This window comes from Catharus ustulatus, chromosome 9, assembly GCF_009819885.2.
Source record: "Catharus ustulatus isolate bCatUst1 chromosome 9, bCatUst1.pri.v2, whole genome shotgun sequence".
Lineage (NCBI taxonomy): Eukaryota > Metazoa > Chordata > Aves > Passeriformes > Turdidae > Catharus > Catharus ustulatus.
Genome location: NC_046229.1, coordinates 31855659 through 31966829, shown reverse-complemented (window position 1 = coordinate 31966829; position 111171 = coordinate 31855659). Strand labels below are relative to the sequence as shown.

At 45.3% G+C, this 111171-nt stretch overlaps 3 protein-coding genes across 5 annotated transcripts; 2 read left to right on the top strand and 1 right to left on the bottom strand.

Annotated features, from left to right (window-relative positions):
- Window positions 1-23538: 23538 nt before the first annotated feature.
- Window positions 23539-50591, top strand: FAM20B (FAM20B glycosaminoglycan xylosylkinase). Its single transcript, XM_033067943.2, has 8 exons — window positions 23539-23578; window positions 29859-30389; window positions 33422-33508; window positions 35786-35895; window positions 38020-38191; window positions 41813-42004; window positions 44351-44410; window positions 47143-50591. The coding sequence occupies exons 2-8, from the start codon at window positions 30013-30015 to the stop codon at window positions 47372-47374; spliced, it is 1230 nt and encodes a 409-aa protein (XP_032923834.1). The 5' UTR covers window positions 23539-23578; window positions 29859-30012; the 3' UTR covers window positions 47375-50591.
- A 3039-nt stretch (window positions 50592-53630) lies between these two features.
- TOR3A (torsin family 3 member A) lies at window positions 53631-60569 on the top strand. The gene is made up of 6 exons (XM_033067942.2): window positions 53631-53959; window positions 54282-54395; window positions 55010-55275; window positions 55832-56007; window positions 57900-58024; window positions 58463-60569. The coding sequence occupies exons 1-6, from the start codon at window positions 53647-53649 to the stop codon at window positions 58705-58707; spliced, it is 1239 nt and encodes a 412-aa protein (XP_032923833.1). The 5' UTR covers window positions 53631-53646; the 3' UTR covers window positions 58708-60569.
- A 132-nt stretch (window positions 60570-60701) lies between these two features.
- Window positions 60702-106359, bottom strand: ABL2 (ABL proto-oncogene 2, non-receptor tyrosine kinase). 3 transcript variants are annotated; one of them, XM_033067938.1, is made up of 11 exons: window positions 106182-106359; window positions 76619-76789; window positions 75687-75982; window positions 74851-75123; window positions 72875-72959; window positions 71096-71273; window positions 70336-70520; window positions 69894-70046; window positions 68962-69051; window positions 67591-67764; window positions 60702-67079 (listed from the first exon to the last, which is right to left on the bottom strand). In XM_033067938.1, exons 1-11 carry the CDS (start codon window positions 106357-106359, stop codon window positions 65383-65385), a joined length of 3480 nt encoding a protein of 1159 aa, XP_032923829.1. In that variant the 3' UTR covers window positions 60702-65382. The 3 variants fall into 3 exon arrangements, with proteins under 3 accessions (XP_032923829.1, XP_032923830.1, XP_032923832.1); XM_033067939.2 differs by lacking the exon at window positions 106182-106359 and adding an exon at window positions 86241-86338; XM_033067941.2 differs by lacking the exon at window positions 106182-106359 and adding an exon at window positions 80242-80746.
- Between the last annotated feature and the right edge of the window lie 4812 nt (window positions 106360-111171).

The following is a 111171-nucleotide window of genomic DNA, read 5'->3' as shown; positions in this document are numbered from 1 at the left end:
TTCAATTTGATACTTAAGGACAAATTGCAGATCCAACATAAAACCTTCTGCTTGTCTCCCTGAGCTGGTATGAGAGACTGTTAGTTGATGCTGTGCAAAGCTTGCCTTTACTGGATGTCTTCATCTTGCTCTGTTAGAGAAGTGTTTTTTCTGTGATGTGTATAGTGTGAAAGATGTCAAGCACCTGATGAATAATTCCAGTGTATAAGATGATATTGTTTTAATTCTAAAATACTTGAAAGGGCCTGCTCAAAGGAGATCTGCAAAGGGCAAAATAAATTTTTTTTCAGGTTAAAAATGTGTTTTATGTGGGGCTTATGTGTATCAAAACACAAAGTTGAGTCCAAGCCGTTTATTGAGCTAAAGAGAAACCTCATACAAAAACACAGCCGGCAGCAAAGTGCTAATCTATCTTTCATTTTCTTTTCAGGTAGGAAAATGTGTCACTTTCATCTGGAAAAGGGATAAGGAGCTGGATTGTTCTAAGGTCAGATAATACAGCAGCTAAGTATTTAACCAAAGCATGGCTTGTTGGAGATGGCAAGAGACAGCCAAGGGTAAACTGTGGTCTGTGTTTCTCACTGCCTGACTCTGCAGAGCTGCTGTAATGTTCCAGAGTGACTGGAATACTGAAACAGCTCATGAGAAGAGGGAGCCACTCCCTCATACAGGAGCAGTCCCAAAACAGTGGCTCAGAGACAAACTGATGGTGGTGTGAGTAGTTCAGTAACATGTCATGATAGAACTGGGAAAAGCAAATGCAAACCCTGAGTTCTTGGTGCTGGAACAGCAGGATTCTCTTTAATGAGTATATACATGAATCTAAGACTTAACTCAAAGCAAGACAGTCAAAATGCAGTAGTTATGATCTATTATGATTTCCTGATTTGGGGATACTTGGTGTTGGCAAGCATTTCATGAATAGAATTTCATACCCAAAATACTGTGTATAGGAGTTACCAAACCTGAGTTACTCACCTCTGTAACCAGGACCCCATCAGCATTAAATTCTATGATGTTACACCAGTACTGCTTTTGTTCTAATTCCCTGTCTCTGACAATTGTATCAGAGGCTTCAGAGAAGTACAGTGAGTGAACTTCTGGCCAGGTAAGTCAGTTCTGGCTCCTAATGACTTGTATATATTGACAGCTTTACAGTTTCATTTTCTCAATTTCATTCAATAGGATAATGGCTTAATAGTGAAAATGTTTCTGCTAATCTTTTGTTTTCTTTGAAAATAAACTGTAAGATTATAAGAAGATGTAAGATGAAAAAGAGCAGAATGAATGTGGTATGAACACACCAGCACAGTGTCCATCTCAAATACACCCCAGACTTCGTGTTAACTCTTGGTTCACATCTTGTCGGAGACACCTGTATATTAGTCTTTTAGGAGTTAAAAACGTTCATGAAATATCAACATAGGGTTCTTGCACACAATTTTGCATTTAATTTCATAGAATCACATGGTTTGGATTGGATGGTATCTTAAAGGTCATTTCATTCCACCCCAGTTTGAAGCCATTCTCCCTTGTCCTGTCACTCCACACCCTTGTAAATAGTTTCTCTCCATCTGTCTTGTGCGCTCCCTTCAGGTTCTGAAGGACATCTGTGAGGTTTCTTCAGAAACCTTAATTGGAATGAGGAAACTATTTCATGGCCATTTTGGTTGTCTATCTCCTAACCATTATACATAGATATATCATGCTTGCTATTCTTATATCTAATGAATATTTAGGAAGCATCATCTTGCTAAATCCTCTCGGTTGTGTTGTTCTTCTTCCAGTCACATTTGTCCAAATGAGAGCTGAAAAATTCAGTACTTTGTTGGTTATAAGATTTCAGGGGAAGCTGTTCCTCAAGAAAGTGGTGATGCCTTACTGCCCAGTTCAAAGTATCAGCAAGCAGTTCATATGATTGCTCTTCCCTTGGGATTCATCCATCACTCTGAGTGCCTTCCAGAGAGGGAACTGGTGTCATCCTGTCCTTGTGCTACAGATGGAGAAACTGAGGCACATCAGAGAAGCAGTAAATGTTGTGTTCACTGTGCAGAACTAACAGTGCCAGGCTGGAGAATTATATTCAGTGCATTTTCCAATGGGTCATAGATGCATAAAATAATCAAGGAAGAACTTGTCAGTGCATGTCTGCTCTGGTGCTTCTAGCCAAAATTTATCAACTACCCTGATTTAAATCACTTTTTGACACTGATGATGTGTGGGGATAGAGCCCATCAGTGACCTTGCTATGTGTCTCAGGCAGCTCAAGAAAAATGCAGGGCAAGGTAAATAATCTAAATTATTTAGGGGAAGGTAAATCACTTAAATCCTGATAGTGCCAGGGCTGTAGGTGGGTGTCTGTGGACGTGGAACCTCAGGGATTTTGTGGGGGTCCATGCCGACAGAACCATCTCTTGCACTCAAAGAAGCTTAAAATATCAAAAATAAAAACAAGTCTCTGGATAAAGCTCACAGAGTTGAAGGGTTTCCAATAGCTCATCACTAATTCTCCCAAGGTTAATGATGCATTTGGATGACTGAGCCCACTGCTCCTGCTCAGTCTCCTGCCAGTCTCAGAAGGGGTAGTGCTGTGTTCCTCTTGCTATTCTGTGGCAGGGAAAATGGCCAGGGAAAATACGAGTAAAATACTTTGTTCAAACAAAACAGTAAGGAAATACTATTCATTAGGTCAAAGTTTAAAAGGGACAGTATGAAAAGCTCTCAATTCACCCTCATATTCTGATCTTTTTCAAGAGGAAAACAAGGTCACAAATCCTACAAGGCTTACACATTTATTATTTTCTCCGAGTGCTTTGTGTTACCATTTGATCCTTGAAGTGCTGCTTTTTCAGTGCTGAATGTAAGCGATAAATAGGGGGGGGTCCCCTCCTGTCATGCATGTAGCAAGAACTTCCAAAGGAGGCTTTTGGGAAGCATCAGACTGGTTCACCTTGAACTCATCCAGTCCTTTAGTTAAGCAAGAGTTCTTTAATATATTGTTCTGCCTGTCACTTCTAGTTAGATAATGATGTCGAGTGCTCTGATAATATCAACCCAGCATTTGTTCCTTCGGTGTCAAGGATATGCAATGAAAATGTAATAGGCAGTAAGATTAAAGTAAAAATATGCTGCTAGCAAGGAAATAACAAATTGGATTAAGTCAATGCTGTTTTGAATGTTGGTAACTAGATGAATTTTAATTTCTCATGGTTCTTTAAAAGAGTAATTTAGACACACAACACTTCATATTTTAAGGTCATGTTACTGATTTAAATCTACTTCCTAATTCACTTTAGTATTTCAAAAATATATTATTCCCATATTGTGGAACTTGAAGCTGCTCTTTACGCATATCCTGGAATGCAAGAAATGGAAAAGAAACATAGAAAATAAGAGAATATTGTCACATGAGCAAATGTGTAAAATCTGGCAGTAGATAAAAGATAGGTTTCACACCATCAAGGAGGGCAAGTTCCTCCTTACAGCTCCTCAAAGGAACAGTGGGGAGCAAATCCATGAGTGTGGGGGTTTTTGTTGGGCTTAATCAGGTCATGAAAGAAATGCCACTATCAGTTACGTGTCTACAATGCCATCCGGCATAGCTTGGCAATGTGAGAAGACTTGTCTGGGCTGTGGTCGCTTATGAACAGTCTCAGACTGTTAAATATTGAAACAAAATTGATCTTCTAAATGTTCTTTTAAAAATAATGTATTAATATAAAAAACTAAGTCCAGTTGTACTGCAGGGCCAAAATGGTGCTACTCTGACACTTACTGAGAGCCCAGAGTTTCCTTTGGTTACACCTTCTATCAAAATTTGAGTTTGCAAGATGAGAATTCACATTACGATATCTGAACATCAAAGAACCTGAGGTTTCAAATACCTCTGAGCTGTTTATCCTAATTTAAATCATGGGGTTCTCAGCTACTCTGAAAATAAACTTTAACTGATACACTTTCTCCAAAGCTGGACTCCGATTCCTTTGTTGGTATTAAAGATTAATCAGAACAATGGAAAACAGATATTTGGTACTATTAACTTTGTATAATTAGTTATAAGCTACAGAAAAATGCTCTTTTAATTTTCCCTGAAAAATCAGGCTGAGGTTTTGAAGTCATAACACATTTCTTGTGGTAACCCAAATTGAAGTCATGTGAATCAAGAACTGTAAGGGTTCCATTAGCACACATGGAAAGTGGGATTGGATCTGTAAAAGTATTGACAGTATGTCCTGTTCCTGTATTATTTTTTTAATTAAAAATTAAACCAAGCTTTCAAGTGGTTTACAGTTAGTTGACAGAGCCAACACACTTTAATTTCCATTAAACTGGAGCTGCCACATTCTTCATTCTAAATGGAAATAGTATTTTGCTGGTGTGACTAGTGAGCTTTTTTCCCTTCTGCCACTAAAATATGTTTGTATTAGAGTGATTTTTGACAGGAAATCCATGTGAATATGTTTGTCCTGGTAATCTGCTGCTGCTTTAGATGAAAATTGCTATACCAGTCAACTTGTGGGAAGATAAAACTTTATTTCTGTCAAATTAAATCCAATGTATGCTGCTAGATATTGGAATACATGTTAGTTTGTGCTGGGAAGCCTGGTTTAGGAAGAGGTGTTTCATCCCAATGCAAAAAGGCTGTTTCTTATTTTATTGTGTTTTTTTTAAAGCAATATCTATCTTTTCTGCTGAAATGTGTCCAGTCACAGATGTGCATAAACAAATTTGGGAAATCCTCACTAGGACCTCAGACTTATGCCTCTCTCTTTCTTTCCCCAGCCCTCAAGGAAGTCACCTGGCTGTGCCAGGCTTCCCTCAGGGCTGTTTTTGGGGATCCTTCTGGTCGTTGTCTTCCAGCCTGCTTCAAAACCTGCCCCTTCCGTCTGCTCCCTAGCATCTTTTTAGGCAGAACCTGTCCAGGCATCCAGGGAACAGAATAAAGTCTTTTACTGTTGCCACAAGAATTAACAGCTTCATCAGCCTGCAGCAGTCCTCAGTTAGGACCATTATTACCTGTGTTTTCCAGCATTGTAAGAAATGTTACTCATTCTAAATGGGGACAAATAAAAAAATCAAGTTTAGCTAATGCAGAGCACTTAGTTGATCTTAGTTAGCACTCTCAGACTTGAGAGAGTCTGATACTTGAGTACATAGTGATTTTTTTTTTCTTGATACAGCTTTCATCCAAAAGTGATTGCCAGATGCTTTCTGGATCACACAGAAAAAGAGAAATTGTTTCTGGCACTGCTGGATCAGCCAACAATAAGCAACCCGTTTACCCATCTCACAAAATACAGAACCTTATTTTCTTACAACAACATCAGACAAAAAACCCTATCCAGTTTAACCTGCTGCTTACCAAGTTTACTTCTCTTCTTACAAAAATGACCAGTGGTTTTTTAGTTATTCCAGTGGTCATGACTTAATAATTCGTGTTTCTAGGGGAAGGTGGTGGTGCCTGTGGTGTGTATTTCCACATTGACTGTGTCAATGATTTAGGAGGCACCTTGCTAGCAAAGTGTTTGGAGAAGCAGGACATCTGTGAGAAAACCTTCCCTCACCCTGGAAGGGCTGGAAAGAACAAACTCCAGAACTGTATTTTCATAAAAGCCACTTGGGCTGTGTGTCTAAATTGGTGTAGGATTAAAACTCACACACACTTTCTCTAGAGCTGTGCTTCTGTGGCAGATGGCAAAATTACCTCCTTTATTTTTAATTTGAAGCCTAGGAAAAGGTAGTGATGTACTTCCAAGCTGTGCCAGTGAGGCACAGCTTCTGTGGATCTGCTAGCTCTTCTCCAGGGAAGGCTCTCTTTTTGCCTTCTGTTTGACCACCCTTTCTCTCCCACTGGGAGCTCCTGGTGACTGAGCACAGGTTGCCACGTGTGGGAGTTGTTGCTGGGGCAGGGCAGTTGCACTGGGTGGGCTGTGATAGTGAAGACCCTGAAAGCCCAGGCCAAACACTCTTGTGTTTTGTTATCTTTTCCTCCTAGCTTTCTTCCTGCTCTTTTCTTTCTTGTCTTTTTTTTTTTTTTTTTCAGACTGGTTTGATGTTGCAATCATTTCAGATTGATGCAATTAAGCAAAATTCCACTTCAGATTGCTGGTGATCCCTCCTCTGGTTTATATTAACACTGAGAATTTGTCTGGTCGAGAGACCTTTTTTTTTTCCCCCGCCTCCCCTGCCTGAGATTGTTCAAGAAATGTTGAACAGAGTGCTTAATGATTTCCAGGGCTTTCTCTTGACGTTTTAGTTTTGGAGAATGAGCAATGCCTCCGCTGGGGACTTCCCTGGCAGATCCATGTCTGAACAGCCAGGGCTGCCTTCCAAGAACATAAAATTCCAGCTGCTTTTCCATCCAAGGCAAGGTTAGTTTAGTATCCCCCTTCCTCCTGTGTCTTTACAGCAGGAGATATTCCAGCCAACGTATTCGTCATGTTTCTGAGCCTCCCTGCTGCTTGATTTATGCAGAGAGCACTGGGGAGAGAGATTCCAGAGCTGTGGGGTGAGTGTGGAGTCCCTGCAGGTGTGTGGTGGGCCAGGATGGCCGGCTGGGCTGGGCTGGGCTGCTCCTTCCCACACAGACACAGAGCTGGGCTTGTGCCCTGCAAGCTCAGACACACCAAACACAGCACTGCCAGTGCCATCCCGCTTGTGGGGATCAGTGTGGAATGCTGGAGGCCTTGCTTGTGGGAGCAGCCTGGAGAGGCTGAGCTGGGGTGAGAGATGCTGAGACAGGGTTGGTTCTCCCATCTGAGGTCTGTGAGGTTTGTGAACAGCAGTATAGATATAGATACTGAGTTACAGATAGGCTTCAAGGCTTCAAGAAAATTCACATTTTCAGTTCTATAATGGACTGTTTAAGTCTGTCTTGTCAGCTGGGAGTTTGAGTATGTGGCACATTTGGAATTTCCACCCATTCTGACCTAACAACTGACAGAGTTGAAATCCAAACTGATCAGTTGCTGTTGCTGAGATTTTTGCTTGCCTGTGTCTCACCTGAGCAGGGTAAGGTGTACCTCGTGTGATTCCTCAGAGTTGGTTTTACATGTGCAGCTGCCCGATAAAAGGCACCGCAGTGTTTCTGGAAAGCCCGAATGCAGCCAGTCTCCAGCTGGTAAAATTGTCATGGTCCACAGCCCAACTGAGCTGGAAATTTACCCAAGTGGAGGATCAGGTCCAGTGTACACAGCTGGGAACCAAGCTGAGCTCAGTAACTATCTGTGCTCAGTCCTCAGTCCAAGCCAACTGGGCTGCACACAGATATTTCTCCTAGGTAGCAGCACATGGATCAATGTCCTCTTGCTTGCTTGGATCTGTGTTGTCCCCTGTTCTCCTTACCCTTCTAACTCAGCACTCCTCACACCAAAAGGAAAAGGCATTGTAGGTGAAAACTGATCACCTTTTCCTGATGATTCCGAGGAAAACTTCACTGCCTTTGTACATTAACTTCTCCAACAGTGATCATCATTTGCTGCAGACGTTTTCACAGAATGCTAGAAAGGTTTGTGTTGGAAGGGACATCTCCTTCCAACCCCTTGCCACGGGCAGAGACACCTTCCACTAGAACAGGTTGCTCCAAGCCCCATCCAATATTTCCAGGGGTAGGACAGCCACAGCTTCTCTGGACAACCTGTGCCAGGGCCTTGCCTCCTCACAGGGAAGAATTTCTTCCCAATATCCCATCTGAACCTGCCCTCTTTCAGTGTGAAGCCATTGCCCCTTGTCCTGTCACTCCATGCTCTTGTAAATAGTCCCTCTTTTCCTTGTTTCAGAAAGAAGTATGAGTCAAGCTTGATGTGAGCTGGGGAGAGAACAACAGCAGTAGGTATTTAGGGGTAGTTACTCCTCATTGCTTCATAGATAGCACCATTACAGGCCAGAATACTTAACAAAGGTTTTTTCTCTGTGACTTTGTGGTCATATTTTTTCCCCACACTTGTCTACAGAGCTGTACTAGGATCCAGACTACTAAAATGCTTTCTTTTTGGTCCTTTTCTGTCCCTGTGTATTCAGCTAGTATGGTAAAATGTTTTGTTTTTTCTTTTTTTTTTTTTCCCAGAGTCTATGAGATCATTCAAGCATGGAGACTTGGCAGCTTCTCCATATGTACAAAGACGGCTGTTTGAATGTCTGAGTGTCTTTCTGGCTAAGGATAAATTATTTGGTGTGTTAAATTAGGATTTCTTGCTTTATCTGGCATGAATAAGGTTCATTTATTATCAGTGTTCCATCATGATTTACACTGGACTGCATCTTTGGGGTTTTGCTTCTTCACATTTTATTACATAAAAACATAGGTATTTCTTTTAAACAATTTGCTTATAGAAAGGACTTCAGGAGCAAGTTAATGTGGTTGTAAGGCCAAGAAAAGGCATTGCAAGACAGCAGATAAACAGGAGTACATGTAAAAGTAATGGTGGGATTGGAAAAACAAGGTGGATGTTTGCTCAGGCTTAACTGGTCATTTACATAGTGGTCTGTGTAGAATTTAATGGTCACTATAAACAGTGTAATCCATGGAAAAGATGTACAGGCAGTTTTATAAACATGAAGAATTCTTGGTGAAGGTACAATTTACAAAAAGAAGGAAAAAAAGAATAAAAATGGTTAATACTTTAAAAATCCTTTTTGGTTCCCAAAATGCCTTGTAACTGCTGAGAGGAAAAAATGTATTTGGTTCTAAAATGAGGTACCTAGAGGGTCTAGTACTTGTGGCTGTTGTCAGTGTAGAGATTGGGCACATTTTACACACACCAGTGACTCCTGGTCTGGAAGTCTGAGCCTTGGCTGGAGGAGCCATTTGCAGAGAGTCACTGCTGGAACTGTGTTCCCTTGCCAGAGTCAAGTATGCCATGTGCAGTCCTGGGTGCTCTGCCCTGCTGAATTGCTTGAAATGCTGAAGGGTTGGAATAAATGCTTTTTTTGAAAACATATTTAATGAGCATTACAGCTTGATTTACACCATATGGGTTTAACTTGAAATAGTGTTAAAAAAATAAAACATCTGTACATACAAGCTAGAAAAGATTAATAGAGCTTTATTTGCTTCTAAATCCTCCAGTATAGATTAACAGCGTAGACCACCTCTGTCTCCCCATTTTTGTTTAAGTTACACAGGCAGCCAGTCCATCTCTACTGATGCTGTAGCACATAACTGCCCTGGCCTGGGCCTCTTTATTTTCACACTGGGCAAACAAGTGTCAGTCAATATTCGCTTACATTTCTTAATCTCTTTTTCTCCCAGAGTGATTGTATACGTGCCAATCATGGTGCAAGTTTGAACTTCTATTTTGAGCAGTATTTGAAAAATGCTAAAAGCAGAAGGATATAGTAAATATATACAGTTTCCAACACTGTTTGGTCTTCGTGTCAGAAGAATCAAGAAACCAAGATATTACTGTTAATCACAAGGTGGGATGTGTCATTAAAGCCCTGTGCTTACCAAAGGAAAATCAACCATGTTCATCCTTTGGCCATGTTTCAAACCAGAAAACAGGAATGTCAAAATCCGTGCAAAAAAAAAAAGCTTTCTGCCTTTACTGGTGACTCATTTAAAAGAACTCAAGAACTCATCTTCTGTTTGCACAACCAGTGTTGTAACAAAGTGCTGGAGTAGCATCCTGGCCTCCAAGTGTGTGTGTGTATTATCCTGGCCTCTGTGTGTGTCAGGTACTTGACCTGCTGCTTTCTTTTTTTTTCTATTTTTCTTTTTTAGCAGCTGAATTTCTTTAGCATTTGTGCGGAAAATTTCCAACATGAAATTGAGCTAATACTGGAGACTGGAAGATGAAAGATAAGCAAGTGGGAGGGTGAAAGATAAATAGAGCAATAGACTAGAGGGTTGCCAATAAGAACTAAAGGAGTAACACCAAACAGTTGGCAAAGAAGCCTGTGGCTTCTTTGATAGTCCCTCATCACAAGTAATAAAACACCCTTGGAGTTGTTCTTGACCTACTGGTTGTAAATCCTAGTGTAAAGCTGCCTGTGTTTCCCAAAGTCCTGGGGACCTCACAAAAGCTTCTCCTCTCCCAGAGTCCAACCTGCCCTGCACATGCAGAAGCAGAAATATTACGGTGGGAAAGGTGGGAGTCACTGAATTTCTCACTCTCTCCTTCAGGTTTTGGTGTTGTAGAGATCTCTCTGAATGTGAAACCCATATTTTAAAACAAAACACTAGCACATTCAACCTTCCTTACTTTTGCTGCGAATCACTGCAGCTGTGGTATGTATGAAGCTGGTACTGTTGTATCATTTTTAATGTGTTTTAAAATGTGCCTAGGGGCTTGGGGAATTTCTCATTTCTTTTATTTGTATTTTTTTAATTCCGGCTGAAATGCTCTGCTGTTTATATTTAAGCAAAACCTCCAGCAGGAATGAATAAAATCAAAGAGCATCATAATGTTGAAAGGCAGGTCAGAGGCTGACAGATAGGTCTGGCTGAAGGGGCCTTTTCACAAGGGATGGGGCAGGCAGTGGTTGGGAACAGAGCAGCCCCTTTCCCCTCCTATCTCTCTCCGTGCTCTTTTTCCCTGTCATTTCTCCTGCCCCACATCTATCTCCTCGGCCTGAAGCTCGTGTCAAAGCCAGGGTTTCACCAACAGTGGCAAGTTTCCAGAAAAGTGAGTCTTGTTCAGCCGGGCAGGCGTGCTCAGCCCCTTGGCTCTCCCTCCCTCACGCGCTCCAAGAGCGGCAGTGCTGCCTCGTGCTTGGAGAAGCTGCTCCTTCTATTTTCCAGTGGAATATCTGATGAGATTTCAGTTTCCACACCACAATGCCCTTTAATTCGAGTGCAGTTTTTAGCAGCCTGTTTTCAGCCAAGAGCTCCTGTGTCAAGTGACATGGTGTCACATCCTTGGCTGGGGGAGCCTTCTGGCCACAAACACGTGGGGTTTGCTAGGAACTCCTGCCTTTATCCAGGAAAGGATCCAACAAAGCGAGGCTCACTTTTCACTATGCCTTCTCTATGCCACTGTCTTCCAAAAATATGCAAGCCAGGCTGGGCAGAAGTGCTGCAGCAGGCCAGTCTCACAACACATCTGTGATGGAAACATGACGGGAAAAGAAGGAAAAGCAAGGAAAAGCAGCTGGCAAAGCTGTTTTTGTGTTTCATTTTGCTTCCTGTGTTGTGCATTGAAGACCCATGAGAATTTTGCAGAGAGTAAAAGAAAAGAAATTATAAGGGCTTTTCTTGCAGTGTAAGATGCCAGGCTTCCTTGCCTTTTTAATCCTGGAATACTAGACCCTTAGCTATCCAAGGGAATTTTGGAAAACTTTCCAGCCAATATTACCCCAAGTTAGGGGTGGTACCAGTAGCAGCAGGGAGTCTGTACTTAGATGAGACCATCAGTTTCTGGCATGCATTTACCATCTTAACAAATAGTTTTAACTGATTGTAAAATCAGCAGCTCCTGGGACCTTGTTTAAGGTCATCTGCTGGTGCTGTCTACCAAGTCATTTTTGCAATAGGTATTTTCTCAAACTGAGTCTGGTAATTGAGATCTGTGGGGTGATTTAATAACCTACTATGGAATTCAGGGACTGGAAAGACACTCCTACATGTTTTCACTTTTTCTGCAAAGGAAAAAAAAAAAGAGTCTTGCAAAGATAGTGTGCAAAGACAGTGGAGGAAAGAAGTCTTGATAGTCTTGTGCCATGGGTTTGGATAGGGAGATGGGAAAATGGAATATGAGAAAAGGGAAGACTTACCTGTTGAAGAAGGAAGACTCGGACACCATATGGTTCATTGATGAGTCTCGTTTATTTTCTTTATTTACTGCTTAATATAGCACTTCTAATGAGCTTATACATATTGCAAAACCTGAGCTCCTCATAGGCTAAACAGACACATACACACTCTCGCTTTGCAACTTATCTGTTCCTCATTCCTGTAGTTAGCACGTCCTTGTTCAGGCATCTATCCCAAGGGCGCCTTGCCCTTGAGCCTAACTTCTACAAACAATAGCTCTGTTCTTACTTAGGACATTTCCAACAAATCCATGGTGCTATGGCCTTTCTCGGCCAGCCAGGCCTGTATCACACTATCCGCACTTACCACACACACACTGTTTCTGCCATCAGCCTACTTGTGGTTTCTGCTCCTGTCCATGGCCAAGCTAAAAGTATCCATCTGAAATCCTTCCTGGAGGAGATTTTCATACATGCCTTTTTTGGCCCATGATCAAGCTGTTTCCCAAAAGCCTCTGTTCCAGGCATGGCTTAGTGTTGGCTTTCAGGCAGGTGTACAGACAGCAGACACTGCTGATTTGCACCATCATTGTGGCACACTCACCAAACAGTATTTAGTTGCATTTTGAACATCTCTTGCTGCCAGGAACATGAACCACAGTTGGAGTTGGATCTTTGAGTCTTCTCTGTGGTCTTTACATCTCATAATTTCAGCTGATGTAGTGCTGCTTATAAACTGCTGAGGATCTGTACAGAAATGCTTCCCCACCTGCAGAGCCGCCTCCTGCTCTGGGCTCCCAGCACAGGAAGGACATGGACCTGATGGAGATATCCAGAGAAGGCACCAGGATGATCAGGGGGATGGGGCAGCTCTGCTGTGAGGAAAGGCTGAGGGAATTGGGATTGTTCATCCTGGAAAAGGGAGGGCTTTGGGGTGACCTCGTTGTGGTCTTCCAGTACCTGAAGGGAACTTACAGGAAAAATGGAGAGAGACTATTTACAAGGGTGTGAAGTGACAGGATATGGGGGAATGGATTCAAACTATCAGAGAGTAGATTTAAAGTGGGTATTAGGAAGAAATTCTTTCCTGTGAAGTTGGTGAAGCCCTGGCACAGGTTGTCCGGAGAAGCTGTGGCTGCCCCATCCATGGAAGTGTTCAAGGCCAGATTGGACAAGGCTTGGAGCAACCTGGGATAGTGGAAGGTATCCACTAGGATTGGGATGACTTAGATTAGATCTTTAGGGTCCCTTCCAACCCAAACCATTCCATTATTCTATGTCAGAATGCCTTTTCTCTATGTACTCTTTGCTCTCCATATTTCTGGCCATTGGATTAGGCAAGATGTGTTCATTATGCTTCTAGGTTTTTCATTGATTTTAAAGGTTAAGTATTTCTCTGAACAGCTGGTTTTATTGGCCTGGAGTTCTGAGCCACAAAGGAGGTTTCCTACTGATTTTAACTCTTGCAAGCATTAGTTATTTCAGGTTATTTATGGTTGGGCATCTGTGTTTGGCTTTTTTCAGATAAGGACAAAAAACAAAACCAAAAAGAAAAGGGAAAAAAACTCCAAAACTGTGGGCCTGCTCAAGCAGCAAAACCAAGTGGGAATGTCTGGGTTATTTCCGAGCTCCAGTGATGTGTCCCTCCTTCATGAAAGCAGCAGGATGATGTCACGTTCAGCAGTTCAGGAGAGGATCAGTGCATGCTGCATCCAGCTCAGCACACCCTAGAGGTGACACCGTGGGCTGATGTCCCAGAATAAGGCAAAGAAATACTTGACATTTGCTCTTTTTTTGTATATAAAAATGTATATATGCCTTTGAAGAACTGCTTTTACAGGCTCTTAGAAGAAGAGATTTTTTGAAAGGAATTTTGGTTCCCTGTGAATTTCTTTTTTTAATATTTAATGTTTTTTTTCCTTCATGTTTTCCTGCAGAAGGTGAGGCTTTGGCCACAGTCTTGTTCAGAAGCTTCATACTGTGCTTTATATGGTGTTTCTACTGTTTCAGGAGATGAAAAAAAAAAGGGAGGGGGCCAAAACTAATATTTGACCTTTCAAATCTGGTAATGTCTTTTTTTGTTGTTGTTTCTACTTCCCTCTTACTCTTTTCATGGTGAAGAAACAGTGTAAAATGTTCAACATTTGTTTCCAGGTGATCTGTTCTTTTTCATCCTTCTCCTTCTCTCCCTGGATATGGAGGCTCCTGCCATCCTTTGAGATGTCAGGAGTTTTAGGAATGATTTATGCAGCAGCATAAAATGGCATTGGACCATGTAGTGAGGGTCAGACATATGGTAGCAATGATCATATACAATATATACATGGCCCAGTAAAGCAGCTTGCCTGCCTGTATTTGAACATGTTATGACAATCTTTCCTGGGCAGCAAAATGCTTAAAATTTCATTGTGTATTCTGCTCTTATTCAGGTTTGTACCATGCAGAACAGGAACAAACAAATAACTGTTTTCCTTGACCAAAATATATTATGTACATTTTGGTGTGGAAATGAGATTACAGTCCTCATTTTCTTTTTTACTTGACTGTAGCTGTTGAATAGCAGCCCCTCAGGTCTCTGGTAATGCAGTCTTCAGCTCAAGTGGGGATTTTAAAATATTTAAGCGTCTCTCTCTCATGAGGCTTCTTGTTTCCTATTTGTTTTGTGTTGCTAAGCAATGCATTTAAACCCCCAAAGTTAAAATTTACAACTCTCAAATTGTCCTTCAGCCTTATTCTCCAAACCTCACATCTGTAATGGGTTTTCCATCTGCCAGTTTTCCCAGGTCGCCCCATCCATCCTCAAGTCTGCAGAGGAAAAAGCCTTGTGGTTGGGGGCGGGGGGGTGTCCTTCTTTTTTCAGCCTCCATCTGTAATTAATTTCTTGCAAAGTCACATCTGTCCATTTGGGGCAGGGGAAGTGGGGAAGGGGACGTAAAGAGTGAAGTCACTCTCTCCCTTTCCCAGTAAAATGCAGGATTTGGCATGTGTGACTGTAGTTCCTCGGGGCATTTTAACCTCTCCCTTCCACCCTGCAGCCCTCACCACCCCCAGCTCCAGGGCATGCCTTGCAGAGGGCAAAGTGCTGGAAGTTCTCCTGCCTGTGTGGAGTTTGGTTGTGCTGCTGCCCACATCTGACACCGCAGTGTTTCGACTGCTGGGATTCCTGCAAAAGCTGCTGGCATCCTTTGGAAAACTTCCTTCTGTCAATATTTGAATTTTCAAAAGCCATACTAAATAGCTACCATGATGTTTCATTTTTAAAGACTTAAGAAATAGCCACAGCGGTCCCAGTCAATATTCCTTCTCTGCCATCATCCAGTGCAGCTGTTCCAAAATATTTTTATGTTCTGCAGACCACCAGGTAGCTTTGAGCAGGAGCTGGACTTGCTGTGAGGCTGGTCCCCTGCCTGGTGCCCTGCTCTCTGTGGTGTGGGAAAGCAGAAAGAACCAGCTGTCTTAGAATCGTGGAATTGCTAAGGTTGGAAAAGACCTCTAAGATCATCAAGTCCAACTGTTCCCTCAACACCACCACACTGTTCACCTCTGAACTGTGTCCTCAAGTGCCACATACATGCTTTTGAATAGTTTCAGGGATGGCGGTTCTACCACCTCCCTGGGTAGCCTGGTCCATGGCTTGACAACCTCTTACATGAAGAAATTTTTCCTAATACCCAGTGGAAACCTCCCCTAATGCAACTTGAGGCCATTTCCTCTTGTCCCATCACTTATTAACCTGGGAGAAGAGCTTGACCATGACTATAACTGCCTGTCAGGTGGTTGTAGAGAGCAATAGGGTGTCACCTGTGCATCCTTTTCTCCAGACTTAACAGCCCTAGCTCCCTCATGCTCCAGCCCTTCCCCAGCTCTGTTGCCCTCCTCTGGACATGCTGCTGTTTGTTGACCTTCTTTGCTTATGTAGGACATAAACACAAAAAAGTTAGAGCATGAAAATCCTGAAATCTGGAAAGAAATTCTTACCTGTAAGGGTGGAGAGGCCCTGGTACAGGCTGCCCAGAGCAGCTGTGGCTGCCCCATCCCTGAAAGGCCAGGCTGGCCAGGGCTTGGAGCACCCTGGGATAGTGGAAGGTGTCCCTGCCTGTGTCGGGGGTTGGAATGAAAGGATCTTTAAGGTCCCTTCCAACCCAAACCATTTTGTGATCTATGGGAAGTTTAATTCTTAGACATTTTTGGAGATCTGGAGTTTCATCTCTTTGTTACTTTAAGGCAAGTCAGACTCCAGGTATAAATTGAACTGCACTGATTTAAATGTCTAGCACCTCCTTCCCACCCAGTGTTCCTCCCACTTGTCCTGGCGGCACAACTATCGGGAAGTCGGTGAATTGGATGGGATCATTAATCTTGGTTAAATATATACTGACTTGCTTTGATGCCAGATTATTTTTAATGTAGGTCAGTTCTGCAATTCAACTTATTGCCCAGCCTCACAGGCCATGGTATTGGCACATCTGAAAGGCTGGCAGAGGGATGGGAGTATAAATGGTGAGGAGTACGGCAGGGGCAGATTAAATTGATGGTCCTGCTGAGAAATACCCCCGTTTGTCAAACTGCTGCCTGATATCTGAGGCAGAACATGTTCTGTGCAGGGCTAACACAATGTGCTGCCTGTGTGCTGCCTGTTACAGGCACATTCTTGAGCCTTGCTTTCAGAAGTTCTTTGGGATGATGTCCCTAAAACTGATAAGAAATGGCACATTTTAGAATAATATGATAAAGAACTGAAATGCTGAGCAGTAAATAGTTGTAGAAACTTCCTGACTCGGGGTCCATCCCTGTTGGACATTCAACAGTGCTTCCAGTAACTTTTAATTACAGGTTAGAAGGGGACCTCTTATATGAGTGCTGTAGAAGGCTGGACCACTGGAAGATGAAGAAAGCTGCTGGGAAGAGGGCTGTTGGATCAGAAACAAGGATCAGCAAGATCCCAGAGCAGCACTGGAGCTGGCTCATGCGGCCATTTGGGGCACCCACGGCGGTGGGGATATTGTGTGTCACAGCACACATCTGCCACGGCTGCCAGAGCACAGTGGGACCTTGTTTCAGCACAGCCATGGTAGTAACGTGTCTAGAAAATAATTTTTGGCAAGGGCTGACTTAAACAGCTTTGTTCTGCCTCAGAGTCAGCCCTCGAACAGCTCTCAAACACTGAATGGGTTGTGGCAGACTCTTGAAGTGCCAGAGATGCTTGTGGTGGCCATGTCAGGGAAAGGACATGGAGCCCTGGGCTGGTGCCTGTGGAAGGGCTCTGGATCACCTCCTGGAAGATCATTGCCCAGCAGCAACTGAGAATCCCACCACCAAACTGGGAGCAGATTTACAATGGTGATCCCATGGCAGATGCCTCTGAAATCTCCCACTATCCCCAGACCACAATGACTATGTGCTTCCATCTCCCCATTTTAAAATATCTTTTCTTTAATTAAATGAATTTAATTTAATTAGAATGAAAAATATGGGCAAAACGCTGTGGTGGCAGCTGCTCTCTGAGGAACAGACTCATAAAAATAATGTGGTGATAAATTAGTCTGAGTCTAGCAAAACATGACCCAAATTTGAAATAACACTGACACCCTGTGGAGACGTTTGGTGGGACCTTCTCCAGATCTTGATGATCCTTGTTTCTGGTACTATAAGTTAGTGATTACATTCATTAATCTTTTAGAGAAACTTTCATTTTTTCCAATGAAAGTTTTTTTTTTTCTTCAAAGTCAGATTAAAAGGTAAAAATCCTTTGTATCTTTTTTATTAGAAATATTTCTTAATTCTGTGGGTAAACTACAAAAGCTCATTTACTAAAAAGAGGATAATAAGGAATATTTCAACAAGATCTGAAGAATGTTCCTGCAGTGGGTTGAGTTTCCTGAAGGACTTTCTTCTGCACAGCTGGAAGCATTGGAGGGAGCTGCTTCATGGCAAGGTGAAGTCAAGGGTGCTAACAATTTCCTTTCCAGTCTGGACTCTTGTTTAAAAATGTAAGAGCTGAAAAGTTTAATGGTAAATGTGCATTGTGAATATTCAGAGCAGCAGCTTTGTGTTTGCTCTTGCTGCAAGTCTCTCAGAGGATGGTCTGGCTCTTTGGAACATGTCCTGGATGCCTTCCTGTGCTTGTTTTCTGGACTGACTCTGGACAGAGAGCATCTCGGTTAAAAAGGGATCAGTTTCCCTTCTCACTCCAGATTGAGCACAGCATCCTCTTCACGTGCAGGATTAAAGATCAGAAAGAAGAGGATGGTGTTTGAGGAGGCTCCTGGTGATGTGAGTGCAGCCAGGCACTGCAGGGGAAGACACGGCAGTCTGGGAGCTGTTCCATTCTTCATGTGCTGGCTGGTGCACCTGAGTGCTGGAAGTGCACTAATCACCTTGAGAGTTGCCTGGTCTATTTGATTTCCTCCAAGGGTGATAGGATGTTTAATTTTCAGATGTTTATACTGTCTGCAGAAGGGGAAACTGAGACAAACTGAGCTGAGCAGAGCCAGAACGTGCAGTAGAAATTAGTTGTGATATAAACTCAGTTTGCTAGAGCTGGAGTTGTTGATCTTTGTGGGTGAGCAAGGTTGGATATCATTAGTTTTACAGTTCAGGAATCATTTTCCCACTGAAGGAATGGTGCTGGTTGATCAGCCTGAGTTCCAGACTCTCACTCCATCCTAGAGGAAGTTCGAGCTCCAGTGTATCAGTGACTATAAAGACACCATCTCCCAAAATCATGGCAGTTGCAGGGTGTGGCCAGACTGTGGCATGGTTTTCCTTCACCTCCGCTGAAAAGATGTTGATTTGTTGTGAGAAGCTTGAGAATTGCTTTAATCCAGTATCTCCAACACTTCTATTATTTCTAGAGTGGAAGAAAGGTAAAATCTTGGTACTGTAGGTACTGCCCTTTTTTCCTCGGCACCATTTGTCTCTGTGGAGTTTGTTTTCCAAGCAAGGCAGTCTCTCTTCTCCCTTTTTTTTTCCCAGGCTGTGCTGAACCCTAATGCTCAGAACAATGCCCACTGCTTTTATTCATAGAATCTCAGAATGGTTTCAGTTGGAAAAGGAGCTAAAGGATCCTCCAGTTCCAACCCCTTGCCATTGGCAGGGATTCTACCTTCCAAAAGTTGATTTTGGGCACTGATGCTTCATGAAATTGCCAAACTAGTCTTGCACTTTAACTTACAATGACTCTGAATTTTAAAAAGATATTTTAAAAATTATTTATTATTTTATCCAATTTTATTCAGTTTGAAATGGCCACTCCAGTACCCTTGTCAGATTTCCAGTGTGTGCAGCTCTGATGAGATGTTAATGATCTCCAAATTCTCTCTCTTCTCCTGGCACAGTCTCTGGTAAAAGGATGAAGAGGGGAGTTAGTTGTCCTCCATTGGACTCCAACAAACATCTGGGCTTCGTTTAACTGCTCTTGGTTTTCTTCTCCCAAGAGACCAGGGCTCTTCCCCCTTCCTTTCCATGAGGAGACTTGGTCTGTAGTGAGTGAAGTTGGGATTATCAGCTCTCATGCAGGAAAACAGGCAGGAGCAGACACAGGGCCATCAAAGGTACATAGAGGTGCTTATGAGGAGGCAAGGAGAATAAAATCAGCTTGTGCAATGCAAATGTGCATTGTTGTTCCCTTTAAAGCCTTTGTGCTCAGGTGGAAAGGTGACGTCTTCATGCTACTGTCAATTAGACTGAGAATAAACACTTTTTAATTTGTGGTGACATTTAAAAGCAATTAAGGAAGTTTAAATGTTAAATGTGTGTTTTTATCTTTCCAGTTAAACACAGTTCTGGAGGAAAAAAGATATCCCAAATATTTAATTACACACTTACAACTGTATAAATAAGCCAGACAGTGCTATAAAAAGATTTTTAATCCCTCACATAAGTGCTTTAATTCCATGTTCAGGGTGTGGTGCTCCATCAAAATACTGATACATGTAGTTTCTTATTGTAACTCCTGTATCCAGCATTGTCTGGGAGCAACAGGGGTGTGCATTTCCTAATCTGCTCCAGGCAAAATCACACAGGTGGCTCAAAGCACCTATACAAACTAACCGTGTTGATTTTTCCCTGAAACAGACTAATGAGGCAGAACTTCTCAGCAGCAGACATTTGGTGACTTCATCTGCTGGTGGTGACCAGCAGCTGGAGGCTGTAGTATCTCAGGCTGGATCTGCAAAGGGAAGTCTCTTGCTGTCCTCCTCTCTGGACAGGTCTGGGAGAGAGGAGCCAGCCCCACCTGGCCTGGCTGCTCCTCAGGCACCAGCAAAGCTGCTGCAGCTGATGATGAGGTCACCTGAACTGAGTCATCACACACCACTGGGGTTTTGTGCTTGGGAGACTCCTGGGTTCCATCCATCTAACCCCAGTACTGAGGATCTGGCCCTTTTGACCATATACTGAGGGACAGTAAAAGCTTTCCTGTGTCACCTTCCCACTGAGCAATGACCCTGTGGCCCTTCCTTTTCCCCACAGGTCACACTTCAGGGAAAGCAGAGGAAGGTGGGCACTCAGTTGAGTTCTGAGTTAACCACCACAGTGCACATCTAGTGCTTCTAGGCTCACCTGCCCTGTCCTTCCCTAGTCTCTGTTTCATGTCTCTTACGTTCTTTCACCATTCCCATTTCACAGTGTCCAAGAACTCCTCCTCATAGGTACAGTAGTTTCACGAATACAAGCCGCACGGATTATAAGCCGCACCCCCGGTGCCTCGACAATGTTGCTGTCTTTGTCAATAGATAAGCCGCACCCCGAATATTAGCCGCACTTTCGTTCGTCGCGAGAATCCGTGCGCAGCTTTCACAAATTGGCCAATTAGTAACAGGATCGCGGCATAGCGGGCTTTACTGGCTCGGGGCGGGGCCAGGAAGGCTCGGCCCGCTCATGGTTGCCGACGGGGCCGGGTGGCCCAGCTCAGCGCCACGGCTCGGCGGGGCTGGCCGGCTGGTGCTGCCGCCGCCGCCGGGCTCGCTGGCCCCCCTCTCCCGTCAGCACCGCCCCGCTGCCGCGTTCGCTCGCCCGGCTGGCAGGGCTGCCGCCGCCGGGCTCGCCGCCCGCCCCGCTGCCGCTTTCGCTCACCCCGCCGGCAGGGCTGCCGCCGCCGCCACCAGGCTCGCCGGCCGCCCCCTCCCGTCTGCACCGCCGCCGCGTTTCCTCGCCCTGGCCGGCACTGCAGGCCCCCGCACCGCCGGGCTCCCCCACGCTGCTGGCCCCGATTATGCTGGGCTTCCCCCGCTGCCAGGCAGCCCCACCCGCCGGCCTTCCTGCTTCTGCCATGCTCCCCTGCACTGCTAGCCCCAGTTCTCCCGGGCTCCCCCGCCATGCTGGCTCAGGCTCTGCCGCCCTCCCTGCCCCGCCCTGCTGGCTCAGGCTCTGCCGCCCGCCCCCACACTGCTGGCCCCGCCTCTGCCAGGCTTTCCCACCTCTGCCGGGGCCGGCCGGGCTCCAGCTTGGCTTGGGGCTGCCGCGGGCTCTCACTTCCGTGTTGGCAGCTTTTAGAATTTTGTTAATAGATTAGCCGCCCCGGAATATTGGCCGCACTTCCGGGTTTCCACCAAATTTTTGGTCAAATTGGTGCGGCTTGTATTCGTGAAATTACTGTAAGTCAAGGCAGTGATTCCTGTTTGTCTCTCCACAGCCTGGCAGGGAGGAAGAGAGTTGGGGTGGCACCTTTTCAGCTGAAAAGTTTCCATCCAAGAGTCAATGCTTGGTACCTGACCTCAGAGGCACCTTGCCTCAAATTATTTCTGTACCTTCAGCTTATTGACACGTGGCTTTATTTTATACAGGTATTTCTAAAAAGCAATGCTTAGCATGTTTTACTAGGTCTAAGTGGCATCCTTGACTCAGGAATTTCTTTTGTATTGTATAAATCTGATTTCAGCCTGCTGCCAGGATCACACAGCTCTTTGAATAGGAAGATCTGTGCAGTACCTAGTGACAGTGCAGATGTTGATTTAAAGCTTTCTCCTTTTGAGCATGCAGAGGTTTTCCTGGAACAGATAGAATTATTTCACAGCCTCTACGGCTTCCTTCCCACACCAGCTCCAGCTTTTGAGATGGCCCTTTGACTGCTGTTCTTCCCCAGCCAGACCTTGTTCTCCAGACTGAGACAGTCCTTATTCCTATGACCTGCAGATTTTTATAGGCAGCCCCAGCTCCATCAGCTCTTCTTTTGCACTTCCTGGGGTCTGCTGCACTCTTGGCAAGGGATAACAAAGCTCTTCTGCCTGTCAGCTTTGGAAGATGTTGGCCTTTCATGACCAGCCTGTGTCCTGCTGGTCCCCTGGCCATCCAACATCCCCAGCTCCATGCCTTGTCTGTAACCCAATGCACTTGGCTACTTCTTAGCTCTTCATGTTTCTATAGGTGTAGACAATTGCATGGCACTTAAATATTAATGTGCTAATTAATAATGAAAGCTGAGATTGTAGTTAGGTTTAAAAATTTAATTGGATGAGGAGCTGGCAAAGGAGCAGTCCATAACAATGAAACTGTGCTATTAATGTCTACATATCTATATCTATATCTATATAGCATTATCTTTCCCTCTAGCAATAGCATTGCACAATAGAAGTAGCCTGAGTGTGGATGTCTGCAAAGATGTTTGCTTGAGGCACTTGGAACCTTGCAGCAGGAAGTCAAAAAGCACTAGATATTATTTTTTTTTACAAAGGGGTTTTTAAAAGTCCCATCAAAAGTTTTCAATCTGAGTCCTAAAAATGGAAGAAATAAAGGGAAAATTCCTGAAATAAATACATTTACTGTTCACTTCAAGCCAGTCTGCAAGTGCAGTATTTGTTGCAGTCTTAAAGCAGCCCAAGATACTGCAGTCAATTACCTTTGACTCAATGATCTGAGAGGTCTTTTCCAACCAAATGATTCTGTGAAAACAGACAAAAAAAAGATGAGGAGCAGCAAGCGGAGCAGAAACAACGGAGAATATGTTCTGGATAGCGAGGAGCTGTGGAGGAAGTGGGTGCACGGGCTGCAGGAGCGGTGGATGTGTGCAGGGCTGGAATATCCATCCCTGCTCGGCTCTGCCCCGTTCCTGCCGGGTGCTTCGGAGCACAGCTCGGTGCCGGGTGCTGGCTCCTGCCAGACAGGCTGGCATTGCACCAGCTCCGCATTCCCTGCCAAACTTCCAGCCGGGCCTGCCAGCTTGGATTGACACTGGAGCGCTATTTTATATTGCGAGTGTGTGAGCGCAGGGGGAAGATTTTGAATTAATATGTTCTTTGTAGTTGAACGGGGAGAGATAAAATTCTATTGACGTTATGGTTGAATATCATTCAATTTATTGGTGCTAGATTATAAAAGGAGGTGCATTGCTCGGGAAGGCATACAGTCATAATATGTAATAAAACAGGGTTATATAGTATAATAATTCTGTTTAAGAGGGCTGTAATTCCAATTTATAATTCTGGAATTTCAAAGTCCGAGGAGCCAAGTGCCTCTGACGGAGGCGCGCGTTGTTACACGACCCGTTGCCACAGCATCCTGCTTCCGCGGAGCGCTGCCGCGCGCAGCCACAGCTAAGTATCTTCCATGTGTGTATCAAATGAATTCCCTTGCTCGTTTGCTCCCACCCTAAACCCAGGGATCTTCCCCGCAGCCGTGGAGCGGCACCGGCGGCGGCCGGCTCGGGGTTAACCCCGCTGCCACCGCCCCATTGGCGGGCACCCCTCCCCCCGCGGCTCCCATTGGAGGCGCCCGGCCGCATCTCCCCGGACGGGGCAGCGCTGGCGGCTGATTGGCGGGCAGGCGGCGCGCGGCGGGCGGAGCGGGCCCCCATTGGCTGGGGGCGGGAGCGGGGCGCTGGGCGGCACCATGTTGTGGGGCTGGCGGGGGCCGGCGGCGGCCGGGCCATGGCGGGCGGGCGGCGGGCGCGGTGAGTGCGGCGGGCGCGAGCGGCGGGGCCGGGCCGGCGGCGCCTGAGGGACGGGACGGGACGCGGCGCCGCTGCGGCCCGGGGCGGGTACAGCAGGAGCGCCCGGGTCTGGGGCGGGCGGGAGGGAGGGGGCGGAGGGGCGGCTGCGCCCCGCGGAGTGCCGGAGGGGCCCCTGCAGCCGGACCGGCGGCGGGAGAATCACAGGATCAGGGAGTCAGTGAGGCTGGAAAAGACCTCCGAGATCGTCGAGCCCAGCCGGTGATCCAGCAGCACCTTGTCACCAGACCATGGCACCGAGTGCCACGTCCAGGCTTTCCTTACACACCTCCAGGGACGGTGACTCCGCCGCCTCCCTGGGCAGACCATTCCAATACATAATCACCCTTACCGTGAAAAAATTCCTCCCTATGTCCGACCCAAACCTCCACTGGCGCAGCATGAGGCTCCGTATTCTTGTCCTGTAGCTTTTTACCTGAGAGAAGAGCCCAGCCTCACCTGGCCACAACCTCCTGTCAGGGAGTTGTGGAGAGCGGGAAGGTCCCCCTGAGCCTCCTTTTCTCCCGGCTGGGCCCTCCCAGCTCCCTCAGCCGCTCCTCACCAGCCTTGTGCTTCAGACCCTTCCCCAGCTCTGCTCCCCTCTCTGGACTCTCTCCAGCACCTCCTCGTCCTTCCTGGCATGTCCGGCCCCCGGACACCCCCCGGCTTCGCCCGTGGTCGGCGGGGGCTGCACGGACGCAGCATTGGCAGATGGGAATTTTTATCTGCACTCCTGCGGTTCATTCCTGTTCTGCATGCTCGCTTCGAGCTGGGGACGGAGCCCCGTAGAGCTGTGAAACCTCTCCGGCCATCTCTCAACCCTTGGGAGCAGCACCGTGGGCTCTCACCGAGTGCTAGTCGCTGCTTGGCGAAGGTCACTGTCCACTAGTGGAAACATGCAGTGTGTGTTCATAGAAGCGCTGACTGTGGTTGTCAAAGCCATAGGTTTAACCCTTTTTAAAGGATATCTCTCTTTGGATTCTTTCTGGATACAGATGTGCATAAGCACTGCATCTATTTCATTGTACCTTCTGAGGCTTTACAACGTCCATAGTGCTTTAGGGGCTGAGCAAACACAGTAGATCCTAAGTTTGCAGTGGATTCATTGTGAATGGATTCCGCCTGGTACTTATTAGAGAACAGGCATTCTTGTGTCTTGTTTTAATTTGAAAATGGTTCTGTGCAGCCCTCGTATCATGAAGTCTGACCTACACAGTCACTAGAAGATTTGCCTCCATTTGAGGTACAAAGTTTGTTTTGCTTTGTGGTACAACGTTGTCAGCTTGGTTCTGACACCAGAATCCCGCTGCCTCTCCTCAGGAGGCGGGGAAACTGATTGGCACCATCCTACAGCAGGGACAGGCTCATCTCTGCTAACAGCCAGATGGGTACATGGACCTTCATGAAATTTTTTATGCTGGTCTTGTGTAGGAGCTGAATAAACATATCAAGTGAAGAAGGGAAACTGCAGAATTTCCTCGCTGTCTTGGCTTCATTTCCAAGTGGAACAAGGTTCCCTAAAGCATTTCCAGCTGGCATTATTGACCTGTATGGTCAGATGGAATGTCAGTAACTGGGATGGGACAAGGGAGAGTTGTTCTGGCTGTCTTCTTACCAGGTCCCAGCCCCTGTCCTGTACCATTTCCTGTTTCAGTGCTCCCAGTCCCTCCCTGCCCACATGGCATTCCCAGCTCTCTGCCCGTACCAGCTGTGCGCCCACATGGCCAAGGCAAGCAGACAACTGTTGAGCCAATGCCATGGCCCTTCCTGCAGTGCCCCTGGCTGCCAGCTTCCAACAAACACATAAACCCTGTCTTCAAAACATCTACTGTCCTCTCAGATGTGTTTGGAATTAGCTGGTGGATCCAAGTGAAAAGTGTGATTATATAAACTTTGTTTCCATAGGAAACCGTGCTTGGTGGAAAGTCATTCTGCAAGGAGGATTAAGGCAGCCTGGTTTCCTGAGGACTTGTTTGCCACATCCTAGCCTAGCAACTCCTGCCTGGCTCCCACCAGCCTCAGTGCCTGGTAGCTTCTCCTTCCCCAGGGCTGCAGCCAGGAGCTCCCTGTGTCCCAATCCACCCTGTCCTTATTTGTGCAGCCAGCTGTGTCAGGTGCTTCTGTTTGCTGTGCTGGCAGCTGGGAAAGATTCAGGATATTTACCCAGTTGTCCTTGGCTTCTTAAGGCTTCTGTCCTCTATCTGGCCTGTGGTTTTTGTAAAGCTCATGCAAGTATTCCTCCGACAAATTTGGTAGAAACGCAGGCGACAGATTCTAAAGTTACTGAGGAGTATAACAGGCCAAGGTGGGCAGACAGATGGGCAAAATTATTTTGTTTCTTTCCAAAGCTGTGTGAGAATTTTTCAGGCGGTAACTGATAGTTGCAGCTGCAGGCAGAGATATTGCAGTGGTTAAAATGCTTGTGGTCTTTCGTATTTATCAGTATTGTAGCTCTCAACCAGGGGTATAGTTGTGTTTGTGGAAAGTTTGAATGTAGACTGTCATGATTTTGCCTGTAGATAACAAGGGTTTTAACAGGAAGGGAGATGGAGAAACAGCAGACAAGTAAATATGTGGGAAGCCTTGAGCACTAGATGACTAAACTTGTACACAAGGCAGGCAGCACGCAGAGAGTGGAAGTGACAGAATGAGTTTGAGAAATCCAAGGAAAGGTCTGTGGGAGCCTGTGGAAACTGAAATAACAAGGCTCACACAGAGGAGGCATGAGCCACCAAGGAGCTGGCCAGAGAGGGAAGGATGGGAAGGAAGATTGATCTGGTGAGACTGAGGGATGTTTTGGGAAGAGGAAAATGTCACTACTGTATACGATGTTTCTTCACGGCGGTTCCCAGGATTTACTGGAGAACTTTTAAAGGTCTTTTGATAGGTGATCCCAAAAGGTATAGTGTATATAAGAAAAACTCCATGCATTAAACAGGAATTAGACTCTACTTCTACCATATCCATTTCAGATCAGTGTCTGTTTGAGCTATGATTTTTTTGTCTGCTTGTGCTGCCAAACTAAACCTTTGCCTGCCCCCGGACCTGATTTGTGACTTGGAGCATAATGAAATCCTGGAAAATTATACACACAAGTATTTTTGACATAGCAGCTAAAAAGCTTTATGATATAAAAATAAGATTGTGGTATAAGGCACGGCATTGATTTTGTGACTCCAATAAGAAATGTCTTGTGGGATTTTTCTGCTAACTTTATAAGCTGCTTATAGTAGCTGGGATTTTTGTAACAGGCAAATTGCATGCTCTTTTTTGAACTGAGAGTGAAGTGGTCTGATGTTGGTATTTAATGCCAGAAGATGTGCTTTAATTCGTGTGTTTGTGTGCACAGTGAGCCACCATGATAGTGAGGAGGTGCTGTTAATTGTATATTGAGTTGGAAGACTCATACATGCTGAGAATACAGACCTGGTTGTAATAAGAGAAAGAATTGATCAGGAAAACAAGAGGCATTTCTTATGCAAACTGTGCACTTGACTACAGCATTAAGAAGCTGCTAGGGCTGTTTATTTCTGACTGTTTTCTCTTTTTAGCTGGATTTACTTTTGTCATTGTCGAAGACTCTTTTGCTGTTCATTCCACAGAGTTCAGCTCACACCTTCTTATTTTTTAAAGTCTTGGTGGTATATTGTTATTTCACTTTTCTCATCTCTACCTCATTCCAGGGCCAGGTTGACACTTCTGGAGTTCTCATAATCTTCCTTTCCAATCCAAGACTTTGCCAAAACTTGTCATTCTCAAATTGCTTTCTTCCAAAACGGCATAAATATTTTCTTGAGTCGCCTCAACGCTGTTGCCTTTGCCATCTTCAATTTTAAACAGTAAACTCAAGTTCTTTCTGTCCATGGTAAACTTGTTCATAACAGGATTCAGTTCCCTTGGCTTGTAGAGCAGAGAGTGTTATGTTGGCACCAAGGAGCAAAGTGCAGGCTGTGCATGGAGCACTGGGAAATTGATTGCATGGCAACCTTGGGGGTGCTTTGGTGTTTGTTGGAGGAAAGCAACTGATGACTCATGTCCTCAGATATCACTAAAAAGTGAGAGCCAACTCACCAGCAAATAGTTAAATATTTAATTTTATTTATTTTTGTAAATTCTGTTTACATCATTGGAGGGTTTCAGCCAAAATTAGTTTCAAAGCCATCACAGAAGATAAATTACATAAATGACCTTTAATTTAAGTGACTGTAGTACTATTCTCCCCCCGAGTCCCAGGAAGAATATCCCTAGAGAAACTCAGCATTCCTGGAAATCAGTCTAGAAAAGTGAGTGCTCATCTTGAGCTCCAGTGGTGTGGAACATCCTGCCCTGTGCTTTAAAGCTTTAGTCATCCAGCACTGGGCTGCGAGGCTTTCTTTAAATTTGTGTGTACACATACACGTATCTCATAGCAAGGAGTAGCTGTTTTGACCTCTGTTCTTCTGCCTAACTCGTTGCAAACTCAAATGGATTTTAAAAATGAGTGGAAGCAGATATTGATAGCAACAGTGATCAAAATGATTCAGAATTAGTAATTTTAAAGAGGTGAATTATACAGTTAAAATGAGAGGGCACAGGTGCAGCCAATCTGCTTTGCTTGTCTGCTTAAGTTTAAGAATAATATGTTTATTATTTAGTAATCTCTTCCTGGGTGAGTCTGCATCTGCAGGAATGAGAGCTTTTGGGTCAGTTACTTCTTTCTTGTCTGTGCTTCTCATTCTTGTGCTTTCAGTAGGTAATGTGCAGGTGGCAGTGCTGTCTGGAGAACAAGCTGCCAAAACAGAACTAGATGAAGAATAGTAATATGCTCTAATTTCCATATAAACACGTGATTTGTTCTCTTTCAGTATGAACACAAGCACTCATTTTCCAGCAGATTAAAATCAGTATTACACAGTTAACAGGGGACCACAGTTGTAGTTTGAAGCATCCCTGAGGCTTCTATCCTCTGTCCTTCATGGGGTCTCTATGCTGCTGTGAGTGCTAACAGGGATGTGGAAGAGCCATGTAGCTGGATGGGTCTGCTCTAGAGCTTCCATAAATTTGTTTTGGGTGCTGTGGAGTACTCTGTGAGTTTGCATGTCCTTTTGTACTAACACTCATACACTGTGCCAGCCTGATTGTGCACTGATGGCTGTGATCTCTGCGTGCCTTGCCAGGCATGGCCCAGCTGTCCTGTGGTTGCTGCTGGTAAATGAGCCTGTGGCAGCTCATTTTTTTCCAGTGATTAATTATGGCTGATTTATACACTTATTGTTAAATCATATGAGAAAGCTTTTCTGTGTCAGTCCTCCCCCAGCTCAGGGTACTGTTCGGGGTTTGCATGATCAGTGTGGCTGGTGCAAAGAGAAATTCCTGGTGGCTCCCAGTGCCTCTCAGAGGTGTGCCTCATGTCCCCTTTCCATTTGGCTTTTGGCTACAGTCAGCTAATCCTAGGAAAGTAATTCTGTCCTTACAACTGAATACAGTTGATGATGTGTTCTCTGGTCCTTACGTGTGAACACTGCCCTGGCCAAGGCTTATTGAGAGGCCAGTCTGTAAATATATGGAACAGATGTGACTTCAGCTGTTGTAGATGAGGCTACTGAGAACAGGCAAGGGTTAGTGGTCTGGGATATTTTTTTCTAGCTAATTTGATTGAGATTGCAGACAATTTGTGTGTTTTCTCTGGTTATGGGTTTTACAGTAGAGCGCAGAAAGTACTTAGTTAACTGCAAGGAAGTGAAGATGGCATCCCCCACCCCAGCTCATTTCTTTTTAAGAATGGAAAAAAGGCTGAGTAAATTATAGTGGCAGCAAATGAAAGGCAATAAACAATTAAGTCTATTCTGTCCTTATGTCTTGTACCTTCAGGGAAGTAGGCTGTGCAGCTGTTCTCACTGTTTTGAGCTGTCTTAATATCTACCTAGGAGCTTTTCTGAGGGATAGATCTTTAGGACACCAGCAATCATGGGATCTCACACTAGTGGAAGAGTGCATATGAAATTGGAGCAATCACGTTAAACTACAGTTCCCTGCAAAAGTCTTGCTCATGATGGCTGCAGCTGCTATGATTTCAGCTGTGAAGAGATGCTATCTGGTAATTTCCCCTTCCATGCAGATCCCAGGAAGGCTGCAGGAAGGCAGCAAACCCAGTGTGTTAACAGAAGCGTTCGGGCTTTAAAATACAACTTTCTATGAATGCAGGCTTGATTTTGAGTTTGGCAGGATCTGTGGGATTGTAAGTTTGTGTTTTGTTTACTTTTAGGGGTACCAGGAGATGCTTCAGTGGTGAGAGATCTTTTACGATGCAAGTTAGGCATGAAATTCATCACCTAACATCCCCTTCCTCACCCTGATCTCCAACAGACTTCCTGTAACGCTTGGAAGAAAGGGTCAGGGGAGAAGGGCTGAAGGGCACCATGAAGCTGAAGCAGCGAGTTGTGCTGTTGGCCATCCTCCTTGTCATCTTCATTTTCACCAAGGTTTTCCTCATCGACAACCTGGACACGTCGGCTGCCAACCGGGAGGACCAGCGCGCATTCCAGCGGATGCTGTCGGGGCTGCGCGTGGCGCTGGACCCACGGCTGGAGCACACGCTGCAATCGCCCTGGGAGATCGCGGCACAGTGGGTGGTGCCTCGTGAGGTGTACCCCGAGGACACCCCCGAGCTGGGCGCTGTCATGCACGCTATGACCACCAAGAAGATCATCAAAGCTGATGTGGGATACAAAGGGACGCAGCTGAAAGCTCTGCTGATACTTGAAGGAGGGCAGAAAGTTGTCTTCAAGCCCAAGAGGTAAATACTGCTTTCAATGGCTGCATTAATAACTGCTTTAGTTATATATACATTTGTCTTGCATGTTGGCATGTAAAAGTTTAAGTTAGGAATTTTTCTGTAAGTGGAAAGACCATCCTGTTATTTTTTGAGACAGAAGAGAGCCTTGCTGGTGCTCTAGTAACATTAGGTTGCTGTGCCAGCTGTCTCTCAGTCTGTACAGCCTTGTTGCTCGATACAGCCTGTCTTTAGATTAAAAGAATAATCACTGTGTTCAGCCCTGAGGGAATGTTGGTCACACCTGATGTTTCTGAGCTGTGTGTCTCCCTAACTGTGGAAGTGCAGCTTCTGGCAGTTTGGAGACAAGCTTGTTGTACCAGACTGCCAGGAGAGGGTGCAATTCAAGAGCAGGGAAGGAAGAAAAGTTGGCAGTGGTATTAAAAACACATCTGTGTGTCTGGTGTAGTTGAATGTAGACTGTAAAAATGGTTTGGGTAGGTCAGAGTGAGAGCCCCTGGGCCTTCTGTCTGCTAGCAGTGAGTACTGGAGAAGCAACATAAGCATGGAGGGTAGTGATACTTCCATGGTATGGCCTCAGTTTATAGTGATCCTCAGAAAAATTTGACATGATTGAATGTGTCTGAAGAGTCTTGGCTGTAAAGCTTTTTAAGCTGTTTATCTTTGGGTAAAAAGAGAAGAAGGATGTTAAAAAGTAAGGCCAGGTATATTTTAGGAGATTTCACTGCAAATGAGAAGTGTCATCACAGAAAAAGATTTTGAGTTAAGCAGGCATTAAGGTTTCCTGTCCTGTTAAAGAGTGAGTGCAGAAGGCACAAAGATGCTCTGAGGATTGGAGCACCTCTGCTTGGAGACAGGCTGAGAGAGCTAGGGCTGTTCGCCTGGGAAAGAGAAGGCTCCAGGGAGACCTTAGAGCATCTTCCTCTGCCTCAAGGGGCTCAATAGAGATGGAGAGGGACTTGGGACAAGGACCTGCAGTGACAGGATCAAGAGGAGTGGCTTCACAGTTACAGGGGACAGGGATAAATGGGGTATTGGGAAGAAATTCTTCCCTGTGAGGGTGGTGAGGCCCTAACACAGGCTGTCCAGAGAAGCTGTGGCTGTCCTATCTCTGGAAGCGTTCAAAGGCCATGTTGGACAGGGCTTGGAACAGCCTAGTCTAATGGCAGATGTCCCTGCCCATGGCAGCAGAATTGGAATTAAATGTTCATCCAATCCAAACCAGTCTGTGATTCTCTGATTGGAGAATGAGGAAAAAAATCTCTCTACAACTAATTCCTGCTCTGGCTGGAGCTCCCCTGTGCGTCCAGGCAGCGGGAACCTTGCACATGAAGTCCTAGTGATACGAGACACATCTCCTCCATTGAAAGCACTGTGGATTCACAGCATTCCCATAGAGCTTTCTGTGTCAGAGAGTACAGTCAAGCATTTCAGCGAGCATTAAGTTGCGTTCTGCAGTGCCCTGTCTGTGCATGCAAACATGGGCACTGTGCTCCAGCAAGGACACACACAGCTGGGAATGTTTATAGGAGCACTAGAGAGGGTGGCCTTGGCCCTTCTGGTAGACCCCTATTCTGTTTGTGACTGCTCAATAGCCAGTCCTGTGGGCAGAGTCCTGTTCTGGCACTGCAAGAGAGTCTAATTTAACCAGCTTTGGACATGAAAGTTTTGTCAAAGTTACTGCTAAAAACAGTTCAGAGCAAACTTACCAGCTGGGGAAGGAGGAATTCCCTCATTACTTTTGCTATGGAAAGGACTAGATGCCTACTGTGCATTGAAACAAAGAGTTTGGTCAGGATTTACCAAAATGTTACAGCTCTGCAGCTTTCAGAATGTGGCCATGTTTCCAAAAGCCAGCTGTAAGTACATACCAAAGACCTGCCTTCGACAACGTGTTCTGAGGATTAGCTGTCTCACTTCAAATTTACTTGAAATTCAGCCCAATGTACTAACAAATAATACTTGCAATCATCACATCTGGTGGTATATGTGACAGAAGATGCTGGTTTGGTGAAAACTCCCATTTGGCAGGAATCCTGCACTGGTGAATTCTCTTTTGAGCTGAAGCATTTGCTCAGACTGGGGAAATGGACCGTTGTCTTGCCCCACATCCTCCGTGAGCAAGGCTAAAACATCAAAGTTGATCTCTGTGCCTTCTCTTACGCTGTTGTTGCTACTGCTTGAACACAAATTCTGCTGGAAATAATCCAGTTCACACAGCTGGATACATAGATGGAAATGAGAAAATAGGTCACCTAATTTGGCCTTATTTTATTTGAAAACATGTTGCATTTCACCCTTTTGCTCGGTATTGATGTGGTATTTCACACTCAGTTGCAGTGTGGTGCTAAAGCAATATCTACACTGATCCAAATGGCAGCAAACTGAGAAATTGGTATAAGTAACTGACTAAGTAACATCTACTAAAAGATAAAAAAGAAAGCAAAAAGCTTCCACTTCACCAAAATACACCGTTATTGTTGCAATGAGTGCCTAATTTCTATTTTTTGCTGTTCATTATGTCTTTTCTCTGCCAGAATAAAGACTCTGTTTTTATCCAGTATTGTCCTCAGGTTCATGCTTGGTGATTTTCTATCTACTAAAGATTGCATTTTCCATCTTTTCTACAATATAAGATTGTATTTGAGAATTATTAATGTACAGTTCTTTCTAACCCCAAAATCATCTGTAGACTTGCTGCTTTTCAGTATAAATACCCCCTGTTCCATAGCAGGGTCTGTGCTCTTTGTTCTAAGATGTGACTTGGCATGTGGTTGGATTAAAATTTATTAGTTAGAATGTGAACTGCTTCCCAAGCTCTGGAGACCACTGTATGTCATTGACCTTTCCTCCTTATTTACCACTTCAACAGTCTGGTCACTTTAATCTCGTTGATGTTTTCCCCCTCTCCCATTGACAGTGTGACCCAGAGACTCTTTAACTGTTATTAAATTGTTGTTAAAATGTTACTCTGAATAGCAAAATTGACAGGAATTCTACACAGACTCACTTCATTTGACTTGTTTCAATTACAGATATGCCAGGGATTACATAGTGGAAGGAGAACCTTATGCTGGCTATGACAGACACAATGCAGAAGTGGCAGCCTTTCACTTGGATAGGTATGGAAATACTGCTTTATTTGGTTTTACTGTCTTTGGAAGATACCTGGAAAAAAGGGTTCTTTGAAGAATACACCTCAGATGGGAGCTACCTCTGACCTGCCAATATACCACATTGAACCCAAAATATGAATTCGCTAATTCTGTAAACTTTCGTTTCTAAGATCTTTTCAAAAGTGTAACATTTTAGATACTTGTGAAGTTTGGAAAGGAGAAGGAGTCATGAGACCACTGTAGGTAATATTGCAGGGGAGAAAGAGCTTAGCCAAATTCAGACTAAATGTATGAGGTAAGTTCATGTCCAGGCCACTGAAAAGTCAAGACTAATGTCTAGACTAACAATTTAGTCTAGATTAAATATGAATCCGTGTATCCTAGAGGAAAACCAGCTATTCATATACTGATTGTGCTTGGGGTACTCAGGTGGTTTTGTTGACCTGTGATGGAGGTGCAATTACAGGAAATAATGAAAATTATAGGAAATTTATTCAAAGAATGGGACAGAAAACACCAGACACTGAATGTCAATAGTTATGAAATGCTGTTAGGGCTGCAATTTCATCTAATATAAATGAGCACAGTCTCTGTTTCCTCATAGGAAGATTTGGAGGTGAAGACACATAAAATCTTGAGAAAAGGAATAAGGAGGAGCAAATATAACAAATGATAGAATGGTTGAACTTAAACTGAGGTTTCTGAGTACATAGATAAGAGCCTTATCACTATGACTAAATTCATATGTCATGACAGAGATGTTAGTTAGTCCTGATTCACCTCTGGAACTCATTGCACTGGCAGTAGAAATCACTAATTCTAGGAAGAATTAGAGTATCTAGGATGATAACTAGCTGAGTAACACCCATTGCTGCTACAGCCAGCTTGTGCTGGTGGGCCAAAATCAGGGTCCATTAAGACCAAAAAATGATAATGTAGCTAGGTGTCAGTCCTTGTGCTTTCAGGAAGCGTACAGGCTTCAGGTTCCCTAAAAAGGTAGTGATTGAAAATTCAATCAAAGCCTCTTTCCAGTATCCAAATCCCACTGAACTCTTCTTTGCTGTCCATTTGGTCATGGTTTTGTGATTTTTTTCTCTAGCCTTTCTCTACAAAGTGGCTCTTCACTTCTTTATTCTTCAGGAATACCTTGTCCACGGATGCCATTGTTTCAGGAAGGATCCTAGATCATTTTGTGTGTTTACTACTGATGGGAGGCTGTGCTTTCCCAGATTGTGGCCTCTCAGCTGTGGTCTGAAAACACAGGGGCAGGTTTTCCACATCTAAGCTCTGTGCTTGTTTTCTTGGATCACCTGCTTTTGCTCAGGCTGTGCATAGCTCAGTATTGGCTCTGAGTTTTGTCCATATGCACATGACTTTTTTAGACAGACATTTTGTGTTGCCCTTTCTTAACTTACAGAAGGAGATTTGCTCATTGAATATCTAAAACAAATCCTTTTCAGTTTTTGGAGTGGCTCTCCCAATACATCAGTGGAATGTCAATTGTCCCTTTTTTCTGAAGAGCCTTTTCAGGATCTTTTTCTGAGATGCAAAGACTATCAAAAGGGTGTCAAAAGTGTATTAAGAGAGTTGGGGCTTACACTCCTTTGATCTTTGTACTTCTTTAAGCACTTTTAAAATTCCATACAAATACCCGAGTCATTTGTGGTCACAGAGCAAAGGCTGTGGCAGGCATGGGAGTGGAACCTGGATCCTGTAACTGCAAGTTTTATGGCTTTTCTTCCCACCTCTGTTTTTTAGGCACTGCTCAGGCATTCACTTTTGTTCTTCCATTCTCTCTTCCCTTCTCCTTCCTCGTGCCAAACAAAACAACTCTTAGATTGGTTGCTTTCAATTGAATTTGGCTTAAGCATAACATTTGAGTAGATAGTGGTTCCCACAGAGTAGAAATGATCTTTCCAGGTGACCAGCCCACGGACCATATGGTTTTACTGCTTCAGTCTGCTTCAGACACATGATGAATATTTCTGGTGTGAGGTCTGAGTTCTGACAGTTGGAGCATGGTGCATCCTCTGTTGCTCTGCTGCAAATGCTTTAATAAATGAGTGTCACTGATGGCCTATAAAGCAAGCTTAACATCCAGGCACATAAGAAAAATGAGTTTCCTTACTTTGCCTTGGAGAAGAGAGAAGGTTGCTGCAGGCCATCAGCTTTACTCTGTGGTCTCTGTCGTCTTTGACAAAGACCGTGAGGGTTTTTTGTTTTAATTTTGAACTACTGCCTATATTGCAAATTCTCAGGTTGTGTTTTTCCACCCCAAATCAGAATCCTGGGTTTCCGCCGAGCCCCGCTGGTGGTTGGCAGGTTTGTGAATCTGCGCACAGAGATCAAACCAGTGGCCACGGAGCAGCTCCTGGGCACCTTCATGACTGTGGGTAAGTGGATTCCATGGACTGTGCTGCCCAGGAAAGGAAAAACGCTTACTGGGAAAAAAGAGCCATGGGAACCTGACACAGCTAAAGAACAGTTAATCGTGATGCAGGAAGCTGTTTCTGAGCCAGGAGAGGTCTTGGATAACCCCCTTTGGTGGGGGAGGAGGACTTGATTTTCTTCAACTAGTGTTCCCTCATGCTGCTGTTACAGATGTGGTTTTTATTTTTTGAGTAAGAATTTTTTTCTCTGCTGTCAGGGATGGTTAGAAAAGTCTGTGACTTGACCTGAAAAGAATAAAGTTGCATTTAATGTGAAGAGAGTGGTGATTTGGGATAATTTATAGAGCTGACACACTGGTTGATATTAGGTATTGTTTGTGCTGCATGAGAGCCTGCACAGCATTTACAACCAAACATGGTAGAACTTCCCTGTGTTGTTTCCAGTAATAGTGCTGTGAAGGGCACATAATAGAAGCTGTTAATGTGAGCTCCTACCAGGTGGTCATTAAGCACCAAGAAATTACTTATGCTGCAGCCTTAACTCCCTCAGGTTTTCATAAACAATCCAATTATTACACTTTTGTTTATTTCTTTCTTTTCCTAATCAGAAGGATCCAGAGAGGATTGTTCCTTACCACTGGTAATGTTCCTATTAGCAGCACTGCTGGCAGCCTCACGTTCTGCCTGGCACTGCCACTTACAAGGCACAACTTCCAGATGAAAGTTTCAGCTCAGCCTTGCCAGACTGTCCTGGCATTCATATGGGGTGCCTGCCTCAGGCAGGCTTTACATTTTCCAATTTCAGCCAAGATAACCGAGCTCTTTGCTAGCAGCAGTGCTGACTAGAGAAGTAAAAATCCAGAAATTTTAATTGCTCCTCCTTAGATTCCTTGGAACTGCTGTTCTGCAAAGCAGGAACTAAAGAAATTGGTGGATCTGTGGAGGAGGTTTTGACTTTTTGTCAGGCCAGATTTGACCAAGTTCCTGAGGTTTTGAAGAAGAGAGAATTCATTCATACCCAGTGCAGGTTTACTGGAATTACGGTTAGAATCTCAAAGAATTCTGTCTCTTGTTAGACTGCTGCAGACGCTGGATGGGAAGAGAGATTTGCAGGCTTTCCATACAAATAGGAGATCTGGTCTGCAAGCTCTGTGTTGGTAATGATCTCTGACATACTCAGGTCGTCTGACAGGATACTGGGAGCACAGGGTCTGGATGGAGGGCTCCAAGGAAGTGCTGGCTGAGAGGCAGGGATGTGTGAGGATGGAAAGGGAAGAACATGGCTTTTGGAGAGCTGCGCCTGCTTTGGGGAGGATATTGGATGTAGAACCAAAGGAAGAAAGGGAGTAATTACAACCAAGTGAGACACAGCTGAAGAATATTTTGGAAGAACATCTATGAGCATAGAACTGGATTTAACTTGGTGAGGATCAAACAAAGATGGGTTAAGAAGGGGAAAATAGAAAAGGTTAAAGTAAAACTGTTAATGCACACTGCTCCAGATTACTTGATGCTACAGGATGCATCATTGTTTGTGGACTAAAGGATGCAGTGTTTTGTTGCTCCTCTCCTGTCAGAAGACACTGATGAAGCTTTCCCAGATGATGTGAAAATGATACTTGTTTCTGTCTCCTCTGCTGAGTCAGCTCAAGTAGCTGAGATGTGTGGCAGGTTTCAGGGCACCAAATCCCTTTGAGTTCTGCTGTGTCTCTTTTCACTTACCTGTTTTTGGTCTACTTTTTCAAATAAATGGGAAATCTGACACATGAAGTATGAAATGGGAAAAACAAGCAGTGTTAATGTTGCAAAGTTAGGGTCCTCGGGACTAGGAAAGGATCACCAAAACTTGTTGATATTATAATGTTGTATTAATTCTCACAGTGATAAAGTCATTAGAAATTATAATTGCTGTCTTATTTTCATATTATTCTTTAATTTCTCTGAATGAATGGATGTCTGTGTAATCTCTTTTGAGCCTCTCCCTCTCAGAGACAGGAAGCAAGAAGACAAGTGCAGTGAAATCCTGTTGTGGGGAAGCCTCTGCTGCAGCAACATGCTTCTGAATTTCAGTTGTATTCCTTGGATTAATACCTCTTCATTTGATACCTCTTAATTTTTCTTTTTAAGGCAATAATACTTGCTTCTATGGGAAGTGCTACTATTGTCGGGAAACAGAGCCAGCCTGTGCAGACGGGGACATCATGGAGGGCTCAGTGACCCTGTGGCTGCCGGACGTTTGGCCCCTCCAGAAACACCGGCACCCCTGGGGCAGGACTTACCGGGAGGGCAAACTTGCCAGGTATGAGAACATGGCAGTGTTACTCTCTAGAGATGATAATTTGCACTAAAATGGCCCTTGCAAATACAGTGGTTAATTAAAGAGCTCTGAGTGCTTTCAAAACCTGCAGTTGTGTCAACAGCTTTCTTAGCACAACAGTAGAAGCCAAGAAGTCCAGCATAAAATTTAAATTAAAATAAGGAAGAAAAAAACCTTCATTGTTTTCCATAATACTAAGCACTGTCCTTTTCCGGTATCTTGATTGGAACAGAGCTCCACAATGCAGTCTGAAAATCTTGACTGTGGGCAAAATAAAACTCTTCTCTTGTGCCACTGGATCTGTTGATGCTGTAGGCTCTTGAAATATGGTAGCACTGTGCCATACCTAATTTCATGATCCTTGTAATTTGTTTTCAGATTGTGGAACTGGTTTAACTTAAGCCAGGCCCTGTGTCATGGTTTGACACTGGCCAAATGCCAGGTACTCATGAAAGTCATTCACTCACCCTCTTCTGTTGCAGTTGGACAGAGGAGAGGGAAAAAATTAAGGAAGGGCTCGTGAGTTGAGATAAGGACTGTGAGAAAAAGAAAACACTCTAAGGGCAGAACAGGTCCAAATTTAAAGGTATAAAGCACATTTATTATTAACAGACTCAGAGGAGGATAGTGAGAAGTAAAATAAACCTTTGAAACACCTTTTTTCCCCACAGCCCCTCCCTCCTTCCCATTGACAGTACAGGGAGACAGGTCATGGGGGTCTTGGTCAGTTCATCACTCAAGATCTTCTTCTGCTTACTCAGGGAGAAGAGTCTTTCCTCTGTTGTGCTGTGGGGTCCATCCCACAGGCAGACAGTTGTTCAGAATTGTTGTGGCATTTGTCCTTTGTCTACGGGGTGCAGTCTTTTAAGGATAAGCTGCTCTGGTTTGGAAGCAAGGCCGCTCTCTCTCTATCTCTGGAAGCAAGGGCCCTCTCTCTCTATTCGGGTCTCTCACTAGAGCACAGCTTTCTCTGGCATCCACCCACTCCAGCATGAGCACTTCTCCCACAGGCTGCAAGTGGATCTCTGCATCCCCCATGGACTTCACACATTACAACGGGACAGTTTCTTTCACTGTGGTACTCACCGTGGCTTGCAGATGAATCTCAGGTCTGACACCTGGAGCACCTCCTCCACTTCCTTCTTTTCACCCGACCTTGGTGTCGCCATGTTGTTCTCACTCACATGTCCTCACTTCCTCCTCTTCTCTAACTAGAAGAAAAATTGCTGCTTGCAGATACCATTGTCACCTTCTACCAATTCAAAGATTTTTGCAAGATGCCACAGGGCCGGGAGGTCAGTCTCGTCCAGGTTTCAGTTGGGGAATTGCTCCTCATGTTTCTGCTGCCAGCCATCAGAGATTGTCTCTGTCAGACATGGTGGAAGCTTCCAGCAGCTTCTCACAAAAACCACCCCTTTGGCCTTCCCTCATTACCAAAAAATCAGGCTGTGCCAAATGAACATACCCTGGAAAGTCCTTTGCTTTGAATTTGGTGACCATGCTCAGCACGTAAAGAATGCTAAATCCTACGTTTGTCCTTCTTAAAGCAGCATTCTACAACAGATGTAACACATCTGAGTTCCTGAGGTGGAGATGTTTTTGCAATGACCAGAATAAATGGGTTAGTAAATTTTTCCAAATCTGTCTTGAACTTGAAAGTGATCAGAAGAGATTTTCAGTCCTTGATCTAAAGTATCCATTGATTTCCAGTCATGTGATTGTTCTCAGAAAGAATCTCATCCAAAGGCTCTGTTGAATTGTTTTACAGTATGAAATGCACAGATTGAATGTTGAGCAGCAGATATTTTCTCTTTTCCAGTAGGTCAAAATCAGCTGTGTTCAGTACATGGTACATTGCAGTAATGAACAGGATGAATTTCTTGGGAGGTGTTCCTCCCATTGAGAGGCTCCTTTTCATCACACCCTGCCTGTTTATACAGGGGTTCACCTTGATTCCTGTGCTGATTTGGCATTTGGTGTATTTAAACTCACACTTGCCTCCTTACAAGGCTCTGGTGTGTTTTTACCTTGTCATACTGCACATTTCACTTTGAGAGATCAGAATCAAAGGTTCTTGGTGTCATGCTCTCCTTTTTCTGTGCCTGGTAATTGTGGAAAAATAACTGTAAGAATTTTTTCCTGCTCTAGCTGCTGTTCTGAGTTGACCTTTTGAACATAATTCACACAGGCACATTAGTGTACATAATTTTTAATGGCGGTGTAATGGGCAAAATCCCTGACCTTCCAAGGCCTGTGCTAATATGATATAAATTATCAGAAATTAGTGTTGGATAGAAGTCTCTCTTGAAAGACTGCATGGAAAATGAGGAGAGAGAGCATAGTATATCTGAAAAATTGTGGCAAAGAGATTAAGCACTGCTCTGAAGTAAAATGAGAGAAAAATAAACACTTGAGGGAGAGTGGGATGCAGCATAAGAAATGTATCCAGAACAAGAAAAAGTTGCTATGTGGATTTGTGCTACAAGTTGAGTGTGAGTTGGACCTTGGTGCAAAGATCCCTCTTCCTAGGGGGATTTAGGCACAACATTTGAGGAACGTGTGTGTTATCTGAAGCATTGAGAAGATAAATTTTTAAGCTTTCTGATTTGGATACTTGGAGGAAAGGTGGGATATTGGGACCTCTGGCTCCAGACCACGAGAAGATGGTATGTGGCAATTCTAGTAATTAAATTCTGATCTTCCTACTTTTATTGCTATCTGCAGTGTTGAGCATGTCAGCAAGTCTCTCCAACTTGTGTTTCCTCCATCTCTGTTTCCAAATCACAGATGGTTTAAGGCATTTCTAATTTAACTTCAATTTTGTGAAGGATTGTTTCAGTCCTACATGGATGATGTCCTTGTTATTTAGGCTGCAGATGGAAAGGATATACACCAGAGATTTGGCTGTTTTGGTGGTGGTGCTGAATAGCTTTAAAAGCAGTAAAGAAGTAAATAAGAAAATTTAAAATCCTCGCTTTGGAGAATTGAGACATGATATTGGTGTTATGAGATGTGTAGAAGAAGGAGATAAGAGGGAAGATTGAATTCTTGTCAGTGGGGAAGAAGGTGAGATACTTTGCAAAGAAAGTGGGGAGGAAAGAAACAGCTGGGAGTGAAGGAGAAGGAACACTGTGAAGCCTTTCTCCTGGGGGCAGAGGGGCTCATTGCTAGCCACGATGAGGATATTTGCAATAGAAAGAAAAAAGGAAGAGGATGGCTGGAAAACCAGCTGGAAACAGCTCAAGGCAGTGGAAACAAACACAGTACTGAAGTGTTCTTGGGAAGTTGATGGCATGGCAGTAATCTTCCCATAACATAGCCTGGCCACTGTGGAGTTGGGAGGACGCAAACTCTGTCTGCTTTCCATCGGAAGTTGATCCTTGTGTATCTTTGAACTGAAACTACAGCTTGCTCCATAGGCTGGGATATTAATGCAGGGTTTACTCTTCTCATGAAACAGTGTTGTGAAACTCTTCCTTCTTTGTCTAGCCTGGGCTACTCCTCTTTCTTGGTGCACTTGGAGGTGACTGAGGGCAGCTGTTGCTGCTGTTGCTGTGCAGTGGTGGTTCCCTGAAGGGCTGCTTGGTTCCTCTCTGGCTGCAGGTGGGAGTATGATGAGAGCTACTGCGATGCCGTGAAGAAAACGTCCCCGTACGACTCGGGCCCGCGCCTGCTCGACATCATCGACACGGCCATCTTTGACTACTTGATCGGCAACGCTGACCGGCACCACTACGAGAGCTTCCAGGATGATGAGGGAGCCAGCATGCTCATCCTGCTGGATAATGCCAAAAGGTGAGCCTGGGGACAGTCCTGTTGGCCTGGCAGTGCTGAGCACAAGCGCACATGTTTATCTGCTCTGCCTCCCTCTGTTTTCTCTCTCTCGCTAATTTATGCTTTAATATCTTTCGTAATAGTCTTTCCTTTTTATCAGAAATTACTCCCCACATCATAGGGTCCTTCAAAGGCTGTGGTGCTAACAGGACAAGGGAGAATGGATTCAAACTGCAAGAAGTGGGTTTAGATCAGATATTAGGAAGAAATTCTTCCCTCTGAGGGTGGTGAGGCCCTGGCACAGTTTGCTCAGAGAAATGTCCAAGGCCAGGCTGGATGGGCTTTGGAGCACCCTGATCTAGTGGGAGGTGTCCCTGCCCATGGCAGTGGGGTGGAATGAGATCAGCTTTAACCCAGCTCTTTCAAACCAAACCATTCTAGGACTCTGTGATTCTGCTCTGTGCTCTAGATACTCTTCTGTCGTGGCAAAGTCCTACTCAAGCTACAGAAACTCCCCAATTAACACAATATTTCCCAAAGCAACTTTGTAAGGTTTGCTTAAGTCTCTCCTCCTATCTCCAGAAAAGCACTTTCCTTTTAGGCTTTTAATTAATGGAAGATTGAAAACTTGGGGTTTTTTAATTATCACCAGTCAGTATAAGTGAGTGCTGTAATAAAAACAGATCTTTCTAAAATGTGTTTCTGAATAATTTGGGATTTCCTGCCTTCTGGATATGCTTACTCTGGCTTTGAAAGGTTAAAAGTTTAAAATGGAGGTGGAAGTGATGCGAAACACAAAAATGATGGTGTTCTAAATGTGGACATTAACTCTTACCCAAACAAAAATGTTTTTAAAATGTATTAAAAATGTGAGTTCTTTTTTCTTCGCTATAGTTTTTTTGTATGTTGTCTGCTATAGTTTAGGTTAAAAGTCATATTGAAGACACGCCTCGTTTAAATAGTAATTTTTCTTAAAAACATAAAGATCATCTACTTCCCTTTCTCACAATTTAGTCTAGCAGTTCAGGATTATTTATTTTTCTAGTGGACACTCCGGTGTGCCATGGCAGTGAGTTTTCCTTCTGTGAAGGACCAGCAGCTCCTGTGGCAGGCTTTGCTCTGGCTTTGCACACCACTTGTATCATGTGTACAGAGCACTTGAGACCTTGGAGATCCTTGGAAGGCTTGGAGTTACCTTTCTTTTCCCATTTATCTTTTGTATAGTGGATTCTCTCCTTCCTTCCATCCTTCCTGTCATCAGGCTGTTCAGTAGTACTCCAGTATGACAGAAGGATGCATTCCACCTTAGGACTGCTTAATTACTGCTGCTTTTGGTGAATGTGGCAAAAATGCTCTTTCTGTTACTCGCTGGCGATGTCCTAAGAGGAAGGAAGGCAATGAATTAGTCACTGGAAGTGAATATGGGGCTTGAAGGTCAAGTCCTTTTGTTTTGGTACTTTCCTATCCGTTATGAAAATATTTCTGGTGCAGCTTTGCAGGCTGACAGTAAATTGTTTTCTTGAAAATTTAAGTGATTTATTTATAATAAAGTTTAAAATGGCTTTCAGCTCCTTTGAAATAACGGGTAGGGGACAGTTTTTCACAGAATCATGGTAGATCTCAATTTGGAAGAGACCCATAGGGATGATTGACCTCAACTCCTTGTTTCTTACAAGGCTACCTAAAACTAAGCCATGTAAGAGCAGATGCTCCTTGGTGCCATGACCACTTCCCTGGGAGCTCATTTAGTTTTAATGCTACAAATAACAGAATTATTTGGCCAGTGTAATGCCAGGCCCCTACAGCCACTGGGAGAGTTCTTAGTTGAAAACTAAGTAGTGATAGTAGTAATGTAAGTAATAATAATAGTATTATGAGGAAGGTGAAACTATGAAAAATAAATCCAGCATGTGTTGAGATGAAGCTTGAAATGGAAGCCTTCTGGCTTGAAATGTTCAAGTTGATCACCTCATTAAAGAACTGTTGCTCTAATGGTCGCTGCTGTTTGGTTCCTTCCCTGCCCAGCTGTGTCAGACAGACAGAGCTCCCATTCTGCTTGCCCAGAATACCAGTTATTTCTTCCCCCTGCATCATCTCAAAACTCCTCTGAAATGCCTTTCTAAGATACCTTGGTCTGATAAAGAACTGGGTATGCTTGGTGCTGCTTCTCTTTACCTGCTTAGCTGATGCTGGTGAGAGTTATATCTGTGATTGGTCATAACCTATTTGTATTTTAATTTAAATTATTTGATCTCTTGAAGCATGAAATTGCCTAGTATTGATTTCTCTGAATTCTTTACAAAGCTCTTTATGTTGAGAACAACTTAGGAGTTAATTGGTTCACTTGGTTTTAATTTTGCTTTTCAGCTTTGGAAACCCTGCCCTGGATGAAAGAAGCATCTTGGCTCCTCTCTATCAGTGCTGCATGTAAGTAAAACACAGGGGTGCTCTTCACTTTACTTATGTAATTGCTGTCCTTAGGTTTGCAATATCATTAACTTGGGAGCCTCCTGGCAACCTGAAAAGGTTTGCTGGGGTCCACAGTGCTGTACTTTTTGGAGGTACAGTAATTTCACGAATACAAGCCGCACTGTTTTGACCAAAATTTTGCTCCATACCGGGAATGCAGCTAATATTCAGGTGCGGCCAATATGTGAATAATTTTCTGACATTTTCAACCCTGGGAGTGCAAATCAAGTCAGTGCAAACTGCAAAGTCGAGCTCCTGCCAGTAAAACCCTGCATTTATGCGGTTGTTACAAATTGATACTCTGTTGTGCAGCAGGTGGAGCTGCTCCGTGCAGGCAGCACAGGGGGTGGGGAAGGCGGGCAGCTCTCTCCTGCTGGCCCTGCGGCTCGGGGGGCTTCCGTCCCCGTGTGCTGCCGCCACAGGAGCAGGCAGGCTACATCCCCGGCTTCCATGGCCGCCGCAGGTGCCGGCGGGCTCTGTGCCCCCCCTGCTGCCGCGGGGCAGTGCCGGGCTGGGGTGACCGAGCCCAGCAGTGGCGGCAGCCGGCCCCGAGCGGCCCTGCCAAGCGGCAGCGCCGAGCAGGGCCACCCAGCCCTGTCGGCAGCCCCGAGCCCTCATGGCCCGAGCCGAGCCAGTAAACCCCACCCTGCCGCGATTCTCTTACTAATTGGCAACTTTGTTGCATGCTGCGAACGACAGAGCGGCTTATACTCGGGTGCGGCTTATTTATGGACAAAAAACAAAATGTTTGCCAACACCCAGCGATGCGGCTTATACTCAGTGCGGCCTGTATTCGTGAATTTACTGTATTGTCTGTTTGATGGATTGTCACTGCCCAAGAAGCAGAGGAATCCATTGTCATGGGGACAGTATGTCTGAGGGGTAGCTGCAGAAAGTGATCTCACCTCCAGGTCACTGGTTCAGATCTATCCATAGTCAATCTGACAGGTTCTTTGCATCTGCAGCTGTCCCCATGCACCTCCTGACAAATCAAAGTTCACATCCCAGCTTGAGTTCTCCCTGACAGAAGTGAAGGATCCAACATATCTGGCAATTGAATAATTTCAAACATGGTTTCTGAAGAAAACTGCAGCGTTGCTCAGGGGGCTCCTCTCAAGTAAAACTTGTAGTTTCTTTGCAGAGTTTTGTTTCTGCTTTGGCCTTGTGAGCTGTGGTTTTATTTTCAGAGGCTGTGGCTTTTTGGTTTCTGTTCCATGTCTGCTCTCTTACCAGGCCATTGGTACTTCTCACTAGGAAATAGGTGCTCCAAGGGCTGGAGTACCTCTCCTCTGGAACAGCTTTAGAGAGCTGGGATGTTCAACCTGGAGAAGAGAAGGCCCTGGAGAGACCTCAGAGCCCCTTCCAGTGTCTAAAGGGGCTCCAAGAGAGCTGGAGAGGGACTTGAGACAAGGGCCTGCAGTGATAGGACAAGAGGGAATGGCTTCCCACTGAAAGCAGGCAGAATTAAATGGGATATTGGGAAGAAATTCTTCCCTGTGAGGAGGCAAGGCCCTGGCACAGGTTGTCCAGAGAAGCTGTGGCTGTCCCATATGTGGAAGTATTCAAAGGCCAGATTGAACAGGGCTTGGAACAACTTGGTCTAATAGAGGGTATCCCTGCCCATGGAAAGGGGGCTGGAATCAGATGTTCTTCAAGATCCCTTCCGGTCTAAGCCATTCTGGGATTTTGTGAAAATTTCCAGGAAGAAAAATACTGAGATATCAGTTTCCTGACTTTGATACTTCAACATTAACTCCTTCAAGCCTTCCAAATAGAGCTTGTCTGTGAAGCTTATCCTTGAAAGGTTTTCTTCCAAATTGTCTGGGAACTTTGCAGAAAGCCTGACTTCCCATCCTGCTTGCACTAAGCACAGCTCCTTGAATGCTGCAGTACACCTGGCCTGTGCTCTGCAAGATCCTTTAAAAAGTCATATGGAGAGCAGTTAAAGAATTTTCAAATTCTTTATTTTTCTACATTAATTTTAAATGTATGTTTAATTTCATGATTTATTGAGATTCTTCTGAAGTCTTTGTCATCTTGATCCCCCAAATGCAACCAGAGGAGAAGCTTGTCTCTGTAAGAGACTTTGCAATTTCCTGCTTTTCAGATATTCCTTCTTTATGGTACCAGGCAAATGCTATGGAAGAATGAATTTGTGTAATTGTTTTAATTGTAGGTTTGTTACAACACTTGCTTATTTTGCTAGTTCTATTAGAGGCCATCAAACCCAAGAATTAAGACCAGGAGTGTGAAAGATTTGACCCTGAAAGATTTGGGGGAGAATCCCAAGAGACTTCACAGAACATGAGAGTTGAGAGATGAGCTGACACAAACAAGCTTCCTCCTCCTCCTCCTCCTCCTCCTCCTCTTCCTCCTCCTCCTCCTCCTCCTCCTCCTCCTCCTCTCCATCTGGGAGACCTCAGGACCGAGGACTTTCTGTGCTCTCAGCTACAAGTGTTCCTGTGTACCATCAGTTATGTCACACATGGATTGATTCTTCATCACCTCCAGTTTTCAAGTTTCATTAGACCCTGTGATGCAGTTCCACCTGGACCCTGCCATCCCAAACCCACTTCTGCAATGAGTCTCCATTCCTGATGTGCCGGGCTTCCTCAGTAGGCTGGCTCCAGTATTCCCAGAGGGATGCAGCAGGACTGTGGTGTGGTGACATGTGTTTGTTTCTTTTGCAGCATCCGGGTTTCTACCTGGAACAGACTGAATTACCTGAAGAATGGAGTCCTGAAGTCTGCCTTAAAAACTGCCATGTCGCATGACCCCATCTCACCTGTGCTCTCTGACCCTCACCTGGACGCCCTGGACCAGCGGCTCCTCAGCATCCTGGCTACAGTCAAGCAGTGCACAGACCAGTTTGGGCCAGATGTTGTGCTGGTGGAAGACAGGATGACTCTGTCTCACTTGTAATCGTAGAGGAACATGAGATGAAACTCCTTTTTAAAAAAAAACAAACAAAAAAGCGATAGAAAAACAGCACAATCAGTTCAGAAGGGCTGTGGCCAAGATGGACTGACATGAACAGGAAAGCTCCCGAGCCAGAGGAAGGGAGGTGACACTGGCTTTTTCCTTGGGCTGGCAGCAGTGAGGGGTGGGAAGGGGGCCTCGGATGGCTCAGCCCCCATGGTGGCATTGTGGCCACTGTGGCGTGTCCATTGCCGGCAGTGGGCGTCACACTGGTTAAGAATGGCTCTCAGTGCTGGTGCAGTGTGTGGGATACAGAAATCCTTTGTGGACTGAATCTGGAGGGGACAAACGGACATGAACAGTTCAGTCCTCTCCCCTTGTCTTCCCCCTATACTCTGGCAAGTTTGCTGATTCAGGATTGTACACAATCAGCTCTGAGCTGGTTGGGCATTTTACTGCTTCTCTAGAGAACGAGCGGGGGGCGAATAAAATAACTATTAGACTGAAGAGTTGTGCCACCCCTCCTGAGGGTGGGATGTTCTTCTGATTGTCTGAGGGGTGGGAGAGGGGACCTCTGCTGCTCACTTGGCTTTTCCTTTATAAAAGGCTCAGAAAGGGGGTTGCCTCATATGTGATAATGCTTCACTGTTTTTGCTGAAGTCCTATCAAAGGTTTATCCACAGAGTTGGAGATTTAGGAGAGGACAGGGTAGTTATACAGCACTTGATAATTAAGGAGGTATAGTAAGTTTCCATGTGTCTTGACATTTGTTTTTTTCAGGAATCTGGCAAGATCTGAGTAGAGAAAATATCCAAATTTTCATTCTCGTAGCTGAGGAGGACAGAATCTGTCCTTGGAAGAAGCAGTTCTGTGTAGCAAGGCCAGGCTGTGTTACTATGAGCCCTGAGTGCTGTGGAGCCTCTGGGCATGTGGGACTGGGGGAAGAGGTGTTTGCTGGACTTCCCCAGTCACTAGCAGTAACCTGAGGTGTGTAGACAACTCTGAGCTGTTGTCTTCTTCGTGTCACCTGAGAGAGCATTCTGCTGCTCCCTGTGACCACAGCTCAGCACTGCTGTTCTTGGAACACCAGTGCTGGAGTCCTACGTTCACTTGGTTTGGCTGTGGCTGAGCTCAGCAGCTGTGACCTCTTCCAGGAGGTTTTAGTTTTCTGCCTTCCCCAGCTGCTTCCTACAACCCCCACTGTGATGTTCTGCCTGTGATGGTCTTCCTGGGGTCCTCACTAATGGTTTTTCCATAGATAGAGAAAAGTTGGCTTTTCAGGGCAGGCTGCATTCATCTTGTGCTAGTCCTGCTGTCCTTCAGCACTGCAGCCTGTGCTGCCAATGAGTTTGTGTCATAAAAACTGATCACCTTGGGACAGGTCTCAGTTTGTGTCTCCAGAAGAGAAGCAGCTTCATGGCTGTTTCCAAATTGAACAGCTTTGCATCAGTGTTCAGCCAGCATGGTCCTTCTTGTATGGAAAGAGCTCCCTTCCCCAGGTGATTACAGGTTACTGGACTTGAGAGCAAGAGCACCAAAATTTCAGTTTGAGCCCTTTTCCCTGATTTTCCTGTCAGGATTTCTCTAACTGCAGTGTGGCAGGCAAGTAAAGAGCTTTTTCCTGTTCTTGCACCTTGGCCACACCTGATCCAGGAGGTGTCAGGGAGAGAGCTTATATGAAAAATGCAGGTATCGGTTTATTTTGTTGAAGTCTATTTCTCATCACATGAGCAGAGTATCTTGAAAGTAGAATGTGACTGTTTACCTGAGACTGAATCTTACGTTACTCTTGCTCTCTTCTGGACTTGGCCACAATCACGGATGTGCCCCAGAGCAGTGAGATGCTGAGATGGGATCTGGAGTTCTTAGTATGGTGACACACAGCCAGCTTTGAGAACACTGGAGCTCGTGCCTCTATCACCTGATAACAGAACACACTATAGAAGCTGTAGGTGGTGCCTGTGGGGCTGGAGCAAGTGCTGATTTAAGCTGTTTCCCAGGAAATTTCAGATTATTTGCCCAAAGGGAAGATGGCAAAGCACATGGTTGGTGGCTTGTAGCATTTCTAAAAGCATATTCTTCTCTTTGAGCTTAATCATGAGCTCTTAATATTTTGGGAGGGATCTATCAAAATTTAATTTTTTATTTCTATAGGATCACTCTTGATATTTACATTTGATTTAATAATGGGTTCAAAAAAAGGTCCTTCAGTCTTTGAAATTAAATTAGTGTTGAGGACTTACATATTGCTCTAAGCTAAAGCTTTTGCGGTCAGATGGAACCTGGGGATAAGTTTTTCCCCAGTATAAACGTCAAAGATTTAAAGCAGGGTATTAGTTTATTTTGGTTTACTTGTGGACAAAGGGCATGAAGTCCAGCATAATCAGTAGAAGGAGGCAAGAAATGGTTGTTTTTTTGGGGTTGGTTCTTTATTTGTGATATTGATGCTTTGAATGGCTGTAAACACTACTGGTGTTTGGTGTTCTGCAACAGGAAAGAAAAATAGATTTCTCTCTTAAACCACAATCAGGAAGATCTGGTTTTGGCCTTATGACAATTTCTGCCCTTTTGGCAGTGATGGTCCTTTTGCTTGAACACAGAACCCCAAGAGATTTTAAATAGTAACCATTGCAAAGGAAATGAGGAACAGCATCCACGTGCCAACAGGGTCTACTTGAATCTCTGAGAAATAACATTGTTTGCAAGGCAGGTGCTCGAGGTTTTTGGAACACCTTCTGGTTCTTGTTCACTGTGCACGTCACCTGCTGGCCCCAGATGTTACACACTGGTTGTGTCATGGTTATCAATGATATCAGAGCGCTGGAAGCACAGAAATCAAGAACTAATTAAAGAGCCTCATCAGCCATCTGCTATTTACATCCTCCTTCCCAAGCCAGCCGTCAGGGGAGGAGACATTCAAGTCAGTTCCTCTTCCAGCAGCTGATGAACTGGAGTGTGTCTTGCCAAACAAACTTCAACTGAAAAGTACTAATTTATTAAGAAGGTAATTTATTTACTGCAGCAGCTGGAGCAAGATGCTGGAAACAGATCCCCTCTCAGATGTGCCAGAGGAGGCCTCTGGGAGCTGCTGCACAAATGGAGTTGCTAATAAGCAAACAGAATGCAATCATGACTTTCTACTCCTATCCCCCAGGGTCAGTTCCCACATAAAGCAACATTGTGTGAATAAAGATTTTAATAAACCAACATTGATGGATTGCCTAAGTCTCTCTCTCCTCCTCCCCTGTCTGTCTCTCTTGAGTTCCAGCATGTGGTGGGCTGAACGTGTGAAGTGTTTTGCTGCTGCTGTCTCCCAGTTACTTCTCTACTAATGGTTGTCAATGGCATTTACTCCAGTCGTGGATGTCCAGGAAATGCAGCTTGTTTGCCAGAGCGTTGTTGGAAATGAGAGTGTCCCAAAGGGATACAGAAATAAAATGCACCTAGATTGAGGTGGTCTTGCGTCCCATGGCCCTGCATCTATCTGCTGAGCACATGGGCTGAGCCCTTGGCAAGTGTCCCAGGAGCTGATTCCATGGAGCCAGGGATGGATACTGGGTTGTGAGAGGTGTCTGTAGAGCTGGCAGGTGTTCGTGGCTGCCTTTTGCTAAGCTTTTATTGGGGTGGGGCAGGTCACTGCTCCCCTGAGAGCAGAGCTTTACTCAGTCAGTTTTTCTTACTGCCCCAACAGTGAGTGTTTCAGAGGCAGGAGGTGAAGCACTTTTGAATTCAGGGATCTTTGACTTGCTCCATAGCATCAACTGGTGGTGTGAAGCCTGCTTTTCTTTAAACTAGAGTTTCTCACTTGAAACTTTGGATTTCAGCATTGTTAAATTCTGTATTAACTGCTTTCTGAGATTTATTTTGAGGGTTTTGTGGGGGAGGATGTTCTGGGGTTTTTTGTTTCCTACCATTGTGTGCTGACAGTAACTGTTCCTTTCCTCCATCTCTATTTTTGAGGTACCAATTTGCTCAGGGAGCAGGACAGGATTCTTGCTTGTGTATGAGCAGTTCAGCAGCTACAGATGCTTTTAAATTCTCACAGGCAGAAACTGGCAGTTTGGAGAGCTGTTGTTTCAAGCACTTTGTTGTGCTGCTGCTCTGTATTTTTGGAGTGGTTGGCCATAGTAACAGAGTGAGAACTTGCATAACTGGGAGATTTTAGTGTTTCTGATTATGTAATGAATGTATTTTACAAAAGAATAAACGCAAACAACTTTGACCCAATGGAGAACCAAAGGGTGTTGAAAATAAGCCCTTTCTCTGAAGTCCTCAAATCCTTTCCCTACAATTTTTTAATTGAATCTAATAATTAGGAAAATAAGTCTTTAGTTCATATATCCCAAGTATGGGACCGGTGATTTGTTCTTTGTAGAATCTCAATATTTTTAAGAGATGGGGATAAGAGAGGATTTTGTGGGGAAAAAAAGGAAGGAGGGGAAAGGACCCTTCTCATACCCTTATTCTAGATCTTTCTTTTATTTAGTAATGTAATCCAGAGCTGTGTTAAACTGAACTCTGGAGAGAGGCTCTTCTCCCCCTGCCTTCTGTCAGAGTGTAGAGATGGATGTGCAGAAGAAATTGCTGTATGGAAATGAGGGGCAAATAACCTAAAAGATGTGTGTATGGCATTTCCCTAGACAGCCTGTAAATGAAAATCTGGATTGTGAGGTTCCCTCTGGGTGTTTGTTTGTCCCAAGCTTCATTGGGGTGTGGAATAAGCCAGGTATAACCATTTCTTGTGGTGCTGTTTTCTCTTCCGACAGCAGCTGAGCTGAGCTGAGCTGAGCCAAGGTGCTGGAGTTTTAATCAGGTGGTTGCTGCTCACCAGGACTGACTGCTTGGAACCAGCTGTAAGTGACAATATGAGCATCCTCCCCTCAGCTCTAGGGCTGTGCAGGTCCCTGCAGTTGCCTCTGCTGCCAGACTTGCCTCAAGATCAGCAAACTGCAGTTTGGGTTTCAGCAGAGAAAGGAAAAAAACCCATGTGCTTCCTAATCCCCCTCCACAGAATTCCAGAATGACTGGGGTTGAAAAGGACCTTAAAGGTCATCTTGTTCCAAGCCCCTGCCATGGCAAGGACATCTTCCACCAGACCACATTGCTCCAAGCCCCATCCAACCTGGCCTTGGGCACTTCCAGGAATGGGGCAGCCACAGCTTCTCAGGGCAGCCTGTGCCAGGGCCCCCTAAAAAAGTTCTGATTTTCCTTCTGGTTCTTACTGTGTGCTGCACTGGGGCAGGGCTGACATCCCGGGAATTGTGCCATGAGCTCATGCAGTGCTGGACAGTCAGTTTATCCTTCAGAATTTTCTTTTTTCCTTTGGAACATGTAAGCATCTATTTTTTACGACATCTGTCCCTTTTAATAAGCTCTTTTCAGCTAGAGCAGTTAGCCGGGGTGGGCAAAATTTGAATATTCCAGCTATGACCTTTTTTATAAATGTGTATAAATGCTTGAGGTGCCTCAACTAGTTTTCAGAAAGGCTGACAGCAGTTTATTTTGCTAAGGCTACAGCAAGTTTGATTTTTAATTCATTTACTTCTAGTTCTGTTTAAGGTGTTGCAAGTGATGTTCAGGTTAAGGCCTCACTGTTTTTGTAGCTGGAAGGGGCCGTTTTGTTAGTATCTTAAATGCTGCCGTGTAGTATTTGCAGGCACCTGTAGATGGTGATGCACTCTGCTGCATGCTTGGGCTGCATCCCTCCCTCCACTTTGACCAGGGAATTACCAGGCTGGATTCATTCTATCTATTCTATCCTTCTTACTTTTATTTTTCTGAGCATGTGGGATAACCTTGAAATCCTTTTCATTTCCGAAGCACTTCGGCCTTGGTCTCAGTTAGGATACCAAGACAGCAGGCAGCAACCCCAGCCTGGACAGCCGTGCTGGATTCACACTCTGCTCCCTTGTTTCTGCCTCTTATTTTTGTGTCCCCTTTGACAGGACCCTGAGGAACAGCTGCCATTTGCTCTTGCGTCTGTGGCTGCAAAACCTCAGCCGAGCCGCTGGGCTCATTTAAAAACACATTATTTGCCTTCCCCAGGCACTCGAAAAGCGGTGTCGGTGATCTGCCCCTCCGGCCGTGTCTCCAGCTCCTTCCCCTCCCAGCCAGGGCCGGCCGGGCCCGGGGCGGGGCCGGAGCCGGAGCCTCCGCCGGGGTTCGGTTCCGTGTGGCCGGGCCCGCTCCCAGCGCCGCCCCAGGAAGTGAGCTCAGCTCGGCCCGCGGGCCCAGCGCAGCCCTCAGGGCCACTCCGCCCGGCTCGCATCGCTGCCATGGGCCAGCCCCGGCTCCCGGCCCGCCGCGGGCTCGGCGGCTGCGTCCTGGTGCTGCTGCTGCTCCTGGGCGGCTCGGGCAGCCCCGGCACAACGCCACCGCCCCGGCCGCCCTGGGCAGAGGAGCAGGGACCCGACCCCGAGGGGACACCGTGGGGCACGGTGAGGTACGAGGCCGTGAAGAAGCATTTGGGAGCTGTGGGTGCTCTCTCCAAGCAGTATTGGCAGTACTTGGCGTGCAAGGTGTGGCAGGAGGGCTGCGAGGAGGGAGAGAAGCAGCGGGAGAGAGAAGGAGAGACCGGTCCCATCCTAAGTAAGCACCTTGCTCTGTTCTCTCCCTGCCCCATGCCCAGGTCCGGACACTGCGGCGCTGCCCTTCCTTCCCGAGGGTTGCTGCCCTAGGTATCTCCGTCCTTGGCAGGGCTGAGGGGAGTGCTCTTGGGCTGTTTGGGCACTCGGGGCCATCTCGGACCAGCTGCTGCCAGTTCCGAGCTCATTGTCCCTCCTCACAGCCAGGGTGGTGTCCATGCACCTGGGAGAGGGCTGCCCGGAACAGGGCTCTGCTGGGCGTCTGCCCCAAATGTAAAAAAGCCACTTTCCTGGAGCCTCTCCGCTCAGACTGCTCCCGTTTCCAGGCTGGGGCTTTCCTCTGATCGGCCGGGATTACCTGGAGATCCTCTCTTCCTGGTACTGCAGCTTCGGCAAGTGCTGCGAGACGGGAGACTGCAGGATAATCAACAACATCACAGGTAGGGGCTGTCCTCCTCGTGTGGCTTGTTTTGAGGGGTTTTTTCCTGTTGTTCTAGAAAGTGATGTTAGTAAAGGGCTTTTGTGAGTGGGGTGCTGAGCTCAGTCCTGTGTCCCGTTTGAAGTTCTGAGACCAAAAGAGAGTTTGTTCATTACTGTACAGCTTAACTTCTGTAGCTTGCCACGAGCCCTGCCTGCATCCCATAGCTTCCAGGCATATGCAGTGGGATCCAGACTGGCCCAGGACCCTGCCCTAGGCTGGGAGGGCACACTGAGACCTATGTGTAAGCCATGAGTAGGTATCTTTGTGTTTTGCTGTTCCTGAGACTCCTGGTATGCAAACGCTGTGCTGGGAGCTTGGGAGGGCCTTGGGGCATCAGTAGTCTCTGCTGCTGCCAAACATCTCCACCTCTTCCTGAAGGAAAAAAGGAGTCAGTGAAAGATTTGTGTCTTTTTGGGGCCAGAGGCTGATGTAGGCAGGGCACAGGCAGCCTGTGACTTCAGTGCCACTTCTGAGTCCTCTTAGCCAGGCAGCCCTGCCACGTTTTCTCCTCTTATTCCCACCTGCAGTAGCTGTGCTGGCTGTGAAGGCTGAGCTCGTGCTCTCTCTGTGCAGGGCTGGCGGCAGACCTCAGCGGGCAGCTCCACGGGCAGCACTTGGCCAAGGAAGTGGTGGTGCAGGCGGTGCAGGGGTTCCTGCAGAGCCCACAGCCCCAGAAGGCTCTGGTCCTGTCCTTCCACGGCTGGTCTGGCACAGGGAAGAACTTTGTGGCTCGGATGGTGGCCAATCACCTGTACCGGGATGGGCTGAAGAGTGACTGTGTCAGGGTGTTTGTCTCCCTCCTCCACTTTCCACATCACAACTACGTGGACTCCTACAAGGTGAGAGCCAACAACATGGTCCAGCTGCTGGGCTGGGGTTCATGTCCTTCCCAGCAACCATGTGGGACAGGGGCTTGGATTTGTGAGTGAAACTAGGTCCCACAGTGCTGTCCTGGTTACTGCTGAGAAGTGTTTGCACAGCCTCAAGGCTTCCCCCCTCTCCCACTCAGCCCCTGAGCTCAGTAGGCTGAGGTGTACAAGAAGTTTGGGACACAGCAAAGACCTGAGCTCTAGCACCAAAGGAATATTCCACATCGTTTACTGTCATGCTTAGGAATAAAAGCTGCAGGGAGAGTGTTTGGGGCAGGAAGCCATTGCTCAGGGACTGACTGGGCATCAGTCTGTTGGCTGCCTTTGCACCACTTGATTTCTTTCTTTCCTCTTTCCTTCACTTAATAAACTAATTTATCTCGCCTCACTCATTTTCCTGCCTTTTCTCTTCCTATTCTCTGCCCTGTCCTGCTGTGTGGGAGGGGACAGAGCAGTAAGTGGTGCTTGGCTGGGTTATCCTAGAGCATTCCAGGGGTTCCTGACACTCCTCCCTGCTGCTGCACAGGTCCAGCTACAGAGGCAGATCAGTGAGACCCTGCAGCGCTGCGGGCAGCCCCTGCTCATCTTCGACGAGGCCGAGAAGCTGCATTCCAGCCTCCTGGATGCCATCAGGCCCGTCCTGGCTCAAGATGACAGCAAGGGCCAGGTGGATCAGCAGAGACCCATCTTCCTCTTCCTCAGGTGATTTCTGGTCCCCCAAAGGGATGGGGAGGAACCAAGTTGACAGTATTTATCCCCAGAGGTGTGTGATACAAGGGGCTGAGGCTGCAGGGGAGGGCACAGATACCTTGTTCTCTCATGGTGATTTCATCCATGTTCAGTTTTACCTATGGATGCAGGGGCATTTGCAGGAGGAGCTGAGGTCCAGCTCAGTTGGGACACATGAGCCAGTGTCTAGACTTGGAGGCAAGGAAGCAGAGTCAGTTAGCATGGTGTCACCCTGCCTAGCTGAGCAGGAGATGTCACACTCCAGGGTGCAAAGCTGGGGCTGAAGGTCTTGGTGGGACGTTCCTGTGTGCTGGGAGCTAGGGAGTTCCCACTGCCTGGCTGTGGCTGCAGACTGAGGTGCTGTGAGGCTGATCCTGGCGTCAGCACAGTCTGGTTTAGTTGGTGCCTTTCCCAGGAGTTGGGGTACACATGCACCCCAGCCCTGTCTCTGGGTGGGATGCAGCTGAAGGGAGAAATGGGACATCTCAAAACCAGGATATGAGGCAGGCACCTGACTGAAGTGCCCCTAAAGTGTGAGAGATTAGCATCCTGGGCCCCCTTCAGTTCAGGAACTGCAGCCTTGAGCTTGGCTCTGGCAGGAGCTGTTCCTACTGGTGGGAGATAAGCAAAGTATTCCTTCTCCACCTCCCACCATCTAGGCAAGTGTTCCAGCTTCCAAGCTTGGTGGTTCCCTCCGTGAGGTTTCCCTGCCTGTGGAGGACCTGTCTGTGTGCCCAGTGCCTGTGGAACTTGCCACACTTCAGTTCCACCTGCGTGGAAGGAGCTGAGTGGAAGGGGCAGGTCCTGCCCTGTTGCTCAGCACAGGGTGGACGTGCTGCCAGCTGCACTGGGCTCACCTTGTGTCCTGCCTGGAAAGCAAGCAGTTTGTAATCCCAGAGGTTTCATCATTCCTGGTGGCAGTGTGACACTGACCTGCTTTAGGAGGGATGGCTCTGCCCCAGAGCTCCTGTGGACACTGGCATGGTCCTGCAGCTTTGCCCAGATGTGGGAACTGGGGGTGGGGTAGGACTGGCTACCAGTCAAAAGTGGCTGTTTCTGCCGAGTTTGGGTTGGGAGCAGGATCAGCACAAGCTGTTTTCTCCCTGACAAGGGGTGGGGGCATGGTGGGAAACCATGGTGACTTTTTAATTTTCCCTGCCTTCCATTTGGGGTCCAGAGCCTTTGACATGAGGATGGGGGGCAAGATCTGTGCCTCCCACCCACACAAGCTCTGCATCCAGCTGGTTCCCAGTTCATTGAGGCATTCAGGGCTGGGAGCAAAACCCTCACCTGCACTTGGAGGGGGGAACACACCTTTCCTGGACCGGCTTTCCTGGGACCCTCAACAGCTGCCAGGACCTTGCAAATCCCACCACAGAGCTGTCCCCATGGGTGTCTGGAGAAGTCCTTAGGTGGGAACTGTGCTGCTGCTTTGTCCCAGGGGCAGAGGATGCTTTGCCAAGTCCTGGGCTGCACTTGAATCCCTGCCCTAGACCTTTACTTCCAGTGGGACTCCTGCCACGTGCTCTGCCCTTTCACCTGGACTTTGTGGCTTGTTCAACGTTTGGTGTGGAGCCAGGTGTCACCTGTGAGGTCGATAGCTCCCCAAGCCAGGACAGGGGATTGAGGGAGGTGGAGGATTCTACTGCCCCTGGGTCTGAGCTGGCACAATGGCAGACAGCTCCATTGATGCCTGTGAAAAGGGGCTCTTTGGGAAGAAGGCTGGCTCTCCACATGCTGATCCTAGACAGCAAATCCTCTGTTGCCAACAGAACTATTGGGGCCTGTCTGCAGGGAAGGTGCTGGCAGCTCTCAGCATTTCAGCTCTGGGGGAAATGTTGAGTGATTTCCCTCTGTGCTCACAGCAATCTTGGTGGGAACACTATCAATGAGGTCGCCCTGGACTTCTGGCGAGCCGACCGGGCACGGGAGGAGATCTCCTTGGAGCTCCTGGAACAGCGGCTGCGGCAGGAGCTGCAGGATGCTGCAGGTAAGAGCTGGGCTTGCTCAGGGGGGTGCTGGGCAGCTGCCTGCAAAGCTGCCCCTCTGCACTGTCCCATCCACTGTGTGTCACACAGGACTGTGTGTGGGCGAACAAGCCCTCACTCCTGGGTTGTTGACAGTGAGAGCCGTTGCTCCCTGTGAGCCAAGGCACATGGGGAGGGAGAAGGCCCCTTCAGCCCTGAAAATGGCTGGGGACAAGAGGCAGCTCAATGTCACAGGGCTGTACCAAGGCTTCTCTGGGCTCCAGGCATCTCTTGGCACGATTCCTTGAGATGCTCTGTACTCAGAGTGCTGAGCAGCTCTGCACAAGTGGGTCCCACCACCCACAGCTGGATGAGCCCCTCGGAGCCAAGCCTGGCCTTGCAGAGGGATGATGCTCTCAGGTGAAGTTTCTGAGTTTGCCTGGTCTTGTGTTCTGCTTCAGAGAATGCCCACAGCCACCTCCTCAGAGAGAACCTCATCGATTTCGTGGTGCCATTCCTGCCTCTGGAATACCAGCACGTGAAGCTCTGCGCACGGGATGCCTTCCTGGCCCGTGGGCTTCCCTACACCGAGGCAACGCTCGACAAGGTGGCCCAGATGATGGTGTTTGTCCCCAAAGAGGAGAAGCTTTTCTCTGCACAGGGCTGCAAATCCGTGTCCCAGCGCATCAATTATTTCCTTCCTTGAACACGAGGTGGGACCACACGTATGCTGAAGGTGGTTCTGCACTCTGAGAGCTGCTCTCTTCAGACAGGATCAGAAGTGGCTGACCAGCCACGACTTGCACAGGGACTTAACAGAGACTTAGACCCCCTGTTACTCCCAGAGCTGTTGCAGGGAAGGAGGTGCATCCCTTGCTCCTGGGATGTGGAGACAGCCTGTGCTTGGTGGTGTTTGGAGTCTGTCTGGTGTTTTAAGTCCCTTCTTTTAGCTGGCAGTAGCCTGAAGGGGTGATGTGGTTCTGCTGGCAGATGCTGTTCCATGTGAGTGAGGACCGGGAATGCCCAAGTCCTTGGTTTGTTGCTGTGTGGTGAAGGGAGGCCTTGGACAGGCTGGTCCTGTTGAGACAGCATGGCTGAAGCCACATTCCTGTCCCCAGTTTTCTCAGTCACTTTACAAGGTCACCCAGAACTGTTTTGCTGGAGGTGAGTTTTTTCCCTTTGTTGCTCTCATGCCTTTCTAAGGTGTCTGCTGCTCAGGGACACAGGGGCCAGGATTGTAGTCTGTGCAGGGAGAAAAGGACTGAATAATCTCCTCTGGAGATGCTAAATCCATAGCTCTCACCACAGAGTGTCCACCTCTCGCTGGAGTCTTCCGTTGTATGGAAGCAGCTGCTGGGGTGAGGGGAACTTCTGCTGCAGATATTTTTCTGAGTGGGTTGGTGAAGAGCCCATTTCCTTCACTGCAAAACCAAAAAGGGGAGAGAACTCTTCTGCAAAGGGCAGATGAGGAGGATGGCTGAAGCATCAGGCTGCAGTAAAATGAGAGTTTTCGTGGATGCAGTGGAAGCTTGGTTTTTTCCCTTTCTTTTTTCGTTACTCTCTTCAGTACATTTCATGCTATGGTTTTTTGGCTGGTTATCAGCATTATTATTATTACTATTACAGGGGTCTGTTTGCTGTCTGGGTAGTCAGCAGGTGATAAGTGCAGCAGCTCCAAAAAATTTCATCAGTGTTACGGGAATCACTCTGTGACCTCTGGGTCAAAACTCCCTTCCAACAGGGCTGTGTTGGCGAGGAGTGAAACAGCACCTGCCAAGGACAGGGCTTGGCTTCCCAGCCACCCCACAGGGAGACCTTTGATCTATTTTAAGCTTTGACCCATTTTGCAGTGCCACTGATGAGCGGCACGACCTCTGGGAAAGATTGACCAGACAGACGTGTCCGAGCCCTGCAGACTTTGAGTCCCTGCTTCCCTCTGGGCATGCTGGCTCCGTTATCTAACAAGGCTTCATAGTCCAAGGCAGAGATGAGCCAGCTGCTTTCCCACTGCTCAGCCAGTGCAGGTGGCTTAACCCAGCTGTGTGCAATGGGCTTTCAGGCTGTGCCAGCATGCATGTGAGGCATTTCTGAGACTTGGTTTATGGTTAATTTGCAATGTCAGAAACCTAGGAAACATTGGGGGCAGTGCCTCCAGCTGAGGCAGGGAGGTTGCTGCCTCACAGGACACAACTCGGATTGTTTGGTTACCTGGGCAGAAAGTTTAGCAAGATGGTTGTTGAAGATTAGTTGCCAAAAGGTTGTGTGTAAGCCAGGATACCGTGGGATTTTTTTGTAAATGTGGAGAAGTGTTCAGCTGGGCTAGGCTGCCACAGGCTGGGGTGGCAGGAGGGCGGTGGGGGACTGGTTTGAGGTGGCCACGGGAGCAGCTCTGGCTGCTGAGGCAGTGCTGGTGACATTGCCGAGGGTGAGGCAAGAGCTGAGTGTGTGTCACACTTGGGTGAGCTCTGATCAGCCCTACAACAGCAAGAGCTGCTCTGTGACCACACCAGGGCAACAGTCTGCTTCTAAATACATACCACATAAATAAAGATACTGCTTTTTTTGCAACCTTGTGTGATGTCATTAAATTATTTCTTTTTAACATTTTTTTCTACCCAAATGAATGAACTTCTGGTTAGGACTGAGCAGCTTCAAATATTCATTAATGAAAAGGAAAAATCCACCCAGCATCTACTCAAGTGGTTTTTGCCAATAAAATATTGCAACCTTTATTTAAAACAAAATGCAAATTGGCAAAACTTTGTGGAACGACAGGCAAAGAGGCCCTTCCAAGGGCCTTATTTACATCAAGTTTAACACTGTTCGCAGTTCACAGTCAGACGATAGTGAGAGAATTAAATTAGAAAAACAACCAAAATATATTACAATAACAATTAAAAAACAAAAACAGTTGACAACACTGCTAAGAGTGATTGGTGATTAACGTGTTTCATTTCAATCCATTCCTGCCCTCACCGGGTTCACTACCAATACAAACAGTGCCATGTGAGCCGAGCAGGCTCCAGCTCCTGTGCACAACAGACACATGGGGAAGAACGACCTCCTTTGGTACAGACATTGCTTAGCGTGGAGCTGTGAGAAACAAGTCAGTGTCCCAAACCTCCTGTTACCTACCACTAGAGAATGGGGCTGAGGGCTTTGTTCTACACTCCAGGATCTGCAGCACAACCGCAGCACCCACCCATGCTGGACAGTGCCCTGGGAGCTTTCTACATGTGCTGCAGTCTCCACCGTTCAGTCTCCCTGCCAGCTCCTGCTCAGCAGGGCTGAGCTGGGTGTGCCACAGGAGAAGGCAGCAGCCTGATGGCTTTGTAACCACCATCCTCTGGAGTCACTCGTGCCTGTCACCGCTGTGGATGCCCCAGAGGAACAGCCTGCCTCACGTAAATGGTAGGACATGAGGGTTGGGATTTCGCTGTAGCTGCACAGTGTAACCCACCCCACCCCTCTGCCTGGTGGGGAGGGCCTGCTCTGTCTCCACTGTGGGGTTTGTTCCCTGTGCCCACAACTCCTGCAAAAGCACCCTGACAGATGTCAACACTGTCTCACAGACACAGGCCAGTGGCATCCAGGAGAAATGTGCTGAGGAGGACAAGCACAGCCCTCCTCTCCCTCCCTGCTGTGTTCTGCATCAGCAATGCTGCTCCCTTCAATTCCGCTTTCCCACTGGCTAAATTTGGTGCAGTCCCAAGACCCAGACTCAGCTCAGCTTCACCCCCGCCCACACTAATGAAGAACATGACTAAATCTAGTGCGCCACTTTGGGATTAAGAAGGGTGTACAGTGCAGGAAGAAGACAGAATTGCACCAGTGAGTCAGCTAATTCCCACAGTGGTAGGAAGAGAAAGTGCCCCCCAAGCTCACGCTGTGCTTCATGCTTGGCAGCCCGTGGATGCCATCCCCATGGCAAGGATGACTGCTTTAAATTCTGGCCCATAGCAGTGCAAGTGAGAGAGCCCAGCACCAGCCGTGCCCCTATGGCTGCCTGACAGTGCTGAGGAGAAAAAACAACAGGATTTACGCCTTGTCCCCTGCCCCAAACCATGGAACATGAAGTGCTCTTCACTGGAACAAACAATGGGGTGTCAGCACCCACACATTGCTTTGCACAGCTGGTGCCAGGCTGAAAACAGAGAATTGGCCACAGTGGAGACACTTAAGGCTGAAGAGAAAGCCAGACCTAGCTAAAGGGAGAGGGAATGGTAAAAGTTTTAGAAGCAGTTGTGGAAGGAAGACTAACTGGATGGTAATTTACAGCAGAACCAGCTTTTCTGCTGTCCTGTCAGAGGGCAGGGGAACATCACAGTTTGGGAATAAAACACTCTAGGGCAGCAGAAGTCCCAGCAATGTTGCAGCCTTCACTTTAGGAGAAAAAAAGCCTGTCAAGTCAGCACTACCTCTGCCACAATCTGCCTACCTGATGTTAGATGATAGAGCAGAGAAAACACTTTCCACGAGAGCAAAAACAGGCGAATCCCCAAATTCCACTGGCCTTTGTTTTTGCACCACAGGAGGGGTCAGAACTAAATGGGCTCCTGTGTTGGGCACAGGGGTTGTAGAGTCTCTGTGCTTGGAGATATCCAAAAGCTGCCTGAACATGGTTCTCACAGGTGACTCCTGGTGGCCCTGCTTGGGCAGAGTGTTCAGACCAGGTGACCTCCAAAGGTCCCTCCAACCTCAGCCATTCTGTGGATGCTACTCTGTCCCACTGTCCCTATCTGCTACAAGGACAAGGAGAAAATGGGCAATCTGAAAGGAAGTGGGAATGGTCAGTGTTCATTGGGACACAGCTGCTTTCTTCAGAAAGGGCTGCAAGAGGGGAGTTCTAGTAGTTAGAAATTCCATATTGCTATTCTATCACTTTTGCTGTAGTTTTTGTGGAAGACTGGCATTTAGGAAAAAAAAAAAAAGGCTTCTTTCAAAATACTCAGCAATACTCATCAGAATTGGGCTAAACTTTAAGATGTTCTGGTTAAAATTCCTTTCCCCTGAAATCCTTTCAGTTCCAGCACATTTGTCCCAGGCTGAGCAGCAGTACAATGATGGAACCATGTGATGGTCTGCCAGGGTAAGCAAGACCTGCCCTTCTGCCCCAAAGAAAGAGAGCCCCCCGCCTTCTGAATTCTTCTGATTGTTTGACAGGCCATGTGAAGCACTGTCACAAGTCACCTCCCCTTTCCAAAGGCAGTTAGTTTGGATGCACATCTTCCATGAAGATGACTGAAAGAGATAAGGTAAACCACAAAAGCCCTCAGTAAAGTCTATGAGATAAGGGGTTGGTACTCTGGCTGTAGAAGAGCCTTGGGACAGCCTCAAGGGCTGCAGGGGATCAGACCTGCCAGCACAAGGGGTTGCTTGGTTCTTTTTCCCACCACCACTTCACTTACTGGGCCACAGAAACTCACTGGTCTATTGTACCTCCCATGCTCTCCTCTACTGTGCCTCCATGTACCCTGAAACAACTTTGCTTAGCTCAGACCAGTAATGAAATGAGGATTCTCAGACACCAGCCTATTTCTAAAGATTTTTCCAGGCCTGTCTCACTCTGATCTGTGGAAAAAACAGGGACACTTGCTGAGACACCCAGCCTGCTTCCAAGCACCAACATGTGCTTCTAGACAGAAACAGAAGTGCTCATCTTCTGAAGTCATACGTGTGCCACAGCTCCACTCTAAATGCTCAGACTAAAAGCAGCACAGCCACGCTTGAAAAACAAGTTTAAAAAGTGTTTTAGTCAAAAAAAAAAAAAAAAAAAGAGAGAGAGACTTAAGGTGCAAAGCAAGCGAGATCCTCTATCACCAGCAGTGTGAAGTGAGCAGCAGCATGCAGGTAAGGTGTATTTGGGGCCAGGTTTCAGGCCTGTTTCCTTTCCTCTCACTAACCTGCAACTGAGCTCTTCCCACCTGCCAGTACATTCACACCTTGGGGAGTTGTGCGTAGACACAGACCAGCTTTCTGAGGCCACAGCAGTCTCCAACCAGCACCAGGACAACAATGCCAACCACTCAGCTGCTCTCATTCTGGGGTGGTTAGAAGGCATTAGAGACCCAGTGTGAGCCCTTCAAGGTAGAGCCACAGCTTTTGTTGCCATACCTCAGCAGAGGAGTGCACAGGTTATGTGCACATTCCCTACACCACAGGGCAGGATTCTGGTCTAGCCTTTAAAATATGGGAGTAAATACATGGAGATGCCTGTGGTGTTTCTCTGTGTGCTGCCATATTTTATCACCTTGGGATGCAGGGAAGCTGGAAGCCTGTGAGACAGGTAAGCATCAGAACAAATCCCAGGAATCTGGCAGTGTGAAGGGTTAGGGGCAATAGTAAGGATATGCGGTGGGCAGGCTGGGTTTCTGGTTCTTCAGCCCTGCAGTGCTGTAATTGCTAAAGGAATGTGGAGAACAGCCAGGGGGCCAGAAGCTCTGCCTTACCATGGGTCCTCACGGTGATCAAACTGAACTGGGGAGTCAACCTGGCAACAAGCTAAAAAAAAATCTAGAACTTAAAAAAAGAAATAACCCCACCCCAACAACAACATTGGCAAGTTGTGCAAGAGCCCCAAACTACTCAAAAATGACCATCAAGCAGCATCTGTGCTAGACCACTAGAAATAGGTATCAGCTGAGTGAAGGCTGTGTGGTGGGAAGGGGAAATTCCAGTGGTAAGTCTGCCCAGCATCCCTGACACTTCCGATACAATGATGATGAGAACGTGGTGGATGAAGTGGACAGGAGGGAAAAGGGACAGTTTCATATATTAACTAATCTTGCAGTTCTCATTACAGCAGCAACAGTGCTGTGGAAGTCAAGCCATCCAGACCAGTGCATCCACCTCCAGCAGCTCTGAATACTGTCAGTGCATTAGACCTTTCCCCCAGCTGCACACGACTCCCCTCCGGAGCCGCTCTGGCTGCTCTGCCGTTGGTACCAGCAGAGCCCCAGTGCCTTTCCTTGGCCTTGTCAGGACAGCAAAGCACAGTGAGTGCAGTCAGGGCAGGACTGGTGCAGCCAGGCAGCTGCAGCCACCCTAGGACTCTGGCTGTCACCACTGTCCTGCCCAGAGGGAGAACCTGCCATCGGCTCTCCTGCCTCTCCAGGGGAGGAGAAGGAACTTTCTTTCCCTTGCCATACCAAGCAGATCAGCCTGACTAGGTAGGGACAGATCCTTGATGTTCTGCCCCTTACAGCTTTAATCTACCCTCTCCATCCCCAACTTTTTGAGATGAACCTGTAAACGTGAGGAGAACTCAGTGATCTGAGGTACTTCACATACTCAAGTATCAGTCTTTCCTTTTGAAAGCATCAGTACAGAAAAACAGTCCCGCCCTCCCCGTGTGTGTTTCTCTTACCCAGATTGACAGTAGCTACCTTTGCACCACATCACTGATTTCTTGGACACATGACAATAAGTTATTAAGGACGGGGTTTGCCCCATGGACGCCAGCAGCTGTCGAAGACACCTGCAGCTCCTGCAGGCTGAGTTCCAGTTTGCTCACGGCTTCCCGGAAGGCAAATTTGTTGCGCGTGTGCGGGATGCAGTCCACGTAGCCTGAGCAGTAATCCAGCAGCTGGTGCCCCGTGTCCACCAGCTGGCTGTTGGGCGTGGGCTCGGCGATGGCACTCGAGAGGAGATCCGCGCACTCCAGCAGTGCCTCCTTGCTGATCTTGTCTGCGGGGATTTTCTCAGCCGCCTGTTTGGTCTTTCTCAGCGCTACCTTGGCGCCGGCCGTGCCGTTGGCCATTTTCACTGGGGAGGTGGAAGACGATGACAGAGGCACTTGAGGCGGAGGCATCACGGGCCTCCCAGATTTTCCACCAACAGGTGCTGCTGCTGCTGCTGCCTTCTTACTCCCTTCGTTCGATTCCAGTCCATGCTGCAATCCCGCCACGCTGCTCAGCTCTTCTGCTGCATCCGAGCAGGCAGCTGGCTGCTGGAGGAGCCGCATCACCGGGGGTGGAGGTGGAGCACACTTTGGTTTTACCCGTCTGGGCCGGTCCCTGTCGCCGGAAGAAGTGACCTGATGCTCAGATAAGAGCTTAAATTTATTACCCTGAGAGTCTGTGCCAATGAGCTGCACATCTGCTGGAGTGTGTTTTAGAGTGGGTGAGATTAGGACTGGCACTTTGTGGTTATGAGTGGTTGGAAGTATTGCTGCAGCCTTTACTGGAGATGACCACCCTGGCCTCTCGCCATCCTCAAGGGCCCCTTGTCGTGGGCCACTGTTTTTTTCTTTGCCCTTAGGAGCTGCCACTAGCCCTGGACCCTCCTTTTCTTCTGATGCGGAGGGAGTTCGGAAAGGGAGTGCTGTGGCACCCCTTGGCAAGAGTTTTGCTTTTGGTCTCTCTCTGGTCAAAGCAGGGCCCTCTTCAAACCTTTTGGGAATCAGGTCACTGGCCCTCCCTGTGCTCTCATCAGGCTGGGAGGAGGTGGACACAGTCCGTTCCAGCTGAATTTTTGACCTCTGGGAATTTCTGGGAAGGGTCATTGCCATCCTATCCTGCTCTGGAAGCCCTGAGGACATGGAAGATGTGGAGTTTGACCTTGGAAAAGGCTTTGAAGTTTCTTCATTACCAGTGGGTTTTCCTGCTCGTAAACCCAGTGTCTTTTTAATCAAGCGTGGCGTAAAGAAGCCAGTGATGCCTGACCACCCTCCACCAGTGCTCACACCCCCAGCACTGCTGGGCCCAGTGCCCTCCTCGGTGTAGAAGGTCCTCTGCACAAAGCCCCCTCCATAGCACTTGGGGGGTGCCAGGCTCGTGTCCTGCTGCGCTGGAGCAAAGGAGAACCCGTCCATGTGCTGCAAGGAAGCAACAGAGGAAAAGTTACCCGTCAGCTCGTATTTCTTATGGGGCTGGTTCTCCATCTCCCGGAAGGAGCTGCTGCGTTTGGGAGGCGTGGGAGCGTTCCTCTTCTTCATGAAGGAGCTGAAGAAGCCCCCTTTCCTGTCCCTGGTGAACGTGGTCTCTTTGGCATCCTCCAGGAGGCTGCTGGGGGACTTGTCCCTCTGCTTGCGGGGCAGTGCGGGGGACCCGCCTGTTGTCTGTGTGCTTCTGATGAAACCTGGGCAGGAGAAATAGGTGTTAATCTGGACAGTTTATTTCCATTCCCACCTCCCTGTCCTGCACTGGTTTTACAGGCCTGGTGTATGTACCTGCCCAGGCACGGCAGAGATAGAGCGAGGGAAGAAGTGAGGACTTGTATTTTATTTTTTCTTTAATTTTTTCCATTTCTGCAAGGTGACTTTGAAAAGAGATCAGAAAAGAGATGCTCTTCTCTTTCAGTTTACTCCTCCCTTCCTGTAATTTTCTGCTACTTTCCAAATACCCTAAGTATAGGAGAAAATCTCTTGCTGCATTTGAAGCTGTCATTTTAAGAAGAGCAGGAAAATTGAATTTCAAAGAAAAAATAAAATAGGATTTACTAAAGAACATTGAAAAAAACTACAGTGTTTTCTATGTGCTAGTAAATAATTGACATAGCAGCACAAAGCATGCCCACGTCATGTTGTTCTCTGTTTCTCTGGGAATTTACACCCAGAGCAAGTGGCCTCGCTGCTTCCCTGTGCCCACACCTGGTGCTGAACTGGATGCCGAGTGCTCCACAGTGTCCTGTGCTCCTTCAATGTTCTCCTTGTTCTCTGCCTGCTTCTTCAGCGTTCTCGTCTTGGAGGGAAGCATGGGTAAGCGGGGCAGGTAAGGAACTATGGATGAGGACGAGGCCGTTCTCCCTAGCTCCTCTGCTACCTCTGTAAGGAAAAAAAGGGAATAGTCAAAACAGAGACCAGCAAAGGAAGAGTGAAGAAATAACCCTGGGTCTTTACTACAAACACAGACTGGCAGGAAGAGATCCATGACTGATGAATACATAATTTATGGATTTAGTCTTTGTTCAGGTCTAGAGGTATTCAGGGTCAGATGCTTTTCATAATAATTTCAAACTCATTTACACCTTTATAAATTCAGACCAAAAATAGCAGAAGTTAGGATCTGTACAGGGGCTCTATTTAGGGCTACTCAAGGGCTAAAGGCAGCACTGGATGCATTTGCCTGTTTTTAATAAAGGTGCTTCCTACTGATGTACCCCCAAAGTTGTGTCCTCCCTGGATCTGGATCTAAACTGCTTTGCTTGAGGCAAAGCACTGCATCCCCCTACATGAAGAAATGAAAATTGCATGTCAACAATAGGTCAACAAAAAGAAAAAGAAAACAAACACAGAAAAAACGCCACAACCTCCTGGCCACACAGAGCTTGGCATTTGGGTGGCAACTGGATGTGCCTATTATAGATGATCACTGGTAAAATTCCATCTGGTATGTTTTCTCTGCAGTAGGGAAGTTGAAGGATCAACTGCATATTTAATTTAAAAATTGAGCAGGATGCTCTGACATTTCTGCTTGTCTGCTGAACAGTATCACATTCCTCACCAGTATTTACCTCTTGGTAGATTTTATTTCAGACTTGAGCTGCATGGATTTGCTCCTAGAAGTAGCTAAGCAGAAAATCCAGAGATTAAAGCTCATTTTTAAAAGTGGAGGCTGATAGAATAATATTTCATGACCTAATTGCTGTAGTCAGCAAGGGACTGTGATATGCATACATCTTTCTCTCTCTCCATCATTTACTATTCCTCACTTTTCAGTCTGGAAAACAAGAGATTTCCTCTGATAGAGGAGACAATATTCTTTAAAACAGTTCTTTGGCATCTTAGCGCTCAAATGAAATGACACTGTTCCCTGCACTGGAATGTGTCTGAAGTTTCTTCAATGTTTGTGAAACAAGTAAGTAAACCTATTTATCCAAATTATGGTTAAAAGAATAAGGGATGGAGCTCCATTTCAACCCCACTGCCAGCAGATGAGCCATAAGGGCCCATCCATGAGACACAGCACTCTGGGGATAACCTCCAGCGCCGTTTCAGGAACAAAACAACAGCAGCTCTCACCCTCTGAGATGCTCGAGTCATGGAACATGGTTTCAAAAGCCTGGTGGGTTTCAGCAAAGGAAGGTCGGTCTGGTGGGTTCCACTTCCAGCCTGCAATGCCAGAAAGCAGAGTAAGTCTCAGTGCCTGAAACAGGGAGATTAATTTTTCTTCTGTCCAAGGAGATGTAAAGTAGTCAGTCTGACCTACTGTTAAACTTTAGACTTTAGAGAGAGGTTTTAGAGTCATTCACAGGTACTGATTCATAGCAGTCACCCTACTGTATCCTCACAAACAAACCTTGAGTACCAATTCTAAAAATCCCAGCTCTCTGACAACTCTACAGGATTTTCAGATCTCCCTATCCCCCTTTTCTGAATTTTCTGGGCAAAGAACAATTCCATATTTGCTACCTTGGCTGCTTGGATTGAACACATCTAGCCCAGTCACACATAACTGTGTGTGCAAATCTCCAGGCACCATCCTGCTCACATGCTCTTAACTCTGAAATTCAGGCAGACCCTCCCACAAGAAGAATGTGTGCACCCTGTGTGGAGAAGAGGAGGAGAGACCCTTGATCCTAAATGGAGCTTGGAAAGTTACAGAAGAGTATTACGATGAAAAGAGTAATTTCTGTAGTTAGATATCTGCTCTAGAGGAACATATTCTGGAAGCACTGTCTGCTGGTATCACCAGAGGGTCTGGAAAATGACTGGAATTCTACTTGTTTTGCATTAGGATCATGTGATTATCCAGCTTTTGGGCTTTTGTCAACTTCCTTAAGCTTTTTTTAAGCAGTAATATCCTTCATCATTCCCCACCCTCTGTTTCATAACCGAAGTCCACTGTGACTTTGACACACTGAGGATCAGGTATTGCCGGAGAACAGGCTGTTAATTACAGACTCCTCCCACCTTCCCAGGCTTTGTCCCCAAAACTGGAAGAAGATACTCACATGCCCTCATCAGCTCATACACCTTGGGAGGGCACCCCTCTGGTTGCTCCATCCGATAGCCCTTTTCCAGCAGATCGTACACCTGAGAGAGGTCAATGCCTGGGTACGGGGACATCCCATAGGTAGCAATTTCCCACAACAGCACCCCAAAGGCTGCAAAAGGAGGAAAACAAAATTCCTGGTCATAAGTCTGCCCTTGTGTTGTTCATTACTCTGTGGCCTTCACTGCAGCTTGAGGCAGCATTGTTTCCTTGCAGGTATTTCAGGTCAGTCTAGGTGGAGACCCCACATGCTAAAAATGTTATTGATTCATGAAGCTCTGGCCTGGCATGTGACTGTCTTCACAAAGGTTTCTGCCCAGGCCAGAAAGCAAGTGATTTTCTGGGCTAGCAGACAAAAACAAAATGAACAAAAAAAGGACACTGAAGGTGAGTTTTCTTACCCCACACATCTGATTTGATTGAAAAGGTGTTGTAGGCCAGGCTCTCAGGAGCTGTCCATTTGATTGGGAACTTGGCCCCAGCATGGGCTGTGTAGGTATCACCAGTCATGAGTCGACTTAAGCCAAAGTCAGCCACCTTCACCACGTGGTTTTCTCCAACTAAGCAGTTCCGTGCTGCCAGGTCCCTGTACAAAGGAACAAAGGACACTACTGCAGCAGGAGAAGGGCTTTTGAATGTAGTTTTGGGGTCCTGAAAGTGCTCTCTGTGTACAGCAGGTAGAGGCAAGGTGAGCTTTGCCCTGAACAGTGCCAGAAACTGAGTGGACTTATTCTTAGGAGCGATGAAGTAAATCAGGATTAGGATTAATTCTTTAAATTCTATTAAGTTTTCAGTAATGATGGCTGTTACAGTGCCAAGTTTATGTTTCCTGAGGATAGGAGGGGATCAGCAGCTCATCACACACTGGTAACAGGTTTGTGGCACATCTTTATCTGCATTTAAACATGACTTTGGGTGGACACTGACTGCACAAAGTGGGTACAGGTTTTGCCAGGCAGTTAGGCACAAGATTGCTACGAAAGTCCTGGCATGAAGGTATTGCAAGACAGTACTGAAGCCAACACAGCCAATGGATAAGCCAGTGTGAATCCCAACTATGGAAGAAACCTCCCCAAAAGCCGGAATTGCTGGCCCATCATTCTGGTGGCCTGTTTATCATTGCAATCTGAAACTGTACCAGCTCAACATGATTTCACCAACCTGTGGATGAAGTTCTTCTTCTCCAGGTACTCCATGGCAGAGGAGATCTGGGTGGCCATGTAGAGCAGGACAACAGCACTGACCTCCTCGCGGTTGCACTCCCGCAGGTAGTCCAGCAGATTCCCGTAGGGCATGTACTCCGTCACGATGTAAAAGGGGGGCTCCAGGGTGCACACACCTGCCAGGGAGGAGCAGGCAGCATGTGAATAAAGCTCCCCTTTCCCACCCCTGTTCCTGATTTAACAGCCATTTATTGCATTTTGTACCGCTGAGTGTTTCTCTGGGAAAATGAAGACCTCCAGGTACAAGACCCAAGTCAGTGCGGTCCAAACTCAGGGCTTCTGTTTTTCTCTCCATCCACTTTATGGACAGAGAGAAACATTCTATGAAAGCACCACTATTCCTATCTAATATACATGAAGCAGTAGTTCTGTTCTTTGCAAGGTTACAGAATGAAAAAGGAGAATTATGAACACAGAGTTTACTTTTCTTTCCCTCTCTGCCTTCATAAAGCTGAAGACCAGCCAGCTGGAAGCAGGTACCTGTCAGCTGGCAAGATTTCCAGACTGAAATGTCACGACAGAGTAATGCGAAGCACTCCCATGTGCTGGGTAAGGAATCAGCACGGTGGGACCTGCTCATAGAGCAGCATTCTCACGCATTCCTGGGATGACTCCTTGCTACAGTCACTGCACAAAGCATGTAAAGGCAGAGGAGGAAGGCAACAGGCAGCAGGCTCTTGTCACAGCTCTGGGATCCCCCCAGCAACTCTTTACACATTCAGGAGTAAAGCACAACTGCACTGTGCATCAGAAAGAGCAAAAATGCAGCTCTCTGATGACAAATCTCTGAGTCATTGCTCCTGGAACCAGACAGGGCTGGCACACATCTCATCTGTGCCCTTTTAATAAAAATGGGTACAGAACAGTTGCCATTAGCAAAAGCCTTCAAATTCTTCACATTTCCGCTTTCATCCTAGGTTTGGCTTGACAGCTCTGCTCCCGAAATTGCCAGAAATCCAGAGGCAATTACACACTAGTAAAGGTTTAGGGTGTCTCCTTAAGAATCTTTGTGCATGTAGATTTAACAGTTATGCAAACTATTTAATAATGATCATCATATCAAGCATCTGCCAGTGAGACAACAGGGCAGAGTCAAGATGTAAAGCCTGTGGATGTTTTCCAGTCCTGAGTTGTTTGATCTCATGTACTTATCTGGTGATACAAATCACAGCAGCAGCAATCTGGTGTCTTCTGCCTACTTATAGACTAATTTGTTCTCTTCAATGCAGCCTTTTCTGTAAAGGTCTCTAACCTGAGAAGTAAGGAGCACAGCATTGTTGTGCTTCCAACAAAATCTTTCCTTTCACTTTGAATTTTCTTATAATTTTTTCCTGTTCTCTCAGAAAAATAAGTCATGGAAAACGATTTTGTAAATCTGTTTTAACAAAGAGAAGGAATCTGAACCTGATCACCGAACCCTGGAGCATGTTTAAGGCCAAGGACACAAACCAGTAGGAGGATGACATTGCAAACTTTTATGTAACAGTCATGCCTCAACAGTAAAGTTGTCTACTAATGTAAGTGACTGTATTTGATGTTTTATTTAAAATTAGTGTCTCTTAGCTCCAATATTACATAAAGCAGTCAAAAATACCACCCCTGACCTGATTCATAAAGTTACATAAATACAGAAGGGCTGCCACTGCATTTAAACTAGGCAAGTTTCTGCCAAAATAAAGACTAAGTAAGAACACAAAGAGCAAGGCATTTCACTGACCTAACAACTGCACTAGATTTGGGTGCTTGATCTCCTTCATCACAGCAGCTTCTTTCAAGAATTCTTCCACCTCCATGGTATCTTCCTAGATAGACAAGAGAGGCAAAAGAAGAGAACATTTATCTTCATGACCAAGGTCTGGTTAACACCACACATCCAGGCTGAATATAAATGATGACATCTTTGTCTCCATTCTGCTGTTTTGACTTTTACCAAAGCAAACTGTAACAGCCCTGAACAGCTGCCTGGTTGTCCTGCAGACTGATCTGCAGTACCCTGGCAGGGCCAGGCTTGCTCATTTGGTAGCTGTTGTGGTTGGTGAGAGAACTCTCAGGATCACTGATTTAGTTCCCCTGTATAGCTACAAAAATTAAGTTACAGTAATTTCACGAATACAAGCCGCACCAATTTGACCAAAATTTTGGTGGAAACCCGGAAGTGCGGCTAATATTCCGGGGCGGCTAATCTATTAACAAAATTCTAAAAGCTGCCAACACGGAAGTGAGAGCCCGCGGCAGCCCCAAGCCAAGCTGGAGCCCGGCCGGCCCCGGCAGAGGTGGGAAAGCCTGGCAGAGGCGGGGCCAGCAGTGTGGGGGGCGGGCGGCAGAGCCTGAGCCAGCAGGGCGGGGCAGGGAGGGCGGCAGAGCCTGAGCCAGCATGGCGGGGGAGCCCGGGAGAACTGGGGCTAGCAGTGCAGGGGAGCATGGCAGAAGCAGGAAGGCCGGTGGGTGGGGCTGCCTGGCAGCGGGGGAAGCCCAGCAGAATCGGGGCCAGCAGCGTGGGGGAGCCCGGCGGTGCGGGGGCCTGCAGTGCCGGCCAGGGCGAGGAAACGCGGCGGCGGTGCAGACGGGAGGGGGCGGCCGGCGAGCCTGGTGGCGGCGGCGGCAGCCCTGCCGGCGGGGCGAGCGAAAGCGGCGCTCGCGAAAGCGCCGCTCGGCGAGCGAAAGCGCCGCTCGCGAAAGCGCCGCCGCGAGCCGCCGCCGCTCGCGAAAGCGCCGCCGCGAGCCGCCGCCGCTCGCGAAAGCGCCACGGGGCGGGCACGGCGCTCGCGAGGCGCGGCGCAGGGCGAGCGAAAGCGGCAGCGGGGCGAGCGAAAGCGGCAGCGGGGCGGGCGAAAGCGGCAGCGGGGCGGGCGGCGAGCCCGGCGGCGGCAGCCCTGCCAGCCGGGCGAGCGAACGCGGCAGCGGGGCGGTGCTGACGGGAGAGGGGGGCCAGCGAGCCCGGCGGCGGCGGCGGCAGCACCACCCGGCCAGCCCCGCCGAGCCGTGGCGCTGAGCTGGGCCACCCGGCCCCGTCGGCAACCATGAGCGGGCCGAGCCTTCCTGGCCCCGCCCCGAGCCAGTAAAGCCCGCTATGCCGCGATCCTGTTACTAATTGGCCAATTTGTGAAAGCTGCGCACGGATTCTCGCGACGAACGAAAGTGCGGCTAATATTCGGGGTGCGGCTTATCTATTGACAAAGACAGCAACATTGTCGAGGCACCGGGGGTGCGGCTTATAATCCGTGCGGCTTGTATTCGTGAAACTACTGTACTCAGAGGGCACTTAGAATTGCAGTTGTTAATGTTGAAACAAACACAAGGTGTTGAAAAGGAAGATAAATGGAGAAGCTGATTTTTTTCAGGAGTGGAGGACAGCTTATTGAAGGTATTTCCTACACCTTTGATTTCTTAAAGCTTCTGCAGCTCCTCTGAAGGAAGGGAAGCTGGGTTTGTAACCATTTCTACTGGTCTGACTTGGACATGCAGCTCCTCCTGGGCCAAAATTCCTATGTGTTTCTAAGCCATGGGGACTGGTGTAAGTTTGATAGGGTCGCTTTGATCTGCAAAGCTACTCTGAAGCACGGATTTGGTGCAGATCAGCACACTCCATCTTCTGATGTTTGTATCATGAGGTGTAGTTGAGAACATTACAATTTCCTTACTCATGTCATAAACTGTGACCAAATGAACAGTGCCCAAAATCTGAAAACTCACCTTTAACGTTTTCACAGCCACTGTGAGATTGTATTTCTTCCAGACCCCCACATAGACCTCTCCATACTGGCCTCCCCCGAGCTTGTGCTTCATGGTGATGTCAGTGCGCTCCATCTCCCACTTGTCATGGATGGGGGACACTCCATACACGGTGGGCTTATTGCACTTGGGTGCTGGGTAGTGCAGAGTTGTCACCAGGCCATCTGCCACCGTGGAGTGATGGTGCACAAGCTCTGCCAGGGTGCTGAAACGGCTTTCTGCTGTCACATAGACCTGTTAAGCAAGAAACAAGAAGCTGCTTAAATGAAGGCAGCTGGAAGTTTTCAGTAACATTGGAAGATAGGTACAAACATTCTAACATTTTTTTTAAAATCAGAAAACCAGGATTTTAGAATATTTGTTCTCTTCTTGTTGGGTAAATAGTTATTAATCTGTGGGATTTTTACGTCCAGAAGGCAACTACATATAAGCCATCACTTAAGAGCTGTGCTGCCTCCTGTTTACAGGACTAGAAACTGGAATTCTTAGGTCTCTCAACACAACATGCCACTACTTAATCTTGGTTAAAAACCAAACAGCTCTGCTGCTTCTAAGGGGACCAGTGGAAGGCTATCACCACCTCCAACCACAGCTGCCTTGCTACCCAGCCACTTTCATCCCAGACAGGAACTGTCTGCATTTCTTCCAAAGTGCTGTTTGGGGAATTACCACCAAACCCATGGCACACATGTTCTTCTTTTATATTAGTACTGGATCTGCAACTTGAGATTCTGCACCACCTCTTGATTAATATCTTCATCTCCTCTCCCCACAGCATTGTCCAGAGGGGTCCTTACCTTCCCATCTGAGGTGGTGTTGATCCTGTAGTGGTAAACACGTCCTTCGTACCTGAGCGAGATGGACAACTGCCCTGGGCTGCTCTCACTTTCCCGGACCAGGAAGCTGCCATTGATGAGGCTGCTGAGCAGATACTCTGCTGCACTGCGGGACACTGGCCCGTGGTACCAGGAATGCTTCTCCAGGCTGTTCACTGGAGTGATGTAGTTGCTTGGTACCCAGCCCTGCCCGTTCTTCGAACGTACCTCACTCCATTCACCATTCTGGTTGTAACCCAGGACTCGCAACTTCTCACCTGTGTCCAGAAAGAGGAAAACAAAATAAGCACAGTGCAAGCTGTTGTGTCTCCTTGAGGGAGAAACTCAGCATCAAACTCAACATCAAACCAGCATGAGCCTGGGTTTGTAGATTAACAATAGAAATCATCTTATAATTAAACTGCTTCATATGAAGCATTCATGAAGCAAAGGCTCAGACAGAATTCCTAGGATACTGTTCACTGATTTAGTGCAGTAAGATGAACTCAAAAAGCTTCGTGTACTACAGCTTGTTAGACTAGGAAGATTTTCTTTTCTTGGAGGGATGAGGTTTGTTTCCTCAAAGCTTTAAATGACATACGATTTAACAGTTCTGACACGTGTACTGACCAGAATCCAAAAGTGTCTGTGCAAGTTTAATTCTTGATTCTGCCCCCAGCTGAAATTGCCGAGTTCTGTTACCATCTGTGATGCACCCATTTCCCTCAGCCCTTCCCACAGCAGGTATCTCACAAGGCCAGTTATGTGGGGAGCCTGGCACAGGAATGGGCTGGACTGTGACTGTCCCAGCAGAACTGCCCAGCAGGTGTCCCTCCAACACCACGAGGGACAGACTGTCTCATTTCTGCTGCTAAGCTTTCAAGCCCACAGCTGCTCTGTGCTTCCAGTCTTACCTTTGGTGATGCTGAGTGTGTTGTCACCACTTGCTACAAAATCGTAAAGTGCAACAAAGAGATTGGGATCGCTCTCAGTGGCTCCAAGCAGGTTCTCCTTGGAGCTCCATCTGATGGCTTCGTTCAGTGCCTGGGGTTCGACCTCGCAACCATAGGGGCGGTGCAGGGCCTCTGAGGAAAGGACAGGAGAGGTAATCACTTGGTGTACAATTCTAATTATGGAAGCAGGGAATACCCTGAGTTGGAAGGGACCCACAAGGATCATTGAGTCCAACTCCTGGAAAAGGTGATTTAACTGCTGTAACTGCCATAAGCCAAGTGGCAAGCTGTGTATATAAAACTTCTATTTTATATTTGTTATATTATATATACTTTTATTTATCTACACCTCTATTCAAAATTATTTAAGCATTCATAGATTAAAAGTAGGTGCACAATTAAAAGCACTTTTTAAAATTACATGAAGTAGTGAAGGAACCTTTCAATCACAAAATGTTATGCTTTGTCCTTATTGTTTCTGTGGTGGACATAACCCAGATCTGAAACCAACATTGCAAATACAGGTAAGACTGATTTATGACACAAACGAGATGTTGGGATAGTAACTGGTTCAATATTAACAGGAATGACAGTGATGTGTAATACATTTCAAGACTGTGTAAACAGAGGTGGAAAACTGACAGAGACAGGGACAGAAGGTGATGCTGGGTATTTAGCAGCAGCATTTCTGTTTTGCTGTTTCAATGGACAACTGAGGCAAACTTGTCACTACAAGGGAGCGGCGGGAGGAATCAGACATGTTTTAGCAAAGAAAGAAGTCCCTACAGTTCTTGTGATGATTATAACCAATCTAAATCCATGGTGCTTTATGAAGAAGTGTAGTAAGAAGCAAAACTGAGAACACTTCATGCCAGTGCTATGTCAAGACCACCACTGGCTTTCTAATTCATGGAGAGGTTTTCCAGGAACATGTAGTAGAGTAAATCTCAATATTAAGACAAGATTGATGGTGTGGTTTCATACATGGGAGCTGCTCCAGGGAACAGAAACATAAAAAGGTGTAAAATTATATACTTTTTCTCTGATGGCAGACAGATCCAAGTCCCTGTCACAGTATCTATTTCTGAATTCTCTAGCTGAACTTAGAGAAATGCATATTGCAAAGAGATTTCATTAAATGCACTAAACATGAAAAGTTCTCTCTAAAAAATCTGAGGCTTTCTTTGCATTACAGTCATTGGTTTGGCACATTTCTGAGGGGCTGAGAAGTCAAGTTTGGGATGTTTTTAAGCGGATACTGCCAAAGAATGTGTGTGTGGCTATACCTACCCCCTTTCCCATAGGCCCCTGAGATTTACACTCATGAGAGAGAGCTGGTCTGTAAGGCACTTGAAAAAGGAACAAAGAGCTCAAATGCAGCACAGGACAGGAAAACTGGGAAGTCAGTGAGACACATAACAGGAAAAAGCCTGTGCCATGTAACAGGCACAGTAACATGCCAAATCTGTGTCACAGGACGGAGTTCCAGCCTGGAAAATGAGGGCTAAGGGGGTTTCCAGCCTATAAGGTAATTTTTTAACTGTATGGTAGGTATATGAGAAAGTAAGTGGTTGAGGTTTGTTCTGCTTCCATTTTAAATGTAGCTAAGTGGCTTTTGACTACATTTCTGATAATTATTCAGAGTTCTACTACTTGCATAACCTGTTCATCCTGCAATTACTTAATAACTTTAAAAGTAGCCTTCTGTCGAGGCTCTCCTAGGACAAAAAGAAGAAACTCCAGACTACAGTGCCAAATTGGCAGTTCCTTGATTGCACTCCCTGCAAATGCAGTATTTACATACACTTCTTATTCCTAACTCTCAAGTGCAATTATTTTTACAAGATATTAACCCATCAGACTGGATGCTGTCATGGGAAATAAGAAGTCCCAATGCTCAGACATCTACATTACAGCATGGCTGCCAACATCCCACTGTATTTTCTTAGGGCTTGATGTGTGCATACTAAGCTCCAAAAAAGAACACCAGTTCCTAAATCCAGTTCTCTTTATGGAGTAAAAATACATATTTAATTAAATAATACATTCTTTATGCTCCTACACTGACTTGTGTCATGAGTGATTCAATGCTTTGAGTAAAGTCACATGTGCTGTATGAGAACCCTGACCTTACACATCTCTGCTAGAGAGCAAACACAAAAGTAGGCAGTTTCCAAAAAATACCCAACCTTTCAGCTCCAAAATACCTTAATGGTGTTAATTACCTTCTTACTTTCAATTAAGTACCTGCAAGCTTTAAACAAAAATAGGACATTTATTCTAAGTCAAAGCATCCTTTCAGTTTCTTTCTCCAGCTAGAAAAGCCCATGCACTGAGAACCCAAGCCCTGCCCCACAGACAGCATGAAGTTCAGTGTTTATCCATGCACCCATGGATAGCCTGAAGCAGCCCAGGGCCAGCCCAGCTGCAGAGCTGCTGCAGCAAGCACTGTGCCCAGCTGAGCCCACTGCAGGCAAGGCAAAGCCAGCAGAAATGCCTGTTCAGCACCAAGATTTCTGCCCACATGGAAATACGCAGGGCTGTGTTGGACTGGCAGTGGGGAGGCAAAGCAGATGTGGGACTCCTACCACTTTCTTGGGAATGCCTGGGAGGCTGGCACATATTCTTAATACCCACTTGATGTACAAAAGAGCCAGCAGAAGTTAATGTTTGATTAGAAGCTTCAATCACTTAGCTACAGCGCTTACCTAAAAATCACATTACCTAAAAACCAAATGCTTTTAAGAGTTCACGTCTCACTAACTTCCTTCACTTTCATGTTAAAGTGACTTGAATGCTTAAATAACTGTAAGGGTTACCCAACACCTAAAGGGGTTTTTTCCAGGATACAGAAGTATTTCTTGTAGGTTATAATTCCATAACAGCCTACACTGTTCTATATGGTGTGGGATCTATGCCATCCATCACAGAAGTGAAACATGATCATAACAGAGATAATCAAAGCATGTCACCAATGGTGCCCCTCCAGCTGAATAGTTTGCAAGCTCTGTCCGCACCAAAAGTCAGGAAATGAGCTGGGAAATTCAGTTTTATATCAGCTCCTTTTCAAGGCTAACCATAAATCTTACATTATCAATTTCATTTCCTATGCAATGGAAAACTTACATCATCACTTAGTGAACAAGTAATACACAGCTACACAAGGAGGTTATGCTTCATCCATCTCCTTCCTTTTCTTTATTCCCACAATACAATTTGCTTCTCTCCGGATATGAATGCTTTCCTATCTAGCCACCATGTAAGGGGTGTTTTGTCCCCCACCCTTGCTGCCAACACTCCAATTACCAATCTCTTTGGTCTCACAGCAGGAGGTAGAACATGCTAAATTTTAAATTTCAGAGTCACATTAAGTGCTGAAGTGGTCTCTATTTCTGAAATACTGCGTAACTGCTTGTAGAAAAGAATCATTTCACTACTCCTAAAATCCCTACAAAAGCCGGCAATCTCAAACCTGCCTATGGCTGGTCACCTACGACAAGACAAAGACAGACTTGAAAGGACCTCATCCTCCTTGAAGCCCTTGGACAAACAGAGGAAAGGGACAGGACAGGATCTCATCCTACCTGAGAAGCGCACGCCGGGCTCAGAGGCGCCCTGGCCGAGGCAGCAGAGCAGCGTGCCCTCCTGGCCATAGCTGCTGGCCTGGAAGAGGACTGTCCCCACACTCATCCTGTGCTTCCCACAGAGCCGAGAGGCTGGTGGCACCACAAGCCCTGGCCCGAGCACAAAATCGCCGCTCACAAGGGGAAAGGAAGCGCTGCCGGGCGGGCAAAGCCGACACTGGGAAATGAGGCCCTGGGCTAACGTGGAAATTATTAACGGGGTTATTATAAACGGGATGGGAGGGTGGAGCCTGCCCGGGACTGCGGAACACACAGAGGATGTGGGGATCGACTGCAAGTTGAAACAACTTCGAGATGAGCTGTAGAGACAGAGTGACAGAGTTTTGTTCCACTGCGAGTTAGGTAACAAAGTGTTTGGGAAGAAAGCAAACAGTTTCCTTGGAGAAATTCCTCTGCTCAAATTACAAGACAGATCACCCATTTAGGGGACCGCCCAGATTGATTCACTTCTCCACTCCACATACCACTGCTGGAGCACTACTTGTGGGAAACAACAGGAAAAGATGTTAGTGAAAATGCACATCTCAGAGAGGTACAAACACTGAGCACATGAATGCTCTCAGACCTGTCAGGAACTCAGAAAGACACAGAAAGCAAGGCCAAGACTGTGCCCCCAGTCTGAGCTGCACATTTGCTGATTTAGTAACACTTGGGACAGCTCTCCACAAGGCCCCATCAAATTACCTCTCAAAACCCCCAGATTTGTTGATGAATTCTTAAAAAGCCCTGGTTTTCTAGTAGAGTTGCCTCGTGGCAGGCCAGGCTCCTCCTGCCAGTGGCCATGAAGGGTTAACAAACCAGCACTCACCATGGCAGTCACACCTGGGAGGACGGTGGGCTTGCAGAGGATAGGAAAGGGAGCAGAGAAAGGGAAGTCCATGGGTTAGGCATTTGTAGGGGGGACAGGAGTTGCTGCAGTCCAGTGAGGCAAGCAAGCAGCACTTCCATGATCTGTGAAGTTCTGGTCACCGTTCTGTGAGAGGGCAGATGCACTGTGTGATGATGACTCAAACTAAAGGTAAGCAACCAGGCTTATTCCAAATGTTTGTGTTTTGTAAGGCTATGAAGGTAGAAAAAGAGTATACAGAGCTGTGGAGACTCTGTGATGATGAGGAGTTGCCTTTCCCATATGGCTTCTGACATGAGTCATTTCCCCTGCAACCAACACCTGACATTTGTGGAAAACTAACTAGGCAAAGAATTATCTTAGGACACCAGAATACTGTTGTCCCTAAAGTTCTGAAAGGGGGGTGACCTCTTTTCTTCCTCTTCCAAAATCAAGTTCAGTGAATCCTGTAGCATGCTGCCCAGTGGCTGAGGTTGAAATACCTTTACTTGAGAGCTCCTGGGCTTTCTCTCTTTTCCTCTTCATTTTGCTTCTTGCAGTTTACTGTTTTCTCAGCTTGCATTTGCTCCAGGTACTCTGAATTACACTGCCATTTGTACTGAACTTAGCATGTCTGCTAATACATGAAGAATAATCAGAATGTGTGGAGAAAGCCAGCAAAGCTCCAGAAAGACATGGATGAGCTTTGTGACAATCACCCTTACCTAGAATGGTACTAGGAAAGGGCAAGTTATGTATGGATTTGTGCCTAGATTAGTCTCAGCTGTGACAATAACTAACCTTAGCTAGAATAACACATTTACTTCTTAGTTAAAGTACAACAGATGAGTAATTGGTATTTTGAACAAAGAAGGATTAGCAGGGAGTTAAGTTGGATTAATAATGTATCTTGCACACATCCCTACTCACCCAATCAATTTTAGCCTCTGTCAGAGGAGTCTGTGGCCAAAGCCTAATGGCTGGCTGGTGCATTAAGAGCTCCTGATGGGAATCATGTAGTTGCCAGCACTGGCATTATGGGTGAGAAATATTTTGGCTGTAAGTCTCCTGTAACAGAGTAATTTTGTGCCTACACTCTTTCTAGGCACCCTCCAGAAGATGCTCTCCAGCAGAAAGGATAAAGAGTACATAGCAGTTCATGAGGTCCTGTCAAACGCACCCAGCCAGAATAAAATCAAGCATCTTTCTGGCTTCTAGATGAGCATTATCTCTCTTAAAACTGATTTTCCTAGATAGTTATTTTACACTACAGGCCATCACTTTGACATCTGCATCCACCACATCTGCATCCTGTTCCTATGCCCTTCACAGTAAGTGCATGACATAAAATCTTAATTCTGGTACACTCAACTTCCTCAGTGGAAGAATCCACCTTTCAGGCGCAGCAGTTCTTCTGAATTCTTTATCCTATTCCCTGTGGTGCCCTTCAAAGCTGTTTCCTGAGAGTGGTTACCCTTCCTGTAAAACTTCCTGTACAACAAGTCATCCATTTAGAAGCACTTTTCTAATTCTTCCAGCAGTGGGGGAAAGTTGAATAGAAGGAGAACCTGCTGACTATGCTACTTTCTAATGTATAGTTCAGGGAGCTTCTAAAAAACTTGCTATACTCTGAATTGCAATGTCTCTTAATCAAAGAAAAGAATGTGTTAATGAAAATACAGCCCTGAAATTGGTTTGGTGTTATATGCCATAGGCCAAAGTGACTGGTTTGTCAACGGAAGGAGAGAGACAAGGTGGTTTATAGGGTAAATACTGGTTATTGCATACAGACTTAACCTGGTATATAGGTGTTTTACAGCAAAACCCACAGGGTGTAGACGTGTGTGTGTTTTTTCACATAGGGACAACTCAAATACAAAGCCACTGAGATCCCTGTATATGCCACTATCTCACTTTATTTTCACTCTTGAGTCCTTAAATTAAACACCAATACATTACCTATTATGCTGTTTTAAGACAGACTCTTTTAATTTGCTTGCTTTTAAGACTACCAAAGAACAGGCATTGGCCATCAACTCACGGAAAGTAGACCATCAAGTACCTAACAAGCGCTGGTGTAATTGGTATTTTCCACTGCACCTTCAAAACATCCATCACATTACACCACTGGACCTTCAGATCTTTAACTGCGTTCTTAGTGGGAGGATTTCTGCCTTAATGAATACAAGGAAACAAAACTGATAACGCAGCAGCAAGTGGGTTTCCTATTTTGCTGACACAATTGGAACAGTATCAAGTTCTACAGCAGCTTTGTTTCTGAAGCCAAGTCTCATTGCTTCCTGCTAACCAAAAATACTCAGGACAAGCTACACACTGAAAAGCAACCAGTGCTGAACAGGCCAAGTTTCTGCTGTCTAATAATGTGGTAGTATTGGAGTAGACCTATGAACTTCCTTTACCCTGTAACAGACTGCAGCCTTTACCTAAATGGACCACCTAGTCTTTCTGCTGCCATCCATGTGGCCATGAAAAACACCAGTTTAAAGGGGTCAGACAGCTCACATATGGCTTTGGTAAAATGCAGGCACTAACTGAATGCCATTCCTAGGTGTTCCTCTCCTGCAAGCAACCAGACTCTTAATAACGTGGTTTGCTAGCACCAAGCACAGATCCATAGTTAGTCCTTGGGCCTCCCACAGAGTGGGGCAAGGTTTCAGTATTGTAAACAACCCACTGAGGAAAGCTAAGAAATACAGCTCCAAGCCAAGAACTTGGGATGGGCAAGGAGTAGGTTTCTATTTATGGTATCAGGTTGGGAGAGACAGAAAGGGAGGAGACTTCAGAGTCAGTGACAAAATTGCATCATGAACAGCTCACATCATATAAAAGGAAATATTTCAAGCTGGCAGCACTGTCACGCTTCAATTATCAAAATATATCTGGCATAAATAAAAGTGATCTTTGGTTTCAGAGTGAGAAATGCATGGAGAAAGTGCTCTCTATATGCGTCTTCTCTTGCAAACATTAATTTTCCAACATGATGAAGTGCTGACATGAAAGAGGGGTTCAAGTGGTGGCTCTTTGCCTAGAAGAGGGGCTTCTTGGCTAGCCTGATACAAAAATCCAAGGGAAGATAAGGTTTTGGTGTTACCAAATCTAACTAGTAAAAGGAGAGAGACAAATTGATCTCCACTGATTTAGTTTCACCAATGTATGAAGAATTCAAGATGTTGTCTGTCTACCTGAACATTACAAGGGGTTAGCTGTGTTAAGATTTTAGACAAACTGCCTGTCTTCTGTTTTCCTGGTACCAGTTATCCTGTCTCTTTGTTATTTATGCAATCAAACAGGGGTGTCCCTCAGCCCATTTCTTTACTCAGGTGTCAGTGACACATTCTCCCATTATCAACATAATGCAGTGCTTCCCTATTTTTTCCTCAACTAATTTTTGGTGAAGTATATTTTTGTTGCAGAATCCAGTATGAAATAAATCAAGTTTAAACTCCCAAGCCTTCATTTGAAAGTCTTCATTTCTTGAATTGAAGATGCATAATTTTCTTTATAGATCAAAGTATAGGCTGTGACTGAACCATGTACAGAAGCATTTGGTAGTTCTGCTGTTTTAAGAGAGAATTTTGAATTTTTGAAGATGCATGTTCAGTACAAGAGTGTTAACCAAATAGTCTGGATCTCATCACCTCTAAGATTTTCACAGAACCCTGTCAGGAAAGCAATTCTGGTAAGTGCAGCCAGCAAAATGATACAGGGGTTTAGATGTATTTAAAAAACACCTTAGGATGAGGAACCCATGTGAGCACAAGAGAGCTGGACCTAACAGTTGTTAAAACGTACTACAGATGTATCTTGCCACAGGTACTGGGAATGGCCAGAAGGACAGGACCAGACACAGTTCAAGTCTGACTTCTTCCAATGGGCCTCTGGGTGAGGAACCAAAACCCAAGAGCACAACAGATAAGGAAAAAACCCCTTTACTTTCCTGAAGGGAGATTTTAATATAATGAAAACTAAATACAAAGAGGTTCTTAGAACAAACATTTGGAGAAAAAGCTCCAAATGTAACCCTATCACAAAATCCTGAATACTGCATCAAAGTGTTTGTTCCTTTCACTCCCAAAGATTTGCTCAGCTTCTATAGAGCCAGCTTTGCAACTGCAAGAGCCTAGAAACAAGCAGAGACCATCAACTTTAAATGCTCTGTATCACGTACCTTCTTCCATTGAGTACTGAAGCTCCAATCTCTCTTCCTCTGAATGCTGCCCACAGTGGCCAGCAGCTATTCCCACAGTGTCAGCTTTAGGGAAAAGAGTGCTATGAAGGGACACAGATTTCAAAGGTAACTGGGAAAGTGTAGAGCAAAAGTCTGTTTGACATTCTTCCTCTGTCCTGGCAAGTTCCAGTAAACCTCTCCAGTGTGAAGGGTGAGGAGGATTAGGTCACCCAGTCCTGATCCAGGAAAGGTGGGATGGCAAATATATGACAGCTTACAGCAAGTAATTTAGTGCTTTTTTAAATCAGTACCTTGGGAGAGAAGTTGCTTAATGGGGATTACACTTCACTGCAACAGAATTCCTTGGGAGTTGCTATTACTGGCCACATCAAAGCCAGATATTATCTACTTCTAAGCAAATCAAACGGGTACTTAATTACTCTTAATGTAACACAAACATTTGAGTAAGAGCTCTGCTGCAAAAAGCTAACTGGAGAAATCACAGTTCAGCTGATCCCTGAAGAAGCCAGAAATACCCACCCTCACAAAGTCTAGCTGGAGAGAGGTCTATTTTGCAGATGTAAAGCACTAACTAGTCAGACCTCGGAGCTAACATGATACAAATGTCCAAGCTGCTTTCCCAGTGACATAATTACATCTTACGAGAAGCCTTACAGTATTAGGTACTTTCCTTAGACTCAGCACTTGGATCAACAACCACATTAAAGTGTTTCTCAGGTGCCTTTTTGAATTTTATTTTTAGCCTTTTTAGTTAGAGGGAAAACTTGGAAGGAGAGGATAAAGATTAATTCATTGACTTGTCATCTCAGGAGAGAAAGAAAATGTCAATCTAATAGCCCAAATCTGAGTTATCTTGAGGCTCAAGTACTTTTGCAAGTGCCTTGGACAGGCAGCACTGCTTACCTTGTGGAGGATATGTGGAGGGCAGAGCTCCCCAGGTGAGCTGGTACAGCTTCAGTTTCCAGTACATGAGTTTAATTTTTTAATGGAATCCCAGAATGCTTGTTAGCACAGATGCGATTTCTCAGTTCCATCCACCCACACTGCATATGCAGCGACTGCCAAGGCTACACAGTACTTATGTTTTTAAAAAAATTCTCCAGCTAAAAATAAATCACGAAACTGTCAACCTCATTTGTCAGCAACCAACATGCTGTTCAAACCATCGTCCACAGCCATTTTCTTCTCTTGAGCAAAGAAGGGGGTTTCTTTTTAGAATATTTACTTCATTTGACTAAAATACCCTTGTGATCTTGCCTCCTTTGAAATACATTTGTCTTAGAAAACAAACAAATGTTTCCTTTCCTCCAAGAAAAGCGGAGCTTTAGCGTGAATACTTGCCCAAAAATTGCATGCTGTGTTGTGAACCTCAGAACCAGGGAAAACTCTTAACGTGGAAAGCGTCTGACATCAGCTGAGCCTGGGCTGAGGGAGGTTTGGTTGTCCAGCTCCTTCTCAGCCCTCTGGGCTGATTTCCTTTGGGGGGCAGCAGGAATGTGAAGTCAGAGGAACAAGTCCATAGCACTAAACTTAGCTCCGGCTGCGGAGCCACTTCCTGTTGGCGAAAGCCAGACCCTTGTCATTGGCTCCACCAGCAGACAAGGGGCTCCATTCACCAGCCTGGCCCAGCAGCTGCTCAGGGACCAGGGTAACACGAGCCCCAGCCTCTCCAGAGGGAGAATTCTGAGCTCAGTGCTGCCGACAGCTTCGCAGTTTCAGGCTGTGTCACCACGTCTGCTTTTCCAAATCTGACTGCAGTGCTTGGCCCTCACACATCTGAATTCAGGATTAAGTCGAGAATGTAATCACTGAAATAACGTCTTTGGGAAATCCTTTCTGGGTATGGCAGAATTAATACAGCTTTGAAGGAAAAGAAGCCACTGTAAGACTGAGGAGGCCCAGTACTCCTAAAAGTATAGCTACAAAAAAAGTCACTGTTTGACTTGCTATGTAGAAATAAAACCAGTTTTATTACAAAGAAAGGTAACAGCAAGTGAATTTTTAAAATTGTGAATAAATTAAGTAGAGCTGGGTTGAAAATGTTGATATAATTTAGTACGTTTGTAATGGATATTATTCAGTAGTTCAGATATTTTAAGACAGAATAATAGAAGAAACAATATTTTTGTTAAATTACTTCAAGAGAGGTAAGGCTAGCCAATGTATTAAACCTGAAGGAACTTTATGTAGCTAAGATACAAACACACAATTTATCTGTCTGCTACTAGAGATGCTTTACATCTACAGCAAAGTTGTGGATTATCTTTTAGGAAGTACAGCACTTTTTGATTGTTAACATCAAAACTATAGAACATTTAAAGGAAGCATGATAGGAAAAACAAGTCCTGCCCCTCAGATTTAGCAGAACACTTAAGAATGTCAAAAGCAAGTCAGCCAGCTGACAACTGGGATTCTTCAGGCACACAATAACCATCATCCTGAGTCACTTACAGCCCAGCATCCCACCTGGGAAAAGGGCAATCATATTATTCCGGAACACTTTCCAAGCCTCCAACACGTTGTAGCTTGAGGTGTTTCTGAGCCAGAGCTTGTGTTGCTGCAGTTAAACTTCCTGACAGGCCTTATTTTGTCCAGTTGCTGCCTGAAGTATTGCAAACCAACCTTACACATAAAACAAAATCCTGCTGCTACAGTACCAAGAGCTCACAGCACCCTGTAGAAAAAATAATGGGCTGTGACTGCTTCTGGACGGGACACCCCTTAATTTCATTTGATGATCCTCAGTCTCTACAAGGCAAATCCCAAATGATCAGTACCTGGAGGTGCTTTCTCTGCTACTTGTGATTTTTATAGGCCTTTATCTCATTCTACCTCAGCCACTTCTCCTCCAGGCTGAAGAGTTTCTCGCAGGTCTGATGTTGTTGCCTTTGGGCACCTTTAAACATTCCTCCTTTGGGTTTTTCTAGCTCTACCACACTTCTCCAAACAACCTGATCAGAATTAAGCACAGGATTCAAAGCATAGCTTAGCAGAGTAGCAGAACTACATATCTTTCTATTCCTAATGCTCTGCTTTTTGCATTAGAATTCTTAATGTTGTCGTGATATGTCTTATTACAGCTCAGAGATTGATTCCTGCTGTTACAGGGGGCAGCTCAGAACTTAATACCTCACATGCAAAGGCAGAACCACTTTTCTGTGACCCACCTTCTACATATTGCACTGAATCCTGTTCAGCTTCTTCAACCTGCAAGCAAGTTTACCACTTGCCATTTGCTTTCTTTTTCACATCACTTGTCATAGCTGCTTTTAATTTAAAAAACCAAATAGCAGTTGAACTTAAGGAAAGTTAGAAAACTGAGTAAAAGACTTTGTTCCTCTTTGAGAGCTGCTTCATTTATAAACCCTATTCACTAAAAAAAGTAAATTTGAGGTCTTCTAACAAGTTATATACTACAAGCAGTGGTTAGTAGTGTATGATCTGGTTAAATCAGCAGATATTGCTATCCTAAAGTGAGGAGCACCTTAAAAAAAAGATAAAAATTACATTACAAAGGAAACTGGAAGACTGCTGAACTAGAAGACTGGTTAAAGAAAGTATCATTTGCTCTAGGGAGAAATAGCCCAGGAGGAGGAAAACTTGACGGTGCCTGGATGACAACAGAGTAAAAACATCCTGCAGATTATGTTTTTTCTACTAATTTGTTTTCAGAGCAGTAAAGAAAAGCAAACAAAGTACAACAGTGTGGAAATGAGTGACTTAATTCCCCAGACACATTAGGCCACATCTTTTGCCTAGGTTCATGACTGCCATTTCAAAAACCAGAAATTTCATGGAAAATGCTTAGACTAGCCTTCAATTTGGCTAGCAAGATCAGACTAGCAAGGACAGAATCTGGTCTACAGACAAACAAACATCATAAGGGAGGTAGCTACAATTTCAGATTTATCTAACAATTTGTTAAAAGACAAATCCCCAAAGAGCTGAGATGTTGCCAATTTACAATGCTAACCTGAACACTAATGGTTTGCTTTTTTATACCACTGCCAACATCCCCTCCTTGTGCTGGGGCAATATGAAAGGAGAAAACAGTTTGGATTTATCTAGGATCATAACAGGCTGTGAGACAATACTAATTAAATGAAATCCAATTTTATTGATTTGGCACCACAACAACATCTGCTATTCACCTGGAATAAGAAGAGGAAGACAGTGTAAGGTATATTAAGGGTAAGGCTTTTCAGGACTGGATTATAAACTGTAATTTAACAACATGCAAAGATTAATAATGATGGGGAAGGGACCAATGCTGCCTTACACCCTCAAAATGCAGGTACTCCAAACCCAAAACCTAGACAAGTGTTCTTTTAGAGTAGTCAGTGATGAGGTTCAAAACAATCTATTCCTCTTTTGTTCCGGTTTTCATCTGCTGCTTGGAGGTTTTTGAATAGAAATGCAATACATGGGAAGTATCTGCTGTGTGCTAAAACAGATCCAGCAATTAGAAAAAGCAAAAAAAAAAACATTATTTCATTTCTGTCACTTGTTTGCCACACAATTACTTGACAATTTTTTCCTGTTTAGGGAATAAAACAACAAGTCAGTGTTGACACACTCAAAGAATAGGAGCCACTAGTGGTTATTTCAGGAGCTTTCCTCCCACTCAATACCAGCATAGCTGTCTGAGACATCTCCCCTGCTGCCAGTACGGGTGGTATGACTGGGATGCACAGAGGATTGGCCAGGGTATTGTCAGCCACTTTTAACTGGGGCCAGTCAGCCTCTGCTACAGCTCCTTTGGGTGCCACCTCCCCCAGTGCTTAATTTAGTGCATTTACTATATATATTCTGAGGGAGGAAGGAAGAGGGAAAGGGCTGGAAATTCCCAGTGGGAGGTGTAACACTGTGGCTCACTCAGCAGCGTGTTTCCTCTCACTCTGGAAAGCACTGGTTAGTTCCTAAATTGCATCCATCCACAACATCAGTTTGTGGATTTTACTGGGCAGTGTAAGATGCTTTTCCACAGAGCCAATAAATGATTCTGACAAAAGGACACTGCTACATTCAGTTTCATAGAAAGACTTTTGCCAGTTGTGCCTACAGCTGGCTCCAGAGAGCTATGTAAGACTGCTTCATTTAGGAGTGTTGTTTTGTGAAATGTGAATTTTGAACCTCAATGGAGACCAAAGTCTGGCTGTGCCAACTTGCAGAATCCCCACATCTTCTGATTTGAGAGGCCAAGAAAGGTCCCTTTCTCTCATTCAATTAAGATATTTTCTTTTATCTAATTTGACAGAGTTCCACCTCATTCCTTCTTCCTCCCACTCCACAGAAAAACATTCCCAGTTGTTGCTGGCCTATATTGGCTGTCAGACAGCTGACTGCTTGGATTACACAGGGCTGTATTGTATCCCTGCAGGAACCAGCTACACAAAGTGCTTCCTTTGGGATCAGGGCTCACTACAGGCCTATACCAAGACACCAGGTGCTGTCTTGAATTTGGAAATCCCAAGACAACAGGCAGTCCTCCATATGCTCTTCTCAAAAACATTGTCTCTCGAGCCTCTCAAAGTACAAACCTACTCCAAATCAGTTACCCAAGCAACCAAAACTCATGGTGAACTTGTACCCACTCTGACTCAGCCTCTTACAGCAAAGGGATCCTGTCCTCTGGGGTTTTTGTCCAGGTACGGGAAATTAAAGCCACTCCAAAGCTTTTGGCAGCTTGGGAGATCTTTCAGTTTCATTTCTACCAGTAACAGCAGTTACCTATGGCAATCCTCTATTTGAAAGACATTTAAATGACTATAGCTCTCCTCAGTACAGTAGTTAGAAAGCAGAACCTTTACCATCTTGTGCAGATCCTGTTCCCAGCCAAGGGCTTCTCTATCCCATCCTTATGGACATCCCTTATTTACTACAACACAGTCAATCATGGCCAGCTTCTGGAGCTGCTACTAAACCTGCTTTTCAGGGCATTTCTCTCTTGGAATTCCAACCTGCTGTGATGTGTTACTTAAATTTCTTTGCAAGAAGTACTCTTGAGGCAAGCTACAAGACATGGTTCAGCCCAGGAGCTGCTCCTCAGGAAGCCATGGAGCATCCAGAGCTAGATCCTGTTAACTTCTGACTGAAAGCTGCTGTGCTTGAGGTTTAAAATAGATTTTCAGTGTAGAAGGACTTTACAGAATCAGGAGATAATTAATATTTGCAGGGTCTTTAGAATTAATGACATGTTTCCTGCTCATCTACTGCCAGAAACCGTCTTCTCACTACTTTCAAGCTACTTTAAGCACCTAAAAGTCAATATAAGAGAGCTGCTGCTTAGAAGTAACCTGGATAGGTTATAGAGCTGAGCAAGTGCCAAAGCTGTCAAAAACAGCGAGGCAAGGAAACACGGACTTTTGATTGCTTTGAGATCAAAGTCTCTTAAAGTCTAAAATAAACCACACACACAAAACCATGTTAAATTTTTCTAAAGCCTGTATGGTCAGTCCCTGAGAAGCTAACCCAAGAGCTGAAATCTGGAAGCCTGGAAGCACCCAGCACACTAAGTTCCTCCAGCAAAGATGCTGAAGTTCCAGCACAATGCATCAGCAGAGGCTGTGGGAACAACACTGCTTAAGGTCATGCTTTCATCATGAATAGTGCTCCAAAAAGGGAAAGCCTCTGAACAGCACCCAAATCAATGACTGATATACAAAAAATGAGAGCCTGGAGAACATCCAGCAGGGACCTGTATAGAGCAAGATTTTTATCTTTTTTTCCCCTCTAAAAATATCAGTAAATTAAACATACAGGGTGTCACACCTTCGGTTCTGACGCCAGAGACTGAGTAATGGCAAACATCAAATAGTTGTGATCAAATACAGCAAGTGGAATCAGCCCTCAGAGGGACTGACTAATCTGAGATGGTGTGTCCTCCTGCCAGCAATGTCAAACATGACTGTTCAGTAAAACTTCCACATCTGAATTGGGTCTAAGGAAAATGCAGTAAAAGATTGCCAGGGTAAGAACTTCATTCCTAATTACTATAAAGCTAGACTAACAGATTCATTGGCAGAACTAGACTGTTTGGGCAGAAATATTGGTCTCTTTTGACAAGTTTCCATCCATTCAGCCTCATCACACTGCCATTCAGATGACCAGGATACAAGCAGACTATATCCCGTAAAACTTTACTTCAAGATCAGATACTTCCTAGATCCACTTAAAACTGCCCCACTGTCACAGGGAAAACAACAAAAACAAAGCACTACTCTTAGTTTGAAAATTCCTGGTGAATCTTTTGGAAATTATATATTGTGATTATTGCAGGCAGATTATTTATAACAGATTTTATACTACTGGTATTGCTGCTGTTTGCCTTGTTAAGGGGAAATCACTTTAGACACAAGAGATATGTGCTGCAGCAGCAGGGTTGAAACTAAATTACTCAAAATATATGGAGTCTAATGATTCTGTCTCTAAAGCAAGGGTAGGGCGTCCTACATAACGACAGGTAAAATAGAATAACAGGGAAACTTACAGTCTTGGCTTTCTTTTTAGTGCATGAAGGTACTGCTGTAATCTAAGACAAATACATAAAATACAGGTTGTTCCTTTAAATTGGTGAGGAAAAATAACCATGTCTGGGTGTGGAGGTCTCAAACCAGTTTTAGTGGGAGCTTTGCCAATGTTGTAAGAGCTCCTCTAAAAGAAAAAATACAACTGGAAAAATCAGCCTGTGCAAAAACATGTGTAACGTGGGCAAGGGAAAAGATGAAGGAGAACTAAGAGCACCCTGGTAGGGCACAGAAAAACACTATGGTCCATATAAGCATTATTTATTTTTAGAGGCATGGGGGATGTGGCACTCACACAGGCTCAGACCACCAGAACTCCTCCCCTATAAAGACATTAGCATTACCCTGACTACCTCAACTGGGATATATAGCCCTTACAACCATCACTAGACAATTATGAAAATAAACACCTTGAACAACTCCTAACTCTAATTAAGATTCATAAACTGAACCTTCTGCAGCTGTTGAGATTCCTCTCCTGTTTTTGTCTGGAGCTTTGGGGTGGGGAGCATTGTGCAGACACATGTGCTAACTGTGCAGCTGTCTCTGGAAGCATGCTCCAAGGACCGGGCATTCCTCCTCGGAATGAGGTGTGCAGGCACTTTCTTCTTCAGATTTAAAGTAGCATGAGGGCTACCATACAAAGTTGAGAAGGCACACCTGCCACCTGCTGATGTGCCTGCTCTTTTAGTCAAGAGGCAGCCAGGAAAGAGCAGCACAAATATCCCAGACAGTGAGGTTTTTCTGAATCTGGATCATTGCTTTCTACATTTGTGACAAGAGGCAATGATGCTTTTCCACTGAGGATACAAATACTAGTAAGACTTATTTCTAAACCCTCTGGTAGGTAACCATCTCCCCTGCTCAGGTAATAGGTAATAAGATTGACAATTTTTGCTGAAATGTTTTATAATAATTAATAATTAAAGGATGGAAGAGCAAGAAGATTTCTTAAATCCCAGACTTCTGCTGAGGTTGTACCTGCTTTGTGGGTGACTCCTCTCACTGCTGCTAACCATGATCTACCCAGCAATAAATGCCTATTCTCAGACACATTAAATTCACAGCCCACACAACATTCTCAGTCAGTGCATGCTAATATTATGACTTGATACTACACAGGATATTTTTGTAGCACTTGATATATCGAGTGTCTTGCAGTTTTATTCTTTTGACAGCCCTACAGAGTAGTAGGAAAAATTTGTGCTACAAAGAAGGTCTGAAGCAAAGCAAAAGTCATTTCCTAAATATCTGGAAGCTACAGTAGACCAGGACTCAAACTGGTGTTGATTAGTGATCCTTCATAAAGTGCAACTCAGAGCTTTCATTACAAAACCCTATCTAATAAATAACATTTTCAATCAAAGTCATAAAAGGTTCTGAAAACAGCTACTGTCCCAATTACTGATGTTGTCTAAACAAAAACTCCTACTCTTACTCACACTAATGAAGTAGGATTAAAATAAATAGCTTTGAGTTCAAGCATGAAAAAAGATAAACAAACCTGTCATAGGGCAAAGCATAATAGAAAGACTCTACAGTCAAACTTGGAAAAAAGAGCATGGGCCTGTAGAAAGGGTCTTGTATCCATAGTCCTGCTAGAGATGTGCTGCATAAACCATCTTGTGTGCTCATGCCTCACTTATCTGTGTGTCAAAACAGTCTTCTCTTCATAAACTTACTGTTCTGCCATTGCAGAAAAAAATTAAATAGCTAACTACTATGGAATGCAGGTTTCCTAACCACAGGGATTTTTACTCACGCCAGTATCTCTCCCTCTCTCTCTCTCTATCTATATATATATATGTATATATAAAGATGGTACCTTCACAGGGTGAAACTATTTTCTCCAGTTCCTGCACATCTGTAGTCCTGGTTCTAGAGCTGACATCCATTGTCAGCAAAGCCAAAGAATTTGGGAACAAACTAGGAGCGCAGAGAGAATGACATTGTACATTACCTGTCTCATTTTCAGAACAGATACGGCTCCAAATAAGACATCAGCTGAGTAAGAATGCTAAATGTTCTGAGGAAAGGGAATTGTTCTTTCTACTTAGCCACCAGGATCAATTCCTGGACCTCAGACACCCTCATTTCACACAGTACTGTCCACAGAATGACACTTGTTCCCAACACAGGGCCACTATCCAATTTCTAAAAGCACAAGATCAATCCTTAGAGTTGCAGCCTTCACTTCAGTGTAACAAGAACAGTTAATTCTATGTACTAAAGCCTACTTCTCCACTAACAAACAGAGATGTTTGTGTAAAAGCTTTTATTAAGTTTCAAAAATTACAAACCCACCTCCCTGCAGCTCAGGGGGTAACCATGTGATGAGGAGTATTTTTCTGAGAGGAAGAACAGATGGGGGATGTAACAAACCAGATGCCAAGGCCTGAAATGCACCTAAGACCTCAAAGTTAGGAGAGCTTGTGGGAGAATAAAAGGGCATCTACAGCATACCAGAAGTCATGCCTTTGCTTTTGCATGATGGTATGCAAGACAGGAAGTCTGCCTTGGTTGTATTTTAAACAGGGTTTCAGATCTCCATTCTAGGAGTCTGTTTTAGGACTGATCAATGTGTTTATTTCAACATGGCCTTTCACTGGCTTCTATTAGAGGGAACAATAAGTGACTTTTAGAAAAACACAAATGCCTCCCAATGTCAATGGCTAACACCACTGTGGTGTCAGGCGATCCTATTTTTTGGTAATTACATGTCCTTAACACCAGGTTTAGGATATCTTTGCAGAGATCCTGTTTCCCAGCCACCAGCCCAAATGAATGAATGCTTACTGAATTCCCTTTGTATTGCTCTACTGTTAAACAGCCAAAGACATTACTTTACAGTTTTATCTCTGTTGTTAATTCACTGTAGCTTTGGTCTCTTTATGGATTTTTGAGAGATAACACTAAGCAAAGCACAGTGCTTTGAGCTTTATTTTCAAGTCCAACAATTAACACAAACATTGCCCTTCCCTTGGACCTATTACCATGCCACAAATGTTTTGAAATACAGGCTAGAGCCACAACAAACACATTTCTCCAAAGCCTACAGGATGAGACAAGAGAGTATGACTGAACATTTAATTTAGCCTGCAGACAGCTTTCCTGTGTTTGTTTATGCCAAAATTAAGTCTAAATAGCTCCATAAACCAAGCAAGAGTTATTGCAATTTTACAGATGAGAAGTGCACAGAAGCAGTGAGAAGTGACTCTTAATTTGAGTGCTCAGATTACCTAGCCAAAGTATCAGATTTAATGCCCTTCCATGCACGAAAGCTGTCTGCATACTTGCACATAAACAAGTTGGGAAACTTCCCTTGCTGGCAGATGAAGTTAACTTAGGATAAAGCCCAACAGAAACAAAACAACTAAAAGGGAAGCAGCCCAGTTCTCAATGGCAAAAGCAAAATAAACACATATTGTTACATCCTAATACAGCCACATCTGCCTTTTGCTATGTGGCTCCTGCCTGCTTTCATAACCCAGCACTTATCTAAAACACTACACTGTAACACAGTAATGTTAAATAACACACCCCATTTTTCTTATTGGAAAAAGCCTTTTAGCAATGGATAAATGAAGGCATTGGAGCACCCTCTCGTGGCAGGCTGGAAATAGCGTTCGGCACGAGCAGCTGTGATCGACCCTTTTAACTTGTTGAAAGTTTAAAAGTTTAAACTGAGTCCCCACCTGGGGCAGAACAGGTACTGGGAGCCCAGCTGAGATTGTTCCAGAGCCAGGCTGCACCTAGGAGCAGTTCCAGGCTTTGCCACCGACCATGAAATGAGAAAAAAAGGTGTTTTATTTAGCAGAAATGCTTACATGGCACACAGAAAAGTCCCTGTGCTTCTGCTGTCATGGTGCAAGCTTCTGTGTGGATGGAAAGACACGTGCCATGTGTCTCGTTCAAATTTAGCTCAACACTTTGACAACAAAGTCGATGGAAGCTATACAGGCATATTCAAAATAAGAATTCAAATTTCTGCAGAAGACTACAGCCAACCTCAGCTTTCACAGACATAAGCCCTGTGGTCTGTTTCAACTATTCAAGAAAGCACATCTGTGTTTCTACCTAAGTGCAAGAATCGCCACACAATGAGTCTGATTTAGAGGACAGTGCCTTCTTTATGTACATTTTACCCCAAATAACTCAAATATATTTATTTATGATGACCTAAAAGTGAAAACATTTTCTAACAAAGCAGATGTAACAAGGGTTCAGATCGCTGGATTACTGTCTCACAGGAGCTATGGCAGGCCAGGCCACTCCAATCATCATTTGAGCACCTACTGAGTTTGGAAATCAATCCTAAGGCATCTAATGCACCTCTGGAAGAAAAAAAAAAATGGGCTTGTCCTTCCATAGTTCATATCAGACACAAATTTACTAGTTAAGTAAAAAAATCTAGTTTCTTCTAACATGAAAAATCAGTTCCTTCCCCACATCTATGTTGCAAACCTTATATCCACAGGGTTAAGATCCGGAATTTAAAAAATAGACTAAATATAACTTGAAACATTAGCACTACAAAACACTACCATTTTCCTGTTTATTCTGAAGATCTTCTGCAGATAAAGCCTTTTTAATCTCATAAAGTACCTCTGCTTTCTCTGTTTATTTCAACATAAATCAAAATTATATAAACCTAACAAATGCTCACCCAAACAGTGAGCATACAATTGATGACTAGTGAAAAAGTATTTTGCTGTGCTTCACTGAGTAATTAGGCCAGAGCACAGGTTTCAGAGTGGTATTGATCACACCAGCTTTGTTCATCCATCCCCAAGCTTAGACATCTCCCTGCCTCAGACAGAGATGCCAAAACCTCCCCAAACCCTACCCATCTTCTGAGGCAAGAGAGGAGAGCACAGGAGCTCTCTGGGGCCTGCAGAGAGGCAGCTCTCACTATTTTATTTTTTATTTCTATTTTACTGCCACAAATGATAAAGCTCACCAGGCTTACTCGATCCCTAGTCAAGTCAGTGATCAAGCTGCCACTGTGAGAGCAACTTTACCAAGACTCCACTTTTTAAAATCAACAATATTCCAAAGAGCACACAAAGGACACTCAGCAATTTACAGTTCAAGTTTTAAAAACTTGCCATTTTAACTTTATATCTAGGAACCGAGCCTGAGAGCTACCACCTATTAGACCGAATTTTTTTTATTTGTGAGTTTATACATGAAAAAAAATTAATTTACAAGAGAAAAATGAACTGCAAATCAGCTCTCAGACAATGGATGCTGTTTCTTTTTCACTTGTAGTGAAGAGAATGGTGAGGATAGAAAAAGCCTTATAAATCAAACTTGTCTTTTAAGAAAAAACTGATTAAACACAAGCATTAAGTCCATGTTTATGCAAACCAGCTCAGGTCTGCATAACCTTGAGTTCTGCTGCACCCAGTGACCTAATAGAGGAAGGAAGTTATGTCACTATTCAAAACATCTTCAAGGTTTTTCAGATTTCTTAGAGTGCATTTTCGTCTTCCCAGATGACCCAATTTGTCTCAATTTTTAAAAGATTTGTATAAATACACTTTTTTACTGCTAAACAGTCACTACACTTTCATTAATTGGTCAGTTTTGACAGATTGCTGGGTGGGAAATAACACTTTAAATTTTTAAAATTTTTTTTAAACCCTTCAAGGCTAATCTAAATAATCTTTCCAGTTTCCTCCTATTATTAAGCAATTTTCTGAAATACCATTATAGCTGTACCTTCCCTCTATGTCTGCTTTTGGCTTTCCTGAACAACACAAAATTGATATTCTCATCAGTCGTGCAGCCTCCCACGGGTTTTTGAATAGCAGCAGTAAAACTGAACAGTCTTGTTAACTCTGTGACACTGCTGGTTAGCAAAACCAATCCTGAGGAGCAAAGGCTTGGAAATAATCTTCAGAAACTGAGCTGACCTTGCAAGCTAAGGAAGGCCTCACTATAATTAATTTACACTCCAGCTTGGGTTTGAAGGGTTATCTTCACAATCCAGGGGGGATGAAATTAAGACTGTACAAATATTTTGGGGTTTTGTCCAGAAAACAGATCTGTGCTCTGTAAACACCTTTTAGATCTCTGATATTTAGGGTTAATGTAGGAGATAATATCAATCTACTTGGATATGACAATATTTAAACAAGTTTGTACCCCAGGCCACGTTGGAGTGTACACAGATCTGTGATGGGGAAATATCTCTTCACTTTGCAATTCCTGTAGGTTTTGGTGTGTTTACTGAGGCACACTACCCTCTGCAGTTAACTTTTTGAAAAAATATGAGTCTAACTGAAAACATAATCTGAAAAACAGGAACACTTCATGAGCTATGCTACATGCTCCAAAATGTATAATATTCATATAATTTAAGCAATATTCACATAACTTCTTTCAACCAGAAGCAAGCCTGAAACCTGCTTCAAAATTAGCCACGATGCTGATCCTAGCTGAGATGACAACAAATAGGACTAGCCAAGACATACTTGAAGCTTTGCTGTTGGGATTATCATTAGGTAAACAAGGAGAAATGGACATGGAGGTGCACAGGGTCACAAATCCAGATGTTCTCATCCTCTTATTCTATAATTTAATAGCTAATTTGATCCAAAAGCAGCAGGAGATGGTTCCTATGCCTTTGCCATATATACCTTATAACAAGAAGCAGCTACTTCCATTTCACTTCAATACTAAATAATAAAACCAAGAAAACACCAAACAAACCAGGAAAGAGACCAAAATCCAATGCAGTAGCATTGTAAATTAAAAGATGAGGCATGCTGTCCTATAGGAAAATGAGTGTTCCTACATTTAAGAGCTACTTTTCTTACATAATTGTAATCCCAATTCTTGCACCAGTGTTATCACAGAAAACTTTCAAATTAATGTAAGAGAAGCTCCAGGAAGTATCTTAGATTCTAAGGATAATGTTTGGCTAGGAAGTATAGAAAAGAGGAGGGGAATTTCTTGAAAAAGAAGTAAAGAAGTAAAGAAGTATGTTTAACTGGCCTCTAAAGAGCACCAGAAGACTGAAATAAAACTAATTTAATTTTTAGTGAAGCATTTCTGTGCATCTTTGTCTCCCCCTCAAAAAAGGCAAAGGTATTTTAGATTTATTTTTTTTTAGTTCCTCTGCTGAATTACTGAAAGCTACCTATTAAAAAGTTAATTTACACCCAGCTGCAGACAAGCAATTGTACTGGGAGATGCACGTGTCTCTATAGAGAGCCCACAAAGCACAGGCAACTTCCTAAGCAGATATGGGTAATTTAACTAAGCTTTGTTGTTGTGGTTTGCAGCGTTACCAACAGGAAGCCTCAATGGTTTTCTAAGTGTCACTTATTCCAGAGAGAAAAATCTCTATGGGTAATACCAAGATCAACCTTTAAAATAAAGCATTTCATAACCACAAAGCCAGAGAAATGTGAAGGATGATGCAGTAACGGTGAGCAAACCATGACCTCAGACCCAGCAAGTCAATGCTGTTACCCCTCAGCACAGCTTTTCTTTCCTGCTGCCTGGAGGGAAAGAGTGCGCCAGTGGCCCAAACAAGTAAGAGAAGTATTTCTTTACCAGGAAATACTATTCTGGAGGCTGTTAGGAAGGAAAATCTACATCTATGCTGCAGATTCACTTGCAAAGCCAGTCCTGGGGCCATTTGCACTGCAAGCCTTGTGTCACTGCAATGACACGTTGTTGAAAGCACTGCTAACAGTTTGGGGATTTGGGAGATCAGGTTGGAAACAGGATGCATGTGAGGTTTTGGTCAGTGGTCATCCACCCATCCCTGGCTTTCTGAAATGCAACCAGGTGAAAATGAACTCTGCAAGTCACCACAGAAAACTCAGCTGTACTACTTTGAACAACTTCCACAGGCATCCCTGCTGGAGTAAGCAGAAACTGCTGTTTCTTGGTTTGTATTAGTTTGATTTTGATAGTTTCTTATGACTGTAAATTAGTCAACTGTCAGCAATACTTAGAAGGCAGTTTATGGATAGTTAAGTATCCTGGAAACATTGAGTAGTGACAACTAAGAGAAATGAGCTAGAATAAATCATGCTAACGATCATCTGCCTTTAGCTTTAAAACAGAGATCTACAAAGTACAGTTTGACTTCAGCAAGGACTGGACTGCTTTAGGAACAAACAAACATGATATATGCTGAAATGGGTCACAGAGCAGGTCACTCCTCCTGAACACCAGAGAAAACATGATTTCAGGCTTACTGTCCCAGAATCTGTAATCAGTACCAGTCATAAAATGTTCCTGAAGCCAACCCCTGCTAGAGCATCTCCAGGAGATAGTCCAATTCTCCCCACTCTAATTATGTGAGCTAGCAATCCCACTAGATTAAAAAAAGGATGGTTTAAGCCACTTGTAACAATTTACTTGTGTGTCCATGCTCATTTCCCACCAATTTGCTCACTTGGCCATGTCCTTAATTAAAAAAAAAAAACCCACAATTTTTTTTTTTTGCAAAATACTGTGCTTGCAAGCAATAGCAAGTTTGTGAAATATTGCTAGAACAACTTGTACCACACCATCTGCTACATAGGGAGAACTGAGAAGTTGGAGATATGTCTGGGCTTTGAAATTTGTTTTTTAAGTTGGTTCTGAGTAAAACCTTGAGAAGTAACTTCATTTCAGTCTTGCCTTCTTCAGACTGTGTTCCCTGTCTATGTGAAAATAATTAGATCAGTAGTCAGTATCATATTGTCCCTTCCATCGAGTTGGTAGTCTCCTCTCATCTGCAAAATTCAGTATGCAAAAATCCCACCTTAACACAGGGTATAAAAATCAGTATTTAATGCAATGGATCTGCAGGAATAATTTAGATATCACGGAGAAGGATGCAATAGAGAACACGCCTGTAAATTCATGTTCTACAAGGGATGTGCCTCTAGACACTCAGCTGAACTATCCTTTATTCCCCAAATAATTAGTTAAGAGTTATTTATACATTGTGGTCCCACAAGATTTCTGATTTACAGTACAAAAAGCCAGGCACTGAATACAGTGATTATATTCCATCTGCACAGGGCATTTACTGACAGGAAAGTCTGTGGGCATGTAGCTCTGGCCCGAACTTGCTGCACTTCACTGGGACGAAAAATAAAGAACATTTTAGGCAGCTCACAAAGTGCAGTTGTTAAACTGACCCTATTTTCTCTCCTTCTTTCCATTTTCCTGTATCCAGTCCTTCAGTTTCACTGAATTTCAAAGGGACAATGTTATTTATGCTTCTTCCCATTTTAGAATGTTTTTATCATGTGTCATAGCACTCTGACTGCCTTAGGGGAGCTTTAATGATAATTTTATTTTCAAAAGTATAGGCTTATCTAGCCTGACCTTGATGCACATAGTAAAAGGTTGCTAAACTCCTCCTCTAGAAAACAAAACAGGGAACAAATGTCCTGTGCCTGCTGGATCAAAACCTCAAGTGTGGCAGAGCCTTCCACTACCCCAAAATATATCACCAAGGCAACTGCAGCACTATTGCAAGCAGGTATTGCAAAGGCTTCCCAGTCAGGATTTAAATAATCTGATTTTCCTGCAGTATGTGTTCTACAACACTCAGCAAGTCTTTTTGGAGATGAAAAGCATGCTAACACCATTCCAAAGAGTATCTTGGTACTTGGTAGGCTGTTATCAGTGCTCTTCTGGAAGAAAATTATGAGTGTCACTGTTCAAAGGTCACATGAGAGCCAAGCAGAGTCCGTGCAGCTTGGAAGTTGTTGGTTGTGCCCCTTTCCTCAAATAAATTTCTGAAAGGATAAGGAGATAACCCACTTCCCTTCTCTCTCCCCTGTTCCTTCCCTGGAAGGGAAAGCTCATCCCACAATGGCACCAAGTACTTCTTGTCTCTTCTGGTTGCACCGATCTGTAACACTTTGTAACTACTGTTCACTGCAGTTCTTCCCTCTCGAGTTGCTGTCCCTGAGGTACTCCTGAATTCCGATGGAAGGCACGTGGAATCACCAGTGTTTGAACAATCCTCATGTTTACACTCATCCTTTCTACTACACTAACAGCAACCAACATGCTTATGACCCATAGCCTGCTTTTATAAGTCACTGCCAACATGCCAGCAATGCGATTTCCATTATTATCTTCTTGCATCCTGGAGAACTCCACTCCATAACTAATGGAACCACATGACTGTATCAGCTTGCTTAGGACTTTTCTGCTCAATGTCACACACAGAACTCAATACCACAGCGAGGTGAAAGCCCCAGCAGTTTAGGTATCTGTTCTCATGATGGAATAGTGGGGTGCCACAATACAGATCCCCTTGCTCTTTCCATAAAACAGAAAACATCTTCAAATTTCTTTCTTTGTTCCAAAAGCACATCTGAAGTAGGTAGTGCCTGTAGTGACCCCCCTGTAGAGCTTCTGCCACAGAGACTGTAACCCAGCAAATAATCATGGGACAAACTGGCTCTACTCAATCTCTTGATTTTCAAGGACATCTATGGTTCAAGTTAGCTAGGTGAAAATGTTTGTCTCAGATTTCCAGCAGCTTAGTGAAAGAGGTTTAACATCTCATCGATTTGACTCAAACTGCTGTTCAAAACCCTGTAGCAAAATGGGTCTGAGGCTGAAAACATTGTTTATTGCCACCCTTTTCATAATCCAAAAGAAGCAACCCCTCAAAATGAACCTTGGCAGGAGTACTCAGCAAGGTTTGCTCCTGGCACAATGTGGTAGGAAAGCTGCCAACACGAGGTAGGGATTTATAAACAGGTTGTCTTCTTCACACCCCTGACTGCATCCATGAAGCCAAGGAAGGGAGATAATCCAGCCCCATCCTGTGACTGGCTGGTTTAACCACTGGTCCAAGGGGGCTAACCCACAGTCCTGTGCTTTTGCCATTACTCTTCATACTCTATGAATACATGTCCCAGAAACAGGATGGAAGGTCAAGTTCAGAAAGAAATTACTAGAAAAGAGGATTCTGGATCAAGTAATTCCAACAGCAACCAGAGCATCTCAGCAGCAGAAGCATATGACTCACTTAAAGAAAACCTGGCTTGCTGCTGGCTAAGTAAAACAAGAGAGCAAGGTCATTAAATTAAGAATACAAGTTGATGGTAAAAAATTCCTTGGACAAGGAAAGTCAGGATCACAGTAAAGAGTTTCTCTGAAAAAGGAAGTGAACTCCAGATTCAGGAATACTACATACATTTTCGGTTTTGCCCAAGACAAGTATTTAAACAGGTACCAAACTTTTACTACCATTTGCTACAGATTATTAATACTGACTTGTTAACTCATTCCTAGTAAAATGTGAATGGAATCAGGGAACAATTTAACACAGGTGAGGCATTCACCAAGATGGAAGAAGAGTTTGAAGCCTGCTCTCAAACTCTCTAAACCTGAGTTGCCAAAAAAAGTTATGTAATATAACAGAATAAAGAGCTGCATCTTGTTTTTAAGACACACCTTCCTTTACAGTCTGCAAAGAAAATAACAGAAAGAATCCTAAGCAAAGACCCTAAGTAAAGCTACATCCATTACCTTACTACTGAAGCAGATAACCTAAGCAATATAAATAGTTGAGAAATTATTTTGAAAGATATCACCACTCTTATCCCAGAGCAATGTTCTTTTTATGTGGCACTGAACAATTTTATTCAGTGCATTGGCCTTCCAGACTCATTATAGCTTCTCATTCTGTGGAAGACAGAGCAGAAGGGCTGGCAGAGCACATAATTTGTCTTCTTGGTGTGCATGCATGCTCCAGAAAGCTTTTCCTCTCCATTTCCCTGCCACTATATGTAAATAATTCTCCCTACCACTACCTTTGAAATTTAGTAGGGTGTGGGGAGGAGCTAGAAGGATTTGTTTAGGATGCTGAACTAAATTACTACCAAAACACGCAGCAATAAGGAAAAGTGCTTCAGACAGTGCCAACGGTGTTATTGGGAAGTCACTACACATCCCCACATGCTGTACTGCCCTTCCCACAAACAGCTTTTCTGTCCTTGCCTTGTAAGAGCACGAACCAAAGAGTCATCGTGGTACCAAAGAATGAAAAGACAGTTTGACATTAGCAGGAGTGTACACAGCAGTCTCTACAGCATTCTTGCTCTGCTACTAGACTTAGACACACCCCACTGAAAGAAGTGGGTTATGTGCATGACTTCTGAGTTGTCTTCAACACTGTAAGTGTGCTGTCTATGATAGGAATGTTTCACCCAAATTGCTTTTTAAGGTACAAAAATACAAAGAGTGAAAATGTGAAGTTGCAATAAAATGACAACTCTTAGTTCAACTGTAGTCAGGTACTCAGCAAGCATGTTCTGTTTTGGTTTTAAAGCTGATACTGCTCCCTGATCTCAAAAGCTGTGATAACACTGAGATTTTTAAGAATCCGATTTAGTGCTGTGCTCTTACTTTGATAGATACTTACATGTCAGCAGTCACAGAAGATGATATTTACTTTTAGACTGGTGGCTGCACATTCCTTAATCTTTTTGCCTGAGCTCATTCTATTGAGCAAAAGAAAATGCGTATTGTCAAAAGCAGCCTTTCTTTATAAACACTGACAATTCTCTCTCCACTTAAAACCAAGCCAGCCAAGCTCTTCAGAGCTGATTCAGGTCTTTAGGATTTGAGATGCATCCACGCATCTACTCTCAACATGCTTGTCAAAGCAGACAGGTTTCAGTTATCTTACCTTCCAAAACTTGGCAACATCTTAACATAGTGCACAAATAAGTATTAAGAAAAAAAAAGAAACAAGGTTACTAGGGGAGATTCGACGTTGTGTGGGTCCTTCTAAGAGAGGTTACAGAAACGTGTACATGAAACATTTCCGGTCTCGGTTTACAGCAATAAGAAGTGGACAGACAAAAACTTCAACCGAGAATCAGATAGCAGCTATAATATCCCAGTCAAAACGAAATTGTTCGCTCTATCAGGAGCTATACAGTCTCACAGACCTACCACGGCAAGTCACAAACGCCTCGGCAAGCAGTCGGACAAGGCACATGTTACCTTTACCTTTGTAAACAAAACCAGAGCACGGAATCGCCGCGGTGACAGCGACCGAAGCCCGCAAGTCCCGATCCCCGGCGGAGCCCCCTCGCTCCCGCTGTGGCTGGCGGGCAGCCCCGATCCCCAACTCCCGCGGGGGAGGGCGGAAGCTCCTCCGAAGGGGAGCATCCCCCGGGACGTGGCGGCCGGGGCGAGCATCCCCCGGGACGTGGCTGCCCCGCTCCCCCCCGCCTGCCTCTCCCCTCCCCCAGTAAACCCACCACAACAAAAGAGGGAGGGGAGGAAGGCCGATCGCGCCCCTTTCCCCCTCGCCCCGGCCGCTCACCGTGCTGGGTGAAGACGTTGAATCCTCCCTCTGCGGAGCGCCCAGCCGCCTCCCGCCGGCGGCCCGCCGGCCTGGCCGCGCTGCTCCCCCGCAGTCCCCGCGGCTGCTGCGGCTGCTGCGGTGGCTGGTGCTGGAGCCCCGCGCCCGGCTCCCCGACGCGGCCCACCTGCTGCCCCATGGCGGGCCGCGCTCACATCCCGCCGCTCCCGGCCCGGCAGGCGCGTCCCGGTCTTCCCGCGGCCGGTCCCGGCGGCTCCCGCGGAGCTCCGGGCTGGAGCTCACGGGCTCGCCCCCGCAGCCCCCGCCGCCATCTTAAACCACAGAGCGCCGGCAGAGCGGGGACGGAGCGGCTCCCGCAGCCGCCTCCGGTCCGCCCAGGGAGGGGAGGGAGCGACGGAGGGAGGGAGGAAGGGAAGCTGGGATAGAGGGAGGGAGGGTGGCCGCTCCCCCAGCCCAGACCGCCCCGCCGCGGCACGCAGAATCCCAGAATTGTTTGGGTTGGAAAGGAGCTCCGTGGATCACCCAAGCCCAAGGCAGGGTCACCTGGAACAGGTGACGGGAACGCGTCCATGCGGGTTTTGAGTTTCTCCAGAGAGGGACACTCCGCGCCCTCCCTGGGTAGCCTGTTCCAGTGCTCTGCCACCCTCAACGAAAAGAGTAAGAACTCATGCTGAGGTGGAATTTCTTGTGCTTTGGTTTATGACCATTGGTCCTCCTCCTGTATCTGGGCGCCACTGAAAAGTCTGGCACCATCCTCTTGGCAATGCCATAGGCAGGCACATCAGTGGGGACTGGCACACGGGGGAATGGCATGACATGGGCTATGGAGCAAGAGCCCACCAGGGTGATTTACCAGATCACACCTCAGGAGAGGCCTCCTATCTTGGCCATGAGCAGCAGCCCAGGAGAATCACAGAATCTCCTGCGTTGGAAGGGACCCATCAAGTCCATCTCTCAGCCCTGGACAGCATAGCCCCCAGAACCCCAATGTATGCCTGAGACTGTCATCCAAATACTTCTTGAACTCTGTCAAGCCATGGCTGTGGTCATGGCCTCAAGGCTGCCCCAGCCCAAGCAACTCTCTCCCTGTAGGCTGCAGCGGGGCTGGTTTGCCCACAAACCTCTTCTCCCCAGCAACCAGGGACAGGGCAAGAAGACACGGTCTTAAAGCTGTGCCAGGGAAAGGTCATTAGGATGAATGTCCAGGTTGGAATTTCTTTACAGAAAGGATAGTCAGACATTGGAACAGACTGCCGAGGGAAGTGGTGGAGTCACTGTCTGGAGGTGTTTATGGAAACATTGGATGTGGCACTCACTGCTCACTTGTTGACATGGTGGTGTAAGGTCATAGGTTGAATGGGTTCTTTTCCCACCTAATTGATTCTGTGATCTCTGTGGGTTACCAGGCTCTGGGTTGATTCCTTCCTCTGTTGTCCTGGCCAGGGGCATGGAGGAGGAGGAAAGCACTGCTATGTAAATAACACCAGGAGTGGTTGGCAGCAGGATTTTACTGTTGAGTGGTTGAACATACACTCAATTCTGTAACTAATTAGTAAAACAACTTTTTTCATCTTCTGCAATATTAGTATATAAGGTGTTCCAATTCAAAGCAGAAGGCAGGAAGTTTTGTCCCAAAAGATAATGGTGCTTGCCACGGTTTAGAGGACCTGGGCAGTTGGAAATATTTCTGTCTCCATGCTAGCAACTATTTCAGCAATGTCTTGGTAATGTTGCTTCATCCTGGATGAGCCACAGTGCTGTTCCCCTCAGATGCCTTTATCACTGAGAACTGATGTGACAGTGACAAATTGGCTTGGTGACACTCAGTGCCAACCAGCTTCCAACCTCAATGTCTTGTGTCGCTGTCCTGTGGGGGGAAGGTGAGGAGACATTCCTCTCAGAGCTTTGTGAAAGCCAACTTTCAGTGAGTGGAATTCTAAGCTCGTGTCCTACCTTCCCAGGGTTGCAAGGTGCTGTCCATACTGGTGCATGTACTCAAACTGAGCCCTGCTGCAATAATAATTCTGCCTAAAATAGGGGTAGCTCATCCCATGGACTGATGTGTACTCTTATTCTGACACAGGCTGGATGGAGTAAATGGGAATGAGGAGTATGTGGAGCCAGAAATGCCTTAACTCACTAAATTTATGGACTAAGAACATTTGGGAGATCAGGAATTACAAACAGACCTGCTAATAACATACAACAAAACTGTTCTTAAAATAGTGCTGGGAACATCCAGGGTGCAGCATGGGGTACATGGTGCCAAGTCTGGGACCTTGTATGGACATGGTTATGTGGATATGAGCAGAGGATGTTCCTGTAGAATGGACAGTCTCAGGCAGAACCAGCCTATGGTAAAATCTGCAGTGAAGCTATTTCCTGGTCTTGTTCCAGCTAGAATTTGCAGGATTTGGCATTTATAAATGGTTTGCCTTGTAAACAAAATATATGTTCTCTAGAGACTGTAGAGACAACAAACACAGAACTTCCTCGTGCCATTTGCAGTTGCCACGTAGCATAGAGCCACTCATTAAAAAATCAACAGAAATACTGTTTTTCTTTCCTAATGCTTTTTACTTGCTGATCATGAAGAACTATCCAGAGGATGGTTATTAGTATTTTGAAAGAAGATACAAGTGTCAAGAGACTGTTATATGCAAGTGCACCAATGAGAATTGGATTTAAACACTCTTCTTATTCCTCAGATCTCATGAAATCTCCCATTTTCTTTCCCAGCACCTTCTGTACATAGAACAGCTCACTGTGTGTTACATAAATGTCCAACTGCAGGAAACTTATCTGACAGGCAAAACCACCTTTCCTGATGGGGTCAGGCAGGGGCTTTCTAAGAAGACCTGTTGCAAGGAGAAGAGGGCAGCAGCATGGGGTTTTTGCTGTTGCATAATAGTTTTAAGGATCATGCTGTACCCTGTTAAAAAAGCAAACCCAGAGCCCCAGCCATTGCTTGATGCATTCTAAACAAGCCAGACCCTCGAACTGTGCCCCACTTGGTCCCCTCAGCAACATTGTTTTTGTGGTGTCGTATAAACAGGGGATGCCCTGGTTGGCAACAGCTCTAGTCCCTGCTAGAACAGCAATGGGGACATAAACAAGAAACCCCCCAAACTGAAAAGGGCTCTGTACTGCTCACTTACCGATGACACTGAGCCACACCATTCCTTGTTGTTAAAATGGAGGCTAATAAGTATTTACTTCAGAGAGTGTGATGGTTATTAACCATGCAAAGCCAAGAAAACCTGCACCAATGCTATCTGTTTTTATCAGCTGTGATGTTATGAGCCTCAGAAAGCACCAGGAACAGGTTGTTTTTCAAGGGTAATTTCTTGTGAAGAGGTCTGGCACCATGTGTTAATGAGGCATCAATAATAGTTACTGTCCTGGTGATTTTGGGTTTCCAGTCAATCTGCCATTCATGAGCTGCTCAAGTAAGGGATAAAAAGGACCAAGGCAGCATTGAGGTTACAGTCATATGCCTGACAAGAAATGTGGTATTTCTAGAAACACTTCAGAACTGACTTTAAATATTAATGGTGTATCCATTTCTTGAAGCTTCTTATAAGCACTTACAAGCACCCACAGTGTGCTCCAAAAATCACACACTCAGAAAATTGCTGGCTGAGCAGTCTTACGTCATACTGTGCATGACACTTTCACTGTCATCTGCCTGAAGTATGGGTTCTGTGCCAGAAGCAGCCTGTGGACAAACTGGAGACTCCTGAGCCTGAGTGTTGAGTTAACTGGGCACTTTCTATTTGTAACTCAGGAAAAAATAACTAGCAGGATGCTGGTGGCAGCTTAGAAATTAATTCTAGCAGTAATCTTTGCTCTTCTTCCAGGTCATATACCTTCTGTATAAGAAAGCTGTACAGAGAAACAGGTATGTGTGAAATATTTGACTGGTATTTAGGATGCAGATATATTAGTTAAGGCATTTGTTAAGTGTGTAAAAAGCAGAGGCCTGATTGAGGGATACCTGTGTACAGGATTTTTGTGCCTTTATTGCAGTGCCAGAACAAGTTGTGGAGCTCAGGGCACTGCAGCTCCTCTGGGATGTCTGCAAGGCAGTGGATATTGCCCACCATGTGAGCCAGGGCAGTGCTGCTCTGTGTCCCTCTACCACTCCAGGCTGCACCTGCCTGATACCAGGCAGCCACCTGGCTTCTGGGATTCAGCTGTCATGGGGTTCTGGGGAAAGAAAAGTTTAAGAATCTGATAAAGGCTCTGTGACACAAGGTTAGTTACTACTCTGCAGTAAATGTTGAAAGCTTGTAAATGCTGAGCCATATCAAAGGAGGATGTTTCTTGGTGTAACATGTTCAAACACTCGCCTTTTCATCTCTGACTGACAGCTCTTAAAATGTCTGCACAGATCTGTCGTGGCACAATAAGTAGGGTTTCAGTGTTGTCTTAAAAGTTATTTTGAATCATTACTATGATTTAAATTAGAATTTATGTACAGCACATGCAGGATAGCTGGGGGATTCTCATGCCAGTTCAGTGAGAGTCTATGAAAATAAAAGCTTTCTGGGGAAGTAACAGTTTTTGGCCAACAGCACAGAAGAAGCAGCCCTTGGCAGATGAAATTTCCTCTGTTGATAACTCTTTTCTTCCACCATAGATAAAAAGAAAACTACACATACACACTCCCACAAATGGTTCATCCCACCACCCAAATCATCCTCCTCCTTGGTGCCAGCAGCCCTTTGTTCTGTCCTTTCTGCTACTTCAGCATTGCCCTCATTCAAACCACTCTTCTGACACTGCCACAAGTCTAAACATTGACACTGACCAGGAGAGCCAGCAAAGAAAGGGCTCCATGCACAGGGGGGAAAGGGACTGGGCACACTGTGTTGTAGTGGAAAAGATGAGTGTGTAGAGACAGCCAGCTCACCACAGCATCTCAGGCATCCCCATTCTTTTATTTGGCCCTGTGCTTTGGGGTTAGGTATGCTGGGTAACTAAGCAC

Excerpts from the sequence above, each read along its gene's own strand:
- TOR3A (XM_033067942.2), top strand. The coding sequence starts at position 53,647 with ATGGGCCAGCCCCGGCTCCCGGCCCGCCGCGGGCTCGGCGGCTGCGTC. Across the intron at positions 54,396-55,009 it reads GATAATCAACAACATCACAG|GGCTGGCGGCAGACCTCAGC; the intron begins GTAGGGGCTGTC and ends CTCTCTGTGCAG. Across the intron at positions 56,008-57,899 it reads CCCATCTTCCTCTTCCTCAG|CAATCTTGGTGGGAACACTA; the intron begins GTGATTTCTGGT and ends CTGTGCTCACAG.
- FAM20B (XM_033067943.2), top strand. The coding sequence starts at position 30,013 with ATGAAGCTGAAGCAGCGAGTTGTGCTGTTGGCCATCCTCCTTGTCATC. Across the intron at positions 42,005-44,350 it reads CTGCTGGATAATGCCAAAAG|CTTTGGAAACCCTGCCCTGG; the intron begins GTGAGCCTGGGG and ends TTTGCTTTTCAG. Across the intron at positions 44,411-47,142 it reads CCTCTCTATCAGTGCTGCAT|CATCCGGGTTTCTACCTGGA; the intron begins GTAAGTAAAACA and ends TTTCTTTTGCAG.
- ABL2 (XM_033067941.2), bottom strand. The coding sequence starts at position 80,722 with ATGGGTGATCTGTCTTGTAATTTGAGCAGAGGAATTTCTCCAAGGAAA. Across the intron at positions 71,274-72,874 it reads AAATCTAGTGCAGTTGTTAG|GTGTGTGCACCCTGGAGCCC; the intron begins GTCAGTGAAATG and ends CCTCCCTGGCAG. Across the intron at positions 69,052-69,893 it reads GTATGAGCTGATGAGGGCAT|GCTGGAAGTGGAACCCACCA; the intron begins GTGAGTATCTTC and ends CTGGCATTGCAG.